Source organism: Selaginella moellendorffii, unplaced genomic scaffold (assembly GCF_000143415.4).
Source record: "Selaginella moellendorffii unplaced genomic scaffold, v1.0 SELMOscaffold_47, whole genome shotgun sequence".
In the NCBI taxonomy this organism is placed as follows: domain Eukaryota; kingdom Viridiplantae; phylum Streptophyta; class Lycopodiopsida; order Selaginellales; family Selaginellaceae; genus Selaginella; species Selaginella moellendorffii.
In genome coordinates this window covers 757,827-894,967 of record NW_003314308.1, presented here as the reverse complement: position 1 = coordinate 894,967, position 137,141 = coordinate 757,827, and the positions used below count along the sequence as shown (strand labels likewise).

At 45.8% G+C, this 137,141-nt stretch overlaps 15 protein-coding genes and 1 non-coding gene across 24 annotated transcripts; 5 read left to right on the top strand and 11 right to left on the bottom strand.

The window, feature by feature from the left end:
- Positions 1–51,014: 51,014 nt before the first annotated feature.
- On the top strand, positions 51,015–52,623 carry LOC9657973 (cyclin-D2-1). The gene is made up of 6 exons (XM_024686135.1): positions 51,015–51,363; positions 51,443–51,532; positions 51,603–51,701; positions 51,762–51,963; positions 52,021–52,151; positions 52,209–52,623. The coding sequence occupies exons 1-6, from the start codon at positions 51,064–51,066 to the stop codon at positions 52,434–52,436; spliced, it is 1,050 nt and encodes a 349-aa protein (XP_024541903.1). The 5' UTR covers positions 51,015–51,063; the 3' UTR covers positions 52,437–52,623.
- A 1,677-nt stretch (positions 52,624–54,300) lies between these two features.
- On the bottom strand, positions 54,301–56,758 carry LOC9646992 (cyclin-D1-1). Its single transcript, XM_002981010.2, has 6 exons — positions 56,225–56,758; positions 56,075–56,161; positions 55,913–56,011; positions 55,631–55,832; positions 55,428–55,558; positions 54,301–55,362 (listed from the first exon to the last, which is right to left on the bottom strand). The coding sequence occupies exons 1-6, from the start codon at positions 56,480–56,482 to the stop codon at positions 55,123–55,125; spliced, it is 1,017 nt and encodes a 338-aa protein (XP_002981056.1). The 5' UTR covers positions 56,483–56,758; the 3' UTR covers positions 54,301–55,122.
- A 2,423-nt stretch (positions 56,759–59,181) lies between these two features.
- On the top strand, positions 59,182–61,261 carry LOC9657972 (NADPH-dependent pterin aldehyde reductase). Of its 3 annotated transcripts, none has more exons than XM_024686198.1 (7): positions 59,182–59,240; positions 59,326–59,495; positions 59,569–59,638; positions 59,733–59,926; positions 59,989–60,161; positions 60,227–60,602; positions 60,710–61,261. In XM_024686198.1, the coding sequence occupies exons 1-6, from the start codon at positions 59,195–59,197 to the stop codon at positions 60,297–60,299; spliced, it is 726 nt and encodes a 241-aa protein (XP_024541966.1). In that variant the 5' UTR covers positions 59,182–59,194; the 3' UTR covers positions 60,300–60,602; positions 60,710–61,261. The 3 variants fall into 3 exon arrangements, with proteins under 3 accessions (XP_024541966.1, XP_024541964.1, XP_002981195.2); XM_024686196.1 differs by having other exon boundaries at positions 59,182–59,264; XM_002981149.2 differs by having other exon boundaries at positions 59,203–59,218; positions 59,295–59,495.
- LOC9657971 (bifunctional protein FolD 2) lies at positions 60,373–61,575 on the bottom strand. Of its 2 annotated transcripts, XM_002981009.2 has the most exons (3): positions 61,083–61,575; positions 60,624–61,028; positions 60,373–60,570 (listed from the first exon to the last, which is right to left on the bottom strand). In XM_002981009.2, the coding sequence occupies exons 1-3, from the start codon at positions 61,473–61,475 to the stop codon at positions 60,388–60,390; spliced, it is 981 nt and encodes a 326-aa protein (XP_002981055.2). In that variant the 5' UTR covers positions 61,476–61,575; the 3' UTR covers positions 60,373–60,387. The 2 variants fall into 2 exon arrangements, with proteins under 2 accessions (XP_002981055.2, XP_024541963.1); XM_024686195.1 differs by having other exon boundaries at positions 60,624–61,571.
- A 906-nt stretch (positions 61,576–62,481) lies between these two features.
- On the top strand, positions 62,482–62,553 carry TRNAP-UGG. The gene has a single exon. It is a non-coding gene; the product is annotated as a tRNA-Pro (tRNA).
- A 450-nt stretch (positions 62,554–63,003) lies between these two features.
- Positions 63,004–64,801, bottom strand: LOC9646991 (pectinesterase). The gene is made up of 2 exons (XM_002981008.2): positions 63,848–64,801; positions 63,004–63,779 (listed from the first exon to the last, which is right to left on the bottom strand). Exons 1-2 carry the CDS (start codon positions 64,785–64,787, stop codon positions 63,100–63,102), a joined length of 1,620 nt encoding a protein of 539 aa, XP_002981054.2. The 5' UTR covers positions 64,788–64,801; the 3' UTR covers positions 63,004–63,099.
- Positions 64,802–65,366: 565 nt separating this feature from the next.
- On the top strand, positions 65,367–67,741 carry LOC9646990 (lecithin-cholesterol acyltransferase-like 4). The gene is made up of 10 exons (XM_024686189.1): positions 65,367–65,681; positions 65,767–65,858; positions 65,912–66,021; positions 66,075–66,210; positions 66,264–66,315; positions 66,358–66,458; positions 66,521–66,864; positions 66,944–66,998; positions 67,054–67,107; positions 67,166–67,741. The coding sequence occupies exons 1-10, from the start codon at positions 65,447–65,449 to the stop codon at positions 67,643–67,645; spliced, it is 1,659 nt and encodes a 552-aa protein (XP_024541957.1). The 5' UTR covers positions 65,367–65,446; the 3' UTR covers positions 67,646–67,741.
- A 1,217-nt stretch (positions 67,742–68,958) lies between these two features.
- LOC112350259 (putative germin-like protein 2-1) lies at positions 68,959–69,718 on the bottom strand. The gene has a single exon (XM_024686136.1). It carries the CDS (start codon positions 69,702–69,704, stop codon positions 69,039–69,041), a length of 666 nt encoding a protein of 221 aa, XP_024541904.1. The 5' UTR covers positions 69,705–69,718; the 3' UTR covers positions 68,959–69,038.
- A 3,345-nt stretch (positions 69,719–73,063) lies between these two features.
- Positions 73,064–74,959, bottom strand: LOC112350232 (pentatricopeptide repeat-containing protein At4g02750-like). Its single transcript, XM_024686066.1, has one exon. It carries the CDS (start codon positions 74,957–74,959, stop codon positions 73,064–73,066), a length of 1,896 nt encoding a protein of 631 aa, XP_024541834.1.
- A 91-nt stretch (positions 74,960–75,050) lies between these two features.
- LOC9646989 lies at positions 75,051–76,779 on the bottom strand. 4 transcript variants are annotated; one of them, XM_024686128.1, is made up of 10 exons: positions 76,641–76,779; positions 76,387–76,585; positions 76,164–76,249; positions 76,022–76,106; positions 75,890–75,968; positions 75,713–75,834; positions 75,562–75,651; positions 75,388–75,500; positions 75,204–75,337; positions 75,051–75,141 (listed from the first exon to the last, which is right to left on the bottom strand). In XM_024686128.1, the coding sequence occupies exons 1-10, from the start codon at positions 76,724–76,726 to the stop codon at positions 75,074–75,076; spliced, it is 1,062 nt and encodes a 353-aa protein (XP_024541896.1). In that variant the 5' UTR covers positions 76,727–76,779; the 3' UTR covers positions 75,051–75,073. The 4 variants fall into 4 exon arrangements, with proteins under 4 accessions (XP_024541896.1, XP_024541894.1, XP_024541895.1 ...); XM_024686126.1 differs by having other exon boundaries at positions 76,164–76,305; positions 76,387–76,581; XM_024686127.1 differs by having other exon boundaries at positions 75,388–75,497; positions 76,164–76,305; positions 76,387–76,581.
- On the top strand, positions 76,766–91,792 carry LOC9657969. The gene is made up of 5 exons (XM_024686065.1): positions 76,766–77,054; positions 77,282–78,212; positions 78,272–79,070; positions 90,493–91,476; positions 91,667–91,792. The coding sequence occupies exons 1-5, from the start codon at positions 76,826–76,828 to the stop codon at positions 91,790–91,792; spliced, it is 3,069 nt and encodes a 1,022-aa protein (XP_024541833.1). The 5' UTR covers positions 76,766–76,825.
- Positions 91,793–91,886: 94 nt separating this feature from the next.
- LOC9646987 (cleavage and polyadenylation specificity factor subunit 6) lies at positions 91,887–94,689 on the bottom strand. The gene is made up of 4 exons (XM_024686063.1): positions 94,548–94,689; positions 92,603–93,698; positions 92,430–92,550; positions 91,887–92,379 (listed from the first exon to the last, which is right to left on the bottom strand). Exons 1-4 carry the CDS (start codon positions 94,687–94,689, stop codon positions 92,338–92,340), a joined length of 1,401 nt encoding a protein of 466 aa, XP_024541831.1. The 3' UTR covers positions 91,887–92,337.
- Positions 94,690–110,780: 16,091 nt separating this feature from the next.
- LOC9657966 (phytoene synthase 2, chloroplastic) lies at positions 110,781–112,750 on the bottom strand. Its single transcript, XM_002981004.2, has 6 exons — positions 112,124–112,750; positions 112,016–112,066; positions 111,747–111,919; positions 111,446–111,681; positions 111,196–111,388; positions 110,781–111,116 (listed from the first exon to the last, which is right to left on the bottom strand). The coding sequence occupies exons 1-6, from the start codon at positions 112,524–112,526 to the stop codon at positions 110,943–110,945; spliced, it is 1,230 nt and encodes a 409-aa protein (XP_002981050.2). The 5' UTR covers positions 112,527–112,750; the 3' UTR covers positions 110,781–110,942.
- A 130-nt stretch (positions 112,751–112,880) lies between these two features.
- LOC9657965 (choline monooxygenase, chloroplastic) lies at positions 112,881–114,864 on the bottom strand. 2 transcript variants are annotated; one of them, XM_002981003.2, is made up of 11 exons: positions 114,587–114,864; positions 114,488–114,533; positions 114,301–114,436; positions 114,170–114,244; positions 113,919–114,113; positions 113,757–113,852; positions 113,580–113,689; positions 113,436–113,529; positions 113,335–113,385; positions 113,115–113,277; positions 112,881–113,043 (listed from the first exon to the last, which is right to left on the bottom strand). In XM_002981003.2, exons 1-11 carry the CDS (start codon positions 114,843–114,845, stop codon positions 113,015–113,017), a joined length of 1,254 nt encoding a protein of 417 aa, XP_002981049.2. In that variant the 5' UTR covers positions 114,846–114,864; the 3' UTR covers positions 112,881–113,014. The 2 variants fall into 2 exon arrangements, with proteins under 2 accessions (XP_002981049.2, XP_024541860.1); XM_024686092.1 differs by having other exon boundaries at positions 113,335–113,382.
- A 17-nt stretch (positions 114,865–114,881) lies between these two features.
- LOC9657964 (CCR4-NOT transcription complex subunit 11) lies at positions 114,882–116,826 on the bottom strand. Its single transcript, XM_024686091.1, has 11 exons — positions 116,636–116,826; positions 116,472–116,579; positions 116,328–116,402; positions 116,226–116,279; positions 115,890–116,165; positions 115,686–115,823; positions 115,564–115,635; positions 115,438–115,511; positions 115,243–115,384; positions 115,113–115,191; positions 114,882–115,055 (listed from the first exon to the last, which is right to left on the bottom strand). Exons 1-11 carry the CDS (start codon positions 116,792–116,794, stop codon positions 114,958–114,960), a joined length of 1,275 nt encoding a protein of 424 aa, XP_024541859.1. The 5' UTR covers positions 116,795–116,826; the 3' UTR covers positions 114,882–114,957.
- A 4-nt stretch (positions 116,827–116,830) lies between these two features.
- On the bottom strand, positions 116,831–118,927 carry LOC9646986 (general transcription factor IIE subunit 1). Of its 2 annotated transcripts, XM_024686089.1 has the most exons (9): positions 118,895–118,927; positions 118,719–118,844; positions 118,523–118,643; positions 118,328–118,453; positions 118,156–118,271; positions 117,870–118,059; positions 117,633–117,818; positions 117,132–117,573; positions 116,831–117,065 (listed from the first exon to the last, which is right to left on the bottom strand). In XM_024686089.1, the coding sequence occupies exons 1-9, from the start codon at positions 118,915–118,917 to the stop codon at positions 117,010–117,012; spliced, it is 1,386 nt and encodes a 461-aa protein (XP_024541857.1). In that variant the 5' UTR covers positions 118,918–118,927; the 3' UTR covers positions 116,831–117,009. The 2 variants fall into 2 exon arrangements, with proteins under 2 accessions (XP_024541857.1, XP_024541858.1); XM_024686090.1 differs by lacking the exon at positions 118,895–118,927 and having other exon boundaries at positions 118,523–118,668; positions 118,719–118,808.
- Positions 118,928–137,141: the final 18,214 nt, after the last annotated feature.

The window sequence follows — 137,141 nt, the reverse complement described above, 5'->3', positions numbered from 1 at the left end:
TTCTGGATCGCCGCGCGCATGCATGCACGTGAAATCCAAAAGAAATCCGCAACGTCATCATTCCTCGGACTGCATGCACGCGAAATCCAAAAGAAAGATCATGATTGGGATATCATTTAATACCCTTGCTATATTTATACCATGCATGATTGGATATTCGAAAGCATCTTGTATTTCCAAAAATGGCAGATGTTCAGCTAAATAAAGAAATTCTATCTGTTTCTATTTTTCTCTCAAATCAATATTATAGCGTGTGGGCTCATGCAATTTTGAACCAAAGTAACCCAAAAAACGTTGGACCCAAAATATTTTGAAAAAACCCAAAAAACCCTAAACATTTTAAACCCAAAAATCCAGGCGTCCTGTGGCGTTATTCCTTGAATGGCGTGTGGGCACATGCCATTTTCAGGGCCAAATGCTGAATGGAGAAAAATTCCCTTTCAGTGTAAATGCTGCAAGAGGCAGATGCCGAGCACAAAGGACTGTAACTACCTCACATGACACAGATAAACTTTTCTCTATTTGGCAAAGATAAACTTTATAGCGTGTGGGCTCATGCAATTTTGAACCCAAAAAATGCACCAAAAAATTCTCGGCGTCATCTGGCGTTATCTCTTGAATGGCGTGGGGCCGCATGCCATTTTCAGGGGCACATAAGAGTATATTCCTAGGATATTCTGACACGCGCGAGATTTTTTTGAGTTTTCTGGAGATCTAACCGTTAGATCGCAACTAGATTTTACAGAATGGTATACAATGCCCTTCTTGATGACCCTGCAGAGAAGCATCTCGATCGGACACCACATGAGACCACACGAGCCTTACAATGTTTCAGGGGCATTTGCCATAGATCCAACCGTTATTTTGCTCAAAGATTCTACAGTTTGGTGTGCATTGACCTTTCCATTGACACTGCAAAGGGACACCACAATCAGATGCGGGATCACAAAAAACCAACTTCACTAACTCTGGTTTCACCAAGATCTACGTAAGGAGTTATGAAATGAAAGGACCCTCTCTATTGAAATGTGTTTATGGTCCTAGGGGCATTGTGACATATCAAAGGATTTTGCATCAAGTTCTGTATTTGCATGTTTATCAAGCTACTGAATTGCTAAACCCTAAACCCTAAACATGTGGCAAATGCTGCGTGAAGAAAGATGCCCTTTCTGGGCAAATGCTGTAAGAGGCAGATGCCGAGCAGATGTATCTCAGGCTAGCGAAGGGGACAAACGAAAGCTAGCTATAAACATGACGGGATGCAAATAGATTACTAGGCTGGTCCTGCGAAAATCAAAAACCATAATTGAAAACATTGAAAATGCAAAAAGAAAGGTTTATAATATTTTTGAATTTTAAGCAACCAAAGGAATGTAAGTAGGGCATGTGTTTGTAAGTTTAAAAATGCCTCAACCACTTAAATTCCCAAGTAAATAAAGCTGTTTCTATTTTTGGTACAGGTAAACTTTATAGCGTGTGGGCTCATGCAATTTTGAACCCAAAAATGCACCAAAAAATGCTCGACTAGCATTATTCTTTGAATGGCGTGTGGCCTTATATTGCCATAAATGGATGTACACACACAGCATAATTATTCCTTTACACGGCGAATAATCTTGGCGCGGATCGCTGACATGGCATGGCAAAGTTCGAATCACTGACATGGCACAGCTGGATCGAGGCAAGGACATGATGTGACAAAGTTCAACCTCCGACAGCAAAGTCTAGAAGCTACTCAGTTTGAAATTTGTCAGAGGAATCATAAGATCTGGTTTGTCAGAGGATTTGATGTGACGTTCAAGCGTGTGTTATTTTTGAATTCTCGAACTCATTCCTAGGTCTATCATTTTTGTGCGCCGTGTTCTTGGTTCCGCTGAGCGCAGTGAGCGCTGCTTGTGTAAGCGGCGTTGTGAGTTGTGGTTTATGCGTCTACGAGCGGTTGCGGCATTGCGAGCGCCATTGCGAGCGGCAGTTTATGCGAGTGGCAGTTTGTGCGAGCGGCGCTACGAGCAGTTGCGGTGTTGCGAGCGGCGCTACGAGTAGTTGCGGTGTTGCGAGCGGCACTGTCTTTGGTGTGGCTACCGCTTCCTCTTGATATTCGGCACTTGTGCTTCCTGGTATGTTCACCATGGAATGGCTTAGGACCACATTTAGAAATGGCATGAGGCCACATGCCATCTTGGGCCCTTGCAATTTCATGGCTAGCGTATTGTCATGTATGTTTTTACTTGCCTGCAGCTGTGTGTATATCAAGATGGCATGAGCATGCCATCTTTGGCCCCTGCTAGCCTATTGCCATATTCCTTTTGCCTTGCTGCAATTGTATATATTTTTGTATGGGTGACTAGTCACGCACACAAAAATATATACAGTTGCAGCAAGGCAAAAGGAATATAGCAACAGGCTAGCAGGGGCCAAAGATAGCGTGAGGCCTCATGCCATTAGTGGTACCACTAATGGCATGAGGGCTCATGCCAATTTTGTGAATGCGAAATTTCACGTGGGTGTCAATAGCATGTTTGAATAATGGCATGTGGCCTCATGCTATTGAGGTTGTTTGGTATGTTATGATTTAGGCCATTCTCCAATCATTTTTTGTATGGTCTTAACTTCTTTTCTGCACTTTCAGAATGGCCTCCGCAAGTGCAACGCATGTTCCCTCTGTGGATCTTAAGAACCGTGCTACATGGATTCAGGCAAAAGTGTTTCTAAACAACCTCGAGGGGGAGGTGGTAGCTAAGGGCTTAGCCATAGTTGTCGATCCAAGAGATGCGGTTGCTAATCAATAATTGGGCTGGGATAATATTGGAGTTGCGATTTTAAAGGTTGTTGACACAGAAGAAAACAGTCTGACTATTGGAAGCATTGTGCGGTGGAAATTGAGGCACTTAGTGTTTGAGAATGTGAAGGATTCACAATCAAACACCATTACAACTGATGACAGAACATCTCTTCATGGGAAAAGAAAGTACACCTTCCTAAAGCGCAGCCAAAGGGATCTGAGCAACGAACCGAAAAGGCAGAAAATGGCGATGGAGGTTCGAATGGTCTCGACAGTTGCTTGTTGCAAGAGAAGGTGCTGTCAACATGGTGATTGGGATGCTATTGAAAAGGAGAGAGCAAGATACAAGACATTGTCCTGGAAGGCAGCTCGCAATTTTGTGTATGAGGCATTACGGTCATCTGTTGATGCTTCAGAACATCAGGTGGGGGGCATGGTCTTCCAAAGGGGTTTGGTCTGCATGAAGGCATGAAGAATCATTTATGGAGTCCCTCGAACCACATTCTACAGAATCAAAACTGAGTTCGAGGAACAAAGGGTTCAACAGGCAGTCCATGGGAACGACGGTACTCACAAAACCAGGGGTCATGTTGTATATGGAGAGGCAATCTTCAAGAGATTTGTCGAGACATGTAGCGAGCAGCAACCACATAAAACCCGCCTCTTGGAAGATGGAACTCGAGACACCCAACGAGTTCTCCCTTCCATGTATACCAAGGGGGCCATATTGGAAGATGTGAATCGGGAACTCCAGAGTAATGGTTATAGGAAGCTGAGCCAATCTAGATTTAGTAGATTATGGAGCAACAGGTTCAGGGATGTGAGTATAGGAAAGTACTCCAGCTTTTCAAAGTGTGACGAGTGCACTGCTATCAAAATGGCTTTGTCGAAGAATTCTTGCATCGCTCAAGAGCAAGAGACGTTGGTTAGAAGGCGGCTCGACCACAACATCGAGCAGAGAAGCTGCAGGACTTACCTCTGCATCATCCACGACAAAATGGACCAGAAAAAGACGTGCTTACCTCGACTCAATCCTGCCCCCAAGGCAATCTCTTCATCCATGCAGCTGCCTGTGTCTCTGTTTGGCATAATCGCTCATGGGCATGGTGCCCAGAACTATGGGAACTTCTTTGTCCCTCTATGGGGTGGCGGGGGTGCAAACATGATGATTGCGTCCCTAGCAAAACACTTAAGGTCTCTGCAAAGTGTGCAGACTGAGCTGAACGGCCAACCCTTGCATAAGGCCCTTGTCGATCGAACCCTATACAAGGTTCAGCTGGAGGAGGAGTAAAGGCTTGCAGTATCGCGTGGGGCCCCATGCCATCCCAGTGAATATGTTGGCCGTCAGATTGTAGGGTTATCACGTGAGGCCTCATGCCATTCCGACGAGGCTGGTCGCCCAGTGAATGCACAGCCTCATCCAAACGAAGCAGAATCTCAAGGAAGTTCTTGCGGCCGATGTGGCCTTCCACCCCATCTTCTGCTCCAAACAGACAATGCTGGCAGTGAAAACAAAAACATGTACGTCTTCGCGTACTTGGCGATGCTTGTTGCCAAAGGCATATTTGAAACGGTTACACTTGGCTTTCTCATGGTTGGGCACACTCATGAAGACGTCGATGCCATGTTCAATCACCTGGCAGAGTCCCTCCGGCGATCCAATGTCCTCACCCTCCCACGACTCTATGATGAATTCCAAAATTGCATCAAAGGCACTGTTGAAGCTGCACTTCTGACAGAGGTTCTAGACTTTAAGGGGTTTGTAAGAGGCTACATCAGGGACGGATCCGAAATGCTGATTGGCCACTCCAAGCCTCTTCAGTTTCATTTCAGCATGCATGACGGTGCTCCAGTGATGAGGTACAAGATGAGAGAATGGGACACAATGTGGCTGCCAGTGGACGGCATTGAACTCTTCAAGAGAGATCCCATAACTGGGGAACCTATAATTCCTCAGGGTTCCCCACGGCCGATGCACCCGGATGGACTCAAAGACCAAGAAAGTATAGTGGCCGGGATTAGATAGCATATTGCCTTTTGGAATAGGGGGTTGGTGTTTGGTGGAGAATCCTATTTTCAAAGGTGCAAGCCTTTGCTCAAATACTGGGAGAAGATTATATCTGCTATCCAAAATGGGCCGGTTGTATATGAAGAATTGGAAGAGTCCTTTTGGCCAGAACCCAGAGCACCAGATAGTAGCGGAACAATGTCCTCTGGAAATGCAGTGACAGATAACGATGTTGAGGATCACTATTGTGGGCCGAGGAACAAGAAGCCGGATTCAGCATTCAATCCAGTACAGGTCTGCAAAGGAATGGTCATGCTTGTCAGACCCAGTAATAAAAAACAAATGATATGGGTGGGGCGCTGCATCACTGATGCAGAGGAGGACGTGGAAATTAACTCCTTCAATGTAACTGTGGAGTGGTTCAAGCCAAGTTCCGGATATACGAAGGATTGCCTAGAAAAGAGATGGGTGCTGAATCCAAGGGATCCCAGCATGAGCATATTGGTGGATAATGTTGTGTATGGTTGGATGCGGAAGCAGAGTGCCACCATCACCTTGTCAGACCATGCAAGAGATGCAGCAAGAGCATTCATAACCCGGGTTCAAGGTGAGATTCATTAATATTCCTTTACTAAGTTTCTAATGTATTTTATTTCAAGGTGAACAATCCGAATCTGAATCAGAGGAGGCGTGATGGCATGTGGCCTTACGCCATTCCTAGGTGAGATGATACAAATAACAAGTATAAATTCTTAGTTGTTCTAGCAAATCTTACTTAAAGTTCAAGGTGAACAAGCTGAATATGAATTCATCGGATTGTTATAACAAATTGCGAGGTGATGGTATGAGGCGATACGCCATTTGAGAGTGGTAGCCATTCCTATATGAGGTGAGTGAAATATTTATTAGAAATACCTCATTCAATTGTGCACTTCTAAGTCTTGGTCCACTCAGTACTGTTTGCATGTTTCTATTTTAATTCTTTCTCTAAAATGTTATTTAGCATGTGGCTTCATGCCATTGCTCTCCACAATCATGCATTGAATTTTTCTATCCTTGCATAATACTTCTCCATATATATAGCATGTGCGCACATGTGATATGGTTCATTAGGCCTGATATAGTGTGTGAGGTAAAACAAAGATGATGTGACATATGCATTTACCAATCACACGTGCATAAATCTAATAATATGGCATGTGGCCCATATTAATGGCACATAAACCCATATTGTGGGCTTATATGCTTTATGTACCATCATTCCCTTGCAGCGTGTGTGTTGGTTTCCTTTTATAACACAACGAACTCCATATTTTAGGGTGAAGAGCGTTCTCATGGCAAGCACAAAATCTGTAAGTGAGGCAGAAAAGGAGACGGAGAAGGAGATAGGTGAAGATGTAGAATATATAAGTCTTCCAAACTCCCCGTACTATACTCCAGGTGATCATTTTTCTGAACAAACGGCAACATTAACAACTATCGAGAACGCCCCAGTAACGTCAGAGACAACAATCCAAAGCAAAACAACTGACCCGGAGAAGGATGATAGTACCACTGAGAGTACCAAAAAGGAGGTGTCCACTAGCGCTTAGGCTTATAATGGCGTGTGCCCTCATGCCATTTACTTGATCACCAAATACTTTTTTCCCTTTGCACTAGTATATCTTAATACCGGTCTGAGAAATAAAATGGCATGTGCCCTCAGGCCTTTTACTAAATCACCTTTGAAAGAAATGCAAGCCTCTATGTCGTAAAAAAAAGGTACTAGAGAAATTCCTTAATAATATGAATGTTATTTAGTTTCATGAAAATACACTAAGGGTCAAATGAGTTAAATGACTTCTCCAGACTAGCAATGCCTCTTGCTACACCTTCACAATTAGATTCGTTAGAAAAAGATAACATTGAATAATATCTAAATGTTCTCATCATTAAGTTATATGTCTGGCTAATAGGAATGACGTTCATCTTGGAAAGCTCACCACACGCTCAATGAACAAACAAATAGTGTGTGCGTGCATGCCATCGCTCTTCTTTAGCTTTAGATTCGGCTTGTTCACCTTGACAATGAGATTTATTATACAACCAGATGGACTCAGTCTGGACACAAAGTCACCGCGCTAGTCACCATGCCCCAGATATGTCTAGCCCCTGGACAAAAAACATATAATTTCACGTCATTTTCAAATACTTGAAAATTTGTACCTAGTCCCATTTTACTGAATAAATCCCACTTTAATGAAATAGAGCTTCATGCCCATTCACCTTTATCAAATCAATAGTCTAAGACCACTTGTATCACAATCTTGTCTCTCAAAGATTGGGCTATCCATCCATGAGTGGTCATCTCTCAACCACACCTTAACACCCTTAGGATGTTTGGAGACATGGGGAACACCCTTCTCCAATATCCTTTATTCTGTCCCCACCAAGTCTCTCTTCATTCATAACCATGCTCACCAACACTACCACTAGATCAAGGCCCAAAGGCCTGACTACTAAGTTCTACTGTCCTTTAGGATTTCCTCACCATACAACCGTAACCTTGGTTATTACACCAGAGGATTGCTCCTCTTCCTTTCTATAGTCTGGGATTTTAAGATGACATTTTGAAACATTGTGGCCCTATATAAGCCTTGTGGGTATACTCCCCATCTTCTGCCCTTAGATGCCCTAGCCATGTGGCTAGAGTGAAGTTCCGATGAGCCATGCCAGGTATCCAAGTAAATAGTGCTATCCACACTTGAATTGGGAGCATCAATCATTCAATCTCCCGGGAAAGCTAAAGCCAGCTCTTGAATACTTCACCAAGCTACCCCACTTGTCTGTCCATATTCATTTTAACCTTGGACTCTTTAATGGTTATATCATCACCCAATATGTGGGTATAGCCTTTCTTGGTTACACTAGCCTTTTCTGGCCAAACTGGCTCCATTGGAGTCCTCCCCTTACTATACTTTTGGAGCTCACCAAACCTCCTAGGGTTTGGGAGATGATCACTTTGGGCTTTCACTCTTAGACTTGGACTCAGTCTCGGTCTCGGTCTTGGCCTCGGTCTTGGTCTCGATCTCGGTCTCAGACTCCATCTCAAACCTATTTGGGACTCGACCTGGAACTCCATCTTGGGTCCATCTTGGACTTGACCTTGGACTCCATCTTGGGTCCATTTTAAACTCCATCTTGAGTCCATCTTAAGTCTATCTCAAACTCCATCTCATGTCCATTTCGGACTCTATCTCAAGTCCATCTCAAACTCCATCTTAGAGTCCATCTCGAACTCCATCTTAGACTTATTCCTGACATTTCCATATGTCACAACACTTGCCATGTATTAGTCCTTCTTATATCCCTTTTTAGAGACTCATTCATCGATTGTTTTGTGCTCATTTATCGCAAATGTGACTTTAAAGGCTGGGTAGTTTTTGAGTTGAGCTCAAGTCAATGAAAGTCAACAAAAGTCAAAGGAAGTCAATACAATCCCCTAACTAACGAAAGTTTAATGGCACTACCTTAGTTTGTCCCAAACCAAGAATTTTTAACATAAAATCTAGGTGTTTAAGGTATTCCATAAGCTCATGTAAATTATTGGTTCGACACGAACTAATCTTTTAGTCTACAAAGAAAGAAAATAATATATTAAACAACATAATTTATATTAAAATCAGTATATATTCAATCTTCTTCTGCTTCCATATCTAGAAAAGCAGAAATGGGTATAGTGGAATACTCCTTCACTATAGGCTCGTGTTGTATGTAATGTTGTGCCATACGTTCAGCATAAATAGGTAAGTGGAATTGACTTCGGTCCATATAATCATTCATATCATCAAGATCAAGCGTGTGGACTGAAACACTGTGTGTGATAAGTGTAGACATAATGACATAGAAACATTTGAGAATAAATATTATAGATTATTTCAAGCACTAACATCACCTGTCGCAAAATCTCCTAAGAATGTCCTCAAAGGCACCCTCCTCAAGTGCAAAAACAGCTCAACTTGTCTTTTTCACTGCCTGCACCATTGACCCAAATTCTATTGTAGCATCAAGCACAATCCCCTTTGGCGGACAGAATAACTCCAACAAGATCTGCATGGCCGTGGCCGAACGATGTCAATAACTAGGGAACGCTGGGTGAAGAATGTCCAAGTCAATCACATTTGGGATGATGTTTGTAGAGTTGTCATATCCTGGTAAAGCAAGAGTAGCACGCTCGTCAGCTCGTGTGGCATTACGCCTGTTCCCAATGTGGCATAGAGCATGGTAGTTCCAGGAATAAACCTGGAAAAAAAATAGAATAGAGTTAATTTGTAAATAAAGAAGTCACAGACCTTTCACTTCTACCCACTAGTGCCTTTTGTGTCCACCACCATACTCAAAAGATGGCAGCCAGATGAAAACTTGACAAATCCATCATTGTTGTCAGCCAAGTGTGTGAGAAGACTGTCCCACATTAGAGAGTGGGGAAGGATCATGACAACCACATCCTCGTATGTCATAAAGCTACTTGCAACCTTTAAGGCTTGAGAAATGTGTTGGGCCTGCAACACATTCCATGAAGGAGTATCCCCTTGCGGTGGTGGCATCCCATCAGGAGGATTGAAAAAGATGAAATCGATCTTCCCATAAGGTGTGAGTTGACCCAGACCATGGATCCACCAATCAAGCATGTAGAGATCCCGACTAGTAGCATCTAAAAGCTATGTGTAATCCCCAATGAGAATAACAACTTCCCCAACACTGACCGTTGGGGATAGAAGTGTAAGGAGCCAACTCCCCGAGGTGTGGTAGGCTAAAGGATCCCCGAAAGCATGACCGAAATGACAAAGAGTTCATCAGATGGGACCAAGTCGAAGATCGAGTCCAAGACCAACTCTAAGACCGAGTTCGAGATAGACTCCGGGATCGAGTCCGAGGTCGAATCGGAGACCGAGTTCAAGATAGAGTCCGAGATCCAAATCGGGTTCGAGGCCAAGTCCGAGGTCGAGTCCGAAGTCGAGTCCGAGATCGGGTCTGAGATTGAGTCCGAGATCGAGTCCGAAGTCGGGTCCGAGATTGAGTCCGAGATCGAGTACTAATACAGGTCAAGGGGTGAAAGCCCAAAGCATGCGTCTCCCGGGGGGGGGGGGGCTGCAGGGGGTTCCAAAAGTATAGTAGGGATAGTGAGGTCCAGGAACCAGTCTTGAAGGAACTCTTCAGTGGTGCTTCCAAACTGACTTGAGGTTGAGACTGGGGTTGAGGGGCCTTGGGTGGGAGTGAGTATGGGCTTGGGTGGTGCCGGAGGGGCCACCCAGGGAAGTGCTCAAGAGCAGCTCCCACTCCCGAAAGGGAAACAGACTGTGGTGCTCCCGGCTCATGTGGAGTGGTGCCCCACTTGAGTACCTTGTGGCTCATCGGTCCTCGCCCTTCCTAGGGGCTTGGGCCTTCCCTTCGGGATGGAAGCGGGGGGGGGGGGGTAGAGGTACCCATACTGGGCCTTTATGCCTCGGTGTTTTGCCCCAATGTCCCGAAGCAAGTGTTGCACCCAAGGCTTGGGATTTAGAGGGTCCCATGATCAAGTCTTGTTGTACCAAGGGGTGTTAGGAACTTGGAGGCTTGGTGTGCTTGGCTGCTTGTGCCTATGGGGAGTGTAGCCGAACCTTAAGTCTAGTCTAACCTGGGGAGGGGGATTGGGAGAGATTTGGGAATCCATGGATGGATGGCTAATGCTCCATTGCTCGTGCAATGAGTAGCTGAAACCAAATAGGACCAAGTAAGAGTTGGTACAATAGGCGGGAACTTTGGAGAGGGAACTTAGCATAAGCCAAGGCAATGTTGGTCGGATAGACGAGGTAAGCTGACAAATTGGAAAGGAAAAATTTGTGGCTTACAATTTGGTATCGTGGCCTTTTCCTCAGTTCTAGCGAAGGATAGAGGCGAATTGCTAGGAGATGGCAAAGGCAGGGTGGAAACGAACCAAGGCAGAGATGGAACCCCCTCCAGAGTTGGAGCCTCCGGTCGAACAAGAGGCTATGGATGAGGAATCCTTGCATGAGGAGGACTTTAGTGAGGAATCTTCCAAACAGGAGTCCGGTGGTGAGGTTCGGTTGTCCAAGGCGTGATTGGACATTCTAGAAGGACAATTGGCACAGACCAATGCCCTACTAGAGACTCTCATACGCAAGCTAAAGCATGACGAGAAGCGAAAGAAAAGGCAAAAGGCGGCAGAGGCTGATAGCGCAAAAGGTGCGGACCCTTCGGTAGGGACTGAGGCAAAACTAGACAAGGTCAAACAGACCGAAGTGGAATTAGTCCCTCAGGCAGTTCCCAAGTACAAACCAAAGCCCCCACCGGTCTTCAAGGGAGTGAACGACTATAAGGTGGTGGAGGATTGGTTTTACGATATGGAGGATTACTTCCGAGCATTGTGGTTACCGAGCTCAGAGAAGGTCCCATGTGCAAAACCATACTTGGCAGATAATGCCAAGTCTTGGTGGAGAATGATAGAGGCCAACGAAGGACTGGTGGCCACTTAGGAAATGATGAAGGCGAGGTTCTGTGCGACTTACGTTCCTCCGAATGGTACTCTACATCTAAGGGACAAGCTGAGTAGGCTGAAGCAGACTGGAACCATTCAGAAGTATGTGAATGGGTTTATGGCAAAAAGGATACTTGTTACAGACATGGGGGATATGGATGCGTTCCATGCCTTCATATCAGGTTTGCAAACCTGGGCTTGCGGTGAGGTGATGCGTTAGAACCTAACCAACTACAAGGAAGTGTTGGATGCGGCCATCAAAGTGCATTTCAACAATAACCTGCTAAAGGGGAACACGATAGGGATGGGGTTGGGGTCCACGTTTAGCAAAGGGGCCAAACCAAGGGGAACGTATAGCAAAGGGAAATTCAAGAAGAGTTTCTCTAAGAATGAGTCCTCGGGGTTTCGGAAAGGCAAATCCGGTGGCCAGCGAGTGAGTACGTGGGGGAGTCAAGCAAAAAGAGACAAACCCACGGATAAGAAGGTCAAGTCATATAGCAGCGTGGAAAACAACGTATGCTACAACTGCGGCAAAGCGGGACACTTTTTGAGGGAATGTCCCTACCCGAAGAAGGCCAGAGCCAATATGGCTATCAAGTCGGATGAAGTCCAAACTGAGGTATGTGATTCAGTCCCTAACTCAAAGTTACTCATTACACGGGCAACTTTGGTAGAGAGTCGTTCGCGACATCTACTAGCCCTCCGAGGGAAGCTCGGAGGTAGCATTGTTAAGATCCTTATTGACACGGGTGCTTCGGATAATTTTGTGGTTGCAGATATAGTCCGGCAAGCCGGACTAACGGTGCAGTGGCTAGGCAAACCAAGGACTATAGAGTGTGTTCAAGGTAGCCAAAGCACCGATGAGGTACTTCGACAAGCGAGAGTCCAAGTAGGGACATGGAAAGTAGACATGGATTTCACCGTGTTGGACATGGTGGGATTTGACATGATCTTCGGAATGGATTGGTTCAATCGGTTCGTGGTAGCCCTACATGGACAAGGTAGGAACCTTGTGGTACTGGCGAATGCCCAAGGAAGAAGATTTAGGGTGGAGGCCCAGGATCTAAAGGTAGGGCAAAGCAAGGCCAAAGATTCCTGCTTAAACCTGGTGTCCACAAGAGGACCACTCATTAAAGGAACTAAGGCAGCATTTTTGTGCTTACTCTCGGTGAAGAGTAACAAAAAGACAGTACCGGAAGAAGTACCTTTAGTGATCCAACGGGTGTTGGACCAATTCCAGGATACCATGCCGGAGGAGTTACCGGCAGGGTTGCCCCCCGCACGACCGATAGAACATAAGATTGAGCTGGTCGAAGGTGCTGAGGCGGTGGTTCGTCCTCCCTATTGTTTGAACGAAAAAGAACTCGAAGAGCTCAAGCGCCAACTAGACGAGTTGGTGGACAAAAGGTATGTTAGGTTGAGCAAGTCACCGTATGGGGCACCAGTGTTATTTGTGAAAAAGAAAGATGGATCTATGTGCATGTGCATAGACTACCGGTTGCTCAACAAGTATACAAAGAAGAATAAGTACCCTTTGCCAAGGATTGAGGACCTATTCGATAGGTTGGGAAAGGCAAAATACTTCTCGAGGATTGACCTGAGGTCAGGATACTACCAGATCAGGGTAGCAGAGGAAGATGTCAAGAAGACAATCTGTCGAACTAGATATAAGCTTTATTTCTTTAAAGTGGGATTTATTCAGTAAAATGGGACTAGGTACAAATTTTCAAGTATTTGAAAATGACGTGAAATTATATGTTTTTTGTCCAGGGGCTAGACATATCTGGGGCATGGTGACTAGCGCGGTGACTTTGTGTCCAGACTGAGTCCATCTGGTTGTATAATAAATCTCATTGTCAAGGTGAACAAGCCGAATCTGAAGCTAAAGAAGAGTGATGGCATGCGCGCACACATTATTTGTTTGTTCATTGAGCGTGTGGTGAGCTTTCCAAGATGAATGTCATTCCTATTAGCCAGACATATAACTTAATGGTGAGAACATTTAGATATTATTCAATGTTATCTTTTTCTAACGAATCTAATTGTGAAGGTGTAGCAAGAGGCATTGCTAGTCTGGAGAAGTCATTTAACTCATTTGACCCTTAGTGTATTTTCATGAAACTAAATAACATTCATATTATTAAGGAATTTCTCTAGTACCTTTTCTTTACGACATAGAGGTTTGCATTTCTTTCAAAGGTGATTTAGTAAAAGGCCTGAGGGCACATGCCATTCTATTTCTCAGACCGGTATTAAGATATACTAGTGCAAAGGGAAAAAGGTATTTGGTGATCAAGTAAATGGCATGAGGGCACACGCCATTATAAGCCTAAGCGCTAGTGGACACCTCCTTTTTGGTACTCTCAGCGGTACTATCATCCTTCTCCGGGTCAGTTGTTTTACTTTGGATTGTTGTCACTGACGTTATTGGGGCGTTCTCGATAGTTGTTAATGTTGCCGTTTGTTCAGAAAAATGATCACCTGGAGTATAGTACGGGGAGTTTGGAAGACTTATATATTCTACATCTTCACCTATCTCCTTCTCCGTCTCCTTTTCTGCCTCACTTACAGATTTTGTGCTTGCCATGAGAACGCTCTTCACCCTAAAATATGGAGTTCGTTGTGTTATAAAAGGAAACCAACACACACGCTACAAGGGAATGATGGTACATAAAGCACATAAGCCCACAATATGGGTTTATGTGCCATTAATATGGGCCACACGCCATATTATTAGATTTATGCACGTGTGATTGGTAAATGCATATGTCACATCATCTTTGTTGGATTCAACACCCATCTCTTTTCTAGGCAATCCTTCATATATCCGGAACTTGGCTTGAACCACTCCACAGTTACATTGAAGGAGTTAGTTTCCGCGTCCTCCTCTGCATCAGTGATGCAGCGTCCCACCCATATCATTTGTTTTTTATTACTGGGTCTGACAAGCACGACCATTCCTTTGCAGACCTGTACTGGATTGAATGCTGAATCCGGCTTCTTGTTCCTCAGCCCACAATAGTGATCCTCAACATCGTTATCTGTCACTGCATTTCCAGAGGACATTGTTCCGCTACTATCTGGTGCTCTGGGTTCTGGCCAAAAGGACTCTTTCAATTCTTCATATACAACCGGCCCATTTTGGATAGCAGATATAATCTTCTTCGAGTATTCGAGCAAAGGCTTGCACCTCTGAAAATAGGATTCTCCACCAAACACCAACCCCCTCTTCCAGAAGGCAATATGCTGTCTAATCCCGGCCACTATACTTTGCTGGTCTTTGAGTCCATCCGGGTGCATCGGCCGTGGGGAACCCTGAGGAATCATAGGTTCCCCAGTTATGGGATCTCTCTTGAAGAGTTCAATGCCGTCCACTGGCAGCCACATTGTGTCCCATTCTCTCATCTTGTACCTCATCACTGGAGCACCGTCATGCATGCTGAAATGAAATTGAAGAGGCTTGGAGTGGCCAATCAGCGTTTCGGATCCGTCCCTGATGTAGCCTCTTACAAACCCCTTAAAGTCTAGAACCTCTGTCAGAAGTGCAGCTTCAACAGTGCCTTTGATGCAATTTTGGAATTCATCGTAGAGTTGTGGGAGGGTGAGGACATTGGATCGCCGGAGGGACTCTGCCAGGTGATTGAACATGGCATCGACGTCTTCATGAGTGTGCCCAACCATGAGAAAGCCAAGTGTAACCGTTTCAAATATGCCTTTGGCAACAAGCATCGCCAAGTATTTACTTGGGAATTTAAGTGGTTGAGGCATTTTTAAACTTACAAACACATGCCCTACTTACATTCCTTTGGTTGCTTAAAATTCAAAAATATTATAAACCTTTCTTTTTGCATTTTCAATGTTTTCAATTATGGTTTTTGATTTTCGCAGGACCAGCCTAGTAATCTATTTGCATCCCGTCATGTTTATAGCTAGCTTTCGTTTGTCCCCTTCGCTAGCCTGAGATACATCTGCTCGGCATCTGCCTCTTACAGCATTTGCCCAGAAAGGGCATCTTTCTTCATGCAGCATTTGCCACATGTTTAGGGTTTAGGGTTTAGCAATTCAGTAGCTTGATAAACATGCAAATACAGAACTTGATGCAAAATCCTTTGATATGTCACAATGCCCCTAGGACCATAAACACATTTCAATAGAGAGGGTCCTTTCATTTCATAACTCCTTACGTAGATCTTGGTGAAACCAGAGTTAGTGAAGTTGGTTTTTTGTGATCCCGCATCTGATTGTGGTGTCCCTTTGCAGTGTCAATGGAAAGGTCAATGCACACCAAACTGTAGAATCTTTGAGCAAAATAACGGTTGGATCTATGGCAAATGCCCCTGAAACATTGTAAGGCTCGTGTGGTCTCATGTGGTGTCCGATCGAGATGCTTCTCTGCAGGGTCATCAAGAAGGGCATTGTATACCATTCTGTAAAATCTAGTTGCGATCTAACGGTTGGATCTCCAGAAAACTCAAAAAAATCTCGCGCATGTCAGAATATCCTAGGAATATACTCTTATGTGCCCCTGAAAATGGCATGCAGCCCCATGCCATTCAAGAGATAACGCTAGATGACGCCGAGAATTTTTTGGTGCATTTTTTGGGTTCAAAATTGCATGAGCCCACACGCTATAAAGTTTATCTTTGCCAAATAGAGAAAAGTTTATCTGTGTCATGTGAGGTAGTTACAGTCCTTTGTGCTCGGCATCTGCCTCTTGCAGCATTTGCACTGAAAGGGAATTTTTCTCCATTCAGCATTTGGCCCTGAAAATGGCATGCGCCCACACGCCATTCAAGGAATAACGCCACAGGATGCCTGGATTTTTGGGTTTAAAATGTTTAAGGTTTTTTGGGTTTTTTCAAAATATTTTGGGTCCAACGTTTTTTGGGTTTCTTTGGTTCAAAATTGCATGAGCCCACACGCTATAATATTGATTTGAGAGAAAAATAGAAACAGATAGAATTTCTTTATTTAGCTGAACATCTACCATTTTTGGAAATACAAGATGCTTTGGAATATCCAATCATGCATGGTATAAATATAACGAGAGTATTAAATGATATCCTAATCATGATCTTTCTTTTGGATTTCGCGTGCATGCAGTCCGAGGAATGATGACGTTGCGGATTTCTTTTGGATTTCACGTGCATGCATGCGCACGGCGATCCAGAAATTAATGGTGGCGCCCAAGTCCGAGGAATGATGACGTGGCGGGATTACCAACCGTCGTGACATTTTGCGCGTGTGAGGCTAGGTTTTGCATTTTGCTTCGTACTCGCGCTCGCACACTCGCATCACACTCGCACTCGCGCTCGCATCGCGCTCCCACTCGCGATCACGCTCACATTCGCGCTCATCTACCTTCTCTACAGGTTTCTCGTGTGCATCGGCGTCCACTCGCACTTGCATCACACTCGCGCTCGCATCGCGCTCGTGTGCATCGGCGTCCACTTCAAGACACACCCAGTTTGTAACTTCGCCGCCAACTCCGCCGCCCACTCCGCCACCCACACGCAGCCCACTTGGCGTCCCGGGAGATTTCAGCGCCACTCTCCAACTGTAAGTGGCAGAGTAGCCTTGCTGCTACGATCCGCTGCACACACAATGCACATTCGCCAGCGAGTCCGGCCTCGATTGTCACGCCTCCATTCGACTTCAAATGGTAAGTCTTTTAGGCCAAGTAGAAAATGGCATGAGGCCACATGCCATTCAGTAGCAACATTGGCATGCACCGATTGGGCTCTCGAGTGCAGTCCGGTTACAGATGGCGTGTAGCCTCACGCCATCTTAGGATGCAGCCTCAAGACATCTGATGCAGTGGTGAATGGCGTGTGGCATCACGTTATTTCTAGCTGCTAGCTTTTCATCAGTCAGCTCTAATTGTTGTGCATTTCTGAACAAACGAGGAATTGCGTTCTTCTTCCAGCCACTGTCAATGTGGATGCAGAGAAGGGGGAGGAGCTCACCAGTTGGACTTTCGGGATGGAAGGCGAGGATCTGAGGCTGTACAACACAGATGGTGGGAGAAAAGAATGCATGGGGATCCTAATCCAACTGATAGACACTCCATGCAGTTCCATGCAAGAATATGGACTGGCACTTGTGGTAGAGACAGCATCCGCCTTCAAGATCCACCTTGCACATCCTAGCGGCTTCCCGGAGGGGGGCAGCGGCTATGAGGAATTCCTAGAGGGAGCTAGGGAGAGGTTGTCTAAGAGGCCTACAATTTCAAAGACGCTGCGGGTCTATGAAGATCACATGGAATCCACGGACCTCACCTACAGCGATGTTCAAAAACTATATTCCAACATTGAGCCGTTGAGAGTGCCTCCAGTTCGCGAAGCGAAGGGGAAGGGGGTCGATCTGGAAACTACCCCGAAGCAGAAAAGGGTGGTCAAGCTCAAGCCGACGTCCGACTCTCCTGGTCCAAAAAAGAAGCTACTCGGTGATGCCATTGCCTCGGGTTCGAACACTACACCCACCAAAAAGAAGAGCCGCAAAAAGCAGAAAGAGCAAGAAGAGGCAGCAAAAATCGTCGCAGATAATAGTACTTGTTACTATTCCAACAAAGTATATACAATCGACGTGAGTCATATCGACATCCAAAGCAAATACAACCACAGGCTAGTATCTGATGAGTGGGTGGAGAAACTGAAGCAGAAGATGCTGGCAAGTCCAGTAACACCCGACATCGCAGACGTGATCCCCTACTACCGAACAATGAAGGGCGAGACGAGGTTTCCAGACTTGATCAATAGGAAGGTGTTGGACGATCAGAACATCCGGTTCTATGCCGTCTCCGGGCAGCATTCTAGCTTGGCGATGCAAGAGATAGTTGTGGATATTATGGTGGGTGAGGAGGTGAAGAAAGTTTTCAAGACAAGAGTTGTCCGCCTGATAAAAGGCAACTCGCCCCTCCGATCTATCATATCCATCTCCCACACGCAGAATGTCAAGCAAGAAACGTGCTACAAATCGGGTCTGCACGAGACATTGGCATGAACACGGAAGCCCTGGGTTCAACTGAAGAAGCCACAAAAACCAGGACAAGGACGTGCACTAGCAACTAACGCCTGGTAGGTAAGCCTCGTTGCATGTGGCATAGCATGTGGCCTCACGCCATTTCCATTGCAAGAATTCTCGAGTCTTCTCTCGAAAACACTGGGGGTCAATGACACACTCAGCATCCATAACATTCTACTCGCGACAAAAGTTGTTTTTGACAAATGGGTAGATGTGCTGAGGAGGTACCATGACGGGGAGTTGCTAAACTCAATGGGTGTGGAGGACGGCTGGAAGCCCAATGATTTGAAGCTCAACGCCTTGCGTTTCTCACGGTCTCTAGACAACAACGACCTTCTGACAGTGGCTAATGCTCTTCTACGTGGTGAGGTAGTCTTCAACAAGACCAAAATGACTCCCGACCATATTATGACATACGAGGACTTGTGCACGACTCTGAGAGCTCGTGTGCTATTGAAGGATTGGATCTTCGAGCAAGTGGCCGTGGAGAGGGTGAGCATCGACACCACGCAAGAGATGATGGAAGAGCTGGAGTTGTCAAATGAAGACATCGACGAGTACGTGAAGGGGGCCCCCAAGTTCATCGATCTGCTGCGGGATGCCACGAAAAGTAAAGTTGAGAAGTTGGATCAGTATCCAAATTTCATTAAGAGGGATGTCGACCGCCGGCTTCAGAAACAGCTCGACCCCGCAGCAGAGGCCTATCGAGAACCTTACCGGGTATACGTGAATTCGGATGAGGATCAAAGGTGGAGGAGCATCGTTTCCCGCGGAGATGAGCAAGTCAAGAACATCTTTTGTGTGATGGACTTCACAAACAAGGAGATCACTCATGCAGATGAAGTCAGCTCCATCATTGACTTAATGGTGGGACTTGCGGAGGTGGAATCTTCAGTCCACTATATGATCTACGACTCCGAATCCTATCACAAGTTCTAGAAGGCCTTGAACGAGGTGAAGGCTCGGTTGAAAGGCAAGGAGATGCAGGAGATCCATGGGATAATGGCTAAGAAGAAGATACCGACGAATGTCCGCATCTTCACACTCGCCCTTGTTATTGGTCCTGCAGCAGAGTGGGACTGGAGTGACTTCCCAGCTTCGTTCGACAAGGCTGATCGAATTGATCTGAGGGAGGTCAATTTACCCGTGCCTGAGGAACTGAAGACGGCTATAGAGCTTTCGAATCTAGAGAAAGCTCCAGGTGCAGCATGGGAAATGCTCAGCTGGGTCTTCAACGAAATAGCGGGTGGGTCACCTGCTTCCGACTCCAAGGGCAAATGCATTGTCGAGTACAACTGCGGCAGACTATTCTTTCGAGCCGCACTACTCAAGGGTGTCCTATGTGTTGCGGTGACAAACTCCATTGAAGAGGTGACTTCAATGGAGCATATAATTACAGTTGCTAAAGAAAAACAGTATCTTCTCTGTGAACCTGGTGAGTACGCACTTTAAGTTTAAATATTATCTCACAAGCTCTGTATGCAGGAGCGTGGCCACCCCCAGATGCTGAAACGGCGTTAACAGCTACTGTTGAAGATACCCATGTTGGGCCGAGCTCACAATCTGCACAAGGTAAGGTCACGTGAGGCCTCACACCATTTTGATTATAGATCGTTGTGAATATTCAGACACGAGGACTGAAAAGCGCACTGGTGGCGCGTCGAAGAAGGACAAACAGACAAGCAATAGGAAAAAAGGAGGTACAAATTATATTTGCAATGGCGTGTGGTCTCATGTCATTCCTTGCAGGAGACACTTCTTCAAAGGCAAAACAGGCAAGCACCAGCCAAGCTTAAACTGACAGTGGTCATAAAAAGCGAAAGCACGTTGGACAGTCGTCGGGATCAGAGGCGTTTGATTTGAAAAGGAAGAAGGGCAACGAAAAGATGATAGGTAATGCCTCGCGGTTATAGCGTGTGTGCGAAAGCAGCCAGTCACCACCTCCTGACTCAGATTCCTATGGCGGACTCCCCTTCCCCAATCTCAATGGAGAGGTACAATGGATGAGGGATGCTTTTCAAGTCAGGGCCACGTTTTTCTCATCTCGTCGTCTTCGAAGGGTGCAAGAACGTGCAGAAACCATGTTAAGACAGTCGGGTGAGGATACGGTCCTAGGTCACGCACTAAAACAGGCTATGGATGTCTTGTATTTTGAGATGGAGACTCGGCCAGATGATTTTCCCAAGATGGTCCTGGAAGAACAAGCCATCCAGCCTGAGCAGCCTATGGAAGAAATGCAGGAGGGGGATGAGGAGCCAGAGAAAGATAATGAGCAGGAAGAGCAGAAGGACGAAGAGGAGGACAAAGAAGAGGAGGATGAAGAAGACTTGGATGGTCCTCACAATGGTGACGATCACAATAACGACGACGACGATGGTCAGCCTGAGGTGGCCAAAGAGCAGCGGAGGAAGGTCATACAAGACAAACCATCAGGTAAATAATAGTACATCCATTCCTAACCTTTTACCATTTCTAACATTGTTCATGTAGGTCGCAGAGCAAATGGTAAGTAGAGATTATTCAGTTGAATTAAGATACAAACTCTAGCCTTTAGTGTCGAGGAAGGATAGTGCCAAGCAAGGGTCAAAACGTATGTCCAATCCTTCAGAATCAGCAGTGCGCCCAAGTGATATTGGTCCTAGTTCCTCAATAGCAGTTGATGGTAAATACAGTATAGTCGATTCAATGTGCTAATGAGTTTGTTTTTAGTAGCCAGTAGGGAGGATACCATCTCAATCGAAGGGAGATATTTGGACATGCATATGGATCCACCAGTGGACTCTACTTGCCTGCAAGGGTCATCAGAGCTGGTGGAGGCTACTATCCATATCAACGCCAAGTAAGCTGACCACGCTCCACTTGATGCTGCCCATACCACTGAGTCAATCTTGTCCACGTATCCAACTGACGGTGACCAGGCGCTATTGGACCCACATGAGGCCACCCCAGCCACCAAGCCGGTCGTATCCTCATTTCCAACGGACTCAACGTGTGCCCAATCATCTGACTACGCGCCGTTGGAACCTCCCTACACCACCCCTGCTGCCTGTTCGGTCATGTCCACTTTGCCAACGGAGGCACCAGCTGAAATGGCGTGTGATCACACGCCATCGGAACCACCCCATGCCACTGTTGAGCCAGTTGTACCAGAGTCTACAGCTGAAATGGCATGTGCCCACACGCCATCGGATGCGATTGACCCCACATTGCAGAGGAGAGTATTTCCGCCCTTCACATTTCCTCGACCAAAACCCTCTCAACGACCATCAGGTGCACCATTCGCTAATATTGTAGATGGTAAAATTGACTTGTACCATTTTTTATGCTGATGCATTTCATTTCAGAGTCACGGCGAAGGTACTGTATCGTTTTTGATCTGAACGGTGTCCTTTTCTCCCATGAGCGTGGCTCGTCCTCGAATGTCACTGCACCCTTCAAAGCCTACGGTCGCAAGTTGGTCAAAAGAGACAGATTCACATTAATCACACGGGAGAAACTACGGGATCTAATAATGACCATGCGACACTTAAAACAGAGGGCCGGGTTCAATTTGCAATTGGGAGTTTGGACATCCATGATGCGCCACAATGCATTAACGTTGCTACAGATGATGCACGATCAGACGCGAGTAATATTACCATTTGACTTTCTCCTAACGCAGGAGGATTGCTTGACTATGGTCCATGTGAGGGGTAGCAAGCCCATCTTCGTCAAGCCAGAGGCTGTAGTGATGAACCGGACTGCTAGGTCAAGTGAAATCCTCATCATCGATGACTCGCCGATTAAAACTGCAGCGAACACGCACACATATGCAGTGCACCCCATCTCTTGTAGTATGGAAACTAGGGAGAAGAAACCGTATGTTCTGGGGGACCTTGCAAAATGGCTTGGAGCGATGGTGATAGAGAACTGGCCAGTCCAGGAGGTGGCTGCAGAAATCAACCAAATGGTAGATGGAACGGTATATCAAAAGCCATTTGATCGGACAGACACCAGTCATCATTTATGGCATGTATATTGCCTAGCCAAACACTATCCGCATCTCCATAATCTACTCAACCGGATGGGTTCTTCGACCACTGAACATGAGCGTGGACGTATTAGAGAAGAGATGACATTACTATTGGGTTTAAATCCTGATAGTGTGGAGAGTGATGAAATTCCAAGATTATTGTATAGGCGTTGGAGGCAAAAAATAACAGTCTGAGATGGCATGTATTTATTTAAAAATGTAACTTATTATGGCATGGGGTTCCATGCCATTGTATTAATATTAAAAGACAATTCTTTGAGAGGATTTGCATTATACTAGAAGTGTTACAGCATGTTATTGGAAGTCTACGCAGTTGTTTTATTAATAAGGGGAAAGTAAAGATTGAATGGGGGCTTGGGCTCCACCTAAACTCGGAGCAACTGAGCCAATATTAAAAGGATGGAAAGAAATTGGACGACGATAACAAGGAGAAGAGAGAGGTGAAGCAGTGGCAGGGGGAGGAGAAGTGATTGAGTAGACATTTCCTTGTTTAAAATAAAATGGCATGTGCCTCAATGCAGTTGAATTTTGTTATATTTATATACTATATAAAGGTTTGGAAACCTTATTTTACAAGTGGGATAATGACAATTCCCACTTTAACGAAATAGAGCTTATATGGGAGATTTGAGTTTCTGGTGATGCCCTTTGGGCTGTGCAATGTGCCAGCAACGTTTTCAGCGTTGATGAACCATATCTTTGTACCCTATCTGGATCACTTTGTGGTCGTCTATATCGACAACATCCTAATCTATAGCAAGACACTAGAGGAGCATGCCGAACACTTGCCGAAGGTGTTTGAGAAACTAAGGGAACACAAACTGTATGCTAAAGAGAGCAAATGTGACTTTGCTCAACAAGAGGTAAAGTTTCTAGGGCATGTGGTGGGCCAGGACGGGCTCAAGGTGGACCCAGAGAAGGTCCAAGCGATTCAGGAATGGGAGCGACCATCGAATGTATATGAGTTGAGGGCGTTTTTGGGGCTATGCAACTACTACCGAAAGTTTATTAAACACTATTCGAGAGTAGCCTTGTGCTTAACAGACCAAACAGGAAAAAGGAAGATGGTATAGACAGCGGAATGCGAGGTGGCATTCGTCCACCTCAAAGGGAAGTTGAGGAAGGCTCCCGTGTTGGCATTACCAGACTTTGGTAAGGACTTTGAGATAAAAATGGATGCTTTGGACTTTGCGTTGGGCGAAGTTTTGAAACAAGACAACCATCCAGTAGCGTTCTTCTTGAAGAAGTTGGACAAGGCTCAAAGGAAGTGGTTTGCCCACGAGAAGGAATTGTTTGCGGTGGTCAAGGCACTCAAGGAGTGGTGACATTACCTTGGGAGACACTTCAAGGTTTATACGGACAATGTGGCAATGAAACACTTCTTGTCACAGCCCAACCTGAGAGGAAAATAGGGTCGGTGGGCCAATGCCTTGGCCGAGTTTGATTACAAGATTCTGTACAAGCCTGGGAAGAGCAACATCGTGGCAAATGCGCTAAGTCGAAAAGCGAGCTTGAGGTTGGCGATATCCAACGCGACAGCAACCTATTGGGACGATGTGCGGACAGCATATGAGAACGATGGTTTAGCACAAGAAGTGTTGCTGAGGAATCTAGAGGCACGGGAAGCTCACCAGGGAGGTGAGCTGCCAACGGAAGAGAAAACGGGCTATGCGGAACGCAACGGACTCATCTATTACAAGCAAATGAGGGTGTATGTTCCAAAAGGGGAACTAAGGAAGGTAGCTTTAAAAGAGTGTCATGACGGACCTCTTGCAAGACACGACGGAGTGCCCAAGACGATGGGCTTACTCAAGAGGAAGTATCACTGGCCAGATATTGTAGCATATGTGATCATGGGATGAGATTTGGATATATTGTCACCGTGGATCCTTGGAACCTTGGGGGATAAATGGGGATAAAATAGCCACTAAGGGCTCTCTCATCAAGCAATTGCCCCTTTTCCAATTGGCTTAAGGGGAGAGAGATAAGGTGCGCTACAATTAGTATCGGAGCAAATGGCACGGGTTCGATTCTCATTGATTAGTGGCTACTTAAAAATATAATATACCCTTAAGCAAGGTATATTCCACCCCTAAATTTGAAATCGTACATATTGGGGATCCATGCATACGTCCTTCCTCTTGTGTGGAATATCCACGGACGAAGGTTTCCATTGTGGGACTGCGGTATGGGTGAATGACTAGTTGCTGCACATGGAATAGCTAGTCTACACAATGGAAGGATTGGTAGATTCAGTGTGGAAATGGAGGTGTTGGTTCCCCTTGGCTTAGTAGGGGTTGTTAATCAATAGTCAATGAGGACATTGACATCTCTGAAGGGGGGGTGAGTGTAGCATATGTGATCATGGGATGAGATTTGGATATACTGTCACCGTGGATCCTTGGAACCTTGGGGAATAAATGGGGATAAAATAGCCACTAAGGGCTCTCTTATCAAGCAATTGCCCCTTTTTCAGTTGGCTTAAGGGGAGAGAGATAAGGTGCACTACAATTGGTATCAGAGCATTGATGACTTATTTGACCAACTCTTAAAGGCTAAGTATTTTACGCGACTTGATTTGCGGTCCGGGTATCATCAGATACGGGTGGCAGATCAAGATGTGGAGAAGACGGCCTTTAAGACTCAGTACGGATCTTATGAGTTCTTTATCATGCCGTTTGGGTTATGCAATGCTCCAGCAACGTTCAGCACTATGATGGATAGAATATTTGGAGATTATTTGGATGCATTTGTTGTCCTATATATCGACGATGTTCTAGTCTTTAGTGAAACGTTGGAGGATCATTTGAAACACTTAGAGTTGGTGTTTCAGAAGTTGTGCGAACATAAACTATATGCTAAGGAAAGTAAATGCGTTTTTGGACAATTGCACGTAAACTTTCTCTGACATATAGTTGGTGGTGGCGTGATTGAAGTCGATCCAAAGAAGGTGGAAGCGGTGAAGTCTTGGGAAGTCCCGACCACTGTGTCAGATGTTCGTTCTTTTCTCGGTTTGGCGGGATACTATCGCAAGTTTGTCCGCAATTTTGCAAGAATTGCTCTTCCGTTGACTGAGTTGACAAAGAGTAATATTCCGTTTCATTGGACACCAGCTTGTCAGCGTGCTTTTGTACGATTGAAGGAGATCTTGACTACGGTTCCTGTTCTCAGGATCCTAGATCTTGATAAACCCTTTGAAGTGCATTGTGCTGCATCTGGCTATGCTATTGGTTCCGTGTTGCAGCAAAATTGTGACAAAGCGGTTGGTGTTACGCTAAGGCAACATGGTTGTCCCGTTGCATTCTATTCCAAGAAATTGGATGAAACCCAACGAAGATGGCCAACGCATGAGAAAGAGATGTTTGCTATAGTGTCGGCCCTGGAACACTAGAGACACTACTTGGGTGGACACACCAAGGTTTATACAGATAGTAACACACTGAGCTACTTTGCTACGCAGCCTAAGCTTATGCCGAAGCAGGCTCGTTGGCAAGAGAAGCTTGCTAGATATGATATCGAAATCATATATAAACCTGGTAAAGACAATATTGTTCTAGATGCAATGAGTCGATAGGCTTAGTTCCGGGCAGTATCGGCAATCAGTTCGGACTGGTTGGAGGACGTCCAGGCTTCATATGGAAGTGATTCAATGGCAAAGGCAATCTTATGCCGTGCGGAGTTGTCGAAGCAGAAACCTAGTAGCGAAGCAGCAAAAGTTGCTAGTCGAACCAACGCGAAGCTTCACTTCTCAATTCGAGATGGGCTTATATTCTACAAGCAAGAAAGATTGTATCTTCCCTCTAAGGATCTGCAACAATTGTTTCTACAAGAACATCATGACGTTCCAGTAGTGGGACATGGTGGATAGCGAAAGACTCTGGCTTCATTGAAAAAGGGATTTTTCTGGTCTGGTATGGAAGGTGATGTAGCAGATTATGTCCGTTCCTGCCCTATATGCCAGCAATGTAAGCGCAGAACTAAGAAGCAAGCTGGAAAGTTGCAGTGCATTCCAGCACTGGCATGGCCATTTCAAAGTGTGACACTTGATTTCGTCACTTGCTTGCCGAAGTCTAAGGGTTATGATACTTTGATGGTGGTTGTGGATCGGTTGTCTAAGATTGCACACTTCATTCCAACTGTGGGAACAATAAATGTGAAACAAGCAACAAAGCTCTTTTTCCATGAAGTAGTGCGGGTTCGTGGTCTTCCTGAAGAGATGATCTCAGATAGGGATTCGAGGTTTATGGGGAAGTTTTGGGGCATGCTATTCTAGTTGTTTGGTACCAAGTTAAAGTTTAGTACGGCTTATCATCCTCAAACTGATGGGCAGACCAAACGCGTGAATGCTCACATTGAGGATTATCTGCGGTACTATGTCGCGGTGGACCAACGTGACTGGGTTGAACATTTGGACACAGTAGAAATCTGTTATAACAACACATTTCACAGCACTATAGGTTATTCTCCATGGGAGATGCTGCAAGGGAATGCTCGTGGGGTTCCTCAACAGATTGTTGTACCGAAACCAATGACCAAAGTGTTGGTTCCAGCCATTGAAACTTATGCGGAGCAGCTACACCAAGGTTGGCATAAAGCTACCGAGGCGATGGGCAAAGTTCAGGATAGGTATCGACGTGATAAGGATCAGCATCGTCGGGATATATCCTATCAAGTGGGAGATCATGCGTGGCTATCTTCACGGAACTTGAACATTAAGGGATGTTTATCTTGGAAGTTATTGCCGAGATATATTGGACCCTATCGGGTGGTGAAGCGAGTTGGTGATGTATCCTATAAGTTGGATCTTCTGGATGAGTTGTCCAATGTACATGATGTGTTTCATGTCAGTTTACTGGCACCATATCATGTTGCTGCGGATCGCTCTATGGACATTCGTCCCCCTCCGGAAGTTGTGAATGGTGACATGGAGTATGAGGTCAAAGCGATTCTCTTGTCTCGCAAAGCTCGTGGTGGTCGTTCCAAGGAATATCTTGTTAAGTGGAAAGGTTACCCAACTTGTGAATCAACTTGGGAACCTCTTAGGAATCTTACCCATGCTCGTGAGCTTGTCACAGAGTATGAGAATAGTAATAAAGACTAGTTTTTGTAAAAACCTTGTAATAAATCTTGCAAATCAATAAAGTAATATATTTCTATCAATCAAAGTGTCATTTCTCTCATTCATTCGTACTTGGGTCAGTTTTGGTAGGTTGACTTCGGCACTTCGGTGCATGGGTCCAATCCATAACCATGGGGATAACTATTATAGACTGATCATAAGTCCCCGCCTCTCTCTCGATGACTCATTTTTGAAAAGGGGCGTGGTCGTGTAAACAACTTACTCTGCCAGTTTATAATAATTGTCTAAATCTTCCCAACGGAGTTGATTTCTTGCTCAGGGGCAGTTGGGCCTTTGGCCTTCTCCCTATGTTCCTGTGAGCAGGGATGTATCATTCCTTTGTAAGCCGAGTGGTATTTGGAGCAGCAAGGGTGACTAACTCCGTTCGTCATTTCCTTGTCGGCAACGGCCGGAGGGTGTCTGAGTATTAACGTCTTTAGACATAAAGGAGAGGTCGTTCCATAACTCATTCAAGTCAGTGTGTTTCCCATATAGTATGCTTTCTGTTAACTTTTGAAGTTGTTTCCTTGACAGTTTGCTAGACTCGGGTATGCATCGACGAGGACGTCGATCTTCCCGAAGGGGGGGAGAGTGTCGCGAATGTGACGTCAGGTATCGAAAGATACTTGTCGGCTAGTCCTTACGGACACTCTTTCCTTACTGCCATGACAGCAGAAGGTCGGTACAGTTGGTTCCCTTTATTGTTTCCACTTGAGCTAGTTGAGAAACTGGTCAATGACTATGTACTTAAATCGGATAAACATAAGGTAGGAACCCTATGTGTTTCTTGCTGAGCATACTCGGCCTGGTTTGAGAAACTCCTATCTTTGGCTTGCACTTGCTAGTATTAAGAACCCCCGCAACCCCCGCGTATTGAGACTAGTCCCTCAATATCGCTAGATGATAGCTTACCATGTCTGCCAAACACCCTCGCTATCATGCCCTTTGTGTTAGTCTCATTTCGGCCCAAATGCTGTTTATGGAAAGTGTCTAGATTCGCTTATTCGGCATATCTACGGAATGTAGACATTGGCTTGAACACAATGGTGTTCGTCCTATGCCCAAATTCGCAATCTAGCACCATTCTATATTTAGTAAGTTTTAAACTTGTCCCAAAGATTAACTCCTGGTACTAAGGGAGGCTTGGGGTGAAAGCCCAAAGCGTGTGTCCCTCAAGGGGGGGGGGGGGGCTATGGGGGGTTCCAAATGTATAGTAGGGATAGTGGTTGGAATGTATGTCCGACCACTTGAGACATTAGTTTGGCTTCCACTGGGCTGTGATGCTCCTTGTTCTGCGTCCGGCTTGGGTCTAAGCCCAAGCTCCACGCTGCTCTAGTCGGTGGGGTACCCTCCTCCTCGCGTTAAGCCACCGGTATGCCAAAATTGTGCCAAACTCCATCTAACACCATTTTGCATGTAGGTGCTGGATACGGGGAGCTGGTGCTTGTGGGATTGTACCGGACCCTCCTTTCGTAGCGCAACGACTTCATCACGGGACTCCCCCCAAGCGAGGGGTTCGATACGATATTCGTGGTGGTAGACCGATTTTCGAAGATGGCACACTTCATACCCACCACAACAGAAGTGGATGCGGAAAGTGTGGCGAAGCTGTTCTTTGAACAAGTGGTTCGAGTGCGGGGAAGGCCAGAAGAGATCATCTCAGATCGAGATAAGATCTTCACTAGTAGGTTCTGGAGAACTCTCCTAGAACAGTATCGCACCAAGTTGAAATTCAGCACAGCCTATCACCCACAGACAGGTATGGGGTATTAAGTCAAGTTTGATGGCACTAACACTTCTTGACAAACGGACAAACGAAAAGGGTGAATAGGCAGCTGGAGGATTATTTGCGATGCTATGTCTCATGAGACTAGACCGATTGGGTAAGTCATTTGGGACTTGCGGAAATGTGTTATAACAACTCACTACATTCGAGTATCGGGGTGAGTCCATGGGAAGTCATCAATGGGCGAGCTATTGAAGGTCCTATGGAACTCGGCATGGCCGAGTATCATGGAGAGTTACCTGCAGTGGAGGCATTCACAGCGGAAAGACTCAACATTTGGAATCTAGTGAGGGATTCCTTGGAACGGACTCAACAAAGACAAACCAAGTACACAAACCAGAAGTGCCGGGATATAGAGTTCCAAGCTGGGGAGAAGGTGTGGTTGAACACCAAGAACCTCAGGCTACCAAGTGGGATCAGCCGAAAGTTGACCCAAAGGTAAAAATGCATATATTCCTGTAAATGAATTAATCTTGAGTTCTTTAAGCAGGTTCGCGGGGCCTTACAAGATTGAGGCACGGATCGGTAAAGTGGCTTACCGTCTCCGACTTCCTCGAGAGATGGGGAAGATGCACCCAATGTTCCACGTGAACTTACTCAAGCTGTACTTTGAGGATCCGCTTCGCAAGGACCAAGTAAGACCTTTACCTAAAGTTATCCAAGGGGAAGAGGAATACGAAGTCGAGGCCATCCTCAATGCGCTCAAGAGCAAGTGACAAGGACGCGAGGTGAGAGAGTTCCATGTGAAGTGGAAAAGATTTCCACACTACGAAGCAACATGGGAACCGGAGGAGAACCTAGCGAACGCGCGAGATCTAGTGGAGGACTTTCTGCAAAGCAAAACTCTATGTACTTATGCAAAGTTCAATTAAAGTATCAATTTGTGAAGTTGAGTAGTGGCATATGTTGGGACCTGAAGGCGCGCCGAAGGTAAGCTAATTAGCATGGGTTAGCTAGGTCGACTAGGCATAGGGCATTACGCCCAACTCCCCGCGGGGATGTCGAATTCGTAGACGTATTCTATGGAGGTTGGGTTTGAGTCCCAACCCCCTAATAAAGCAAGGCTGGGTTCAAGTCCCGACCCCATACTAGGGCATGGTGAGGTGAGGGGTATAAGGACACCTATATTCTATTGTCATGGGCTCTTGGCCAGGGAGGCTAATTTAGGCACATCGCTAAGTGGGGGGATGCCCCCGGAGACATCGTCAACAAGTCGTAGGATTCTAAGACCAAGTTCGAGATAGAGTCCGGGATCGAGTCCGAGGTCGAATCGGAGACTGAGTTCGAGACCAAGTTCGAGACTGAGTTCAAGACAGAGTCCAAGATCCAAATCAGGTCCGAGACCAAGTCCGAGGTCGAGTCCGAAGTCAAGTCCGAGATCGGGTCTGAGATCGAGTCCGAGGTTGAATCGGAGACCGAGTTCGAGACCAAGTTCGAGACTGAGTTCAAGACAGAGTCCAAGATCCAAATCGGGTCCGAGACCAAGTCCGAGGTCGAGTCCGAAGTCAAGTCTGAGATCGGGTCCGAGATCGAGTCTGAGATTGAGTCCGAAACCTAGTCTGAAATCGGGTCTGAAGTCAGGTCCAAGATCGAGTCCGAGATCGAGTCTGAGACCGAGTCCGAATACTAATACGGGTCAAGGGGTGAAAGCCCAAAGCATGCATCTCCCAGGGGAGGGGGGAGGGGGCTGCAGGGGGTTCCAAAAGTATAGTAGGGATAGTGAGGTCTAGGAACCAGTCTTGAAGGAACTCTCCAGTGGTGCTTCCAAACTGACTTGAGGTTGAGACTGGGGTCGAGGGGCCTTGGGTGGGAGTGAGCATGGGCTTGGGTGGTGCTAGAGGGGCCACCCAGGGAAGTGCTCAAGAGCAGCTCCCACTCCCGAAAGGGAAACCGATTGTGGTGCTCCCGGCTCATGTGGAGTGGTGCCCCGCTTGAGTACCTTGTGGCTCATCGGTCCTCGCCCTTCCTAGGGGCTTGGGCCTTCCCTTCGGGATGGAAGTGGGGGGGTAGAGGTACCCATACCGGGCTATTAGGCCCCGGTGTTTCGCCCCAATGTCCCGAAGCAAGTGTTGCACCCAAAGCTTGGGATTTAGAGGGTCCCATGATCAAGTCTTGTTGTACCAAGGGGTGTTAGGAACCTGGAGGCTTGGTATGCTTGGCTGCTTGTGCCTGTGGGGAGTGTAGCCGAACCTTAAATCCAGTCTAACCCGGGGAGGGGGATTGGGAGAGATTTGGGAATTCGTGGATGGATGGCTAACGCTCCGTTGCTCGTGTAGTGAGTAGCTAAAACCAAGTAGGACCAAGTAGGAGCTGGTACAATAGGTGGGAACCTTGGCGAGGGAACTTAGCATAAGCCAAGGCAGTGTTGGTCGGATAGATGAGGTAAACTAGCAAATTGGAAAGGAAAAATTTGTGGCTTACAAGAAGGTGAACCTGAAAATCAATTATTAGAACTAAAAGTTGGAGATAAAATTCATGCTTACGAACCTATTTATGCATAGCTGCAGAGGAGAGCTCTTCCAGGTTGTCATCTATAGCCATAGGGAGGGATGGGAAGAATGTCTTAGTCCGCCGAGAAGACTGATGGCTGCTCTCTGCAACATCTATAAAAAAAAAAGTGAAGTCAAAAATGAATAAAAGAATGTTCCAAATCAAAGTCCTTACTCTCATGAAAGGCTTCACGATGGCCCCCTCGGGGGTTGCGAGGAGCAGGTACTAGAATCTCTTGTGCTGGAACTTTCTATACAGTTTCCTCTAGTTCAACGGTATTTGGATTTGGCATCTCCTAAATGGTTTCCTGAGTGTGGACTCTTGGGTTTAGTTGTTGAACTTCAACAACGTCGTTATCACAATCAAAAAGAGCCTTTAGAAAATAAGAATATAACTCAAGGTTAATATTCCCTAACTAAATGCTAATTTTCAAGTGAACTTAGATGACATTCAAGGTAGAGATCTAGCTCGAAGTCCGATGTTGGCATCTGCTCCACGAGTTCAAGGTACCATGGGTATAGCTCCCTTTCATGTGTACAAGGATAGTAAAACTCTAGCTCATACATCCCAAGCTTCTTACCTCTAGTTAAGAGCTTCTGCAAAACACTAGTTGTGTATACTGGTGCGCCGGGGCAATATTTTAAATATCTACAAAGTAAAACAAAAATATAAATACCAATATATAAATGAGAATTGAGAAAATATCTGTAAACCATACACCTCGCAAGAAATGGGTGTCCTGGTTGGTTCCTTAACTCAGCTGAACTTGTCCCACCACGTGAAAGCCCGTCGTATATCTGCAATCAAGAGCAACTTTTTCACCTTTGTTCTCTTCGTATTCAAAATTCACTGCTCAATCGCATGCCACTCCATCTCCTTTGCTGCTTGTTCTTGTAAGCTCCTGAATTTGGACTTCCCGGGAAGTCCAAACTCAGGAGCTTACATTTGGTATCATAGAGGTCTTGAGTCCGACTCTGTTGGTTGGCTAAGGAATCACACCACAGGTTGATTGACATCTGGCTGGTCCAATTTGCTCCCACTGGGCTCGACCCGAGGGGTAGGGTGTCAAAAGAGCAGGGCTCTCAGGAGAGTTGCGGCTCTCAGCTTCCATTCACGAGGGTGTGAACTTGCAGGGAAGCATGGTGGATTGTAAGCAACCAAAGGGAACAACTCGAGAGACGATCCATAGGGGTTCAAATATAGAGGGAAAGGGCCCATGAACAAAAGTGCACCCCCTTTTCTAATCGGTTAAGGGTCTTGGGATATTTGGGGTTAAACGTCCTTGGGTTTGAATAGTACTGGGCTGAGTGACCTTCCGGGAAGTCCAAACTCAGGAGCTTACAGTTCCCTCAAGCATTTTTAAAGAATGAGGATCTTTCTCCTTTGATTATGGGCTGCAAGAAACATTATGTAAGTTGATACATACTTCAATACTAATTTACCTTCACCCAGATAGCAACTAAAAAATCAAGTGGTAGCTAGTACTAAATTTGCAATTCTTGGCCTTTCCTAGTTATTAGCTTCACTTGAATTGCTTCAAATACCTCACGATTGTACAACATTTGGACCTCCTTTAGCGAGAGTATGCCGATAAACCAAAGGTGCTCAATGTCATGTACTAATATATGAGCTTGAAACGCAAATTGGTTTAGCCTGCACAAACACGATATTGGCTAAGTTTACAAAAAATAAATTCTTACATGTTGATCTTATGGCATGCCATGTTGAGCTTCACAGTGTGCTCTCGAATCATTGGTTCAACAAGTGTGACAAGAACACTAATGTGTCATTCTTCGTCATCTCGGAACTTCTCTTGAATGCACTTCCAAAATGCCAGCCACCTATGGTTTCTATTGATCACCCAAAAGACTTTTCTGATGAACCCTGCTGTCTCCACATGTTGTCCTAAAAATCCATCAAACTCACAAGACTTTTGCAGCCATATAGGATCCCATTTTCCTCAAGTTCAATAGTCACTAACTCTATCTGGCAGGTTCTAGGGAAAGTTGGTGAAACGATGAAGGTACCAAACCTGACCTCGGCAAAGGAGTTGTAGATAGCCATGTTGAGGTCGTAAACTAAGTGCACCCAATGGCTTTGAACCAACTGGCACAAAGGAACTAAAAATCAATGAAGGCCATTCCATGCCATTTCCGATAATACTTTATTAACTGTCCATTCTTGAGCTTGGATAATCATGCCTAGAACAAGATCATTCAAGATGGTGTCAGAATCATGCATGCATAATCCCTCACCACCACTAGCTCCCCCTATACCACCAGCTTGAGGAGCAATAGGAGCAGCTACCATGCCCCTAGTAGCCTCTACAGTAGATCCACCTACAACGCTACCAATAACCTCCTCAACTGGTTCATCTACCTCGTCACGAGCAGCCTCAACAACCAAAGGTACAACACCCCCACCACCACCAACATCAGACACAAGTACGCCACCACCACCAACATCAGACACAAGTACCCTACCACCAGTAGCTGCAGCCTCAAGAGCACTAGTACCAATAATCTCAATAACACCAACATCGATTTGAGTGTCCATCTCAACATCCACGTTGTTGTTATGCTCATCATTGCCTCCAATATGACTAACAAAAACTTCATTGGATACTTGAGATGAATCTCCACTCAATTAGCCAAGCCCACAGTGATCAAGGCAGCTGCCTTTTCCTGGAGACCAAGACCATTGAGGCTGGCCTCGGCGCTTCCTCTAAAATAAAAAACAAAAATATTATAACATCTAACTTGTAATGTAAAAAAAACTTGTGGCATTTTAAGTTCAAGTCCTTTGTTGGAAGTTCCAAGCAATCAAGCTTGATTTATATCTGCTCTCACAAGAAAAGTTTGTAAGTAAAAGATGTGAAAAATAGATTGTAAACTATAAGAAATAAAAAGGAAAAAAACACAAGTCATTGGGAGAGGTTGGTTTGCATGCGAACTAACCTCACCCTACCTCTCAAGAAAAAGGAAAAACACAACAAGAATACAAAAGAGGTCAGTTCAAGAACCGACATCTTCTTATTTTCACATGAAATGCCACATCAAGTCAATGAATTAAAAAATAAACCCTTGAAGATGTTGGTTCACATAAGAACCGATATTTCTATCTCTCTATGTTTTCTAAAATATAGAGATCTCACCACTAGAAATATGAAAAAAACCAAGAAAACTCACTTCTAGAAAAACTGAAGGTGGGGAGATGTCGGTTCACGCATGAACCGATCTTTCCCACCCTTTCAACAAGGAAAAAAAATAAAAAAAACGAAGTAGAGATGAGCAAAAAACTAAACAGAAAATGAAATAGAATGCTAGGAGATGTCGGTTTGCACAAGAATCGACATCTCTATCCCTCAAGAAGAAACAAAAGTTGAGAAAACAGAAAATTTCTCATGGAAGAAAGAAAGTGAGAAGATGTTGGTTTGCATGGGAACCGACCTTCTCAATGAAGCATACCTTGTTTGAGGAGCATCTTGAAGCACATTGCTAAGTTGAAACGCTTTCTTTCGCCCTTTGCTACTCAAACCCTAGATGTAAAACCCTAAAAATCAATAGACGCAACAATCAATGGTCATGATTTTCATTCTCTTTGATGGCAATCAATGGACACAATCATTTAACACTTCAATGTGCTTCAATGCTTCAATGCTTCAATCAAGAAAAAACCATGCACAAACCAACCTTTCCGAGCTTGACTTTCTCTCACTTGTCACAAAAGAATAAAACTCTTTTGAAGGGAAGAGAGTATGGAGATGAGAGGGAGAACAAGCAATCAATGTTACAACTTTTGTGATTGACTGGCGCTTCTCACTCATAACCACATTCATTTCAACAATATTATTCCTCTCACAATCAATTATACAATAAATATGGGTGGATCTTTAAGATTCTCATATCTCTCTAGATTCTAAACGGTTGTATATTTTGTTAAAATAATTAACTTGTCCTTGCAAGGACACAGCTAGTTAATGCTCACAATACAGAAGAATATCTTTGTTCTTTCTTGTCAATTTCTCCCCAGATTTTTTCTAAGTGCTTGAGCAAGGAAAAGATATGAGAGAATTCTACTTGAAGTTCGATTAAGAGCTTCCAATTGTTTTCTCTAAGAGTGTTATAGGAGAGAACTTCCTCTGCAAAAAATTCAAGTTGAAGCCAAGATCAGTTAGTTTGGAGAATATATGTCGGGATAAGGGTAATCAAATAGAAAAATCCATTCTTCTCGACAATGGTGTAGGAGAGAATGGGATTCAATGGGATCTTGATAGATGTACAGGTCAGGAAATTTTAGTTACAAGATCTCTGAAGGGAGGAGAGGAGAGCGCATCAGCTTCACAACCAACTGTGCAAGGAGTAAAGGATGAAGTTGTTATTCTCTCCAGTGACGAAAATGAAGAAGATGAGCTTCCTGACATAGCTTCCCAGACAAGTAGGAGCATTCCTTTTGGACCAATTTTTGAAACAGTGGATAATGCATTTCGGCAATCTCGATCATTATGGCTAGAATTGAGGAGTTCAAGTACATAAGAAGTGAGGAGCTTCCTTCTTCCTATAATGGGAATATATTCTTTGAGTTTCCACTGGCCAATTCAGCAAGTAGGAAAAGGGGTATGGAGACACATCTTGATCCACATAATTGGTGCAGAGTAAAGACAACCCACTTCTCTTATTTCGATGGATCTGTATCCATAGTCCATTGTGGTGGACAACTTCAGTGTATCGCTGAGAAATGCATTTCTAATCATAGTAAAAATATGTGTTTTTTTGAAGGCTAAGCAATCAATCCCCCTAGGCGTGATAAGGTTGCTACAAGGTTTAGATGTCATAAATGTGGGGCAACACCTGTGTGTCAAGCATATTGCGATGCGAAAATGTATTATTTTCTTCCACGGGATGGATATTTAGGCAGAGCAGCAATGCATGTGTAAGCGACTAATTTTTCCATTCTACTTTAGTCACTTAACCACACCTCTGACCACTTGGAGGAGTCTCACTCACAACCTCCATAAGTCCTATTTCGGACTTGGGCTTGCTAGCCCCATGAATGGCATCCCCGCCACTCAACCTTTGCACTTGGTCCAAGTGCTCCACGTGTCCGATCCCATGACCAACACCCCAAGGTACCACTGACATACTGGCCCGTTACACTAAGGCCATGCCCATTCACCTTGGTCACATCGGTGGTCCAACACCACCTGCAACGCAGTCCCGTCTCTCAAAGACTGGGCCATCTGTCCATGAGTGACCATCCTAGGTCCACTCCTTAGCATCCTTAAGATGCCCGCAGACATGGGGAATAACCTTCCCCAATATCCCTTTAACAGTCCCCACCAAGATCCTTTTCTGTCCATGGCCGTGTTCACCAACATTGCCACTGAATCAAGGCCCATAGGCCCGACCACCAAGTCCCACTGTCCTCTGGGACTTCCTCACCACATGACTGTGTCATTGGTCACCACACCAAAGGATCACTGCTCTTCCTTTCCATAGCCTAGGACTTTAGGACAACATTTCGGAACACCGTGGCCCTACGCGGGCCTCCTGGGTACTCTCCCCGCCTTCCGCCTTTGGGTGCTTTAGCCATGGGCTTAGAGCGAAGTTCCGTTGAGCCATGCCTGGTATCCAAGTAGATAGTGCCACCCACACTTGGACTGGAAGCATCAGCCAGTCGATCTCTTGGGGGAACTAGAGCTGGCTCTTGAACACTTCACCAAGCTACCCTGCTTGTCAGTCCGTATTCACTCTAGTTTTGGACTTCCTAGTGGTCCGTTCATCACCCAACATTAGGTATGGCCTTCCTGGGCCAAACTTGCCTTTCCTGGGCCAAACTGGCCTTTCCTGGCCAAACTGGTTCCACTGGGCTCTAACCCCCACACTCTCCCTACTATACTTTTGGAACCCCCTGCAGCCCCCCCCCCCTGGGGGACGATCGCTTTTGGCTTTCACCCAACTACCTGTATTAGTAATCGGACTCGGACTTGGACTTGAACTCGGACTCGAACTCGGTCTTAGTCCCGGTTTCGGACTCGGACTCCGTCTCGGTCTCGGTTCCATCTCGGACTCCATCTCGGGTCCATCTCAGACTCCATCCCGGACTCCATCTCAGGTCCATCTTGGACTCCATCTCGGGTCCATCTAGGACTCCATCTCGGGTCCATCTAGGACTCCATCTCGGGTCCATCTCGGACTCCATCTCGGGTCCATCTCAGACTCCATCTCGGACTCCACTTCAGGTCCATCTCGGACTCCATCTCGGGTCCATCTCGGACTCCATCTCGGGTCCATCTCGGACTCCACTTCGGGTCCATCTCGGACTCCAACTCAGGTCCATCTTGAACTCCATCTCGGGTCCATCTTGGACTCCATCTCGGACTCCACTTCGGGTCCATCTCAGACTCCACTTCGGGTCCATCTCGGACTCCATCTCGGGTCCATCTTGGATCCATCTCAGACACTTCCACATGTCATGTGTTGGTCCTTTTTGGGTCTCTTTTTGGAGCCTTGCTTATTGGTCACCTCGTGCTCACTCCTCGAGCACTTTGTTGGGAGTTCCACTCCTGCTCTCGACCTTCCAAGTCAGAGCTTTTAGTCCAAACGTGTTACGCTCGTTTGGCTTTCGCTTCGGCCAGTACCACGTAGCACCCTTTCCGGCTCCACTTTGGGGTCTAGGGATCTTGTGTCTCACAACTCCACCACCCATCGACGAAATTCGATGTCCTCATTGAACGATAAACTATTTTATAAAGTAATACCAATTTGTATTACCATTTCCATCTTTGGCCCCTCGCCAATATTCGTCAATGGTTTGATACTGAAAGCTTGCCATGCCTTGCCCATCCTCTAAAGAGGATACTCTCTCCAACTTAGAGACTGATTAGACCATTTGTAGTGGTTCTCTCCTTTTATTGGTTTAGTTTTCGCTAAACCTATTAGAGACACCGTCTATATCTCAATCCCGCTACTTCTTGGGTAGTCTCAGTTTCCATCGACATAACCTTTGCACTTTGGAACATTTACTTTTGACTGTTTGAAGTCAATTTCCTAGGTGTCTCCAACACCTTGCATTGCACATATTGTGCAAGTCCACTTCCCTATCCTAGGAAGTTCTCTACTTGAGGGCACCATCATCCTTTTTTCTATTTTGTGCCACCCTTGGCACTACATTCCAATTATCCTCATTTGTGCCAGGGCTGTCTATGGCCCTATCCTTTGGTTACTTTGCCGCTCCTCACTTGGAGTTTTTACTTCGCCAAATTGGAGCACTTGGGAATCTATTTTTGGAAGTCCACTTCCTTTCCCGCAATCTGTTAACATCAAACACATTAGTGTTCCTTAGCTAACTTTGCCATTTGGATTCCTCCCATTCAATTCCATGGCCCAAACTTGGCCACTAGTCTTTTGCTCCTATCCATTGATTGTTACATCAAGCAACACAGGATCACTACCTCCCTCCTTGAGGTATTCTTTTGGTTCCATGGCAAAGCTCCACTTTGCCAAGTCCAGAGGGTGTTCACCCTTAGTAGGTCTCTTTAGCATTTTTTGCTATGGGCCCCTTCCTTGGCCCAACTTTGTGACCTTCCCATAGGTCTTTCCTAGAGACCACTTTGAACTCATAATACCATTGTATTGTCGTAGTTCATTTCCCTTAGGTGTCCTTCCCACTTAGTCACCTTGACCAAGCCACACCATTATCAATAGTTTAAATCAACACTTTGAACCAAGAACTTCATTCCTTAGCCAACCAAGGACCTTGTCCTTATTTAGCCACAAGATCACTTAGTGATCTCACCTTGGCACCTTAATAGAGTTGCCAAGAGGTACTTGGTCTTCTAGACCTTCAAGTTGTTGACCATGACCCCGGGGGCATCCCCCACACTTAGCGGTGCGCCCAAGCTAGCCCTTCCGGCCAAGGATCCATAGCAACTAAGATTGGGTGTCCCCATCTCATTCACCACGTCCTTGGTGCCCTTTGCACCAAAGTGTTCAAGTTAGATATGCCGAGCTTTCACTCTAAGCAATCTAACCGTGCATCACGACTCCGAGGCATCCCTCGCTTGGTGGTGTGCCCAACCCAATCTCCTCATTGAGAGCCCATGACCACCGAAAAATGAGTGTCCTCATATTCCAAACCATCACCACGCCCTAGTGATTTGGGACTCGAACCCAAGCACTAGAGGGTCGGGACTCGAACCCAACCTCCGTATATGCATCTACGGATGGCATCACCCAGGATGCCTGGCGTGACTTTCCACGCCGGTGCACCAACTTTTACTCAAAGCGCGCTATAGATCATAGCTTAGGAACCTAGTTCCTCCACACTGCCAAGTCCTCTCACTTGACACGTCTGTGATCATGCATGGACTCCTCCATACTTGGCCCCATGGCCCACCCTTTTTTAAGTTATCACCTTCAACTAGGGTATTTGTTCCCCCGACTTGCCAATCTCGCTTGGCAAGTCTTCCGACCACCGTAACATGGTTCCTGCATAAGCGTGAAAGTCCTTGACCATCGACTTTGGTTCAAAGCCCTCTCTTTGAACACTTGGGAACTACTTCCCCAACCTTAATAGCCTTGCCTCATGGCAAGCTTCAAGACCACGCTTCTGCTGTGCCACTCTGGTTTCGCGCGTTCTATGAACCATTTACACTTAGCCTTTCTAAGTACTAAGTTACCTAGAATTGTCTTTGGGAACCTCAAAGGAACTTTATTCCTTAGCTTGCTAAAGCCTCCTTTTTCGCAAGCTTTCTAGTTGCCATATAGTCTAATATGGACAATTCCATATTTTAGACTCTCCATAGCCTCATAGTTGCTAGCAACAACACCTTCGAGCCCCTACTTGATTCTCCACTCCCAATTGGCACAACCACCCTTGGTTCTGCCCTTCAATTCCTATGGTTTAGTTCTATCCCCTTACTACTTGCTTTTGGCCTCCCACCTTTCCTTCAGTCATTCTCCTCCAGACTAAGAGGATAGCTTTGCACTTTCTATCATGCCTTAGCAAGTATTCTTAGAGATGAACCAACCCGATAGCCTAGGGAGTGGTTCCTCAATCCAGGTATGCTCACCTTATAATCCCACACACCGGGATTAACGTTGTTGCTTATGGGCCCTTACATACCCATCACTAGCCTTGCCAAAATTCCATTTTTGGCTTTGTCCAATTCGGGTAGACTGTTTTCTCCCGTCTTCGCAACCTTGGACATTTGGATAGCACCTTCTATCCATCATTCGCTAAGGACTTAGTCCCTTGAGCCTTATTTATTGCCCTCGCAACATTAAAAACCACCTCCTGGTGTTCTAGAGTGTTTGGATGTCCCAAATGATGGCCTTTTTGACAATAAGCATTCCCTTTTACAACATTGACTTACTATATCGCAACATAAGCAATTTATCCCCCATAAGGGTATATCTAACTTCCTTATGCCATTAAGAAGTCTTGGGTAGCTACCTTCTACCAGTTTAACTAATTATCTTGCACCTTTTGCTTAGTTGCCTTATAGTTATCAAGTCCTACAACTCATTGCTAGTGCTTCCACACCTCCATCATTGTTTTGGTCACGACACTCTATCACATGCCTTCCAGCTTAGGCTATGCCATTCCCATTTCCATTGGGATTCCCTTGGCAAGGGGTTCTTATGAACCCACCAACATCACTTCAAGGTATCACACCTTGGCACATTTAATGTCTCCACACCATTGGCCCCACGAGCCTATCCTTATGACATTACTTATTAGTGTCTAGGTCTTTGCCAGGACTAATATAGTTATTCCTCATGCTAACTATCCGTTAGCATCGCACCATAGTATTTGCACCCAACTCTGGACCAAAGTTGTTTTCTTCTGGGAACATCTTTCCCACAACTTTAGTATGGCACATTTTGCCATCAATGAGATACCTATTGTTCTCATACTTGGATCTTATGATCCTCTCCATACCTCATGAGGCACCATACACCTCAGTCCAAATGCTTCAACCAATCCCCTTAAGACTATTCTTTGACTCCACTTGAGTCATCCAGCATTTTGGACTTTGCTAATCCAACAATCTGCGAGGTTTTAGTCTTCGAGGTGTCAACTCGCTGGAATACAACTTCTTGTATTCATGTCCTACTCACAAGGACCATCTTTGCAAGTGTTACTCCGACACTTGATGATTTTCTTGGGGCTAACCTTTGCCCCTTAAGAATACTTGTCCATGTGATAAGAATAGCAACTCATCTTTAAATACACCTCCAACTCCTTGAGTTGTTCCAGCATTTATTAAAGGTAGCCCTAGCCACCTTCAAGGACTTGTGTCCTCTTCTGTATTTGACCTCCCATGGTCATCAATTCCAGTCTCAAAGTTATGAGCACCAGCCTCAACTATATGAGGGTAATCTTGTGACTCCTTTATTGTTTTGGAGTCTACATCTTTCCTATGATCCCAATTATAGTTGTTTACCACAACTACGTTAGCCCGTTTGCTGCATCAAACGCTCATCTAAATCACATCCTCAGCTCTCTGAGGAAACCTTATACTGTTCCCAAGATCCCAAAGTCATTCCCTTACTGGCCCTCTTCCATCCACCACATCGTGCACAAGTTCACGCATGAACTTGAGTGGAGAGCCATGTCCTCTCGACATGCTACTCCTCAAGGATAGGTCCATATCTAGGACCTTCCAATTCCAATACAAGTGGTGATATGTTTGGCCACCAATAAAAGTCGGACTAAGGAACCGCTCTGATACCAAGTTGTAAGCAACTAATTTTTCCATTCTACTTTAGTCATTTAACCACACCTCCGACCACTTGGAGGAGTCTCACTCACAACCTCCATAAGTCCTATTTCGGACTTGGGCTTGCTAGCCCCATGAATGGCATCCTCGCCACTCAACCTTTGCACTTGGTCCAAGTGCTCCACGTGTCCGATCCCATGACCGACACCCCAAGGTACCACCGACATACTAGCCTGTTACGCTAAGGCCATGCCCATTCACCTTGGTCACATCGGTGGTCCAACACCACCTGCAACGCAGTCCCATCTCTCAAAAATTGGGCCATCTGTTCATGAGTGACCATCGTAGGTCCACTCCTTAGCATCCTTAAGATGCCCACAGACATGGGGAACAGCCTTCCCCAATATCCCTTTAACAGTCCCCACCAAGATCCTTTTCTGTCCATGGCCGTGTTCACCAACACTGCCACTAAATCAAGGCCCACAGGCCCGACCACCAAGTCCCACTGTCCTCTGGGACTTCCTCACCACATGATTGTGTCATTGGTCACCACACCAGAGGATCACTGCTCTTCCTTTCCATAGCCTAGGACTTTGGGACAGCATTTCGGAACACCGTGGCCCTATGCGGGCCTCCTGGGTACTCTCCCCACCTTCCGCCTTTGGGTGCTTTAGGCATGGGCTTAGAGCGAAGTTCCGTTGAGCCACGCCTGGTATCCAAGTAGGTAGTGCCACCCACACTTGGACTAGGAGCATCGGCCAGTCGATCTCCCGGGGGAACTAAAGCCGGCTCTTGAACACTTCACTAAGCTACCCCGCTTGTCGGTCCGTATTCACTCTAGTCTTGGACTTCCCAATGGTCAGTTCATCACCTAACACTGGGTATGGCCTTCCTGGGCCAAACTGGACTCGGTCTCGATCTTGGTCTCGGTTTCATCTCAGACTCCATTTCAGGTCCATCTCGGACTCCATCTTGGACTCCATCTCGGACTCCATCTCGGACTCCATCTTGGGTCCATCTGGGACTCCATCTCGGGTCCATCTCGGACTCCACTTCGGGTCCATCTCGGACTCCATCTCGGACTCCATCTCGGGTCCATCTCGGACTCCACTTCGGGTCCATCTCGGACTCCAACTCGGGTCCATCTCGGACTCCATCTCGGGTCCATCTTGGATCCATCTCGGACACTTCCATGTGTCATGTGTTAGTCCTTTTTAGGTCCCTTTTTGGAGCCTTGCTTATTGGTCGCCTCATGCTCACTCCTCAAGCACTTTGTTGGGAGTTCCACTCCCGCTCTCGACCTTCCAAGTCGAAGCTTTTAGTCCAAACGTGTTACGCTCATTTGGCTTTCGCTTCGGCCACTACCACATGGCACCCTTTCCGGCTCCACTTTGGGGTCTAGGGATCTTGTGTCTCACAACATGTTGGATACCACCAACATGCAATAGAGGAAGGAATCTGCCGTGATTCTTTTTGCAATTTGAAGGCTACTGTTACTATAGAGGCTGGGAAGAAAAGTGTTACAACTCCAAAGTATGTTTAACAGTCTATACTAAAGGACTATGTGGTGGACACATTGCTACAATCTGATACCAAAAATGAGTTCACGGAGATAGCTTGAAGGACCTACTTTGAAATATAAAACCCGTGACAAATTTAAATAGGTATAAAATTAATACTTAAATCTACTTTATCACTAATAACACTCTTTTTTTTGGTAGAATAAAGAACTAGATGTGAGAAAGGTGAGATGGAAAGCTTCAATCTGGATTTTGGAGCTAAAGAGGCAATGTCCCTATGAGTTTATTCATGAGAGTTTGTTTGTTGGCCAAGTGACTTTGAACAATCAACACCCTTTCATCTTTAAGATGTTTACCCTTGGTCTTGCTTCTGGTGTGGACTTTGTACAACAAATGGATATGGATGGAGATGGGGACTTGGCTAATTCCTGGATCCATTTTGACCACATGGAACGAGTTTCAGGCTGGTCAACTATGTGAGCCCATGTCTATGATCACAAGTAAGTGGCTTTTCATTTTTTAAGGATTCCATGCCAGTTTACATTATACCCATTTCTTCTATAGGTTGCAATGCAACTTGACTATAGCTATAGTTGAATTCAAGGTCCAACTGTGGTTAAAGAGTTTGTTGTTGTGACTAAGTTGTCAAAGGGTACAAGCTACACTGCCAAAATCTGTGAAAATCCATCCTATACCTATCCAGATTTTACACAGAGGGAGAACAGGGGAAAGGTATATTTAGCCTGCAAGCACATCTATTACATTTTTATGCAGGAAGTAAACCAAGATCCTAAGATCAACCATCACATCCACCAGGCAAGCCTTACAGTTGCGGAGCTTGAGAAGTATTTTTAGATTGATTTTAGTTTTCAGATCTATATTTATATTTGTATTTTATTGGTCGAATTTACTTGGAAATATAGATTAAATCAAAATTTGAAAAATGAAAAGATGTTGGTTCAGGACAAACCAATGTTTTTCTTGTGTTTGAGAAGCCGTGAGCTCAGCTCATGAGCTCAACTAGTGAACTCATAAGCTCAAAACCTACCCAAGCTCTAACTTCAGGTATTAAAAGATACTTGTCGGCCAATCTTTATGGATACTCTTTCCTTACTGCCACGATAGCAGGAGGTCATACTACTGGTTTCTTTTATGGTCTCCACCCAAGCTAGTTGAGAAACTAGTCATTGCATGTGCACTTGACCAGATGAGCATAAGGACGGAATTCTTAAATACTATTTGTCAAGCATATTTGACCTAGTTAAAAAAACTCATTCATTGACTTGCACTTGCTAGTGTTGGGAACCCCTTTGATATTGAGTTTAGTTTCTCAATATTGTTACATGATAGCTTACCGTGTCTACCAAACACCTTCGCTATTATGCCCTTTGTATTGGTCTTATTTCGTTCCATTGGCTAATTATGGAAAGTGTCTAGATTTGCTAATTTGGCATATTTATGGAATGTAGAGATTGGCCTAAACATAATGGTGTTTATCCCATATCCAAATTCGCAATCTAATGCCATTCCATATTTAATAAGTTTTGAATTAATTCCAAGGACTAACTCTTAATACTAAGAGAAGCTTGGGGTGAAAGCCCAAAGCGTGTGTTCCTAAAAGGGGGAGGGTGTTCCAAATGTATAGTAGGGATAATGGTTGGAATGCATATCCAACCACCTAAAATATTAGTTTAGCTCCTGCTAGGCTGTGTCGCTCCTTGTTCTAAGTCCGATTTGGGTTTAAACCCAAGCTCCACGCTGCTCTAGTCAGTGGGGTACCCTCCTTCTTGCGTAAGGCCATTGGTATACCAAAATTGTGCCAAACACCATCTAATACCATTTTGCGTGCAAGTGCTAGATACGGGGAACTGGTGCTCATAGGATTGTACCCTCGCTTTGTAGCACAACAACCTTGGAGTTCGGCTCCAAATTCAGGTGTGCTACATTTGGTATCAGAGCAAATGGCACAGGTTCGATTCCTATTGATTAGTGGCTACTTAAAAATATAATATTTCTACCTCTAAATTTGAAATCGTATGTATTGGGCATAGGTGGATGACTAGTTGCCTCACATATAATAGCTAGTTTACATAATGGAAGAATTGGTAGATTTAGTCTGGAAATGGAGGTGTTAGTTCCCTTTGGCTTAATAAAAGTTGTTAGTTAATAGTTAATGAGGACATTGACATTTTTTAAGGGGGGGTGAGTGTAGCATATGTGATCATGGGATGAGTTATGGAGGGTTCCAAATGTATAATAAGGATAGTGAGTAAGTCGGGCATAGCCGACCAACCTAAGGCATAGTCTAGCTCTCGCTTATATGCTTATCCTTGTTTTGCGTCCAGCTTGGGTCTAAGCCCAAATTCCATATCATGCTAATTGGTGAAATACTTATATTTTCGCATTATGCCACCAGTATGTTAAAATATCGCTAAACTCTGTTTGGCTCCGTTTTGTGTGCTAGTCTTGGCATTGGGATGTTAGATCCTCTAGAATTGTTCTAAGTCGCTCTGTAGTCCTATCTTTTTGTTTCTTGGGTTGTACGCTCAGGAGTTACTCTATGCTCTAGTATCTTTGTTCCTTGGCTCCATGCTTAAGAGTTTGGCTCCGTTGTTTCATTTAGTGGCCCAAGGTCTTGAAACTCGAGTTCTACACCACTATCTTTGAATACATGGCATGTGACATATAACACATAGAAGGTCTATATTCTACTTTGTGATTATTCTATGGTACATGTAATGCACCCTATTTCTCTCCCCTTAAGCCAACTAAAAAAAGACAATTGCTTTATGAGAGAGCTCTTAACAGCTATTTTATCCCCATTTATCCCCTAAGGTTTCAAAAATCCACGGTGACAATATATCCAATCATCCCATGATCATATGCACTACATAGATGAATGGTTTATCTATGTTTGTTGATACATGCTCGAGTTTAACTTCTATTGCTCGGCCTGTTGCCACAAGTTTGCGGAATGTAAAGTATATAAATTTTTAATATTTAGATTGGGATGGTTATTTGCCATCTTTTTTATATGCATATGTCACTAAGGTATAAAGTTCCATTGTTGCTTCACTATATAAACTTTTATATAATCATAATCCAATATTGTGAAAAAAAAGTTGGGTTTACCTTCATGATTACCACAAGTTACTAATGTTAATTTCTAGGATCAATATTTGACGAGCATTCTTTCACTCATTTAAGTAAAGTCTATTAAATATTTGGGCTGCATACAAATGAGATAATATTAGTGCTACAACTCTCATCATCATATAGCAATGGAATACAAAATAAATGATTTGGTGTTAGTTCATTTTCCCAATCTTACTATATATAGTTCATTTAGGAAAGGATTGTATCAAGTGTTGAGGCAAGTTAGATCACAAGTTTATAAAGTTCACCATAACGTTTAACAAGCTCATCCTCTAGAAATTACATATGTACAATATTTTAATCACTTCATACAAAGGGATTAAGAACAAATTGCACCACTTACAAATCACCAGTGCCTCTTCTTGATAGTGTAACTACTATAAATAATGCAATTACCACTCTAATTAGAGCCTTCTCTTGCTAATGTAAACTAGTACTATATAACCATAGAATATTTCTACATCAAATGCCCATAAAACTAAAATCAAGTTAGTATTAACATATATTATTGAATGGTTTGTGAAGTTTAGAAAATTAGTCAATTAAAAAAGGTTTGTTCCACAAATACCTATAATGGTAGAATATTAGTTACTAGGAAAATGTATTTAAAACCATTACTATATTTTACAAAATATATTGTTAACAAATTTGTATTCAAATATAAAAATAAATTGTGCTAAAAATTAGGTGCATATAGAGCCCAAAAAATTCTTCCAAATCCTACTCTCTCCATTAGTCACACATATAATTTTAAAACTATATTTATGTTGGTGAATGATATAAAAAATCTAAATTGCTCCAAGAAACCACACTAGAAACCACTCTTAGAGTGATCACCAAATAAGACATATATCATACTAGAAACTAGTAAACAAACTATGTGCAAAACCACTTCTGTCATGGTCCAAAACCATTCCTAAAACACAAAAGTGACATATAGATTATTTTTTGCAGACACAACCACATAGTTTTGTAACTAATTATAAACAAAAAACCATATTTACAGGCATACTGTAGACAATATTGGAAAACTGCTCTAACTTACTCATACTAGAGAAGCCTTGCTCATTAGCCTCTAGCTTCAACTTACACTCGGCTTTGAATTCCTTGTAAATGGATGCTAGATCACAGACACCCCTCCTGCTGATGAACGACAACGGCCAGCCTCTCAACCGATGCATGATATCACTTGTCCCTGGCCTTGTCTTTGTCTTTCTCCTTCTCCTTAGTCTTGACTTGCAGTCGTCCCAGAAGGATATATCCTGCAGAGACCAGGCCTGGGATATGATATCTGGACCACATCCAGACCTTCTTCATGAGATCCAACAACTTCGCAAAGCCGAGAGCCTGGTGGTCGAGAGTCAAACCCCTTGCGGTCTTGAATTCCTATGATATGTCATAGCCATCAACCGTAAGCACCAGCAATAGCCATGACTTTAGCTCCTTCATGACCGAAACCAGCTGCTCCTTGGCGATCTTGGCCGGGCTCTCGCAGTGCTGCTTTGCGACACTCGCACCAGGAGCTACAAACTTGTCTTCTGCCTTCGTCACGGGTATAGCTGGTTCTTCCACGCATTTCTCTCGTTCTATCTGCATCGGTCGAATTGGAGGCTCTGGAGGATGACGCTGGGCCCGGGCCCTTCCAAAGTCACAGGAACAGGCTTCGCGGGCACGTCAAGTGTCGTTTCTTCTAGAACTTTGTTGACAACGTCAATGGCTATCACCAGCTCTTCCGAGACCGCAGACTGATGCACCAAATCCACTGTCATTTCTTCGAGCTGTTTGAGGTTGGAATGCCCCTGGACGCCATGCAGCAGGCCTCAACGAGAAATACGAGCAGGCAGAGAAAGCAAAATCTGGCAGCGCAGGTGACGATGAGGGCGAGGGGCGGAGCGTCCTGGATGACGCCAAGGCAATGCTCAAGGACGAAATCGAGGGCGCCAAGAAGGGGCTTTTAGGCAAGAACCATGCCTCGCAAACGAGGTAGCCAGGGAGCACGACGAGGCGGTTGGGAGAAGCTCAGGGCCAAATGCACCAAAACGCCCAACGAATATTCTTGGTAGCTTGCGAATATTCCTGGTATGGAAATTAGGGTTAGGGCTATGGCTTGCGCCAGAGCTCGGTTTGGTAGTCGGTCTCCCAGATGACGATGTAGCCCCCGTCCGTGACGGAGAGCGCGGCGGTGAGGGCGCAACTGTCGCAGAATGCGCCCGACACGAACAAGATCGTCCCCTTAGCGTCGAGGAGCACCAGATTTGCGTCGATTTGCAGGATGAGGGAGCATTCAGTGCCCTTGCCGAAGGTGTCGCTCGCCCACACCACCTTGTTCGTGTCGCGGTAAGTGTCGTAGAGCACAAAGTTGCAGTCGCGCTGCATCCTCGCCTTGTAGCGGCCGCTGGGCGAGACGAGCGTGGCGCTGCGGCCGATGATGGAGCCAACTGCCTCATCAGCTCCCCCGATGATGCTGGATCGAAAGGGCCAGCAGTTCCCCCAGTCGGGATCAGGATCACCGAGCAGGCGTACTGGATTGCTGGCAGTGTCCAGCGCTGGCCGCTGAGGCCAGGCGAGCTTGATGCTACCGGGAACTCGTACTCGATTGGAAGTGTCCAGCCCTGGCCGCCGAGCCCATGACACATAATCGATGCCGAAGTTCTTCCACACGTACGCGATCCTGCCATAGCCGCCTTGCTCGATGTCTGTGGAGAAGAGCACAGCCCATCATCGGCTGAGAGGAAGGTAAAGAACCATAGCCGGACCATGAACGAGGATGTGAAGCTCCTTCCCGAGGTGTAGGATGATTCCTTCTGGGGCAGTGTTCGGATGAGATTGTAAGCCTAATTTTGAGATTTCACGTGTGCATGGCGTGGATCCGGTGCGCCTCGCGAGACAGCATGGCTACAGATTCAAGGCCGGACAAACTCGATCCATCTCAAGGGAACAGCAAGAACAAGAACTAGAAAAAAATGCATTTCATAAATCTTTATTTACCTTTTTCTCTTCATATTTTGCTCAATCTTTACCTTTAACCTCGAAACTTTCGATTTACTTTTGGAGAAAGTTGGCAGCCAGATTTTGAGGAGCCCAGATCCACGGCTGGTGTTGGCTGTTTCCCTTGTTTGTCAAGATGGCGTTTCGATCTGGCATATTTAGAGGGATAAACAATCCCTTGTGTCAATCTTTGTTGGGGCAGCTGACGTGGGAGGCTAGGGCTGCGCTGGCGCGGACGTGGCGAGCTGACGTGGGCGAGTTTGGAAGCTTGCCATTGTTTGGCATCTCCCCGGCCTGGCCTGCCAAAAACCCAGCCCAGCCAATTTGGACAAAAGGCCCCAGTCAGTGTTTTTGCTCTGTGTGTGTGTGTGTGTGTGTATTGTCACCCTTCTCCAAATCCAGCCAACTTGTTGGATTCGCCAAGAACCAAAGGCCAAAGTGAAAAAACAGTGGCAAACAATTTCACCTTGACCTTTGATCGAAGTTTCTGGTCAAGGAAAAACTTTCATTTTCTAATCGATTGAGTTGATCGATCGATGGAAGGTCCGATCACGCAAAGGTTTAGTGTGTGATTGGAAAAGATTGGAGGCATATTGAAGTTATGATTGTTTGATCCCATGGATTCAAATAAAGGTGGACACCTTGGCGGATGAAAATCAAACCAATCATCATGGAGGGGAAGAAAAATACCAAGTACAGGGAGCGATACAGTAGCTGGCCTCGTATTTCCGGGAATTATGAGCGAGTTTTATTTCGATTTGGACGTGAAATTTGGGGCTCAATCGCGCTCATTGATTTTACTCGCTCGCTTCTCTCTCTCTCTCTCTCTCTCTTCTCTCTCTTGCTTGGGCTTGACGAAGAAGAAGAAGGAGAGCCAGGGCAAATCCAGGATGTGAGCAGCGCCGATCAAGAAGAATGGCCATCGCTGCCGACGGCGATGACGATCTCCTCCTCCTCGAGTGCAATGAGGACATCGGCAGCTGCGCCAGCGGCAGCTCCAGCCCTTGCAGCAGCAGCGGCCGCGCCTGGCCCCCGGCGGCTCCCCATCTCCTGTGCCGCGCGATCGACATGGATCGCCACGGCGAGGAGCAAGCTCTCAGGAATCTTGCGAGCCGGGAGGTCGCGCATTCTCCCGGCCCCCAATATCGCTCCAGTCTCGAGTCCCAGCCGCTCGTCTCCGCGGCCAGATCCAATGCCGTGGATTGGATGATCAAGGTATGGATTCTTTCTTGCGATCGATCGAGATTTCTTAGCCGATGCCCCGTTTTCTTGATCTTTTTCTTCTTTCGTCTAGGTTCGTGGCGTGTATGGGTTTAGCCCCGCGACGGTGGCGCTCTCGGTGAGCTACTTGGACAGATATCTTGCCAAGGAGCTCCGACACAAGGTTCTCTCGATCGATCGAGCGAGTTTTTTTGTTTTGTTTTTGGGGGTCCGTTTGTAAGCTTTTCTTACAGGTTTGGAAAGCTTGGATGATCGAGTTGCTATCCATTGCATGCTTATCTCTAGCGGCGAAAATGGAGGAGACTTTCGTGCCGCTGCTCCAGGATTTACAGGTAAGTTGGCAGCGATTGGTTGCTTCGATCCGGGACGATCCGTTGATTGCTCTTGGTCAGATTGAGGGCCTGGAGCACCTTTTCGAGAGCGTGACGATCCAGAGAATGGAGGTGTCGGTGATGAAGTTGCTGGAGTGGAGACTGAACTCGATCACGGCCTTCTCCTTCGTGGGGGGATTGTTGCGCAGCATAGAGCTCCAGCAACACTTGAAGCTACTGGCGTGGAATAGAATCAACGAGCTTCTCCTGGGGACTCTAGCAGGCAAGCTTCCACTTGTTTTGTTCGTTTGTGAAATACCGCTTGGTTTGTGGGTGGCAGAGATTGTTTTCCTCGATTTCTCTGCGTCGGTCGTGGCGGTGGCGGCCACGGTCTGTGCTCTTCAAGAGACTGTCCCATTGCAGGCTCAAGCTTTGAAGCAACTTCTTCTGGGGATGCTACTCGTGGAAGAGGTAAACGTTGGTGGTGGCGCTTTGGTATTTGATCTTGGTTGCTATCGATGATCACAGGCTAGCTTTGACAAGTGCTGCGGGGTTGTGGAGGACGTGCTTGTGGATCCAATCTGTCCAGTGTCGTCCTCAAGCCAGGTACTACTTCTCGACACCTTGAGAGCCTGTTCGTCCGAGGGCGAGAGCAACGCTTCGAGAAAGAGGAGTAAGCCGGACGATGGCGGTGGCGGTGGCGGTGGCGGTGGCGACGGCGATGCTGCTTCAAAGAAGAAGCGATCGTCCCAGTAGCAGAGGGCAAGAAAACCACAAAAAAAACGAAAAAAATTCTTGGAGGCACGCATTCATCGAGACAAAGATTCATAGACGAGCATATCTGTGTACATTAGAGAAGAGTTTGTGTGGATCGATCGTGTTCTTGGCACTTGGTTTTGATTGGTTGTAACATACATAGCAACAAAGACTAGTCTTTAGCTTGTGAGCTTGCCACGCTTGTCCGCCCTCCACGTGGCAAAACCCTACTATTTGAATGCTAGGCATATTTCCTTGGAATCTTTTCAAATTTAAAGCGAATGATGGACTCTCGCCGCGAAAGACGATTCATCTTCCCATCCAATTTATCAAGTTTAGTTTCGACGCGGCAATCGAAGCTGTGTTCCTCCTCGGGTTCTCGACTTGCAAGCAGAGACCCAGCAGCATTAAAATCACGAGAAAGGAAAACAAGGAACTGGTCCAAGTCTCCTCCTCGCCTCACTTGTCAATGATACCCCAGCCGCAAGCAAGCAACGCTCAGGCCAAACAAAAAAACATATATCTTTTCTAAACCCTTTCCCAGAGACCCTCTTGTCCAGCAATAAAAGATTGTCACTCACCTCTATCCAAAGATCCAAAGTTCCAAACATAGGTACTTGCGTGCTGCTGCCCCTTGTTGTTGTTTCCTTCTTGTTGCTGTGATCTCCCGTCACTGGAAGAAAGCGATAAGCAAAAAAAAATAAAAAGAGAGGGGGAAGTAAACAGCGAGAAACAAACAACGAGAAAGGACCAAACCCGGGGTACGCGAGTGTGGAGCCGAGCCGGGCCGGACCGGCGCAGTCCACAGCCAGCTCTAAATTTCCCATCGTGTAGAACGTCAGTTCCTAGCTATCCATTCACAGTTGTTAAAAAGAGAGTGGAGAAAAAAAAGGAGAGAGAGAGAGAGAGGCCCGCCTGCTTGTTTGTGCTGCTGTTGCTGTAGCTACAGTTGCTGGCTGGCTGCTCTCCCCCCTGCTGCTGCCTCTCTCTATACTTCACGCTTATAAACGCCTCTGGATTGTGGCAGTCCTGCCATTTCCACACCCTCCTTATGTCAGTCGCTCACACCATCTGTGCCTTCTGAACGGAGGAGCGGCCTGTGCTGTGTGGAGTGGAGGGGTGAGAGTGAGCGGGGTGGGAGTTTGGAGTGGAGTGCGGCACAAAGATGGATCGAAGCGATCGAGCGAGCGAGCGACTGGGTGGACTGCGAGATACTCTGGAGTTTTTGCAAATCTTACGCCTCCTGTTCACGCTTGGAGGAAACACAGATTTGACGATGAGTTAAGCACTGCGAGAGAGAAGTAAGCAGCTTAATAGAAAAAAGAAGACGATGGCATGCGATGCAATAATGTGCTCCTAGCTAGCAAGCGGTACAAAGCAGAAACAAATATATGAGTGTGAATGTACACTTACCCCCGTCCGTCGTCCTTTCGTCTTAGCACACACTCAAAAGATTGCTGTGGTGGCGAGCTTATAAAAAGTAAGATCTGGATCTGAGTGAGAGAGGGCCACCGGCAGCCAGCAAGCAGTCGGCAGTCGCAGCAGCACGCCTCGATTCCATTCCAGATTGGATGCACAACGCTGTAAGCAGCAGCAGCAGCAGCAGCAACAGCGGCAGCAACAGCACGGGAATTAATAACTGCCAGATTGAAAACAAAAAGAATGAAACCTCTGTTGCTTTTCCTTGGTCGAGCGAGCAAGCGCCATCCAGCCAGGCTCCAAAGAGTTTAAACTCTCGTCTTCACAATCCACCTGAAAACTAACCTGAAACAAAACGAAAGCAACAAACACGCGCAAACAAAAGTTAAGAGCAACGAAGAAAAGGAAGGGTGGTAGCCTACGACCAAACGAGGATACGGTAGGATACGATGGATGGACCGCGGCCGGACACCAAACAAGAGCCCGCTCTGGTGGATGGATTATACCCCTTCGGGTGAATTCTTTCTTCACAATCAAAGAACCATCAAAGCCCACCTCCAAGTGCAGCTCCTTTTTCGACGGTTCACGGTACAAGCCACTCTACCATAACAATAAAGGCCAAGGAACGGGGACAATCTTCACGGCCACTGGACCCCTCAACTGGCTCGTTGACATCTCTTTGCGTAGCAAATCCCACCTCACTTAGTAGCAGCAGCAGTAGTAGTAGTAGTAGTTGTAGCTCTAGCTGATAGATAGTTTACATACCATAACTCCCTCCTCGCCGTTGTCAACTTTAAACTTCTGAGGAGCGAGCATTCCGATACTGACCAAATCCTCCGCCCCCGAGGAGAAAAAAGCCCGCCCTTGAAAAGACGAAAACCGTAGTGGTGGAATGTGTGTTGTCTTTTGTCTCTGTATCTGTGTTTGTGTGTTGTGTGTCTCTCCCTGTGTGAAAACCAAAGCCCTGCTCCAAAAACCATCGCCTAACTCCAGACTATATCATACTGAATGTACATTGCCGCAAATTTGCCTCGTTGCCTGTCTGCTATATCACCACCCCCTCGTCTCTCCTTGAGAAGTTGCAGAGGGGCAGTGTTGGACCACAGAACACCCCGAGCATGATGGAAAAAAACAGGAAGATGTTCTACCGTCCAGCAATCCCAGGAGACTCGGGTGATCTAAATTCCTCATCGCCGGACGTCCTGCTTCCTTCTACAATCCTCCGCTGCAAAATGGGAGCCAAATCCTTTCGCCCTGCTGTGCCCCGTCACCCCTCTGCCTTTAAAAACTCGTCCAGCTTCCGCTTCACGGACTTTGAGCACGCATGCTGCGCTTTCCCGGATTCGTCCCAATCCGGGTAGCTCTCACCCGTCTGCGAGACCTCGCCGTTGCTGTATGGGCTCGGCGACGCCTTGCGGTTTTCCAGAACCTGACTCACGGAGAGAAGCGGGCACAGCGGATCCACCACCAACTCCTCCATCAACCTATAACATCGACGAAGTTGATCCTGACCAAAACCAATAAATGTCACACCTCAAAAAAAACCTTTCACTTAAAAAAATGCGACTTTACCTGCGGTGTTGGGAGAATTTTGGCTAGGCTCCCCTTCAATGCTTCGGCCCGCAAAGGGAGCAGCTCTTCCAGTGCACAGCTCATGGCTGCGAGTGAGACCACCGAGGGTGGAAACGCGAGAAAATCCATCTCTGCAAAACATCGAAGTTTAGATATATATGCTCACCCGAAACTATAGTGGCAAAAGAGACTGTTTTGCTCACCTGGCAGCGTCTTCACCAGCACTTCACTGGTGCGATTCAACAGCGACAGCTTCATGTTGCGGCTCACATCCAGGTTTTGGAGCAATCCCTCGATGTAGGAGAACGGTGTTACAGAGCCCATCCTCCAGCCCAGCAATTTCATGACGGCAATTTCCATTCTCTGGATTGTTTTCGACTCAAAGATATGGTCTAGGCCTTCAATCTGCGAGTTCAACCCAGATCAATCTACCAAAATCAAGACATCGCCAAGATTGCAAGGGAGGGGCATGGCAGGCATTGCACCTGTAAATCTTGCAGCATTGGAACATCGGGCTCTTCCATCTTAGCAGCAAGAGATAAACAGGCCACCGTCAAGAGCTCAATCATCCATGCCTTCCAAGTCTGTAAAGTTACCACCATGAGCAAAAAAGGAATGTAGAAGAGCATGGATCCGGCAGTGCTTACCCTCAATAGCTGCTTGGAGAGATATCTATCGAAATAGTTGACAGCAAGCGCTATCGTGAGAGGGCTAAAGCTATAGACATTGCGAACCTGCATCAAATCCAAGGAAACAAACATAAGAGATGGATGAATCGGCAAGAAAGAAAGCTCCACCTTCATCATCCAATACACGGCATTGGATCTAGCGGAAGAGATCACATCCTCGGACCTCAGGACCGCGAAATATCCCGCGTCGGGGAGATGGCCGGACTCGCGCTGGACGATGCTCGACAAGGGGACGGCATCATCGAAATGCAGGAGCCCTGGCTCATCCGATGTGTTGTCGCCGGAGAAATCCACAGCGGCATTGTTGCCCTCGCAAGGGCTGCCGAGAATCTCCTCGTTGCAAAACAGCACATCGCCAAAATCCATCGATAGCGCACCGCCTTGCCGCGACCTCGCGCCCTGATTATTGGATCGCCATGGCGCAGCGCCGAGGAAAGATCGGGCAAGCGGCAATCGCGATATTTCGCTGCTGGCGCGATGAAAGATCGGCGGATCGATTCATAGGCGCCGCGATGGAGGCGATTCGCCGCCTCGGTCCGCCATAGCCAGCGCTTCACTCTCTCTCTCTCTCTCGCCCTCGATCTCTCTCTCACTCTCGCCCTCAAAGAATACACTCTAGGCCTAAAGAGCTCTCACACCTAAAGAGCTCTCACACAAAGCAAAAAAAAGGCCTCTCTACAAAACAAATGGAAGACTTTGAGACGAGTGAACTGAATTTGAGCGGCAATTTCACGTCCGCCACATTTTCGGAAAATGTAGATTGCGATAATGAGATTTTGCGTAGTTTTTACTCCCCTGTTACTATACCTGCCACTACTACTACGTATATTGCCACTGGCCAATGCCACACCACTCGGCTCTACGGTGTAAAAGTTGAAAATAGTAAGGGGAATTATGGGTTTTCACCATGCGAGGACCGTAATAGGCACGCGGCCGTACCGTATAGACGGTGACATGGCTCGCGCCGCGCGAGAGGGCGAACGTTCCAGAACCAAAAACAAACACCCGCATCAATTAGTCACCTAATTAATTGCCACATTAGGGGACGAAGCTAAATACAAGAATGTATTATGTATAGCGGGAATGTGAATCTCCATGATAGATTTTAGCGGGTGGCCATCATAACACGGCCACTCTTTCCGTTTTCCGTTTAGCTGTTAGCCACCATTTTTTTACTGTTTACTGTTTTAGCGGAAAGAATGCCCTATTTAAACCCCCTGCGCCTCTGACTGCTAGCGGCTCGGCCATTTGGGCTGGCGACACCTGTCACCATATGTGTGGGTGGTCAAGTTTGACCAGGCTACTTACCTGGCTCCTGTGATCTTTTGTTTTTTTACCTGTTTGCCTGCGCTGGAAAGGTCTCACTCCCTCTGTTAGCTAGTTTGTTATTTACCCTTGGTGTATAGAATACTGGCGAGATATTTGTATCGCTACTAGCCTTGAGGGGATATTCACCCAGCTGGTGAAAAGAGTTTGTGAGCGCCAGTCCAAAAGGGTTCTTCCAATTGTAAGTCACGGATGTTATTTTCCCTTGGCGATTTTACTATTACCACGTGTTTCTTGGTGTTTCTTCACAGATTTTACACCAAACACTTCCAACCAGTGTGGTGGTGAGCTGTGTGTAAGTGTGGGAGGCGTTGCTCGTCGTCGTGATCGAAACCTCCACGTACCACAATACACACACAAGCTTTTGATGCGAGAGAATATCTGGGCTTCTCGGGTTTGATTCCCGGAATCTCTTGACACTCCGCGGGGTCGATTCCCGCCAAACCCGGGCGGGGATTTGCTGTTGCTACTCACATGGGGAGACAAATCACGACTCAAAGGTTTTGGGTTTACGGGCTTTTTTTTGCTGCTTTTGGAGACCCCGCTAATATTATACGCTCCAAGATTCCCCCATCTCCAGCTTTATTGTGCCCAGGGAGGAGCAAAGGTAAAAAGGAGGAGGGGGTTTAAACACTGTAAGTTGGGTGACAGCGACAAACTACATGACCCGGTCACGGGATCGAGTTCAGGGCGAGCAAATGCTGGCCGGGCTGGCAAGCAAGCAAGCGCGCAGGGCGGGTGGAAGAAATTCTTGCTCGCCACCATTTAATTTTAGGTCTGATAGAGAAGGAGGGGTATACTGTAATGCGAAAGAGACAGCGCTTCTTTTGTGGGTGCCTGCCATGCCAAGCCAAGCCAAAAAGATTATAATGTGGAGACTTTTGCAAGGGGCGGGGATTTGATTTAACAAGGAAAAAAGGGGAGATGAGGTTTGTTCTCGGTTAGATTTCTTGTCGGGCATTCTTCCACCTTGGACTGCTAACTGGGCGATTGACCGGGATAGTTAAATCCCCCTCCCAGCAAGGATTAAAACAATTAAGCCAGTGGGGGTGAATCTCCATTCTTTACTCAGAGGGTTCCCATCACAGGGTGATTGTTGCGATTCTTTTATATCTGATCGCTGTAAGTTCTCTGTTACTCCTCGCTCGCTGCGCGGAGGGGGGCCTTAAAGGCGTCCTTGGAGTGGGAAATTTGTTAGCGGCAGGGCGGATACGTCTCGATCTGATAAGGTTAAAAACCTTTCCACTAATTAGGGCTCCTCTCTGGCCCCCTCGCCATCAAAAAGAGACATGCACGATCTTGGGCATCAATGCATATTGGCCTTTGCACGAATAGAGAAACACTCCCTGGTAAAAAGTTAAAACCCCAGGATCCCTCTTTTGGGCCTCAACTTGGCACATGTGAAAACCCCTTTCCAATTTTTTTCATACAAAGTTGGCGGTCCTAAGTTGTTTACTCGGCCTTACAGCGCCCCGTCCGGTCTCGAGATCTTTGAAAAAAACATCTGGTCTTTCTCTGGGGCGGCATTGCAAAGGAGCAAGGGGGGTGGCGCAGTCAATGATTGTAAGAACATGCCAGTGTAAAAAAAATGGCGGGCCGTAAATTCTGACTATTTTTTACCCGGGTGGCTTGGCTGGCTGCTCGGCTGGCTGCCAAAGACCCTGGCATTGTGCGCTTCTTCTCTTTCTTAGGGTTTTAAGGGTCTAAGGTTTAAGAGTTTTTAGGGCAAAGTGTTTTTTAGGGTTAGGGCTCATGTCGAAGAACACGGCGATGCTGGTGAGCCCCGGGACGCCTGCAGGTGCGGCGGGAGCTCCTCAAGCCGGTGCTCTTTTGATCGTTCTTTCCTCTCCAGGCATTGATGGTTTGCTCGATCGATTGCACAGCGCGGACAGTGTTGATCACTGGCGTGACGAGAGGACTCGGGCGAGCTCTGGCGCTGGAGATTGCTTCCAGGGGTCACACGATTATAGGGTGTGGGCGTGACGAGGAGAAGCTCACCTCTTTGCAGAATCAACTGGGCGATAGCAAGCACATTCTTAGAGCTGTGGACGTTGTAAGTCTTTCTCTTTTCTTTTCTGTCTATGTTCTTGACGAGTTTTTTCTTTCTTGTTTTCTGGACGTTATAGGCTTCAGATAGCAACGTCCAGGAGTTTGCTAGAGCTGTGATCGAGCTGAAAGGAGCTCCCGATATTCTTGGTAAGAACACAAATTTCCCTTCTTTTTTCTTCTTTCTTCTTTCGTCTCTTCCTGAAAGGAAGCATGATTTTCTCATTGCAGCGTTGCATACCAGTTAATAATGCAGGTGTGATCAACAGCAATGGGAAACTGTGGGAGGTTGCCAGGGAAGAATTTGACAACGTCATCGATGTCAATATCAAAGGTCCTGCGAATTGCCTCCGCCATTTCGTGCCTCACATGATGTCCAAGAAGCAAGGAGTGATTGTAAACTTCTCATCTGGATGGGGTCGATCAGCAGCTGCCGAGGTATAAGCTCTCCCGAGCGATTTTTCTTCTTTTCTCTTGCTAAGATCGAGCTTTTGTCACAGGTATCTCCATACTGTGCATCCAAGTGGGCGATGGAAGGACTTACTCGCTCGCTGGCTAAAGAGCTACCTCCTGGAATAGCAGCTGTGGCTCTTAATCCAGGAGTGATCTGCACAGACATGCTAACGACATGTTTTGGAACTTCGGCAGCGATGTACCAGACCCCGGAAACATGGTGAGTGTTGCTCAAATTTTCTTTTTCAAGCTTCTTACTTACAACTTACGCTTGTAATGTAACAGGGCTCCCGCTGCTGCGACGCTTATACTCGCATTGACAGCAGCGGACAACGGATCATCTCTCAACGTGACATGAAACCGAGCGTTCTTGAGTATATGATTTTTTTTGTTCTTCCTTTTTACGTCCGATACATGGAGCTTTAGTTCCTGATACTTTTGATGTTTTATAGAGGTTTTCTCTTTGCATGGTCTCTACGCTGCGCTGCAAGGAGTGTGTTTGAGAGCACCATTGCAATGGTGATCGGGCCGACTCCGCCAGGAACCGGCGTGATCGCGGTCGCTACTTTCTCAGCCTCCTCGTAACAAACGTCTCCTACGAATCGGAATCCTTCTTCCGAGCTAGGATCCTGGAGATAAAAAGTCAAGCTCTACAAGCCAAGTAAGAAGAGGACACCTTCACCTTTACTTGGTTCATTCCTATGTCTATAACGACAGCTCCGGGTTTGATCCAGTTTCTTCTCACAAGATTTGCGTTTCCTGTGGCAGCAACCAGGATATCAGCAGTCCGAGCAATCTCTGCTGGTTTTGGCGTGTGCTTATCCACGATTGTGACAGTGGCATTGTGTCTCTGGAGGAGTAGCGCCGTGGGAAGGCCGACGACGTTGCTACAACCAATGACCACCACTTTCCTCCTCTCGACTTGGAACTTGTATCGAGTAAGAAGCTCCAGGCAAGCTCGCGAGGTGCATGGCACGAAACTTGGCTGGAAATCATCGAGAGCCAGCTTAGCCAAGTTGAGGGGATGGAGGCCATCCACATCTTTCTCGAGACTTATCTCTTGGAGCACGGTTTCCGGCCGGATCTTCTGAAACAGTGAGGCAAGTAACGATGAAGAGGCAAGTCGTGGGTGATTTCTTACCTTTGGCAGTGGGAGCTGGACGACGATGCCATGAACGCTCTCGTCTCCATTGAACGTTCGAAGCGCCTGTATGATCGCCTGGAGCGTCGCTGTTTCGGGCAGCTGCGAAGCGAAGGATTTGATTCCAACTTCTGTGCACGCTGTTCGTAAGTTATGAATGTAAGCTTGCGATTGAGGGCTATCTCCCACCTGAAGCACCGCCAATCCAGGCCTCGCGAAACCCACCTCGGCGCCGCCAGTTCTTATCGTCTCTGCGATATCATCCTTGATTTCCTGAGCTATGAGCCTTCCATCCATTCTCCGTGCTGCTGCTGCTGGCATGGTGGAATTGTGTTTATGACAGCTCCTCGAGGGGTTTGAGAACCCAGAGCGTACTCCAAGGGTTCTCCACATTGAACACTCCTAGGTAAAGGAGAAACTTGAATATATTTTTAATTAAAGTTTGTAATTTATTTGAACATAAAAAGAAAGGTGCTAGTAATTGATGAAGTAAATATCAATTACATTTATTAGATAAGACAAAAATAACACACAAACATATTAAAAAAACACATTTTCCAGCCCTTAGCAAGATTTCTTCAAAATCGCAGCAAAGGAATCTGAGGAATGCTGCGAGCTTATGCAATGTATGAAAAAACCTCGCAGCCAAAGTGATCAACTTCAGGTCAGTGTTCTTTTATTCATTGGTCATACACTTATGTTTTCATGTTCTCTAGCTTTGCCCAACAATGGCCCCAGATGTTTCTTCTTCGCTACTTCTTATTGGACACAACCGGATGTTTCCACTTACGCCACCCTGATCGAACGTCTCGCCTTTTCTCTTCGTGTCTCGGGTGTGCTCTAGGGGTTCCTCCGGGTGATGAGGTAGATGTTTATACCTTCTTTGATTGTCAAATCCAAATTCACGAAACCAATCAGTCTCTGTTTCTGTCAAGTGTTCCACTTGGCGCACGTCACAAGCTAGAAAAAAAAAAAGGTCGATAATCACTGGTGCTGATATCATGTTACGAGCTGCGTCTGGTGCTGAGCTGGTTGACAGTCTCTATAGTACCTCCGTTCTCGAGCATGCACTTCGGATTCTGCAACTTATGAAGCGACTGGCCGGTTCATTCCTTTGAACAGCTTCCCATTTCTTTAACGCAAGTAGATCCAAATGTACGGAAAAGTGGAATCTCAAGATTTTGAGATCCTCTCCAAGCCATGTCACCTTGCTGATGTACAACGATGGAGTGTAGCTCCGGATCTCTTGTTTGCTTTTGGTACAGATGCCTTTCAGGAGAATTGTCTCCGCTTCCGCCCACCGGTCGAGGAAAATAAATCCAGTTTTAGTCTACCAAATTGTGAAATTGGCTCGTGCAAGCTCCGAGGTGGTACATACCCAACTTATCACGAATGTAATGGGCATTTGGTCTAGTGGTATGATTCTCGCTTTGGGTGCGAGAGGCCGCGAGTTCGATTCTCGCAATGCCCCCATCCATTAACTTATTCTGCCCTTTTCCATTGAGCTATCGCGGAGTTCCTCCGGTAGACTTTTAGCAAATAAAGACGAGGTTCTTTGATTGAAAGTTGTTAATGTCCGGCATTTGGAGCAACTGCTAGAACTCCAAATGCTTTCGTTTCACAAACGTTTCCGTTATGGTACCCACTTCGATTTCATGAAGTGACAGATTGCTTCATTCCATCGGCTTGGGCCGTAACGTAAGTAGATCCAATTGTACAACGATCGAGATCTCTCCATCTGTATTTTGTTTTGATTCGGCTACTTTTGTTACTTTCAAAGGTAGGAGCTCTTGTCTCAGTTACAGTCACGCTGTATAAGTCCAGTGGGGAGGATGTAACTTCATCCCTGGAAGAATTCAAGCTCCGATCCCAGTGCTTTTTCTGCAAAGTCAACACTTTCATTGACTTTATTTGACTTTCATTGACTTCTTGAAGCAGTCGTAATTTATTTGTTTAAAAGTCAACCGTCAATTCACACTGGAACACTATCACGTAGAACTATGACGTACCTGATTTTCTATATCCCAAGCGAGTAGGGAAAACTAGTCTGTCCAAGCCAATCCGACCCAGAGATGAAGCTTCCAGCAGTGAATTTATTAGCCACCACAGACGAGCTCATCTGTGACGACCAGCCAACTCTATTCCCGGTCCCAGATCCCGGCCCTTTGCTCTGATACTCGGCATAGTAGAGCGTCTTGAGCGCAAAACTTCCATCCCACTCGAGCCACCCGGCCGGATTCACCACGCTCCCCATGTAGCACCGCAAGAACACTGTCCTGGAATACTTCTTCCATGGCCGGCCTAGATAAGTTGGAGTTCCACTGCCCTTGAGATCCTGAGTGCCGTCAACGCTACAGTCCTGGAAGCTGAGGCCGGTGTTTTGGTTTGGATCCGTGCGTCCCTGGGCGGTGATCGTGTTCTTCTGCTTCGCCATCGGCTTGCGAGCCAGAAGCGTGCAGCTCTGGAACACGGCCGCGGCGTCGCCAAAGATGAAGTCGACGGTTCCGTAGACGATACACTCGCGATAGAACTGGCGCGCGACGTGAGTGTAGAGTGTGTCCTGGTAGCCCTCGAAGGAGCACTTGTAAAACGCGACCTTGTCAGCGCTGACGCGAAGAGCCACTGCTTGGTGCTTGGCGGCCCCGGCAGTGTTTCGGATTGTCAAGTCTCTGGCAAGGAATCCTCTCGCGTTTATCTCTGAAAAGAACCAACTTGTGTAGTGTCCTACCAAACAAAAGCGAGAAAGGAAAAACATCGATACTGACCGACAGTAGATGTCCTGAATGTCGTGACTCCATCGCTAACGCTTTTGGAGCCCGTGATGATGGTCTTCCCAATCCCATCGCCAACAAACATGAGATTGGTCTTGGATTTTGGCACCGAAACTGTCTCCCTGTAAGTCCCGGCCTTGATGTAAATCACGTAGGTACTGCCACTCTTGCTGGGAGCAGCCTCCACGGCCTGCTTGATAGTCGAGTATCGTCCACTTCCGTCCTGAGCAACGATCACATTCGCAGTGACGGCCTTCTTGTGTTTCTTTTTTAGAAGCTCTGGCACCCAGCTAACGTCGTTAATTGTGCCGCTGGTCGGCGAGATCGATTGCAAAGTTGCTATAAACGCGAGTGCAGTGCTTATCCTCCTCCCAACTTTACTTCCTTCTTGGCTCAGCTGAAATACCACCTCCTGCCCGGGAGAGATCTGGCTCAAGCCGTCCAAGCATGTCGTCTGGTACGCGAGGGCCGAGCTGACCCACGTATGAACGTCGTTGAGCCTCGAGGTGCTGGCGTTCCTGAGAGAGCTCCCCAGGGAGTCTCCGATCATCTCCGACGCACCAGTGAGCAGCTCCACGCAGTCGTCTATGGCCACCTTGCGGAACTTACTGCTGGCCAATTCACCGTCGTTGGAGGAAGTAAGAGCACTGGAAGTAGTCGTCCCTCCTCCGTAGCTCTGGCACATCTGAATCTCCTCGTGTACACCATCGAGAGAAGCCCTGAGAGCGGAGGAGACGAGCTCGAACCGGCCTGGAGCGCCCCTCGCAACATCCATCCCCTCCAAACCATACTTGGCCAGAGTGCTTATGCAAAACTCTGGATCGCCGGCATTCGACTCGCGGCAAGCTTGCTGATACGACTGCCGAGCAGCAGCTTGGATGGCGAGCGAGAGGAGCAACGCAAAAGCCGCGTACTGACGCGATCCAAAGGCCATGGCAAACTTCCAAAGCTTTGATGCTCTGCTCGAGAGTTCTCGGACAGAGTTCTTGAGAAGCCTCGAGTTTAAATGCCACCGAATTCCGTTGCCACATTCTTCTACGAATCCTATCCTCGCAAAAATCCATCCCAGCGACCAGGGACCACAGCCACCATATTTCCCTGACATCCCTTCGAGCATACCTGACACCACCTCCATTGCACAGATTGGGATGCTACACCAAAACCTTGTAAGTTTCTCGCAAACCAGTCCCACTTCCCATGTTCCACCCTTGCGTCTCTTTTGCCGCTTCCTTGCTTTTTTCTTCCGTGCTACACTGTCGCAAGATAGAGTGTTACATCGGCCAGCCTTGATTTCGACGCGCCTTTTCTCCTCCAAAGGCAACTCTGACAATCGTAACGTGTGTAGAAATAGCGCTTGTTCAATCACTCCTTTTCACTGCTTTTTCCGCGCACAAAATCCTATGCCACTGCCGCTACCCGAAAGCATTTACCTGATCTCCCTCAAGAACCCTAAAAACCTGTTTTTAGGGCAAAATCACCGAAATCAGCATAACGGATATTCCTGGGATCTTTTTGTCAAAAGCCCTAACGTAAACTTAAGGGAAGGGGAGGGGATTGATTGGCGATGATCGGCGCTTCCCTCTAGCTGCGAGGATGTTCGTCAATATCGCGGATTTGATCCACAAGGTCGAGGGATGGATCCTCAGGGAGCGGCAGCGCCGGTATGTGGATAAGGATTTGAATCCGGTGCTGCTGGTGCCTGGAATTGGGGGCTCCATTCTCAATGCCGTGTACGAGGATGGCACCACCGAGCGTGTTTGGGTCCGGCTCTTCGCTGCCGATGCCGAATTCCGGGAGAAGCTCTACTCCAAATTCGACCCTAAGACTGGTGAGTGTGCACTGTGGTGTGTTTGTTTTTTCTCTTTGCCCCTTTCTAGCTCTTTCTAGCTGTTTGATTTTTTCACTACTTACAGGAAGGACCGTGTCCCTGAATGAGAAAATTCGTATCGAAGTGCCTCAAGATGAGCACGGGATTTATAGTTGCGACATCTTGGATCCTGATGTGGTAGGATGCTATCTCTTGACATTTTCTTGTCTTGACATTTTTTGTTCCTCCAGATTATCAGAATGAATGTCGTCTACTATTTCCACGATTTGATTGAGAAGATGTTGAGCTGGGGCTACGAGCAAGTGTTTGGATTTGGTTATGACTTTCGGCAAAGCAACAGGTCTCAAAATCAGCTTTTGAATCGCTTTCCCTTTGTGACTTTTGCTCTGGCAGGCTTCCGGAAATTATGGATGCTTTCAGAAAGAAGATTGAAAAGATGTACAAGCACGCTGGAGGTAAAAAGGTGAAGATTGTGTCGCATTCCATGGGTGGCCTGCTCGTTAAGTGCTTCCTTGCTCTCAATCACGAGGTTTGTGTTTATTGCTTTGTTTTAAATTCGTCCTCTCAAGTTTGTATTGCTAGTTCTTCGAAAAACATGTCGATACGTGGATTGCGATCACTGCTCCCTGGCAAGGTAAAAACTATTGTCTTGGCATTCTTAGCTTCGTCTCCGTAGGTGCACCTGGTTTTGTCACAGACTGTCTGTTAACCGGAGTCGAGTTTCTAAAGGGGTGGCAGAAGGAACTATTTGTTGCTAAATGGAGCACTCATCAGCTGGTATATGTCATTCTACTGCTCTTTTCTTTCAAGGACTGATTTTTTCATTACAATGACTGCAGTTGATTGAGTGTCCCTCGCTTTACGAGCTGATGTCGCCTCCCGATTTCAAGTGGAAGCGACCGCCTGAACTTCATGTCTGGCGTAAATGCGAGACTTCGAATGGCTCTTGTTCCGTCGAGAAAGCGGTATTTAACAGGCCGTATAGCTGTGTGGAAGTGATGGCAGACGCCTTGAAAGACAATACGCTCCATTTCAACGGTGAAGTCCTACCTTGCCCCTTCAACTACGACATCCTCGAATGGTCCAACAAAACCAGGGAGCTCCTGAAGAATGCAAGTCTTCCAAAGGGAGTTCTTTTCTACAACATATATGGCACTTCACAAGACACACCATTCGATGTCTGGTAAGCTACTTCCGGACTGCGTACTAAGCCTGACACTTTCTTCACCCTTTTTTCACGTTTTTCTCATTTTTCGTTGCAGCTATGGCAGCTCCGACTGTCCTATCGAAAATTTAAGCCACATCTTGAAAACTGAGGTGTGTGTGCTAGTAAATTGTGGACTTGGTCTCACTTCGTGCTTGCTTGACGTAGGCAACTTTCACGTGTGTGGATGGCGATGGAACGGTGCCTGTGGAGTCCGCAAAGGTTCGTGATAGGAACAAATCATCTTAGCTTGCCAGCTCACAATCCTTGACGAACGTAGGCGGACTTACTTGACGCGGTCGCAAGAGTGGGAATCCCAGGCGATCACCGAGGGATTCTTCTCGAGGAGAGGCTCTTCCGTGTTGTCAAGCATTGGCTGAAGGCCGGAGAACCGGACCCGTTCTACAACCCCATCAATGACTACGTGGTGATCCCAACCCCGGCCGAGTACGACGAGTACCAACGCAGTCACGTAGAGATTTCTTTCGCGAAGCACCGCCAGGACGAGCAGCGCGGCCAGAGTCATGGACACCGCCAGGGAGAATTCATCGCTGCCGTGATCTCGGGATCAAATGGAAAGATTGGTGCTCGAGCTGAAGCTCACGCTACGGTGGAAGACGATGGTGGTGACTTCGTGGAGGTGTCTACGTTTGGTGTTGTGGAGGGCGGAGACGCTGGAGAAAGGAAGCTTGCCCTGGACAAGGCGATGGCGGCGGCATCCGACAAGGCGACAAACGTAGCTATTGGCTGTCGGGGATAGCCACATCTGTGTATGATGTATCGCTGTTGTATATATCAATGCTCGATTGGACAGTCAAAAGACTGACTTGCTAGGCAATAAGAGACTCATTCGCTACAAAGCTTTCTAGCCTTGTCCACCTTCTTGGACATGATCGCTAGGCTCTTCCTCATTGTTTTCTTGTCTCCCAACATGGACATGATTGCTAGGCTTATCCTCATTGTTTTCTTGTTTGCCAACATTGATTTCTACAATCCTATTGAAGCAGATCCAGTGTTTCAAGCGAGACAGCACCCATGGAGGTTAAACTCTGGAGATGCTCGCGTGATCTCGAGGGCGATTCTAAAGACCATCCGATCAATCTCAAGGGAGAGGTATTACACCTATGGAAGAAGTTTCACGTCCACATTCATGGCTACAGAAAATCTCAAGGTGAGTGTAAGGCTGTGGCTGTTTAGCATACGCGGGAACGATGGAATGTGCTATGTCACACCAGATTCTTCACAGGTCATAGATTCCCAGGCCCTAGTGAATGCGTTCTTGGGTTTCTATAGCACGGCTTCACGAGAGATTGAGAGCAGAGGCTATGGCCGAATTCTCTGCGTGTGGAAGATTTTTGCCATTGACTATGTATCTTGGTATGGAAGGCCAGAGAGTTTGGCTTCTTCGTCTCTCAGATTCACAGAGCAAGACCATGAAAAAGATCAGGTAGTGTTTGACCATTCCCATGATTTTAACCGCACTCTCTTTGAAATTACCACGGATCCCGACTGGGAGAACTGCTGGCCTTTTCGATCCAACATGATTGGAGGAGCCGATGCTGCAATAGGATCATACATTGGCAACTATGCCACGCTTGTATCTCCCAGTGGAAGATACAAGGCGATCATGCAACAAGACTGTAACTTTGTTCTCTATGATTCGTATCGGGACGTGAATAAGGTAGTGTGGGCAAGCGACACGTTTGAGAAGGCCAAAGGTTGTTACGTCAATCTCCAAATGGATGGAAATCTAGTACTAGTTGATTCTACTGGTACGAGAGTTCTGTTTGCTTCTGATAGGTATTGCCCAAATCAGCCAGATTGTGTGATTACTGCCAGCCTCTCTGTCACAGATGGTGGCTACATTGTCATTTGGGAGTCTGACTATCAGACTGAGCTATGGCGGGAACCCAAGTAAATTCCTAGCAGAAATAAAAGGAGGCGGATATAAATTCATAGATAGAACTTCAAAGAAGTGGTTTAGTGAGGAAAATTGTGGCAAAACTTGTATGTTAATGAAAGTCAAAGAGGACGGAGGATCTTTGGTCAAACAAATAAAATTTACAAGTGCCGTGCTGAAATTCACAATCCAAAGATTGCGTTTTTTATATTATGCTTACGAAAGATTCCACTATCGCTTTGCAAAGAAACTTTCAAGTCATGCCGATGAGCTCTCTCAGCTTCTGGATGAGAGCACGGTCATCAATCTGGAACGCCTTGGCGATCACGTCGTCGTTGATGGGAGGATTAGAATCAAACACCGCCCTGGCCACCTGAGACGCCCCAGGGTTCTGGCTGTTGAAGCCAGCGAGCGCAACCGCAGGCTCCTGTCCCACATTGAGCTGGAAGTGGATGAGTCCCCGGGGGAAGACGAAAAGATCCCCTGGATTGAGCTTTTGGGCGAAGAGCTTGTTTTCTGGCAAGGTGGTGACGAATCCGACGTAGAGGGTCCCGCGCAGGAGGAAGAGCAGCTCGGTTCCTCGGGGATGGACGTGGGGGGGATTGGTGCCGCCGGGAGCGTAGTCGATGCGGGCAAAAGCAACACCAAAGGTGTTGAGACCGGGGAAATTGTTGACACTCGCCAGGGTGACGTTGGAGCCGAGCTTGTTGTAGGTGTTCCCGGGAGTTGCCAGGAGGCTCGACTTGAAGTCCTCGGGTTTCACATCGTCGGCCGCCTTGCAGACAACGCCGTTCACCTTGACCTTGGAGCCATTATCTGCAACGCAAAAGTCCTGCAGCATATCCTCATCGGCTGCATGCACAAACAGGATGGAGCTGATTGCTAGAAGGAAAGGTAGAACAAAACGAAGATGAGCCATATTGCGAGCTTGGAAAGAAACTGATGGAGCTCTGAAGAGAGGGGCAGGTATTTTATAGCCGGAGAAGGGGAGGCGGGGTCCTTTGGATGACCTCATCGTGAATCGTGCACAATTTTTCCCAGTCAGGTTATACACGGTGTTCTTTTCCTTTCTATTTCATATTTTACTCTTGCTGTCCGCGTGATTTGCTTCCTGTGAAGTCGTCTCCGACGTTTTCTTTTAGTATGATGAAGCCGTCAAAGTCATCTTGTCTGTGTGTAATGAGGACTTTTGTTTTGATGCTAGGAACTAGTCCTTCTAGAGACTCAGTGAAGCGTGGATTTTAAGGTGATGGTTTGACACTAATTTGCTTTCTTCTTGCAGGACATTTCTCAGTCCATGCATAGTGTAATCCATTTTCATTCTAGAAGAGATGAGAGATGTGAGCAAGACTATTACGATGCGCATCACAATATTCTAACAGATAGAGATGTTCCTTCTTTAGTTTTCTTAATTCTTTTTGATGATTTTCTATAGGGAACTCATAGTAAGAAAACTAGAGCCAATAAAAACGATAACCAAACACCTCTAGTCATTTTCATTCCAGCTTCTGAGAAACACACTCAGCTTTCTGTTTTCCTCTTTGTAGAAAAAACCAAAGGTTTCTGTCAATCATGCCAATGTTCAATGGATGTTATTCTTTTTATATTCATTAATAAGTTGTAAGGTGATGCTAAGCCTCGCTTAAGAATTTAGGGTTATGTTTACAAGCTTAAGGATGTTAATATTCCATGTTTCTAATTATTTTAGAACTTTAAGTTTTTTATTATCAATTTAAAGCAAACCAAAATAGTCTTACTTTTAACAACTGTATTAAACATATTGAAAAATATATTTAATTGTTTTAAATTTATCTTTTATTTTATCAAATTAATATCTTGATTTGATACGAAAACTACAAAACCCAGCTTTATAATTGCTAAAAGCTAAAGAGAATGTCTAGACAACATTTGCTAAAACAACTATATGGATATACAAGTGTAACAAATTATACAATGCCAAGATAATGCTTTAAAGCAGCTTCCATATGATCCACTTACTCACAACAAAACCAATATGAAGCCAACTTCAAAAAAGGCTTTGCACCATTGCCTAATGCCTTTGCCACAATTGTCACATATTCCAATTTTTCACTCTCACCCCACTATATGCAATGCTTGAAGCATTGTTCAGCCTATATTAGGGCGTGACTATAGTGCCATGCTCCAAACCTCCAAGCTGCTAAGGGGGAGTGCACTTGTGTGGGAAGTGCAAACACTATTGCACGAGAAATGTGAGTACTCTTGCAGAAGACTAAGAGTGCTTTTGCATGAGAAATGAGGCATGGCTTAACAAGCACAAAGAGAAAATTCACAGTCAAGAGATCACAAATCAAAGTGGAAAAAGACAAGAATGACAAAAAAAACTTTACTATATTGCAGTGACATCATATTGTCTAAGATGATATGGCATTAGACTTACATGTTGGCATGGCATTCTAGATGTCATGGCATTTAGATTGTTTTTTAAGCAATTTAAATATAATTGTATGCAGATGTGTAAAAAAAAGATGCACCTACATGTAATCACCAACAAGTGCCAGTTAAGGCAGATGTGGGTAGATTGTGGCATAATTGTTGGCATGAAGTAAAGAGTTACAAATTACCACCAATAACACAAGAGTATGGCATTGGTTTTATAAAAATGCTTAAGTTAAAAAAATAAAAAATTACGGATATGGTGATTCTCCGAAGGCCATTCTAAAGCTCATCCGGTCAATTTCAAGGGAGAGCTATTACACTTATGGAAGAAGCTTACTCATCAACATTCATGGCTACATCAAATTTCAACTTCAAGGTGAGTGTTAGGCTGTGGCTGTTTAGCGTGCACGGGAACGATGGAATGTGCTATGTCACACCAGATTCTTCCCAGTTCATAAGTTCCCAGGCACTAGTGAATGCATTCTTGGGTCTCTATAGTGTGGCCTCCCGGGAGATTGAGAGCAAAGGCTATGGCCGAATTCTCTGCGTCTGGAAGATGTTTGCCATTGACTATTTATCTGGGTATGGAAGGTCAGGGACCATGGCTTCTTCGTCTCTTGAATTGACAGAAGACCTTCCAGACGAGCCAGTGTTTGATCATTCTCTTGACTTTAACCGCACTCTCTTCGACATTACCACTGCTGGAAAAACTCCCAGCTGGAAAAACTGCTGGCCTTCTCAATCCAACATGATCGGAGGAGCCGACTCTGCCTTGGGCTCATACATTGGCAGGCATGGCACGCTCGTATCTCCTAATGGAAGGTACGGGGCAATTATGCAACAAGATTGCAACTTCGTTCCCTATGATTTGCGTTGAGACGTGAACAAGGTGGTGTGGGCAAGGGATGGAAATCTACTGATGGTTGATTCCACTGGAAAGTGGGTTCTGTTTGCTTGGAACAAGTACTGCCCAAATCAGCCAAATTGTGTGGTTACTGCTGGCCATTGTCAGATGGTGGCTACATTGTCATCTGGGAGACTGACTATCAAACTGAAGTATGGCGGGAACCCAAGTAGAATCCTTCAATCAAATAAAATCAAATAAAAGTCAACAATGTTGAATTCACTATTGTGTATCTCTTCCTCCGGAAAATTGCCTGTGCTATACTTTTTGAACTCACGGCAGCCGCCTCCCCCCCGGGAGACAAGTGCTTTGCACGATCTTGTCCAAACTTTGATTCGAGGAAGAGATGTATGCAAACAATGGAACACGCCCACGATGTTTTCCGCAGTCTGTGGAGAGAAGCGGTACAACAGGGAGCGTTGGCTGTGTTTTCTGACCCAAGACTCCGTCCAACACGTTTATGCATGTAGTTCAACTCCCACTCCAAAGAAGTTGGCGGGCTATGGATACAAGTTCAGCTGGTCACTCCGCTCGGACGCTCAAGGCATTCCTATCAGCCTGACTGAAGAGAACCGAGTTGGGATCCTCGCATTGTGGACTTGTTCTTGGGTACATTATAGATGCCCATGCTGCTGCAATTATATAAAGGATCTGGATTTTCCTTCCAAGTCTTCCCAGGTTCCCAAATGGAAAAATTGCCGTGGATCCAAACACTGAGAGGTACAAAGTGTTTTCTTGTAGATACATATGAGATGCACGACTGGGCAATGGGAGTCAAGCCTCACGTCGGCGGACTACCAGGAGCATCAAGTTCAAGCACTAGCTCTCCAACAAGCCTGTTTGCGAGCCCATTTGGATTGCCATACAGCTGGTGGTGGCAAACGCCAATTTCAAAAGCGTGCGGCCTTTGACATGGATGCAAACTAGTAGACAGTGATTTCTTGTGATTCTGCCAATCACACCATGTTTATCATACAATCTTTGATATTTTCATTGCTTTTGAATCCCATAGTCATGTTTGTCACGAAGATGCTAGCTAGAAGCACATAGGTAGCACCGTACTTAGTGTCGAGCTCGAGAATTCTCCTTGCAGCAACACTTCCCAGCTCCAAATCGTTGTATCTCTTGCAGCATCCCAGCAAGGAAACCCAGTCGACAACATCCTCCACGAACGGCATGCTGCCAATGAGCTCTCGGGCGCTTCTCAGATGCCCGGAACGTCCCAGCAAGTCCACCATGCAAGCATAGTGCTGCTTCCCGGCCACCACTCCATAATCCACGCTCATTGACGTGAAAACACACCTTCCCGTGTAAACCTCTCCCTGGCAGCTACACGCGACGAGGAGCAAAGTAAAGCACACCTCGTCTGGGGATTCCACCACCATTTTCATCGCCTGGAATGCTTCAAAGCCCTGCTCGAAATGGCCGTGGTGACAGTAAGCAGCGAGCATGGCACTCCAGGAGATCAATCCTTGATCTTGAGCAGGGATTCCCTGGAAGATTTTGGTGGCGTTGGCGAGATGGCCCTTCTGAGCGTAAACTCCGAGCATACAGTTCCAAGCAGTGGCATTTCTCTCTGGCATGCTGTCAAAGAGCGCTTTTCCTTCGGAGATCAATCCACCCTGGATGTATCCCAGCAGCATCGTCGTCCACGCGATGAGATCCTTCTGCGGCATGGAATCAAAGAGCAGCCGCGCGTCATCGAATCGGGAATTGTGAACGAGCGCTGCAAGCATCGACGTCCAGGCGACGAGATCGCGCTCGGGCATGGAGTCAAAGACTGATTTGGCGTAGTCCAGGTGGCCATTCTGACCGTAGACGAGCATCATGCTCGTCCACGATACCAAGCTCCGGCTCGGCATCTCATCAAAGAGACACTTTGCCTCCTCAAGGCGCCCATTGTGCGTATATGCCGTAAGCATCGAGGACCAAGACGCCATGTCTCGCTCCGGAACGCTGTTAAACACTTCTTTCGCCTCCGTCACCCTTCCGCTGGACGAAAACGCTGCAAGAAGTGTGTTGCATGACACAAGGTTGGGCTGAGGCATCTTTTCCATGACTTGTTTTGCTTGATCCAAATGCCCGTTTCGGGCATATGCTGCAACCATTGCGTTCCAAGACACAACATTAAACTGCGGCATTTTCTCAAAGATCCACACCGCTTTCTGGAGCTGATTTTTGCGTGAAAACGAGACCAGCATCGTGTTCCAAGCGACGATATCCCGGCCTGGCATGGAATCAAAAGTCCGTTTTGCCGAGTCCATATGCCCGCTTTGGGCATATGCAACAAGGAGAGAAGTCCACGAGAGCAGATCTCTCTCGGGCATTTGATCAAACAGCTGCTTGGCTTGGGTGGCGAGGCCGCTGTGCGTGTATCCATCCAGCATCGAGTTCCAGGACACGAGATTCCTCTGCGGCATGCGATCGAAAAGCTCCTTGCTGGGAGCCAGATGCCCCTTCTTGGCAAGCGCATCGATCATGGCAGTCCAGGCGACGAGCGTGCGGAGATCGCTGGGCGTGGCGTCGAACACGATCTGGGCGTCGTGGAGCTTGCCGTTGTGGGAGTACGCGCAGAGCATGAGCGTCCAGGAGAAGGAATCGTGCATGGGCATGGCGTCGAAGATCTGGCGCGCGCTCTCCAGGCTGCCGCATTTGCCATACATCTCGATGAGCTTGTTTTGCATGAAAACGTCGCGGCTGCCGTAGAGGCGCTGGATTCGGCCGTGGATCTCTGATGCCTGTGATGCCGATTGGCAGCTCCCCATGAGCTCCACGCATTGCTCGCGAAGATCCCATTCTCGATCGCTGTGTTTGCGTTGAGAGATCCCACTTCTCCACTCCAATTCCACCATCGCCATTCCATTCTCTCAAAAAGAACAAGGGGGATGCCACTTGGCGTCCACGTGGCTGCCACCAAGATGCCACGTGGCTAACAAGAAACTATGGAAAAGAATCGTTGGCTATGATCACATTGGAGGTGTGCTTGATACAATCTCGGATGGTAGCTTTTCCGAGGAAGTGGATTCATATATACCTGAGAAAGATCAAGGAGAGGAATTTAGAGAATGTTATGTTTTCCTCGAGACAAAAGCATACCGAATCCCAGAAGCGAGGAGCAAATCAAGAATCCAACGAGCGAGAAATCCATCTGGTAAATAACGAGCTCGAGAACTATTAGCAACACGGATGTGACGAGAAGATGCTCCGACGACGTTGCAAGTATATGCAACCTGGATTAAAGAGATTAGAAGCAAGCAGCGAGAATCTCAAAATTTCTTACCTTTCTTCAGCGTAATTGTCCACGTAAAAGCCAGCTACCATCCCAAACACTATGGTGCTCATGTAGGCCCATGCTGGTGATCCGTGAGCTTCGGTAGTCGGGGAGGTTTCCTGCTAAGAAGAATTGATCTGGATGATATAGAAAAAGAAAAGATCAAACGAGACTTATACAGACCCCCAAAGACAGCTGAAGCATCGCGAATGGAAAAAGGAAGCAAGTCGCGGCAGCGACTGTTATGGAATGTAGCCGCTTCTTCATTGTAGCCTGGGCAAAAGAACGAGTAGCATTAGTTTCACATCTCAAAACTCCATGCAAAGAAGCTTGCCTTGATCGAAACACGCCGAGCTACTATTCTTCGTAGAGCGAAAAGAGTACCAGCGGCGATGGACATGCTTATCGGGCCCAGTCCAACACGGCCTTGTTCGTCACTGTCGCTGCTCCCAGCCGGTGCGAAGGAGTTAAGTTATGATCCCATCCATGGCTTCGATTGTGTAAAGGATATAGAACGGGGACAAGGACGCAATCGTCCATCCTCTGAAAAGAACGTAAAACGCAACCAGCATTGCCGCTAGTCCACCACCCTGGAGAGATTTCTAAGGTGAGATCGCTGTAAGAAGTGGTGTTACCTTGTCACCTTCTTCCACTTATGGCCGCCTCGGCCAAGAACAAGCGTCGATGCCGCTCCAAGCATCGCGCCTGTGTACTCGGCCAGCACTGTCCTGGAAGAAAACATCATGGAAGATCATGGAAGAACAAGAAGAAGCAAAGTGGAAAACCTCACTGGACCGCAAGCTTGTAAGCTCTTCCCCCAGAGAAGAAGCGCAAGAGCGAGAACTCCCCCATTCAATGCTGTTAGATAAATCTGCGACGCAAGGATCACAAACAAGTCACTCGAGAGATGAAGAGAAAGAAAGAATCCTGGAAGAAAAAAGCAAACATCACGAAGAAGTCACTCGAGAGAAGAAGAAAGAATGGAAGAAAGAAAGTGGAGACCCAAACCTGTGAAGTTGTGAGCGGTCGTCCATGCCAAGGCCTCTGGAAGATAAAAAAGAGTGCTCCAGAGACGAGCGAGCACACAAACGTGAAGACGACGATCGATTCGGTCCCATTTCTCGCCGAGAGGAACTTGAACAGCGCGTACACTGACAGCAGCCTCAAGAACTTTCCCAGGACGAAGAATGCAAGCTGTGGCGCCTGTCTGGAACGAGAAATCCATCCACCGTAGAAAGCGCAAGAAAAAAGCTAGATCTCACCTCGCCGATCCAAGACTGTGCCTGCTGCTGCTGAGACGCGAGCTCGCCTCGATCCAGCGACTGGCGCCATCGCTCGATCCAGCCATTCCAAGGCGCCGAAATTTTAGGGTTCCTGGGGCATTTCTAGGGTTCTTGGAGGCCGCTAGTGTGTTGCTGGTGCGCGCGGTAAGCTCGATCTGGGAGGAATGGAGGCGTCAGTGGCCAAGACATCGGTGTGGTGGGACATCGAGAACTGCCGGCCGCCCGCGGATGTGAATCCCTTCCACATCGCGCGCAACATCAGCAATGTGCTCCACGCCTTCAATTTCTTCGGCCCTCTCACCATCTCGGCTTACGGCGATACGTACCAGCTCACCCGGCACGTCCAGAACGCGCTCACCAGCACAGGAATCTCCCTCAATCACATCCCATCGGGTGAGTTCCTAGTGAGAATTCTTCCAACATTTCTCTCGGACCTAAGAACTTCCAGGATGCTTGAGCCAGAGAATCTCTCTATGAGCTCCATTCGAGCAAAGGGCTCTTGGGACGCGCTTGATCTCTTCTTTCTTCCTTGAGCTGCGATTGTTTGCTTTTCTTTCTCACGAGAGAGTATGCATCCTTTGAGCTGGACTTTGGATGATCGAATTTTTCTCTCCTTCCAGGGAGGAAGGAAGCGAGCGACAAGGCGATCCTGATGAACATGGCATTCTGGACGAGCGACAATCCTCCTCCAGCGAATGTGGTGCTCATCTCCGGCGACCAGGATTTCTCCCCGCTGCTCCACAGGCTCCAGATGAAACGATTCAACGTTCTTCTCGTCCGGCCCGAGGGAGTCCACGTCTCGGAGTCGCTACTTAACTCGGCCCGGACGGTGTGGTACTGGACTCGCCTCGCTCGAGCCGAGGTGAGCTACTTATCAGTTCCAAGGGACGTCAAGGCTTTCGGGCTTCCTCCCGGTGCCAGGCCACTCGCTCCCAATGGTGGTGGTAGAATGGAGAACGCCGTCGGGCCGATAGCTCGGCCACCTTTCATGGTTCCAGGCTACCGGTCTCCGGGGCACCAGATGATGGCCGAGATGCGGCAGCCGCCACCGTTGCAGCAGCAGTATGCTCCCAGGGACGATATCAATCGGCCGCTGTTTCTCCAGTGGCCTTCGTCGCCGCAGTGCTTCTCCGGGAGATCGTCCGAGAGTTTTGGAGCTGCGAGGTCGCAGTGGTTTGGCGGTCCGGACTTTGGTGGCGAGCAGGATTTCTACTACGGTCGAGAGCTGATAAGGCGAGTGCTGGACACGCTCAAGGTCGAGATGATGCTCCCGACCGAGGCCAACATCTACAACTGTGTTGTCTACGGGGAGAAGCAGGCGCTGGGCTTTAACTTGCGGAGGGCGCTGGAAGAAGGCGTGAAGCTGGGAGAGCTGGCGATTAAAAACGCTGGTGTTGGTGGCGCCGAGGAGATATTTCTGCCGGCTGGCTACGATTTGTGGCCTTACGTCGACCCGAATCTGTGCCAGGAGTACGATGCTGATATCTGGAGCGACTTCCGGAGCTATCTTTGCAGCGAAAGGGTGCATGTTTTCATCAATGCCGCGAACCAGTAAGTCTTCGCTCCTTGCTGAACAAGTGGTTTTCTTACTCGTCTCAATCGACTTTCAGGTATGATGCAGCATTGATCCTCAGAGCACATCGCGTTGGTAGGCTCACGGACTTGAGTCTAGCACAAATCTACAACGTCATCCAATTAGCCATTCTCGTTCGACTATGGATAAAGCCACATCCTCGAACGTGGTCGCCTCTCGGGATCACCATCTCCAGGAACCCCATGGCAGGACCTGCGTGCACTGCTGTACTCGAAGAGAAGGCAGTGGATGTGGTGCATCAGTCTGCGGTCTCGGAAGAGCTGGTGAACTACGAGAGGACAGCCATTGACGTAGTCAACAAAGTTCTGGAAGAAACGACGCTTGACGTGCTCGCCAAGCCTGTTCCTGTGACTTTGGAAGGGCCACCACCACCAGCCCGGGCCCAGCGTCATCCTCCAGAGCCTCCAAGTCGACCGACGCAGATAGAACGGGAGAAATACGTGGAAGAACCAGCTATACACGTGACGAAGCAGGCAGAAGTCAAGCTCCAGGTTGTAGCTCCTGTCGCGAGCGTCGCAAAGCAGCACTGCGAGAGCCCGGCCAAGATCGCCAAGGAGCCGCCGGTTTCGGTCGTAAAGGAGCTCAAGTCGTGGCTGCCGTCGGTGCTTACGGTTGATGGCTACGACATATCGCTGGTTCGTCAGGAGTTCAAGACCGCGAGGGGTTTGACACTCGACCACCAGGCTCTCGGCCATGCGAAGTTGCTAGATCTCATGAAGAAGTTCCCCGACGTGGTCCAGATATCGTATCCCAGGCCTGGTCTCTGCAAGCTTTATCCCCCCGGGACGACTGTGGTCACGCAAGTCAAGACGAAGGAGAAGGAGAAAGACAAGGACAAGGCGCCAGGGACGAGCGATATCATGCACAGGCTAAGAGGCTGGCTGCCGTTGTTCATCGGCAGGAGGGGTGTCTGTGACCTGGCATCTGTTTGCAAGGAATTCGAAGCCGAGTGTAAGCTGAAGCTCGAGGCCAGCGAGCTGGGCTTCTCTAGTACGAGTACGTTGTTAGAGCAGTTCTCCGATATCGTCAGGCTCGAGCATCTCCAGTCGGGAGATATAGTGCTCACTTCCGCGACAAAGAAAGCCTCCTCGACGGCCTCGAGAGAGAGGGAAAGCCTGGCACAGGCTCCTGTGGAGGCAGCAGCAGCAGCGAGGCAGCAGCCATCACCAAAGGGTGCTGCTGTCGACTTCCCAGCCAAGATGAGAGCCGACTGCAAAGCTTTGCTGCTCGAGAGCATCCCGAGCTGCAAGTCCGGCTATCCTCTGGCGAGGCTCAAGGGGGACTTCCAGCAGCACTACGGCTACGCACTGGATCACGCGGGGTGTGGCTTCAAGAAGCTGGAAACTTTCCTGGAGCAGCTCAAAGACTCTATAGGCATCTGGACGGGATCGGGCGGCCACAAGCTTCTCCACTTGAAGGAGCCGGAAGATAGCAACGTCGAGGAGAAGATCAAGGGCGAGGACAACGTCAAGAACAGGGTGAAGGAGAGGGTGGAGGAGCTTGACGAGGTTGCGACGACTCTGGAACCGGAGGAAGAAGAGAAGGAGAAAGAAAAGGCGATGGTGGATCCGAAGAAGCGGAAAAAAGCTAGCGAGGCTAGCGTCTTGGAAACGGGGAAAGCCCAGGCTCCCGCGAGCAATGCCAAGCCGCAAGGAGTGAGCAAGAGTAGCAGCAGTGGCAAGCTCAAGATGGGGGGCGGCAAGCTAAGCGCGCAGCTCCCGGCTTGTTTGAGGCACTCTTTCGCAGAGAAGGTGGCGGAGAGTAGCCTCGCTTTCAAGCCCTCCAATCCATTATCCATGGTGGATTGATTGATCCATTCATTACCACGCTATGACTCTTGCGTGGTAAAGCTCGTTGTCAACGTGTGGACTAACGCTATCAGTCAACGCTATCTCATTACTGTTCTAATGAGCTCGTTCAACTGAAGTGATTGATCTGATGCTACGATTTCTGTTTACTTTTTACTGTTTGGACTAACGTTGACTACAGGTCAACGCATCTACTGAGCTAATCTACTCGATCGTGTCATTTGATCTGCTATTTATTACCTTCGTTGTGAACGTGTGGTCTAATGATCTCTGTTTACTTTTCGTTGTGACTGTTTGGACTAAGTGAGATAATCTACTCAACCCTGTTCTAATAAGCATTTGATCTGCTATTATGTGAACGTGTGGACTAACGCTGACTACTCAGTCTACGATAACAAATGTTGTAAAATCGTTTCGAAAGTTTAAATTTTTTAAAAACAGGAACAAGAAAATTCTAACCAATTCAATGTCTCTCTGTTGTCTTCGTGAAGAGCTGTTGTCTCGTTGCCTTGTTTGAGATTTGCAAATCATAATTTCCTAATTCAATGTCTCTCTGCTGTCTTAATGAAGAGCAGTTATCTCGTTGCCTTGTTTGAGACTTGCAATATTATCTCCCAATTCAATGTCTCTCTGTTGTCTTAATGAAGAGCAGTTGTCTCATTGCCTTCTCCTAATTCAAATGTCTCCAGACTTCTCCATCTGTTATAATTTTGATTGAATACCACGGACCTGCCTTTGCCTGTTGCGGTTTAAAAAAACCGAAGTAATTTGTTTCATGAATCTTCATTCTATGCCTGCAACCTCAAGCGTATCATCAGTCCAAAACGACCGAAAAGCGTACCTCCTTTCGCTCTAAGCTCCGTCGAGCTCAAGCTTAACCTCCGAGGTGGAAGGCTAGTTCAAGCAGAAGTTATACTTTAACTCGAGGCATGGAGACTGTTTACCTTGGCATCTGAGTCGTGTACACGAGCAGCCAAATGCGAACCTCCAGAATTGGCCGAGTGATTTGCCTCAACCACGGGCTTCTCAACCACGGGCTTCTCCAGATTCTCCACCTCACGGATCCTAAAAGTGCTCCATTAGTCACTTGTTCTATCTCTCAAGCATGAAGACTTACCAGTGGGAGTGCTTGTTGCCGGGCCTCCTCATCCCAAACTCGATGATCCTTTGCATGTGCTTCTCCATCTCAGCTCGCTTCTCCGCTGCTGCTGCGAGCCGAACAACGAAAGCATCTCCAGGATCGAACACAGTGCCACGACGAGACACTGGATCCACAGCCTGTTCCTGGGCTCTTCGATCATTGCCGCTCCGACGAGCAGCACTCGACAAGAATGGATCCTCTGGGAGAGAAGCTCTTGGCACCTTCTTGCGCTCGTCGACTCCGTGGATCGCTGCTGGTGGATCTCGTCCCAATGGCGGCGTCAGGCGGTCGTCAACCGAATCAGTAGCAGCACCATAGATTGGATTCATCTTGAGAAAAGCCGAAGGTGGCAGTCGCCTTGGAGGCCTCGCGAGTGGAGGACTGGCCACCTTTGTGCTGGCATTCAGCTGCGACGGTCGAAGCTGCTGCTTGCTCCTCTCTTGAACGAAAGAATCGAGCTTGTCCCGGAGCTCTGCATCCTCAATCTTGCTCAAGGGAACGAGATGCTCTCGCTGACTGCTGCTGCTGCTGCCACTGCCAGGAAGATGGCTGCTCCCGACGTAGCGCACCAGGATGTCATTCGCCTTCTTTCTTCTTCCCTTCACGAGTATCCAGATGCCAGTGACGATGGCCACCATAGCAAGCAGGAAAAGGACGATGCCTGCCGCAAGCAGCCCCGGTGTCGCAAACGCTGCCGCTGCTGCTGCTGCTGTTGATGATGACGACCCCAGAGGCGGAGCAATAGACAAGGGGCCAGGCGGAGGCGGCGATGAAAACGTGTGAAAGACAGGCGACCCTGGTTGCCATGTTATCGTGTCATGAGCGGGCCTTGGCCACCAAGTGGTTGTCCCAGGCCCTGTATGCTCCTTTGCTGGTGGAGGTGGCGGCGGCCCAAACCTCCTTGGTCGCCAAGTGATTGTCCCGGAAGAAGGTGGTGGCCCTGTATGCTGCTTTGCTGGTGGAGGTGGGTGCTGCTTTGCTCCTCCTCCTCCGTGGCTGTGCTGCTTTGATCCATGGCTTGTTGGTGGAGGTGGCGGACTGTGCTGGTGCTGCTTTGCTGCTTCGTGGCCTACTGGTGGAGGTGGCGGACTGTGCTGGTGCTGCTTTGCTGCTCCGTGGCCTGCTGGTGGAGGTGGGGGACTGTGCTGGTGCTGCTTTGCTGCTCCGTGGCCTGCTGGTGGAGGTGGGGGACTGTGCTGGTGCTGCTTTGCTGCTCCGTGGCTTGCTGGTGGAGGTGGCGGACTGTGCTGGTGCTTCTTTGCTGCTCCGTGGCTTGTTGGTGGCGGACTGTGCTGGTGCTGCTTTGCTGCTCCGTGGCCTACTGGTGGAGGTGGCGGACTGTGCTGGTGCTGCTTTGCTGCTCCGTGGCCTGTTGGTGGAGGTGGGGGACTGTGCTGGTGCTGCTTTGCTGCTCCGTGGCCTGGTGGTGGAGGTGGCGGACTGTGCTGGTGCTGCTTTGCTGCTCCGTGGCTTGCTGGTGGAGGTGGCGGACTGTGCTGGTGCTGCTTGGCTGCTCCGTGGCCTGGTGGTGGAGGTGGCGGACTGTGCTGGTGCTGCTTGGCTGCTCCGTGGCTTGCTGGTGGAGGTGGCGGACTGTGCTGGTGCTGCTTTGCTGCTCCATGGCTTGTTGGTGGAGATGGTGGTGCTCCATGGCTGTCCTGCTTTGGAGGTGGTGCTCCTCCGTGGCTGTGTTGCTTTGCTGCTCCATGGTGTTGCTCTGCCGGTGCTGGTGAAGGTGCCTGACTGTGGGCGCTGCTGTGAGGTGGCGGAGCTCCTCTCGCCCTCCTTGGAGATGGTTTTGGCGGCGGCATGCTCCTACCTGGTGGTGGCGCTCTCGTTTTGGGCGGCGTCACGCTCCTGTGCCCCGGACGAGGCGGATGCACGCTCCTGTGCGCAGCTGGAGGCGGCGCCCGATGAGGCGGAGATGACGGCGGCACACTCCGACGGATGATGCTAGCCATATTTCTTGCTTACCGGAGAGAAGAAAATCTCGCTAGAAACCTTTTTTTTTAGGTCATGAAGCTTTAGTGCCTATAAATACCTGGTCTAGATTCTCGTACGGACGCAGGATTCTATGAGATCTTAAAAGATACATGATCAGCTAAAAAAAATATATTTCTCATGAGGGAGATCTCCGCTGAAAAGTTTATGATGGCAACCCATTTGCCAGAGGCTCAGTTTTTGCGATCCTTGTAATGACACGGAACACTGTTCAGGAATTCCCAATTTCCATTAGCACATAAATTCTAACCGGGAAATGGGAAAGGTGAGTGAGCGTTGCGACGACGATATTGGTAAGCAAGCTCTCAGGCTCAATTCTAGGAAGAGCAAAGATGAGAATGTGGCAGCTCCTTCACCATGATGCAATTGCTTCGTGCATAAGAATTTGATAAAAATCTTCAATCTGGAAGCTCACGTTCTTTGAGAATTCTTTTCTTTGCGTTTTAGGCATCAAAGACACTGAGCTGATCGTGTATGGCAAGTTTGTGATTGTCTCTTCTCCTTTTTTATTTGCTATGGTGATTGGATGTTATGCCAGACTTTAGATATTGTATTGATAGAGATCACCATAAAAGCTGAGTCCGTTTCTACTTATAGGAGAGGCCTCTTGTAGAATTTATGGAAACTGGATCTCAACACAACTGTGTGGGAGCAGCTTCAACTAAAAGCTCCCCACATAGATTGGTAAGCATTGCTCTTCTAAAAGACACTGTAATCTCTAATCATTTTCTCTTTCTTGGCACAGGGTCTTTATAAGCTTATCTTGTTTGGTGGATTTTATGATGTTGAGGGTTGTTTTAGACATAGAAATGTTTAGTATAACATAAGTACTTCAATTATCTATGCATGTTGATTCTGTTTTTTCTTGAGATGCTCAATTGAGACCAACATTACAATTGTCTATGGGGTTAAAGTATGATAACATGTACCAAAGAAATGGAAAACCCCCTCAATAATCACTCATTTTTTGAACTTGATAACAATTAGGAATAAAATGAAATTTTTTATTGCAAAAACAATTTTTACTTAAATAAATTTATCCAAAAGTGGTTGTTTTAAGTCGTACAAGGATTATATTTTAACCCTATATGGAGAAGTGAGCTACAATAAAACACACTGATGTAAGTGCCACTTGGTTGCAAACTTTGTTCTTTACTTGTGGTTTTTTTCCTTATCACAATTGATGCAACATTGATCCTTAGAGCACACTATATACAATTTTATCTAGCTAGCATAGCTATCATTCAGCAGTTTGGGTGGGTTGTTGGTGGAGGTGGTGGTGTTCTATGGCTGTGTGGTTCCATGGCTTGTTGGTGGAGGTGGTGGTGTTCTATGGCTGTGTGGTTCCATGGCTTGTTGGTGGAAGTGGTGATTGCTCCATGGTTGTGCTTCTTTGCTCCTCCACTCCATAGTGTTACTTTGCTAGTGGTGCATGATTGTGGGCACTACTGTGAGGTGGCAAAGCTCCTCTCACCCTCTTTGGCAATGGTTTAGGTAGGTGGCACTCTTATTTGGGGCAATTGCACTCCTGTGCCCTGGATGAGGTGAATGTAGACTCTTATATGCATCTGAGGGTGATGCCCAAAGAGGCAGAGACAACAATGGCACACTCTAATGACCAACCATTAGGGCATGTGGGTTTATTGCCTATAAATACCCTTAGCTAGATGTGTTTATTTATTTTGTGATGGGCTTGGATACCAATTGACTACAAAAACCTAATAGATCTTCAAAGATCATTCCTAAAACCATCTTGGATCCCTTGAAAGCTTCCTTTGCTTTGTTGTTGAGTGCTACTAAGGGGAGAGAGAGAGAGAGATTATGGTCATTGTGGTGCCTATTGGGATGTTGGACATTTTTGATTATGTACTGCAGTGTTGATAATAACTAGATTTGGTGTTGATGATGATTGGCCTTGGTGGCAAAGAGATCAGCCTTGAAGTCCAACTTTAGCTACTACTTGTCATAGACTGAGAATGTGCCCCTCTATTCTTTCAGGCATTGAAGGAAGTACATAGGGCTGCTTTGAGCTGTTTTCATTGAGAGAAAGTCCCAAGCAAGGAGGTTATGAAGCTGAGTCAAGGAAGAAGAGTTGCAAACTAGTATATGTCAAGCATCAAAAGATCACCCTCTAATGTTTTCAACTTGATTTATTGACAGATTGGACAGTGCCAATTCTTCCTAAAGGGTGGGTGGATGTTGTCATGCACCAATGGCATTGAAGATTGTGCACCTTTATGTGATACCTCTTAGTGTGTGTTGAGCTCAACCACTAGAAAACATTTACACTTTTGTGAAGTTTTTATGGTGAACAATGCCTTTGCTGCCACCTCAATGCTGTAGCGCACGTGGTTTTGACCCTTTATCCTATGGTGATTTACCATAGGATAACACCACGAAGCGAAACTTAAACCCTCTTTATGCCACGTGACACATGCCACGTGTCTAAAGGACAGTGGTGCAAAACCCAAAGTTTAGGGCCTTGGGCCACTGAATGAAGGAATGGTGCCAAACTCTCAAGCATGGAGCCAAGGAGTGACGAAACCGGACCACGGAGCAACTCCCGAGTATATATCCCAAGGAGCGAAGGGACAGAAGCCCGGAGTGACTTGGAACAGTCCTAGAGCAACCAACATCCCTTTGCCAGGACCAGCATGCAAAATGGAGCCAAACAGAGTTTAGTGTTATCTCAGCATACTAGTGGCCTAACACAAGGACATGGGTACTTCACCAGCTAGCATGGAATGGAACTTGGGCTTAAACTCAAGCCAAACGCAAAACAAGGACAGACACACAAGCAGAAGCTAAATTATGCCTTAGGTTGGTCGGCCATGCCTGACCTACCCACTATCCCTACTATATATTTAGAACCCCCCACAACGTGCCCCCCCCCCCCCCCCCCTCCCCTTCCTTCTTTGAGGAACACATGCTTTGGGCTTTCACCCCAAGCCTCCCTTAGTATCAAGAGTTAGTCTCTAGGACAAACTTGAAACTTACTAAATATGGAATGGCGTTAAATTGCAAATTTGGACACGGGGTGAATACCATTGTGTTCAGGACAATCTCTACATTCCATAGATATGCCAAATGAGCAAATCTAGACACTTTCCATAAATAGCATTTGGGACCAAAATGAGACTAACATAAAAGGCATGATAGTGAGGGTGTTTGGTAGACACGGTAAACTATCATCTAGCAATATTGAAGGACCAAGCTCAATATTGTAGGGGTTCCCAACACTAGCAAGTGCAAGTCAACGAATGAGTTTCTCTAACCAGGTCAAGTATGCTTGACTAAATAGACACTTAGGAATTCCTTCCTTAAGCTCATCTGGTCAAGTGCACACGTGAAGACCAATTTCTCAACTAACTTAGGTGGAGACTGATAACGGGTCCAGCAATATCGACTTCCTGCCATCGTGGCAGTAAGGAAAAAGTGTCCGTAAAGACTGGCCGACAGGTAGCTTTTGATACCCAAAGTCACATTCGCGACAAATGCAAACCCATGACAATAGCATAGATCCTTCTCCATAAAAAAGTGTTGACACATTTGAGCTTCATTCTTGTAGTGTAACTGCTATGCATGAGGGTTTAGGTCTAGGTCATTAGTGAATTTTTATCCTTTAAATGCAAATTTCCAAGCATGAAGCTGAAATATAGAGTAATTGATTCTTTGCACCACACAAGGGTTTAAGTGAATGAGCTCTTATTCTTTGGAAGAAGAGGGAGGAAGAGCTTTAAAAATCTTGTGCCTCTATGTTCTAAGAATTAGAAAGAAAGAAAAGAAACAAGAAAATGTATATAAAGGAATTATATTCTAGCCAACAAGAATCAGATTTTGAAATAATTGCCATATAAACTCATAAAATTTCTACTGCTATAGAATTTTGGTGGGTGGTTGAGGAATTTTTATATTATGAGTGCATGCATATTCAATTAGTAGAAAAACCCTTGCTTATATACAAAAGTAAATGGTTTAAATTGAAACTAATCTAAAAACTATTAGACTAATATGGCATTATACCTAAACCTCACATCATCCCTTCCTCATGGAAAGATAGATGGTAATTAAGGGTCTTTTATTGATGGGTTGGGATCTAGAGGAATATCAAAATGAAGGACCTGTGGATTCATATATGATGCAACTTGTTTATGATTATTTCATATAAAGTTTTTCACTTACTATATATGCACATTTTATAGAAGATTTGCATGTTGAATATTATGCCAAACTTTATAAACTTGCAGTCCAACTTGCAATAACACCCCTTCCACTGAACAAGGAACCCTTTAAATAAACTATATACTCTAAATTGGGAAAATGAACCAAACAATAATAAGAGTTGTAGCATTGTTGTTATTCCATTTATACACGACTCAAGTATTTAGTAAGCTTTGCTATTTAGTAAACCAATGGAAGAATTCTTGTTAAATATTACTCTTAAAACCTAGCATTAGTAACTTGTTGCAATTACAAAGGTAAACTCAATTCTATTGACAATATAAGAATATGACAAGTAATAGTTAATATTGTAAAGTGCCAATATAACTCTACACTCTATAATATACATATATCGAAGAGATAACAAATAACAATCCCAATCTAAATATTGAAAGTTCATGTACTTTATAATCATTCCTTACCAAACCAAACAAAAACTCATCAAAATATTATATATCCCTAGCCAATATGTTAAAGCATGAAATGCCTTAGTCATAAATGTAAAAACCATTGGCTAAGAGAATTCACTTTGGATAAAAATCTTAGAACACCATTTGATGGAGGAAATATTGTGGTGTACTTGGTTTTCACTTTGTATCTTATGGTGATTTACCATAAGATAACTATGAAGAAAATCCTAAACCCTCCATGTGCTATATATCACATGCCACGTGTTTAATAACAATGAAGTGGAACTTGAGTTTCAAAGCCTTGGGCCACTGAATGAAAGGATAAAGAAAAATTCCTAAGCATGGAGCCAAGGATCAAAGGAAGCAAAGCACAGAATAACTTTCAAATATATAACTTAGAAAGTAAAAGGATAGGAATATAGAGTGATATGGGAATAGTCCTAGAGCATTTAGCATCCCAATGCCAAAACTAACATGCAAAATGGAGCTAAATAGAATTTAACACAATTTTAGCATATTGGTGGTTTAATGTGAGGATATAAATACTCCATTAGTTAGGATGGTATAGAAGTTAAGTTTAGGCCAAATGCAGATGCAAAATAAAGATAAGGACGCAAATAGAAGCTAAATTATGCCTTATTTGACTTACCCATTATCCCTATTATATATTTGGAAAGCCCCTTCCCCCCACCATTGCCCGAGGAACACACACTTTGGGCTTTCACAAAATTTACTAAATATGAAATGGTCTTAGATTACAAATCTAGAAGTAGAAACAACATTGTTATGTTTAGGACAATCTTTACATTTGATAGATATGCCTAACTAGCAAATCTAGACACTTTCTATAAATAGCCAATAGGACTAAAATGAAACCAATATAAAGTGCATGATAGTGATAGTATCTTGGCAGATATAATAAACTATCACCTATTGAGTATTGAGGGACTAAACTCAATATTATGGGGGTTCTTGTCAAGTCAGTGCAAGATAAAGCAAAAAAATACTAACAAACTGGGCCAAGTATACTTAGCTAAATAGACACTTAGGAATTCCTATCCAACCAAGTATATATGCTAAGTCAAATTTATTAACATTTAAATAAAAGGAACTGATAAAGGGTCTAGCAATACTGACCTCCTGCTGTCATGGCAGTAAAGAAAAAATATCTGAAAGGACTTGTTGACAAATAACTTTCGATACCTACAATTATAACACCTAAATGTGTACCCACTTAAATCATTATTTTCATCTTTGCATATGCAATAAGACTAGTTGCCTAATCTCATTGGATAATACTTGCTGAGACGTATCTTCTGATACAAAATGTAACACACCCTATTTCTCTCATTTTAAGCTAACTAAAAAAGAGGCAATTGTTTGATAAAAGAGCCTTTAGTGATTATTTTATTCCCAATTATCCTTCAATGTTCCAAGGATCCATGGTAATAATATATTCAAATCTCATCCCATAATCATATGTGTTACAAGTATCCACTAGAAGGTATAAACACACTAGCAAGAGCACTAACCCAATGAGTCAAATAGTTAAAATCAATAATGACGTACTCATTGCCAACAGTAAACCATGGAAAAACCCCATCAAATCAAATACCACCAGCTCAAATGAGTAACAATTAACTTTAATTATCTGTAAGCGACTAAATTTTTCATTCTATTTTAGTCATTTAACCACACTTTCAACCATTTAAAGGAACAACCCTTTATAAATCTTATTCCTAACTTAGGGATATGTTAGCCCCATAAATGGTATATATGCCACTTAACCTTTGCACTTAGTAGTGTTTCACTTGTCTAATCCTATAACTGACACTCCAAAGGTACCACTTACATATTAGCATATTATGCTAAAGCCATGTTCATTCATCTTCATCTCATTGATAGTCCAAGACCACTTATACCACCGACCCATCTATCAAAGACTGAGCCATTCATTCATGAGTGGTTATCCCTTGACCACACTTTAATACCCTTAGGATGCCTGAAAACATGGGGAACACCTTTCCCCAATATCCTTCAATTGGTCCTCACCAAGTCCCACTCCATCCACAGTAGTACTTGCTAACACCACCACTGAGTCAGAGCCTAAAAGCCCAATTATTAAATCCAATTGACCAATGGGATGTGAGACACAAAGCCCTAAGCCCCAAAGTGGAGCCGAAAGGGCACCACATGGTGGTGGCCGAAGCGAAAGCCAAACGAGTGTAACACGTTTGAACTAAAAGCTCCGACTTGAAATGTCAAAAGCGGGATTAGAACTCCCAACGAAGTGCTTGAGGAACAAGCACGAAGCGAGCAATAAGTGAGTCTCTAGAAAAGGGACATAGGAGAACTAACACATGACACATGGAAGTGTCTAAAATGGAGTCTGAGATGGACCCAAGATGGATTCCAAGATGGACCCGAGATGGATCCAAGATGGACCCAAGATGGAGTCTAAGATGGACCCGAGATGAAGTTCAAGATGGATTTGAAATGGACCCAAGATGGAGTCCAAGATGGACCCGAGATGGAATCCGAGATGGAGTCTGAGATGGACCTAAGATGAAGTCCGAGATGGAGTCCAAGATGGAGTCCAAGATGGACTCAAGATGGAGTCCAAGGTGGACCCGAGATGGAGTCCAAAAAGGAGAAGGAGAAGGAGAAAGACAAGGACAAGGCGCCAGGGACGAGCGATATCATGCACAGGCTAAGAGGCTGGCTGCCGTTGTTCATCGGCAGGAGGGGTGTCTGCGACCTGGCATCTGTTTGCAAGGAATTCGAAGCCGAGTGTAAGCTGAAGCTCGAGGCCAGCGAGCTGGGCTTCTCTAGTACGAGTATGTTGTTAGAGCAGTTCTCAGATATCGTCAGGCTCGAGCATCTCCAGTCGGGAGATATAGTGCTCACTTCCGCGACAAAGAAAGCCTCCTCGACGGCCTCGAGAGAGAGGGAAAGCCTGGCACAGGCTCCTGTGGAGGCAGCAGCAGCAGCGAGGCAGCAGCCATCACCAAAGGGTGCTGCTGTCGACTTCCCAGCCAAGATGAGAGCCGACTGCAAAGCTTTGCTGCTCGAGAGCATCCCGAGCTGCAAGTCCGGCTATCCTCTGGCGAGGCTCAAGGGGGACTTCCAGCAGCACTACGGCTACGCACTGGATCACGCGGGGTGTGGCTTCAAGAAGCTGGAAACTTTCCTGGAGCAGCTCAAAGACTCTATAGGCATCTGGACGGGATCGGGCGGCCACAAGCTTCTCCACTTGAAGGAGCCGGAAGATAGCAACGTCGAGGAGAAGATCAAGGGCGAGGACAACGTCAAGAACAGGGTGAAGGAGAGGGTGGAGGAGCTTGACGAGGTTGCGACGACTCTGGAACCGGAGGAAGAAGAGAAGGAGAAAGAAAAGGCGATGGTGGATCCGAAGAAGCGGAAAAAAGCTAGCGAGGCTAGCGTCTTGGAAACGGGGAAAGCCCAGGCTCCCGCGAGCAATGCCAAGCCGCAAGGAGTGAGCAAGAGTAGCAGCAGTGGCAAGCTCAAGATGGGGGGCGGCAAGCTAAGCGCGCAGCTCCCGGCTTGTTTGAGGCACTCTTTCGCAGAGAAGGTGGCGGAGAGTAGCCTCGCTTTCAAGCCCTCCAATCCATTATCCATGGTGGATTGATTGATCCATTCATTACCACGCTATGACTCTTGCGTGGTAAAGCTCGTTGTCAACGTGTGGACTAACGCTATCAGTCAACGCTATCTCATTACTGTTCTAATGAGCTCGTTCAACTGAAGTGATTGATCTGATGCTACGATTTCTGTTTACTTTTTACTGTTTGGACTAACGTTGACTACAGGTCAACGCATCTACTGAGCTAATCTACTCGATCGTGTCATTTGATCTGCTATTTATTACCTTCGTTGTGAACGTGTGGTCTAATGATCTCTGTTTACTTTTCGTTGTGACTGTTTGGACTAAGTGAGATAATCTACTCAACCCTGTTCTAATAAGCATTTGATCTGCTATTATGTGAACGTGTGGACTAACGCTGACTACTCAGTCTACGATAACAAATGTTGTAAAATCGTTTCGAAAGTTTAAATTTTTTAAAAACAGGAACAAGAAAATTCTAACCAATTCAATGTCTCTCTGTTGTCTTCGTGAAGAGCTGTTGTCTCGTTGCCTTGTTTGAGATTTGCAAATCATAATTTCCTAATTCAATGTCTCTCTGCTGTCTTAATGAAGAGCAGTTATCTCGTTGCCTTGTTTGAGACTTGCAATATTATCTCCCAATTCAATGTCTCTCTGTTGTCTTAATGAAGAGCAGTTGTCTCATTGCCTTCTCCTAATTCAAATGTCTCCAGACTTCTCCATCTGTTATAATTTTGATTGAATACCACGGACCTGCCTTTGCCTGTTGCGGTTTAAAAAAACCGAAGTAATTTGTTTCATGAATCTTCATTCTATGCCTGCAACCTCAAGCGTATCATCAGTCCAAAACGACCGAAAAGCGTACCTCCTTTCGCTCTAAGCTCCGTCGAGCTCAAGCTTAACCTCCGAGGTGGAAGGCTAGTTCAAGCAGAAGTTATACTTTAACTCGAGGCATGGAGACTGTTTACCTTGGCATCTGAGTCGTGTACACGAGCAGCCAAATGCGAACCTCCAGAATTGGCCGAGTGATTTGCCTCAACCACGGGCTTCTCAACCACGGGCTTCTCCAGATTCTCCACCTCACGGATCCTAAAAGTGCTCCATTAGTCACTTGTTCTATCTCTCAAGCATGAAGACTTACCAGTGGGAGTGCTTGTTGCCGGGCCTCCTCATCCCAAACTCGATGATCCTTTGCATGTGCTTCTCCATCTCAGCTCGCTTCTCCGCTGCTGCTGCGAGCCGAACAACGAAAGCATCTCCAGGATCGAACACAGTGCCACGACGAGACACTGGATCCACAGCCTGTTCCTGGGCTCTTCGATCATTGCCGCTCCGACGAGCAGCACTCGACAAGAATGGATCCTCTGGGAGAGAAGCTCTTGGCACCTTCTTGCGCTCGTCGACTCCGTGGATCGCTGCTGGTGGATCTCGTCCCAATGGCGGCGTCAGGCGGTCGTCAACCGAATCAGTAGCAGCACCATAGATTGGATTCATCTTGAGAAAAGCCGAAGGTGGCAGTCGCCTTGGAGGCCTCGCGAGTGGAGGACTGGCCACCTTTGTGCTGGCATTCAGCTGCGACGGTCGAAGCTGCTGCTTGCTCCTCTCTTGAACGAAAGAATCGAGCTTGTCCCGGAGCTCTGCATCCTCAATCTTGCTCAAGGGAACGAGATGCTCTCGCTGACTGCTGCTGCTGCTGCCACTGCCAGGAAGATGGCTGCTCCCGACGTAGCGCACCAGGATGTCATTCGCCTTCTTTCTTCTTCCCTTCACGAGTATCCAGATGCCAGTGACGATGGCCACCATAGCAAGCAGGAAAAGGACGATGCCTGCCGCAAGCAGCCCCGGTGTCGCAAACGCTGCCGCTGCTGCTGCTGCTGTTGATGATGACGACCCCAGAGGCGGAGCAATAGACAAGGGGCCAGGCGGAGGCGGCGATGAAAACGTGTGAAAGACAGGCGACCCTGGTTGCCATGTTATCGTGTCATGAGCGGGCCTTGGCCACCAAGTGGTTGTCCCAGGCCCTGTATGCTCCTTTGCTGGTGGAGGTGGCGGCGGCCCAAACCTCCTTGGTCGCCAAGTGATTGTCCCGGAAGAAGGTGGTGGCCCTGTATGCTGCTTTGCTGGTGGAGGTGGGTGCTGCTTTGCTCCTCCTCCTCCGTGGCTGTGCTGCTTTGATCCATGGCTTGTTGGTGGAGGTGGCGGACTGTGCTGGTGCTGCTTTGCTGCTTCGTGGCCTACTGGTGGAGGTGGCGGACTGTGCTGGTGCTGCTTTGCTGCTCCGTGGCTTGCTGGTGGAGGTGGCGGACTGTGCTGGTGCTGCTTTGCTGCTCCGTGGCCTGCTGGTGGAGGTGGGGGACTGTGCTGGTGCTGCTTTGCTGCTCCGTGGCCTGCTGGTGGAGGTGGGGGACTGTGCTGGTGCTGCTTTGCTGCTCCGTGGCCTGCTGGTGGAGGTGGGGGACTGTGCTGGTGCTGCTTTGCTGCTCCGTGGCTTGCTGGTGGAGGTGGCGGACTGTGCTGGTGCTTCTTTGCTGCTCCGTGGCTTGTTGGTGGCGGACTGTGCTGGTGCTGCTTTGCTGCTCCGTGGCCTGGTGGTGGAGGTGGCGGACTGTGCTGGTGCTGCTTTGCTGCTCCGTGGCTTGCTGGTGGAGGTGGCGGACTGTGCTGGTGCTGCTTGGCTGCTCCGTGGCCTGGTGGTGGAGGTGGCGGACTGTGCTGGTGCTGCTTGGCTGCTCCGTGGCTTGCTGGTGGAGGTGGCGGACTGTGCTGGTGCTGCTTTGCTGCTCCGTGGCCTGGTGGTGGAGGTGGCGGACTGTGCTGGTGCTGCTTGGCTGCTCCGTGGCTTGCTGGTGGAGGTGGCGGACTGTGCTGGTGCTGCTTTGCTGCTCCATGGCTTGTTGGTGGAGATGGTGGTGCTCCATGGCTGTCCTGCTTTGGAGGTGGTGCTCCTCCGTGGCTGTGTTGCTTTGCTGCTCCATGGTGTTGCTCTGCCGGTGCTGGTGAAGGTGCCTGACTGTGGGCGCTGCTGTGAGGTGGCGGAGCTCCTCTCGCCCTCCTTGGAGATGGTTTTGGCGGCGGCATGCTCCTACCTGGTGGTGGCGCTCTCGTTTTGGGCGGCGTCACGCTCCTGTGCCCCGGACGAGGCGGATGCACGCTCCTGTGCGCAGCTGGAGGCGGCGCCCGATGAGGCGGAGATGACGGCGGCACACTCCGACGGATGATGCTAGCCATATTTCTTGCTTACCGGAGAGAAGAAAATCTCGCTAGAAACCTTTTTTTTTAGGTCATGAAGCTTTAGTGCCTATAAATACCTGGTCTAGATTCTCGTACGGACGCAGGATTCTATGAGATCTTAGATTTACTCCCGTTTGCAGCAATATCATGATTTTAAGCGGAAGACATGATCAGCTAAAAAAAATATATTTCTCATGAGGGAGATCTCCGCTGAAAAGTTTATGATGGCAACCCATTTGCCAGAGGCTCAGTTTTTGCGATCCTTGTAATGACACGGAACACTGTTCAGGAATTCCCAATTTCCATTAGCACATAAATTCTAACCGGGAAATGGGAAAGGTGAGTGAGCGTTGCGACGACGATATTGGTAAGCAAGCTCTCAGGCTCAATTCTAGGAAGAGCAAAGATGAGAATGTGGCAGCTCCTTCACCATGATGCAATTGCTTCGTGCATAAGAATTTGATAAAAATCTTCAATCTGGAAGCTCACGTTCTTTGAGAATTCTTTTCTTTGCGTTTTAGGCATCAAAGACACTGAGCTGATCGTGTATGGCAAGTTTGTGATTGTCTCTTCTCCTTTTTTATTTGCTATGGTGATTGGATGTTATGCCAGACTTTAGATATTGTATTGATAGAGATCACCATAAAAGCTGAGTCCGTTTCTACTTATAGGAGAGGCCTCTTGTAGAATTTATGGAAACTGGATCTCAACACAACTGTGTGGGAGCAGCTTCAACTAAAAGCTCCCCACATAGATTGGTAAGCATTGCTCTTCCAAAAGACTGTAATCTCTAATCATTTTCTCTTTCTTGACACAGGGTCTTTATAAGTTTATCCTGTTTGGTGAATTTTATGATGCTGAGGGTTGTTTCAGAGATGGAAATGTTTAGTATAACATAAGTACTTCAATTATCTATGCATGTTGATTCTGCCTTTTCTTGAGATGCTCAATTGAGACCAACATTACAATTGTCTATGGGGTTAAAGTATGATAACATGTACCAAAGAAATGGAAAACCCCCTCAATAATCACTCATTTTTTGAACTTGATAACAATTAGGAATTAAATGAAATTTTTTATTGCAAAAACTATTTTTACTTTAATAAATATATCCAAAAGTGGTTGTTTTAAGTTCTACAAGGATTATATTTTAACCCTATATGGAGAAGCTAGCTACAATAAAACACACTGATGTAAGTGCCACTTGGTTGCAAACTTTGTTCTTTGATTGTGGTTTTTTTCCTTATCACAATTGATGCAACATTGATCCTTAGAGCACACTGAATACAATTTTATCTAGCTAGCATAGCTATGCTTCAGCACTTGTGGTTTTCTTCCTGATCCTTAGAGCACACTACATACAACTTTATCTAGTTAGTATAGCTATTGTTCAGTAGTCTAGGTGGCTTGTTAGTGAAGGTGGTGATTGTGGGAAAAATGCATAATACAACACCCCCTTCTCTTATGTGGTTGCCCTTTTGCCACACTCACTCCTTGCTTCTTCTGTGGCGTGCTTAGTCAGCCCAGCTCTGCACCCTACATGTTTAATGACTAACTCTAAATTAGTAACGTTAAACTTTTAATTAGTAGATGTTGTTAATGGATATGTTAACGACTATAATTTTATATTTTAATCTTTCTCTTTAGTATTATGGCTAGATTGGAATATATAGATCATGCTCAAGATAGTATTCTTTCTCTTTCTGATCTTATTGAGAGAACTAATAGTAAAGAAAATTCTTTTACTTTTTGTATTGCGGTTGATTTTCTTCCACAAGAGAGAGAATGTGAAAGATGCCATTGACCAATGAGATATCGATTTGATAATCGAGGTTGTAAAGATGGTTTAAAGTAGAATTGTAAAAATTGCAATACCATAAGATCTCTTAAAACTAATACATGGTTTGCAAATAGTAATCTTACATTTGCTTAAATGCTTAAAGTGATGTATTGTTGGTGCATTAAAATGCCACAAGATCAAGCTTGTATTGAGTGTAGTATTAAAAGTGAGCACACGACAATAAATTGGTACAACTTTTGTCATGATATTTGTGTTATCACATTACAACGAGGTAGTCAAAAGATTGGTGGTCCAAGAAGAATTGTGGAAATTGATGAAAGTAAGTTTGGTAAACAAAAATATAATCATGATAGAAAAGTAGAAGGTTAATGGGTCTTTGGAGGAATTGAACGTGATTTAGATCAAATATTAGGTGGCCAATTATATTGCGATAAACTGATATATTATATACATATGTTGCTCATTATACAATCAACCACTCCCAGAATTTTGTTGATTCCATGACTAGAGTTCTACAAATCATATTGAATCAACATGGAATGCAGTGAAAAGATCCCTTCCTCACTATGGTATAACAAAAGGATTATACATCTCTTACTTTCAAGAATATATTTGGTGAAAAATATATATTGAAAGAAAGGAAGCTGCATTTAATATTCTATGCAGTTATAATAAGCTATACAATCAAGATAATGAGAATAAATAATATATTTGATTTGTACTTTTAAATACTTAAAAATAATTGAAAATAATATACTAGAACAATCTTTAGTTTATAGTAATGAGGTGGCATGCCCATGTAAGCAATGAGGTGGCATGCAAATCCAAATAAGCAAATGAGGCCCACCCTATATAAAGGGTGTATTATACATTCTACTTGTGATTGCTCCATGGCTGTGCTTCTTTGCTCCTCCACTCCATAGTGTTACTTTGCTAGTGGTGCATGACTGTGGGTGTTGCTGTGAGGTGGTAGAGCTCCTCTCACCCTCCTTGGCAATGGTTTGGGTGGGTGGCACTTTTGTTTTGGGCAATTGCACTCTTGTGCCCTGGATATGGACTCTTATATGCAGCTGGGGGCGGCACCCAACAAGGTAGAGACAACAATGGCACACTCTAATGCAGCCATTAGGGCATGTGGGTTTATTGCCTATAAATACCCCTAGCTAGACGTGTTTATTTATTTTGTAATGGGCTTAGACACTAGTTTGACTACAAAAACCTAATAGATCTTCAAAGATCATTCCTAAAACCATCTTGGATCCCTTGAGAGCTTCCTTTGCCTTACTGTTGAGTGTTGCTAAGGGGAGAGGGGGACAGAGAAAGAGAGAGAGAGAAAGATTATGGTCATTGTAGTGCCTACTGAGATATTGGACCTTTTTTATTATGTACTGCAGTATTGACAATGACTGGATTTGGTGTTAATGATGAGTCATTGGCCTTGGTGACAAGGAGATCAGCCTTGAAGTCCAGCTTTAGCTACTACTTGTCATAGACTAAGAATGTGCCCCTCTATTCTTTCAGGCATTGAAGGAAGTACGTAGGGCTGCTTTGAGCTGTTTTCATTGAGAGAAAGTCCCAAGCAAGGAGGTTATGAAGCTGAATCAGGGAAGAGTAGTATATATTAGATATCAAAAGATCACTCTCTAACGTCTTCAACTTGATTTATTGACAGATTGGGCAGTGCCATTCTTCCTGAAGGGTGGGTGGATGTTGCCATGCACCAATGATATTGAAGATTGTGCATCTTTATGTGATACCTCTTAGTGTGTGTTGAGCTTAACCATTAGTGGCAGCATAGAAAACATTTACGCTTTTGTGAAGTTTTTATGGTGAACAATGCCTTTATTACCACCTCATTGCAAACCCATGACAATAGCATAGATCCTTCTCCACAAAGAAGTGTTTATGCATTTGAGCTTCATTTTTGTAGTGTGACTGTTATGCATGAGGGTTTAGGTCTAGGTCATAAGTGAATTTTTATCTTTCAAATACAAATTTCTAAGCATGAAGTTGGAATATGGAGTGATTGATTCTTTGCACCACACAAGGGCCTAAGTGAGTGAACTCTTATTCTTTGGAAGAGGAGGGAGGAAGAGCTCTAAAATCTTGTGCCTCTATGTTCTAGGAATTAGAAAGAGAGAAAAGAAACAAAAAAATGGATGTAAAGGAATTATATTCTAGCCAACAAGAATCAGATATTGAAATAATTGCCGTATGAATTTATAAAATTTCTACTCCTATAGAATTTTGGTGGGTGCTTGAGGAATTTTTATATTGTGAGTACATACATATTCAACTAGTAGAAAAACCCTTGGTTATATACAAAAGTAAATGGTTTGAATTGAAACTAATCTAACAACTATTAGACTAATATGGCATTATACCTAAACTTTACATCATCCCTTCCTCATGGAAAAATAGATGGCAATTAAGGGTTTTTTATTAATGGGTTGGGATCTAGAGGAATATCAAAATGAGGCACCTATGGATTCATATGTGATGCAACTTGTTTATGATCCTTTCGTATAAAGTTTTTCACTTACTATACATGCACATTTTATGGAGGATTTGCATGTTGAATATTATGCAGACTTTATAAACTTGCAATCCAACTTGTAACAACACCCCTTCCACTGAACAAGGAACCTCTTAGATAAACCATGTACTATAAACTGGGAAAATGAACTAGATAATAATAAATGTTGTAGCACTTTTATTATCCCATTTATACACAGCTCAAGTATTTAGTAAACTCTACTTGAACCAATGGAAGAATTTTTGTTAAATATTACTCCTAAAACCTAGCATTAGCATTTTGTTGCAATAGCAAAGGTAAACTCAATTCTGTTGACAATATAGGAATATGAACATGTAATAGTTAATATAGTAAAGTACTAATAGAACTTTACACTCCTATAATATACACATACTGAGGAGATGTAGCACACATGGTTTTTACCCTTTATCCTATGGTGATTTATCATAGGATAACCACGAAGGAGAATGTAGACCCTCTATGTGCCATGTGTCACATACCATATGCCACATGCCATGTGTCTAAGGATAGTGGTGTGAAACCCGAGTTTCAAAGCCTTGGGCTATTGAATGAAGGTACGGAGCTAAACTCCTAAGCATAGAGCCAAGGAGTGATGAAACTAGATCACAAAGTAACTCTCGGAGCATATAGCCCAAGGGACAGGAGCATGAAACAACTTGGAACAGTTCTAGAGCATCCAACATCCTAATGCTAGGACCAGCATACAAAGTGGAGCCAAATGGAGTCTGGTGCTATTTTAACATATCGGTGGCTTAACACAAAGATATAGGCACTCCACTAGCTAGCATGGTGTGGAGCTTGGGCTTAAACCCAAGCCAAATACAGAACAAGGACAAACACACAAGTAGGAGTTAGATTATGCCTCAAGTTGGTTAACCATACCCAACTTACCCATTATCCCTACTATACATTTGGACATTTGGAACCCCTTATACCTCACGCCCCCCCCCCCCCAAACTTCACTTAGTACTAGGAGTTAGTCCCTAGGATAAACTCGAAACTTACTAAATATGGAATATCTTTAGATTGCGAATTTGGACACGGGACGAACACCATTGTGTTCAGAACAATCTCTACATTTTGTAAATATGCCAAATAAGCAAATCTAAACACTTTCCATAATTAGTATTTGGGACTGAAATGAGACTAATACAAAGGGCATGATAGTGAGGGTGTTTAGCAGACACAGTAAGCTATCATCTAGTGACATTGAGGGACCAAGCTCAATATTGTAGGGGTTTCTAACATTAGCAAGTGCAAGTCAGTGAATGAATTTCTCTAACCAAGTTAAGTATGCTTGATTAATAACACTTAGAAATTCTGTCCTTATGCTCATCTAGTCAAGTGCATACATGAAGACCAGTTTCTCAACTAGCTCAGGTGGAGATTAATAAAAGACCTAGCAATACCGACCTCCTACCGTCATAGCAATAAGGAAAGAATATCCGAACAGACTAGCCGACAGATAAATTTCGATACCCGAAGTCACATTTGCAACAGGAGATAACAAATAACCATCCCAATCCAAATCTTGAAAGTTCAGGTACTTCATGATCATCCCTCACCAAACCAGACAAACACTCATAAAAATATTGCATATCCTTAGCCAATATATCAAAATATAAAATGCCTCAGTCATAAATGTAAAACCATTATTTAAGAAAATTCATTTTGGATAAGAGTCTTAGAACACCACTCGATTGAGGAACTATTATAATGAATGTGGTTTTCACTCTGTATCTTATGGTGATTTACCATAGAATAACCATGAAGTAGAACATAAACCCTCCATGTGCCATGTATCACATGCCACATGTCCAATGATAGTGGAGCGGAACTTGAATTTCAAGGCATTGGGCCACTGAATGAAGAGACAGAGCAAAACTCCTAAAAATGGAGTTAAGGAGCAAAAGAAATAAAGCATGGAATAACTCCCAAGCATACAATCCAAAAAGAGAGTTAGATGCTCAATCAAATTTACTAACACTTGCACAAGAGGGACTGATAAAGGGTTTAACAATACCGACTTTTTGTTATCGTGGCAATAAGGAAAAAATATTTGAAAAGATTCGTTGACAAATAACTTTTGATACCTTCAATTACAACACCTAAATATATACCCACTCAGATCATTATTTTCATCTCTGCATTTAGAACAAGACTAGTTACTTAATTTCATTGGATAGTACTTACTGAGGCATATCTTCTGATACCAAATGTAGCGTACTCTATCTCTCTCTTTTTAAGATAATTGAAAAAAGGGCAATTGCTTGATAAGAGAGTCTTTAGTGGCTATTTTATTCCCATTTATCCTCTAAGGTTCCAAGGATCCTCAGTAACAATATATTTAAATCTTATCCCATAATCATATGTGCAACAAGTATTTATTAGGAAGTATAAACACACTAGCAAGAGCATTGACCCAATGAGTCAAATAGTTAAAATTAATAATGACGTACTCATTGCTAACAGTAAACCATGGAAAACTCAAATTGAATACCACCAACTCAAATGAATAGCAAATAACTTTAATCATCTGTAAGTGACTAAATTTTTCATTATACTTTAATCACTTAACTACACTTTCAACCACTTAAAGGAGTCTCACTCACAACCTCTATAAATCTTATTCCTAACTTGGGGACATGTTAGCCTCATGAATGGCATTTATGCCATTCAACCTTTGTGTAAGCGACTAAATTTTCCATTCTACTTTAGTCACTTAACCACACCTCCGACCACTTGGAGGAGTCTCATTCACAACCTCCATAAGTCCAATTCAGGACTTGGGACTTGCTAGCCCCGAGAATGGCATCCATGCCACTCAACCTTTGCACTTGGTCCAAGTGCTCCACGTGTCCGATCATGACCGACACTCAGAGGTACCACCGACATGGCAACTTGTTACACTAAGGCCATGCCCAATCACTTTTGCCACACTAATAGTCCAATACCACTTGCATCACAGTCTTGGCTCTCCAAGACTAGGCAAACCATCCGTGAGTGGTCATCTCAGATCCACTCCTTAGCATCCTTAGGATGCTCACCGACAAGGGGAATAGCCTTCCCCAATATCCTTCTGTCAGTCCCCACTAAGTCCCTTTCTGCCCTTGGCCGTGTTTGCCAACACTGCCACTGGATCGAGGCCCACAGGCCCGACCACTAAGCCCCACGGTCCTTTGGGACTTCTTCACCACACGACTGTGTCCTTGGTCACTACCCCAGAGGACTGCTCCTCTTCCTTTCCACAGTCTGGGCCTTTGGGACAACATTTCGGAACACCGTGGCCTTACGCGAGCCACCTGGGTACTCTCCCCGCCTTCCGCCCTTGGGTGCTCTAGCCATGGGCTTAGAGCGAGGTTCCGTTGAGTCACGCTTGGTATCCAAGAAGGTAGGGCCCCCCCCCCTTGGACTGGGAGCATCGGCCAGTGGTTCTCCCGGGGGAAAAAAAGCCGGTTTTTAAACATTTCACCAAGATACCCCGCTTGTGGGGCCGGGTTCACCTTAGTTTTGGACTTCCCAAGGGTCAGCCCATCCCCCAACCCGGGGTTTGGCCTTCCTGGGCCAAAATGGCCTTTCCGGGCCAAACGGGCTCCCTGGGGGTCCAACCCCCACACTTTCCCTAATAAATTTTGGAACCCCCGGGAGCCCCCCCCCCCCCCCCCCCTGGGGGACGATCGCTTTGGGCTTTCACCCAACTGTCTGTATTAGTATTCGGACTCGGACTCGGGCTCGAACTCGGACTCGGACTCGGTCTCGGTCCCAATTTCGGACTCGGACTCGGTCTCGGCCCTGGTCTTGGCCTCGGTCTCGGTCTCGGTCTCGGTTCCATCTCGGACTCCATCTCGGACTCCATCTCGGGTCCATCTCGAACTCCATATTGGGTCCATCTCGGACTCCACTTCGGGTCCATCTCGGACTCCATATCGGACTCCATCTCGGACTCCACTTCGGACTCCACTTCGGACTCCATATCGGACTCCATATCGGACTCCACTTCGGGTCCATCTCGGACTCCATTTTGGGTCCATCTCGGACTCCAACTTGGGTCTGCCTCAGACTCCATCTCGGACACTTCCACGTGTCATGTGTTGGTCCTTTTTGGGTCTCTTTTTGGAGCCTTGCTTATTGGTTGCCTCGTACTTGCTCCTCCAGCACTTTGTTGGGAGTTCCACTCTCGCTCTCGACCTTCCAAGTTGGAGCTTTTAGTCCAAACGTGTTATGCTCGTTTGGCTTTCGCTTCGGCCACTACCATGTGGCACCCTTTCCGGCTCCACTTTGGGGCCTAGGGATTTTGTGTCTCACACTTTGCACTTGGTTCAAATGCTCCATTTGTTTGATTCTATAACTAACACTCCAAATGTACCATTAACATATTCGCCTATTACTTAGACTGCTTAAAGACATGGGGAACACCTTTCCCCAATATCCCTCCATCGGTCCTACCAAGTCCCACTCTATCCACGGTAGTGCTCGCTAACACCACCACTAAATCAAGGCTTGAAGGCCCAACTACTTAGTCCTATTGACTAATAGAACTTCCTCACCATGTGACAATGTCTTTTGTCACTATGCAAGAGGATTACTCTTTTTTTCCACTGGGACTTTAAGACAATATTTCGAAACACCGTCACCTTATGCAAGCCTTGTGGTGCTCTCCTCACCTTCTACCTTTGGGTGCTTTAACCATGTGGCTATAGTGAAGTTCCAATGAGCCATGCTAAGTATCTAAATAAATAGTGCCACTTGCACTTGGATTGGGAACATCGATCATTCGATCTCCCAAGGGAGTTAAAGTAAACTCTTGAACACTCCACCAAGTTACGTCACTTATTCATTCGTGTTCATTGTAGCCTTGAACTCCACAATGGTTATATTATCACCCACCATATGGATATAACCTTCCTTGGTCATATTAACATTTCTACCAAATTAATTCCACTAGAATCCTCCCCTTACTATCCTTTTGGAGCTCATTAAACCCCTCAGGGTGGGAGACAATTACTTTAGGCTTTCACCCTCAAACTTAGATTTAGACTTAGACTTGGTCTCGATCTCGATCTCAGTTTTGGTTTTGGTCTCAGTCTCAGTCTTGGTCTCGGTCTTAGTCTCAATCTCAATCTTGGACTTGATCTTGGTTTCTATATCAAAATTGACCTCAGGCTCCATCTCAAGCTCCACTCAGACTCTTCTCAGATGTCTTCTCTAACTCCATCTCAGACTCCATCTTGAACTCCATCATGGACTCCTTCTAGAACTCTATTTCAGACTTCATCTCGGGTCCATCTCAAACTCCATCTTAGACTCCATCTCAGACTTTTTCTTAGACTCCATCTTGAACTCCATCTTAGACTTCATTTTGAGTCCATCTCAGACTCAATCCTAACACTTCCATATGTTATTACTTATGTCCCTTTTTTAGAGACTCATTTATTAATCGCTTCATGCTCGGTCCTCAAACACTTCATTGGGAGTTCCACTCCTGCTCTTGACTTTTCAAGTTAGAGCTTTTAATCCAAACATATTACGCTCGTTTAGTTTCTGCTTCAGCCACTACCACATGGCACCGAAAACAATTATGTATATACTAGATGACATCATGTTGCATTTTTACTTAATAGAAAGACTAACATATCTTTTGAGCTTTACAAATTTTGTCCAAAGAAGGTAAATCTAGCTTCACACCTTATGAACACTAAACATCAAGCATAACAACTATAAATATTTGTTAAAAAAAATCTATTAGTGCTAGAACAATAAGTACTTTATGAACATGATAAGAGAGCAAAGAAGGGAAAAAAACTCAAAAAAGAGCTTCAATATCAACCATAAAACTCCATAAAAAAGGAATGATTTTAAAGTTATATATTAAAAGTTTTAAGTCCTACTAATTAGTATGACCAACTAAGTTCTTCTACTTCAATAATAAAGTGGTTACAACATGATTTCCCTTTAGTCATATTTAAAAACCATATAAGTATGTATGAAACTTCTTGAAATCTTAAATTGCAACTAAACACTTATTATTTATTATAAAGTATTTCACTTTTGCTATTTGCAATGTATGATTGATGTACATATAGGATTATGCTAACTAAACATATTTATACTCTATTACATCAACACCTCTAAAACCAGATTTGGAAGCATCTATATGCAGGATGAAGGATTGAGTGTAGTCAAGATATGCCAAAATTAAAAGAATTATTAACATTATTTTGAGATACACAAATGTGTGTTTGTAGTCTTCAAACTAAACAAAAGATGATGTTAACGACTTTAGCAATATTTATAATGGTGAAGTACAATTAGAAAAATAATCAATAATATGACTAAAATATTGCAAAGGAAGTGTTGCATATTATTCACACACTTCAAAGTAAAGAAATTCAAAACATCTAAAAGTTTTTTAGGATCAACTTATAAACCTTTGGTATAAATGCAATACCCAAAATAACTTATATGCACTTTGACCCACAATAGCTTTAAACCAAATTTTTATAGGTAATTTAACATTTTGGAGATATTATTTGATCAATTTGACAACATCACCAAAATCTTGTATAAATCAAATGGTATCTGAAAAATAAATTAAAGGACATCCTTTTTGGACATTGACATTTGCCAATACCCATCTTATATACATGTGTTATAGGGGGTAAAGTTTTGTTGATGCTTCATTATATAAATTCTTATATAATCATGATTCTAATATTTCTAATTTACCTTTACAATTGTTACAAGCTATTAATGCTAGGTCTTAGAACATTCAATGAGATTAATTCAATTAGAGTTTATTGAACACTTAGGTCAATATGATTACAAAATGCGTGTTGACAACAGTATATCATTAATGCTTCTTTTACCCATCAACTAAAAAACCCTAACTACCTCTTTTTTTTTTTATAAGGAAGGTCCAAATAACAAATGTAATGGAATTTTGAGGGTTTTGGGTTAATCAATTTTTGGTTTCTAAACTGGTGGCAAATCTCTTTAACACACTTGGATGAGACAGATGGATAGTTCACATGTTGAAAAAATCAAAGCTTTTTTTACCATGTTAAAATTAATCTACCATGGACAATGGATTTGAGGGCTTGAAAGTGAGGCTAGTCTTGGCCACCTCAAGCAAGGGGCTGTGCGCCTCCCCTCATTTTGAGCTTGCCATTGCTGCTACTCTTGCTCTCTTGGCATTGCTCTGGACTTCCTCCTGAAAAATAGCCCTGCTAGCAGGATATCGTTGTAAATCTGTTCTAGAGTCGTAGTATGCTCTAATGATATATCTGAAAGTTGATCGCAATGGAACAAAGACTTACTGCATTGACGAAAACATGCACCCTCGTACCTGGTGCCACAAACCGTAGTCAAGTGGCACCGACCTTGTAGCCGTCTAAATCCAGCATGCAAATATCATTGAAGTACTTGTGTTAGGCATTCAATACTAAACAACCTTTGGTGTTATAGAATCCACCAAACATGATGAGCTTATGACCCTGTGCCAAAAACGAGAAAATTGTTTTTAGAGATTTTTAAAGAGCAATGGTCACCAATCTATGTCCAGGGGGGCCTTTTAGTTGAAGCTGCTCCTACACAGTTGTGTTGAGATCCAGTCTCCATAAATCCTACAAGAGATCTCTCCTATAAGTCGAGAAGCGAAGGACAACGAAATTGGAAACTCGCCTTTGTGTCAATAGAGATCACCATAAACATAGCAACCATGAACATCAAATCACCATAGCAAAACTAAAGAGGACTCAATCACAAACCTTGTCCTTCATATCACAATTAGCTCAGTGTCTTTGACGCCTTAAACGCAAAGAAAAGAAGTCTTAAAAGAATGTGGGCTTCCAGAGTGGAGATTTTGATACGCACAGATGGTGAAGGAGCTGCCACTATCTCATCTTCGATGTAATTTAGCCTGAGAATAAGGAAAACGACTGATAGTCCAAACGGGAATGTGCAATATTGCAGAAATTTCTTCGTCATTTTCTCTAAATCCTAAATGAGGGAGATTCCTAGTGAATATGTAGCTTCCCAAAAACTGGACCTCTGGCAAATGCGTTGTCATTGTAAGCTTTTCGGGGAAGCTTTAAGATATCATTGAACTCGCCATTAGACCTATTCTAATTCTAAATAAACACGCCCATATCTATTCTTGTAACCCAAAACAGATCTTAAACACGGATAGGGTCTAATCCTCGGCCATGGGAGCGTTGGTTACAAGTAAGCTTGTGCACCCATGCGCCATGATGGTTTGATCTGATGTGTTTGCAGATGAAGCGTTCCGCCTGAGATTCGTCTCGGAGTCAAATGTGGGAGTTCTATACGACGCTCTGGAAGTGGTGCTTAAAGAGTCCACTTTCACTCGCATCGCTTCTCTTCTCCAATCCAGTGGTTGGGGAAAATGGCGCATGATTGCGAGCTGCATCGGAAGAATGTTTGGGTCGTCTACTGTTCCCTGCAACTTGGGGCAGGTTATCCAAAGAAATCCTACATAGCAGACTGGTTCTATGCGGACGGGCTGAGCATAGATTTTCATGCTCAACTGGACTGCATGGCTTTCTGCCTGGCTTACATAATAGCTTGCATTGAACAGGTTGCTAAGGCCGCAGAGGAAGCGATAAACCAGGAGACCTTCGTACAGTCTCTCTACATGGGTAACGAGACGGGAATATGTTCAGTATACGCTCTTGATCATGTATATATAGCTATGATGTTATATATTGACTATTCTTAGAATCACCCTTGTCCATCATATCTCTTCAGAGTAAACTTCTGGAAAGATGTCAAGGTGAGGATATTGGGTATGTATCCGACACTGCTGGATCAACTGAACGTCTTCTATGAACCGGAGGAAAGCAGGGAGGAGAACTTTTACTCTTGGGAAACAGAGGCGCAGACGATTATGCAGGAGGCCGTCTGTCACCTGCCTCAAAAGGCAGGACTTCGACTGTTGCTCGTCTTTGACGAAGCAAGGGAATTGCTCGGTAGCGGGATAGACAACAACATTTCCCTACCTTTGCGCCGTGCAACAGCAGCGCTTCAGCCGGATGACGGTGTGCTGGCGGTCTTCTCAGATACTCATTTCCTGTTACCAAATTTCGCCATCAGACAGGCTGGCTTTAGAAGCTTTTAGCCTGGCGTCTCCGAGTTGGGGCTGCTTCTGTGCAGATATAGGAGTCAAGCAGTGGGCTGAAGTTTGTCAAGCTCACGGACTGGATGCGGGTATACTATCAGAGCACTATCCTCTGCAGTATGGACGGCCTCTGTGGTGGGCTGTCTTCCGCGGCGCTCTAGCCAAAAGGCTCACACCCATGCGAAAGGTGATAAATATGGCACGCAACAAGCTACTTGGAGGCGTAAGCGCGTGGAATACTTACGAGCATCTGACAACGGCTGCCGCTTTAGCTGTGTTAGGGGCGAGGTGTGCCATCGACTTCGATCCTACCTGTAGCCTTACAAGCAAGCTGGTCGCGGCTCATCTCATGACCGTCGTCAAGGTGGAGCCAAATCGCGAGCAAATCTGGGTCGGCACGGCTATGGAGCCCGTTCTCGCACAGGCTGCTGCCCAGGTGATGAGGAAGCTGGATGAAGACAAGAGGAACGTTGAACTATACTCTCACCTGCAAGAGGTGCGGGGAGGTTTATAGAGGCTTCAAAGGGGATCTGGTGGCTAGGCTCTCCTTCTACGGGCTTTTGATAAAGCAAGCGGCGAAGAGAGTTCCTGTACCGTGGACAAGTTCATCGAGCACTTGGTTGGGAAGTCTCTGACAGAATTTGCTAAGTACAGGAGCGGGAAGCAGCAGGCGATGCAAGTACAGGAGTTAAGGAGCTTGGACACCGACCAGCTGAAGGAGTTTGCGCGTGGCAAGTTGACGTGCACATCCTTCCACAAGATACATAAGCCGAGCTTCAAGGTGGATGCCCAGGACATAAGAGAATGTCTTGAGCGAAGGTGTGCGATCATCTGCTACGACGGGACATGGGGAGTCGACTTCTTTCTGCCATGGTTGCTAGAAGACGCACAGGTGACTTTGGTGCACGTACAGGTGAAGCTCCGTATCACCAATCCGGGAGATGGTGGCTTAGCCAAGGTGTCGCCGCAGTACGGTGGGGTCCAAATCTCAGACGCGCTTCCTTTCTTGAGCCTCTACATGAACGTGGGCGATATTATGGGGGCAGAGGCGGTTCTTGTGGATCCGTACGACGTCGAAGCTGCACTGAGGAAGAACATGAAGACGAAAGCTGTGAGCTTGGCCATAGCAGCCAAGGACAAGGAACAGGTGGAAGAGGAGTTTTCGGAAACGGAAGAGTCTGCTGAACCGGACGAGGTGCAACTTGAAGCCCGTATGCGGAGGCTTCATCTAGACTCATTGGAGCAAAGGCAGGAGGTGGCGTGGCTAAACATGGAGAGAGACAATCAAGTCATCCTCAAGGTAGCTGGCCTTGGTGCATTTGCTGGTGTCTTGGGCGAAGACCTGCTGCGACTATTTCACGCTATCCATAAGATCGATAAGGTCCCCATGTTGGACAAGCACAACAAGCTTGAGAAGATTCAGGGCCCTTCACTGCAGAGCATGTTCCCAGTTGCTAACATTCTGAAAGATTAAGCAATCTAAATAAAACCACAGCATAAGCATGGTGCTCTTGGTCGACGCTACGTGTGCGATAGAGCTCTGAGCAAGGTTTTTCATCCTGTCTTTGAGAAATAAAGACCAAACTCTTCAAAATGCAAGCAAGGCCCATTATCAGAAGAGTGTGCTCTTGTACAGTTCAGTAACCAATGCTGAAACTTTCTGCAGAAGACTCAATATAAGAAATAGAAATGTGGCAACTTTAGTGTTCAGACAAACCTGCATTTTTTAAGCGAATGTCTCTTCTAGAGTTATCCATTTGGTTTAGTGGTGGGTGCGATTTCATGCTACATCTTTTTAAATATTGCATTAAAGTGAGATTAGTAAAGTCTAGGACTATTTGCATATTCCTTGATCGCATATCCATGGTGGGACGAATTGTTAAAATAACGAGGGGAATTTTCCATGGTGAGCGACCCCTTCTTCGCATATCCATGGTGGGAGGACGCATTGTTAAAAAACGAAGGGAACTTTCCATGGTGAGCACACACGTTAGCGTCATGGATCTAGCGAGTGCGCGCAGGTGGATTTGGATTGTCAAGTATGGAGCTGGAATATGTGCGTGCCCTCCACCACTTTGGAGCCACTGATTCTTCGCACCACGACCGAGCGAGCGAGCGAGCTCTTCTTCTTCTTCAAGCCGCTGTCTCCAGTTCCTCGCTGGAAGAGGAGGAAGAAGAGGAGCTTGCAGATCTTTCCAAGTGCCTCCTCGATCCTGCTGGGAAAGAGAGGATGATCAATCCCGGCCTCCTTTTGCTTGCAATCCTGGTAGCTCTGATGGTGGCTGTGATACTCTCTGGGTGTGTGCTGGGCATCCTCCGGCATATGGATCTCACCAAAGTGGAGAGCAAGCAGCTCCATTTCGTCTACAGCATTGGGCGACACCATCACGCCAGCGATCAAAAGCCGCCGGCGGAGCACGAGCAGAGCCATCAATCGCCGCGCGAGCAAGAGGAGGAGGAAGAAGAAAACCAGGCATTTGCATCGTCCGTGTGATCAAACAGCGTGTAGCACCACTGCGCGATCGATCGATCGCGATCACTTAGTAGCCCGATCAAGATGTTTTGATCGAAGGCTTGTTCTTAAACAAAGAAGGAAACGCTCCCAGTGGAAAGAATCTCTTTGATTTAGTGAGAGAGGCCTGGACAAGTTTCTTCCTCTCTCGGGAAGAAAATCTCTAATCCTGTTCTTCCTGGCTGTTTTAGGAGGTATTTGGGCGATCTCTGGCGCGAGGATGGAATCGCCCGCTCCACCAATCTCAGCTCATTGGAACGAGGCGAGAGACATCCGGCGAGATAGCACGAACGTAGGCGCTGGGAAGTGACACGAGCTTCTTCCACTTGCCAACGTAGGCTCTTCGCTTGAAATTGTCGTAATCGTTGGCCTCGATTGAGTCTAGAATCTGCTGGTACAGCAGCAGCGAAGCCCACACCTGGAAAAAAGCCACGCTAGAAAACGTAAGCGATCGAAAGCGCTAGAAAGCGAAGCTAGAAAACGTGCTGTTGACTTACAGGCCACCGGCTGTCTTTGTCTAGCTCCATGACACCCAGCTCGGCCTCCTTGAAGAACATCCGAGCTCTCGTTATCTGGTCCTTCATGAACGCTCTCCACTTGTTAGTAACTTTGCCCGCGAAGATGTCCTCGTCCGATAGGCCGAACTTGGCGAGCTCGTCTTGAGGGAGATAGACTCGTCCTCTCCCGGCACTGGACAGCAAATCAAGCTTGAGTTTTCTCAAAAGCAAAGGATGATCTCAGGCTCACTCTTCCCCGACGTCCCGGAGAATGTTGGTTAGCTGATTCGCGATGCCCAAGGCCAAGCCGGCATTGTAGACGCTCTCCACGCTAGCGTTGGATTCCGGCGCAATGCCCATCACTGGCACGCTCATGAGTCCCACAGTGCCGGCGACGTAGTAGCAATACAGGTAAAGCTCGTCAAAATTTTTGTACCTCGACTTTACCAGATCCAGTCGCATGCCTTCTATCATGTCCCGGAACGGCTGCATGAACGATTCGAAGGAATGATCAGCATATAATATCCGCAAGAGAAGTGTCTTTAGAATACCTGGATGTCAACCGGATACTTCGAAACAGTGTCTGCCAGTGCTCCATCGAGCATGTCAAAAGGCCTTCCAACGAAGAGATCTTCTAGCCTTTGCTCCCAGCGATCCAGCGCCGTGGGAGTTATGTGTGCTGCGTTTGGCCCGTCCACGAGCTCGTCAGTTCTCCTGCACCACACTAGCTCAATAGAAAACAAAAAACAAATCACGGATGCCGCAAAGGAAGTAGAAACAAAACAAAGAAAAAACAAAGAGTTCTTCTAGATCAACTCACCATATATCGCCCAGATCGCTTTCCTTCTCTCTGGAGTCATCAGCAAAGTCCCTACAAACACCACACCATTCGTGAGAAGAATCATTCGCGCGTTTAGAATCGTCCCACCTAGATAGAAGGTCTTGGCATATTCGGCACAAATCTCTCCACACCTGGTATACGCCTCTTCCAAGAGATCTCTGTTCGTCACAGGGATCGCTGGGAACTTCTCGAGCTTCCCCAGCTTCTCGACCAAGGCAGCTTGCTTGAGCACCACATCGTAAACCTTTTGCTGCGATGGCAGCGCCGCGGGGCTATCAGCGATCATGGTGGAGAAGACCCTGTAATCCGGCACGTTGTTCGCTCCCACGGGGCTTCCATCCACGCCCACAGACGCTCGCAGCCGCAATCCCTTGGCTCTTCTCCTCGCCGCGGCCCCCGCCGGCGCTGTCCAGCTCTTGGCCGCCTCGCGCAGCTCCCCGGCATCGACCGAGCAGCAGCAGTGGCACGACGAGCTCGACACGGCGCGCATTCTCGATCGGTGCCTCGCCTCCTATGATTCCTATCCCCGGAAGAGAATGCCCGATCTTTCCCCTCGAAATATCACCGATGCCGATCGAATGCGCCGAAACCGGCCAGAGAATCCGCCACAGCTACCTCAAATCCAGAGAAACCGAGCGCGTTCCATCCTCGATCGACGAGCATTTTGGCGCATCCATCGCCCGTGCCACAAAAGCTCGCACACCAGATCGACGGTCTTATACCTGCCACGTCGAAGATCAGGGCACCCGATCTTGGGGCCTCCAAGCGCGACACGTGGAGAGATAACGCTGGAGGGTTCGGCCAAGCATCTGGGCGGAGAATATTCAATCACTTTATTCCACTCCGCTACCAACAAAGTTTTTTCTCATTACGCCAAATGGAAAGGTCTTACAAGATATTTATCGCACACGTGGTAGTGGAATTTGACACGGAGCTCGATTCCTGTTAGCGTCACTTAAAAGAATCTTGGATCCGTGCTCAAACTTCTCTTTGACACGAGCGCTCAACTATAAAACCAGCGATGGAATGGAATCGTTAGACCAACTGTGGTGTGGATGAAAAGAAGATTGTCACATACCACTAGGAATTTTTGCGCGTTTGATTCCCAGGAGAAGATCGTTGTGGAGGCGGCAGTGAAAGTGGTGCATCGCCTCTTCCACTTTGGGTGCGTAACGTCCCGCGTCATACGACAAGGACTCGAGCCCTTGCTGGACACTCTGACATAGAGTTACGTCTTCTCTCTAAGAAAAACACGCAGCTTTTTCAGCACAAACCAAAAAAACTAAGATGAATCGTACCTGGACTTGATCGCTTTCCTCGAGACTGCTAGCGATGAATTCTTTGTCCTGCTGTGGTGAAAAGAGTGAGCGAGCTGCGAGACGAGATTGCGGAAGCTTACGCAGAACTGTGGCTCCAGGTAGTAGTCAAACACAACCTGACACTTGTTTGGAGCGATTGGAAGAACCAGGTTGGTGTCCATCCATGGCCCATACCTGTTGTTTGGAGTCAGAGCAAAAAAAAAATAGAAAACCGAAGTGTATACCTGTTGATCATGAAATTTGGATACACGAAAGCATACGTAGCGCGCTCTCCAAGTCTTTCCTCTCCAGTGTTCTTGGACCTGCAGCTTTGGATGCTCACAGTTTCATAAAGCTAATCACATAAAAAAAAAAAAGTAAAGAGAGAAACAAATAAATAAAAACCGAAAACCAGAGCTTACCACAGTTTTATACGATGCGAGATCCAATCCCTTTGCCAGCCCCGGATGTGCAAAAGGTACGTGATATCCACCATCGAGATAGTTATCACAGTACACCTGTTGACATTGGAAAGCGTTAGCTTTTGATGCATTTTATACAAGAAAAGAAAAGAAAACACATACTTTCCAGTTGCAGTCGATAACGTAGTCTCTCCGTGCAACATGTCGTAAGGATCTATCAATACCGGCCGCAACTAGCAAATCAGAAGAGGATCCAAGCCACTCGACTGCTACAAGTTCCTGATTTGCTTGAGCATCGAGATTAATGAGCACAAAAGGCCCCCATGCAGCCACTTGGATGGGAACCAAGCCACTTTCCTGTGAACGCATGACACGATCAGACAACACACAAAAGAAGAGAAGACTCAGCTTACCCGTGGATTGAAGTTCTTAATGCCTGTAATACGAGTGGCCTTTAGAAGATTACCATCGAGGCCGTAGGTCCATCCCTGCAAGAAAAAAAAAGGCAAGTTAGTTTTACAGGCCAGAGAGATTGTTCACAGACATGATAAGGACATGAAAACGAAGGCGTACATCCAGAGCCAGAAGCAACAGGCGCAGCATGATGCCTACAGACATTGTGAAATGCATGAAGCTGACCTTGCTCGTCTCTGCAAACAACGTATCTCACTCGCCCGAGGCTGGATAAAACTCAAGAGAATGAAAAGTTTCTCAACATGACTCAAAAATACCTTCCAGTGAAGAACTGCCTCGGGTTTTCCAGCTGCTCGACATAACCTGGTTAGAAAACGGGCATTGTTGACAAGCAAAACCGAAAGAAAGTGAAGTACCTGCGGCATGCCAACCTCTTCCAAAGATGCACTCCATCTCGAGTGACGCGAGCGAAGAACTCCAGTACCAGGAACTGGGTGCTGTCAAAGACTCTTCCACCGGCTTGCCACCATCAAATTGAGCTACTTTGAGCGCGCAGTCTTCGAGTTCTACAGCACCCAATCGGCAAACACTTCGCTTGGAACTTAAGGAGCATCTTTTCGAAGAGCTTTGAAGCAGGTTCCCTGAGAACTGGAACTGGAGTCGTAGAGCAGCCATTTTCTGTAGCCTTCCCTAACCCCCAAACAACACTTGTAAGGAAAATACTATTTCCATTGCAGCGGATCCAGTTTCACAAATTAGCTTGCAATAAATTGGCCTAGCTATGTACCTATTCCAGTGACTTGAGCAGCCTGAAAAGGCCCGCGGCCTCTCTGATGCGGGAAAACTCGATGCAGAACGCTTGAACTTCGATAAACAGATCGTGAACTGTTACACCACAAACTAACGTTAAGTCCTCAGTAAGAGAAAAATGTTTTTCGTTACCGTTTATGATTCTATTGCGAATGAGGCTCGTCAAAAAGACGCACACCAGTCTCACCAATCGATTTTGCATGTACTTGTCCTGCTAAGAAACCGAATGAGCAAGCCATGCTCACTTCTAGGCCACTCCTACCTTCATATTCTCGCATGAAGATATGCAATTGTTAATGTAGGCATGGATATATTCGACAGGGATCTGCACGGCCGTTGTCAGGCGATTGACGACTTCCATGGAGTGTAGGCTCATGTCCATGCTTACAAGCGCGTTGAAATACCTGTAGAAACCGAAGCGAGATAAACAACTTGTAATCTCCACGGACGTACTTACTCGGAGCTTTGTACCGAGTTCATCAGCTTGAGAAGAACCTCAACTGCAATAATAGGATTGTTTTCAACGAGTTCCTAATGATGAGAGATTGATAAGCCAAACAGCCTAAAAGAGTGCCATACGTACTGGTAGTCTACGCGGCGTGAGACCACAGTGATAGACAAGCTTCGGATCGGACTCCAGCTCTTGAAGAACTTGCTGTAAATTCGTAAAACTATGAGCACAAGGCATCTACAAGTAGAAGCAACCTGCTGTTGTGCCGGAGCTAGTGCGCCTTTCAAAGCCCTTGCGATAAGTTCACGGACTGCAGCACCCCGACTTGAATCCGCACACATCCCAGAATGCCATAAGAGGTCGTGTTCGCTGTCTGGAGTAAGCCAAAGAAGCTTGTCACAAAACGAAATGATTGATTAGCTAGCTTGAGTTATGAGTATGGGCAATCAACAGCCTACCTCTTCTTTGCGAAGTGGAAACTTTGGAGGGATCGGTCTGTCCCATGCCGGCTCCAATCCTTTCAGAGTGCTGGCTTGCATCAGCTCGATGGCTGCCAACTCGCCACTCTCAGATTCAGAGACTCCCGTTTCCAGACCGTCCGAACTGTACCCGGACGGTAAATCCGGGTCTGGGAGTACGTTTCTGATGGCAGCCTTGCTAAAGCAATTCGGTCCAGGCAAGAAACTTACAGCCTTTTGTGGCGCTTGCTTTTGCACTTGGTCTTTGGTAGGCGCCTAGGAAGAAACTCTACGTTTACACATAGATATAAGGAGGAAAAAAGAAGCAAAACTCACTTGGAGGGATCCATCAAAGGTAGTCACGAAGTCACTGGGCGTTCGTTTCTCAAACTGCAATGAGAAGAACATGAACTCTCAACTTAGATCCAAGCAGCTCACCTCTTTGTTACCGCTACGAATCAATGTGACAAGAAAACCTCTCTCGAGCTTCGCAACAGACTCGTCGGCAGTGAACTGTGGAGAAGAGCTTAGAAAAACAATGGAGGAAATATCTCCAAACAAAGAGGCTAGCCATGGACTTACCCGGAGAAGAAACGAGACGAATGGATTCGTCTCGGTCTGTGTGATATACAAGCTGTGGAGAATGTAGAGTGCCACGAGCCGCTGTTCTTTCTGGAGAATGATCCCTTCCTAGCCGATCATCGCAACTATGAGGGAAATGGGGCAAAATCTTGCTTCCACGGTACCTGGAGCAGCAGCACGAGATTGCACGAGAGCTGGAAGTGCATCGTCGCATCGAACTGGCGAGTGAAAACCTCCACAGCGCCGGCGAAGGTGAGCTCCCTGTCGCTCAGGATCGCCATGAGAGCCGCCGAGTCCTTGGGCAAGAGTCCCTCCTCACCCATCGAGCCTCAAAACCCTAATCCACTGAGAACGTGTTAAAGTTAAAAATGTGGGGAATGTCTATTAGCTTAACTCTAAACAGATCCACCGTACGGCCAGACCACCAATGTTCTTCCGTACATTAAAAATTGGAAAGAACATTTGCTATGCTATATCTAGCTCTCTTCCGCGAGAGAAAAGCAAAAAATAATCCCAGCAACGTGGTGGTGGGCTACGATCATTCCCAGTCGATATCATCGTCGCCAACGTCAGCAGCTCCAGCAGCTCCAGCCTCTGCCAAAAAACCAAAAGCTTAGCAAAGCTTAGCGATGGAAGCGAATGAAATCGGAGAACGCAAACCTGTGGATGGAGCTTCTTCCTCCCATTCTACATCGTCTTCGGCATCGTCTCGCTTCGACTTGACCCCCACAACACGATCTCCAGCAATCGCAGCAAAACCATTCTCTTGATCCGGTTCTTCCTTCTTGACTTCGTCCAGAGCATCGCCTGGCGGCTGTTGCTGCTGCTGCTGCTGCTGCTGGAGCATCAGCGCTGCGTAATAAGCCTTCACGTATTCCTCCTGTAGTTGCCTCTCGGCGGACATGGGCTTCTCGTCCATCGTTGGCGCTACGGTTGGCTTTGTATCGGAGGAAGCACCCTCCTCGGTCTTAACTTCGCCCCGTTGCTGTGCTGTTAGAGACATTCCCTGCCGTATCATCCAAGGCGGAAGAACTTTCATGGATTTTCCAGGATCCTCTTTGACAGCCTCCTTCGTATCCGAGCCAGCAAAAGCCACTTCCACCTGATAGAAACGATGCAACATGAGAGGTGGTCTTGACGAGAGAAAAAAAAAACTCTTGCCTTGGTTTCGCCCAGGAACGGCATCGGTACGCTCGGTCGTTCTCCATTAGCAGTTTTATGATCACCGTCTCCGTCGCCCCTGGCCTGCGCCAGCGTCCTTTCTTGCCATTGCGAAAATGATCCATAGTCCGGAGGGGTCAGATCTTTCAGCTTTGCGAGCTGGTCCGTCAAAGGCTTTAGCTGGACCTGTGTGGAAACGACGTTAGCAAAACCTTTGACAGGCTAGAACATACAAACCTCCATGCGCTCAAGCATCTCCTTGAGTTTCTCGCGCTGGCGCCGCCTCGCGTTTTCCTCATTATTCCCTTCGCCAAGGTCTTTAGGCGCTAGCTTATCATTGTTTGCAACAAGCTCGGCATCACATCTCTCGCAATGGAAGTTCATATCCACTGGGCTGATCAGCCTTGATGCATCCAGAGCGGAGTATCTTCACAGAGAAAATACAGGACTGTGAGAAAAGAAATGCACTATTAAGCAAAAACGACTCTCTTTAGCTGGCAGCAGAGCAATTCGACGCGCTTACCTCCTACCACAACCAGAGTCCGGACAAACATACTCTTGCACAGTGTTCTTGTCCTCGAGTTCGTCCTTGATCATCTTTTTCGCGCGGTGTATCCTATATCTAACAACATCGCAAATCTGTGACACGAAGGAATCAAGAGCCAAGTAAGATTCACGAACGTCTACTGCTATACCTGAGCATAATCTAAGCAGCAGTACGAATGTAGAAGAGCCTTCGTCTTCTCGTTGGCAGGACCACCTTGTTGCTCGCCATCAGCGACAGCCACAGCTGCATTATAAACCTTTGCATTCTTGGTCGTCTGAAAGAAAGAGCTAAGATAGATGCCGAAGCGCAAAAACAAGGAAAAGAAAAAGAAGAGAGCAAAAACCTCTTTGTGGTCCTCTCGAATCACCAGCATCTCGTCCTCGAGAACTCTGAGCGTCCGGCGGAGCTGCTTTGGATGGAGCTTGAGCCTCTTGGCCAGCTCTTCCTCTTTCACCCATTGTCTTCTGTCATTCTGATCCCATGAATCATCTGATCACAGCCCAAAGAAGCTAGATGCCTGCAGCGCTGATTTTCTTTACCTCGTCAGCGCATCCAGCACCACCACACTGATCCCCTTGTTGTCCGATTTGCCGGACTTGCCAGGGTTTGCGCCCTTGTGGGGGATCTCATCGTCGTAGAACGCTCGCGCCACCAGCCTCACGAGCCTGGCAAGCAAGGAAGAATTTAGAACGAGGCGCCGGGCGATCGCGCCTACCTCCTGAAGGGCTCCGACGTCATTGACGAGCAAATGGCCTTACCCTAGAGCATACGAGGGCATATCCCAATATCATAATCCTAAAATCCTTAAACGGGTTTATTAAACTACTTAATTTGTGTTTAAATTTGACAAACATGGGTGTTTTCACTCGAAGGAGTTTATCATGCAGAATTCCTCGAGCTTCAAACTGACAAAAAGAACTCTCGAGCACTTCGTTAAGTAGCCTCTCTAGATCTGTAACATCCAACTTCCATGATCAGAGTAGCAAAAAGCTTACATGAACTTGTCAAGCCGAGGAAGGAGCCTCCGAGTTGAAGCTTGCTTGTCTGCTGGAGGGACCTCTTCAATCCCTTTGCGGAAACTAAGAGCACGTCATACGGCGTTTCCTCACACACGTTGATCCAAATCGGGAATCCTTTACTGAGTACGCTCTGAGTTCCACCGCGTGCCATCGCGTCCGGTTTGTTTCCTGGCTGCGCTGCTTCTTCCTGCTGCAGTACAGTGTCGTTCGTAATCGCAGGCACCAGGCTAGAGAAAGAACCTGAATGGAGAGTGTAAAAGGAAACAGAACAATGCGAGTACCAGACTTCCATAGGGACGCCTGGTGCGTCCCGCAGTGGTGTGAAGCTGCCAGAGGATGGATTCGCTGGCCCCTAGAGAACCAAAAAGAAAGAAAACTTGTCAAGAAGTTGAGCAGGAATAACTTCACTGTTTGCTTTGACGCATGGCTTCTTCGAACGCAGTCTTTTCTTCGTTAAACAGTGTCTGCTGCAACGAAAGTAGAGGATCGGGAGGAGGATTCGCGAGGTTGAATCAGGATACAGGATACTACTTGCATTGGTATCTCCTTTCGTGAAAAATCTCCGGAACTGTTTTACGTAGGAAATTTTCAGAACGGCAAGCAGAACGGTATTTACCTCATGTCAAGACTTGAAAGATGCATTGCTTCTTCGATGCCTGGCGAAAGCCGCTGCTCGATTTTATTGTTTGAGGAATCCGATATCCTGCGAGTATAGTTGATGTCAACAACTGTCTGTAAGAAGAAAAAAGAAAAGAGTTGTGATCCTTTCAACAAATGCTCAAGTACCGAGAGAGACGAGGAGGCTTCATCCGCGAAAGACCGTTCCCCGTTGGAACCAAAACCAAAACTGGAGTGCTGAGCGGATGAACTCTGAAAAGATCCCGAAACTTTCCATTGAATTGAATTCGACCGACCTGTTCGAACTGATATGAGGAAAAGGAGCAAGGAAAAAGGAGATGATACCATGTTTGCGTCGTCATCGAAGCAGGAAAACATATGGAAAGACTGCTGTGTTCGAAGATCTACACCAACAACGAAGAACAAGAACTTTTTTTTTTCATACGCAGGAAGGAATAAAATCAGCAAGAATTCTGATGGAAAGAAGCCACAGAATTATTTCTTATCCCAATGCGCGCAAGGTACTGCTTGTAGATTCATACTCATTTTGAAACGATAGAAAAGAAAAGGTTGTCATGAAAAACCAAGATATAATAAAAAGTTCACTTTGAATTAAAAAACTGCTAAACAGAAGTTGCGTGATCCGTTAGCAGGCCCAAGTCTAGAACCGTCTCCCCTTCGACATGCACTTCATCAAAGAGCTCTTGCCACTTGAATCGCAGAACGTTTCCATCGATTGCTTGGATCACTTGAGTCTCGGTAGTCTGCCTGTCCCTGTAATACACAACAGAAGGATCACCAACAATGATCCCCAAGGCAACCTTGGCCCCGCCTCGCTCCCCAACAAGCACTTCCATATCATCAAAAACAGCCCGTGGATCTTCATTGCGATATACAACTTGGGCTGCCAAGATTACCCTTGCCTTCTTGATATTGCGGTCCTCCTTTGATTTCTCTAGCACAAACAAATCCACTTGCTGGTACCGATCATTTCCGATTTCCATCAAACCTCCAGGAGACAAAGAGACTTGCCGGCTGCTCCCCAGAAACACGACCCCCAGCCTTTGGAATTCCTGGAGGAGCTTTGCATGCAGCCAGTACCTTACCTGTTCATGATGGTCCGTGTAATCTGCTTGGATGAAAAGTGAGCCAGACTTCCACAGCATGTTCCGCTTGTAAGCCCGGCTCTCGTTATACATTTTGAGGAACCTATCTCTGGGAACTTCACCTGATACAAAGACTGGCCCGGTGTTGTCTCCTATCTTCTCTACTGCAGCATCCATCGCCCTAAGCCACGCTTCGATGTCTGGATCATTCTCTGGAACAGGGTGGTACTCCATAGAAACCCTAGACCTAAACGATCCACCAGTTAAGAATATCAAGGTCAAGGATATCCTCGCATATGTTTCCCTCTGATTAACTTCAGTGTCTTCAGATACAAAAACGAAGAGCCTTTATTTTTTCCAAAGGTCCACCAGATTCAATTCATTGCTTGGTCCAACTGCACTCGCATCCTGATTCGAGGATTAGAACTGCGTGTTCATTGGTACCATGAATCAAGTTTACATTGGAAAGAGCTCTTGATGAGAGGAATGCTGCAATAAACTTCCTGGATCATCAGAAATCTACACTTTAGCTAGAAATTTGGCTCTGACTCTTAAAAGTTCCTGAAAGAACTTTAAAATTACCCTTTTTGTAAAGTCTTTATGTTGTCATGCAAGCCCGCAATACTTGTATGTTCCCAGACCACTGCTAAGGAAAGGAGAAAACCAGCTTGTAGAGCTTGAGAACACTGTGCTCCCAACAAAAACGTTCCAAATTCTTGGGGAGCACAACTGGACTTGCAGCAAAAATTGGCAAATCAAACTTGGATGTCTGTCTTTCATCCAACAAAGTCAATGTTCATGATTGGTTTCTCCAAAATTGTTGTGATCGATGAAACTCTTTGAGTGCCTATGCAACACTCTTGAAATTGAAACCAGGAAGCTCAGCCAGTTTTGCTAGGAAACTTTTAAAGATTGAAATTTATATGTCCTCAATATGATCCCACATTTAAGAGAACCACTACAAGTGGTCTAATTAATCTCTAAGTTGGAGAGACTATCCTCCTTAGAGGATGGGTAAGGCATGGTGAGCCTTTGGTATCAAACCATTGACAAATATTGGTGAGGTGCTAAGAATGGAAAGAGTAATACATGTTGATATTACTTTATAAAAAAAATTATCGTTCAATGAGGACATCGAACTTCATTTATGGGTGGTGGAGTTGTGAGACACAAAATCCCTAGGCCCAAAGTGGAGCCAAAAGGGTGCCACGTGGTAGTGGCCGAAGCGAAAGCCAAATGAATGTAACACGTTTGGACTAAAAGCTCTAATTTAAAAGGTTAAGAATAGGAGTGGAACTCTCAACGAAGTGCTCAAAGAACAAGCACAAAGCAAGCAATAAGTGAGTCTCTAGAAAAGGGACATGAGATGGACCCGAGATGGAGTCCGAGATGGAGTCTAAGATGGAGTCCGAGATAGAGTCTGAGATGGAGTCCAAGATGGACCAAAATGGAGTCCGAGATGGAGTTTGAGATGGAGTCCAAGGTGGACCCAAGATGGAGTCCGAAATGGACCCGAGATGGAGTCTGAGATGGACCGAGATGGAGTCCGAGATGGACCCGAGATGGACCCGAGATGGACCCAAGATGGAGTCCGAGATAGACAAGAGATGGAGTCCGAGATGGACCTGAGATGGAGTCCAAGATGGACCGAGATGGAGTTCGAGATGGACCTGAGATGGAGTCCGAGATGGAGTCTGAGATGGACCCGAGATGGACCCAAGATGGAGTCCGAGATGGACCCGAGATGGAGTCCAAGATGGAGTCCGAGATGGAATCCGAGATGGAGTCCGAGATGGACCTGAGATGGACCCCAGATGGAGTCCGAGATGGACCCGAGATGGAGTCCGAGATGGAGTGCGAGATGGAATTCGAGATGGAGTCTGAGAAGGACCTGAGATGGAGTCCGAAGTCGAGATTGAGACCGAGACCGGGACCGAGACTGAGATTGAGACCGGGACCGAGACCCAGATTGGGATCGAGGCCGAGGCCAAGACCAAGCCCGAGTTTGAGTCCGAGTTCGAGTCCAAGATGGAGTCTGAGATGGAATCCGAGATGGAGTTCGAGATGGACCTGAGATGGAGTCTGAGATGGACCTAAGATGGACCCAAGATGGAGTCCGAGATGGAGTTCGAGATGGAGTCCGAGATGGAGTTCGAGATGGAATCTGAGATGGAGTCCAAGAAGGACCTGAGATGGAGTCTGAAGTCGAGATCGAGACCGAGACCGGGACCGAGACCGAGATTGAGACCGGGACCAAGACCGAGACTGGGATCGAGGCCGAGGCCAAGACCGAGCCCAAGCCCGAGTTTGAGTCCGAGTTCGAGTCCGAGTTTGAGTCCGAGTCTGAATCCGAATCCAAGTCCGAGTCCAAGTTCGAGTTTGAGGGGGTGAAAGCCCAAAGCGTTCGTCTCCCAGACCTTGGGGGGTTTGGTGAGCTCCAAAAGTATAGTAGGGGGAGGACTCTAGTGGAGCTAGTTTGGCCAGGAAAGGCTAATTTGGCCCAGGAAGGCTGCACCCAAGTGTTGGGTGATGGGATAACCACTGGGAAGTCCAAGATTAGAGTGAATACGGACCGACAAGTGGGGTAGTTTGGTGAAGTGTTCAAAAGCTGGCTTTAGTTCCCCCGGGAAATCGAATGGTCGATGTTCCCAGTCCAAGTGTGGGTGGCACTACCTATTTGGATACTTGGTGTGGCTCAACGAAACCTCACTCTAAGCCCATGGCTAGAGCACCCAAAGGCAGAAGGCGGGGAGAGTACCCATGAGGCATGCATAGGGCCACGGTGTTCCGAAATATTGTCCCAAAGTCCCAGACTGTGGAAAGAAAGAGGAGTAGCCCTTTTTTTTGGTGACCAAGGACACAATCACACGGTGAGGAAGTCCCAAAGGCCCATGGGACTTAGTGGTCGGGCCTGTGGGGCTTGATTTAGTGGCAATGTTGGTAAACACAGCCATAGACAAAAAGGGACTTGGTGAGGACTGGAAAAGAGATATTGGGGAAAGCTATTCCCCCTGTCTGCAAGCATCCTAAGGACGCTAAGGAGTGGATCTGGGATGACCACTCATGGATGGATGACCTAGTCTTGGAGAGATGGAATTGCAACGCAAATGGTGTTGGACCACCGATGTGACCAAGGTGAATGGGCATGGCCTAGCGTAACGGGTTGGTATGTCAATGGTACCTTGGGGATCGGACACGGGGAGCACTTGGACCAAGTGCAAAGGTTGAGTGGCTTGGATGCCATTATCGGGGCAAGCAAGCCCTAAGTTTGAAATTGGACTTATAGAGGTTGTGATTGAGACTTCTCCAAGTGATTGGAGGCATGGTTAAGTGACTAAAGTAGAATGGAAAATTAGTCACTTACACAGTCCTTACAAACACTCTTTCCTTACTGCCACGATGCCAGGAGGTTGGTATTGCTGGACTCTTTATTAGTCCCTTTTGTGCTAGTGGAGTTATCTAGGCATTTCGAGTGTACTTAGACCGGATGAGCATAAGGACGAAATTCCTATGTACTATTAGCTAAGCATATTTAGCCTGGTAAGGAGTTCCCGTCTCGTTGTGTCTTGCACTGGTTAGTGACAAAAACCCTTGTGTATTGAGATTAGTCCTTCAATATCACTAGATGATAACTTACCTTGTTTGCCAAACACCCTTGCTATCATGCCCTTTGTGTTAGTCTTATTCTGGTTCCAAATGCTATTTATGAAAAGTGTTTAGATTCGCTCATTTGGCATATCTATAGAATGTAGAGATTGTTCTGAACACAATGGTGTTTGTCCCGTGTTCAAATTTGCAATTTAGAGACATTCCATATTTAGTAAGTTTTGAGTTTGTCTTAAAGACTAACTCATGATACTAAGGGAGGCTTGGGGTGAAAGCTCAAAGCGTGTGTTCCTCAAAGGGGGGATATAAAGGGTTCCAAATAATAGTAAGGATAGTGGGTAGGTCAGGCATGGCTAACCAACCTGAGGCATAGTCTAGCTCCCGCTTGCATGCTTGTCCTTGTATTTTGTCCAGTTTCGATCTAAGCGCAAGTTCCATTCCATGTTAGCTAGTGGAGTACCCATATCCTTGTGTTAAACCACGGTATGCCGAAATAGCGTCAAACTCTGTTTGGCTCCGTTTTACGTGCTGGTCCTGGCAATTAGATGTTGGATACTCTAGGACTGTTCTAAGTTGCTCTGTGCTCTTGTCCTTTCGCTCCTTGGGCTAAATGCTCGAAAGTCATTCTATGGTTCGGTTCCGTTACTCCTTAGCTCCATGCTTAAAAGTTTGCCTCCGTTTTTTCGTTCAATGACCCAAGGCCCTAAAACTTGGGTTCCACTCCACTGTCCTTTGGACACGTGGCACATGGAGGGTTTAGGTTCTGCTTCGTGGTTATCCTATGGTAAATCACTATAGGATAAAGGGTAAAAACCACGTGTGTTATGTTTTGTATCAGAGAAAAAGTCTCAACAAGTATTATTCAATAAGATTGGGCAATTAATCTCATTGCATATGCAGAGATGAAAATGATGATTCGACTGGCTACACGTTTGGGTGCAAAGGCTTTGCATTCATTTTTTGGGTGTAGGTTTTGGTTACCTTTTCATACTAGATTATATGAGCTTTTGCTTGGGCTCATAATTTGGATGTAAGATGTTCTACTTACACGAGTTTGCACTTAGGCTCGTGAGTGAGGCACATTAGCAACTCGAGGTTACACTTTGAGTTCGTAGAATTAATGTTAGCCTATTGGTGGTTCCAAAAGTTGTTCCATGTACCATGGGAGAAAGTAAACCTCCCTTAGGTTTGTTATGAGTGGAAAATAGGCTAGTTTGTAGCTGTTTAGCATGGCATTAGTAGTTCCTTCTTAGGCATGATTATAAATGGATCAATTAAGATAGTAAGGATTAGTCTATTGGTTCAAGTAGTCATTGTCGTGCTCTCTTATAAACTTTTTTTGGGTTGGACTGAAAGTAGTGCAAACGCAAGTTTGAGGTTTAGTTAAAATTAAGACCGAAAAGAGAGTTATTAAGGATGAAGGATCAAACGTGTAAATCATTTTTTCTTTTTAGAGAGATAATTCGCAATGAGGTATGACTCATTGCTCGTGTTCATATTATGCAATCAAGAGACCCTATTTGATGCATGTTGAAAATGATAGTCTTACAAATAGTGAGTTATAGGATGGATAGCGATGAAACGCTATACCATTTTGTCTAAGTTTGTTATTGAAGACTTGGGTTACAATGCTCAATTCTTTTCTAGGGAACCTTGTTATTGCTCATGGAGTAATTTGGTGTTGGATTAGTTTTGAGTTTGGTCAAATAAAGAGTGGCATGAGCTTGTTTATGTTGTGAACAAAAGTTAGTGATGTTGGGTGTTGTAAATTTCTATCGGTGGAGTATGGCATTTATGTTGCATTTTATCAAATCGAGTTGGCACTTGATATTCACATAAACTTTGTAGTAGTGATATGGGTGTTGCTCAATTGATGATCAAATCATTGTGATTTTTATATCATATCTATGTGATAATGAGTAATGTGTTTACGAAGTTGCTTGGTTATTCGATAATCAACCCCAAAGTGGTTGATGGTGAGGCTAGTCTACTTACATGTAGTAGCATTATAATAGCTTTGACTGGATTCTCAATAATGATCCATTATATTAAGCTTAAGTTAATACCTTGTTTCCTTGAGGGGTTGCCCATAAGGTGTTGGAAAAGGTTATAACATTCACTTGCTATGGTTTATTGGTTGATTTGTTAGCACTTGGAGTAAATTTTTGGATGTAGAAGGTGTATAATTAAGGCATTGACATTGCTAGCACTTGTGTTAGTGGAAGTGGCATTGTTGTTTCAATTAATAAGGAATTTTCCTTAGAGCTTGATTTCTATGTTATTTTTTTTTTAATGCTTTGGCTTTATATTGGATCTTGAAAGTGGTTAAAGAAAAGTGTTAGTGCAATGTGGATATCTAAAGATGTGGTCTTTATGATCAAGCCTTAGATATTCATTTTGCATTTTACGGATATCAATGTTAGATGTTGGAAAAATGAGTATGATGTTCAATGCTTAAGAATGTTATTGAGTTATGAGAATTTATGTTAAGATGAACTTATGTGAAGTTGTTAGTAGGAGGAAGTTGGTTGAGTCTTGAAAGCTTACACTCCTAGACTGAGAATCATTCTTTCTCTAGGATGGAAAATTTTTCACAATTTTTTTTAAGCTTTTGCAATGGCTGATCTATTGATCATTTTGCTCGAAAACAATCTGTTTTCGTAAACTAATACAAACTAGTGAAGGGGTTGAAATTGACTTTGTAGCTTAGACCTTAGTAGGTAGTTTGTATGATGCGACCTGAAAGAGATGCTTATTTTTGAGGCTAAGGCAATTGAGTTGGATAAAGTTTGAAATTGGTGAAGAAAAGTGGTTGTTGCGTTTTTCTAGAAAGATGACTCTTGTGCTTTTTTTTAAGTAGAGTTGTGCTTGGTGGTAGGTTGCACCTTGCATTTTATTAAGACTTTATAAAAGTAATGAGCTCTCATTAATTTTGACTTAGTCTTGGTGGCCTTGTGCCTTGGCTGAGGATGGTGATGTCCAACTTAATTGTTTAAGGTTGAAATGTTAATACCCATACTATAGCTTCGTCTATGAGGAAATTGTTTACTAATATGAGTTCATATCATGGTCTTCATTTTAGTTATGACTAAGTGTTGATCATGCATAACTAGCCTCTTGAAGCATGCTCAGAGCTATTGGATAGATGAGTTGGTGAGTTTATTGCAATTGAGTTAGATTCGTGTAGTCATTTAGTTCATGCCTGTCCATAAACCTTTATCTTGTGTCTAAGGTATTATGTTCATGTTGGACAAGCATATGACTTGATAACATGAGTTTCGTGTTTGGGTTTTGTGAAGGCAAGTTGAAAGAGTGATTGTTAGTTGCTTGGCAACTAATGATTGCTTATAGATTTCGTGGAGGATTGTTTGATACTTGCTTCACTCGATGACTATTTAGCAGTGATAGACTTGCTTTATTAAATGGTGTTGCAGAGGATCATGTTTTGGCTTGCATGAATTTTCCATGTTGGCATATTGATTTCTTTGTCGATATCATTTTGTTACGTTTAGTCTGTGGTGTTGGATATCATTGAGTCTTGGATGTGGTGAATCATTCCTTGATTATGTGTTATCTGTAACTGAGTTTGTTGAAATTTTGGTCTTAGGCACTGATTAAGGTATCTTTAATTTTGGCTAGGTTGCTTGGTAAAGAGCTTTGGGTGATGATTCACTTTTGTTTTCTTTTAGCTTTTTTCTAGTGTTAATGGCATTGAAGTGATGGCTTATTATTGACATTATTAATATTGAGATTCGAATGAAATGAGATATCTTTCCTTAAGATTGATATTGAATTTCATTAATATTGATGAAGATAGTGTTGATGGTTTGGTTATAGCTTTATGTTGTTGGCATTTGTATAATTGCTAATTAGCAATTGTATTGACATTCAAAACGAACTATATAGCAAGTTGAATTAATCATGTTCTAAACAAGATTCTTTAGTAAGGGTTGAGTTTTAAGTTTTTCCTTGAAAAATGATTTTGTCATGAACTATGCTAACTTTACGAAAGAAGCATTAGTGATTGATATTGATGATGTTGATTCTTTGTTGGATTTGAGTTGGGGATATATCGATTATTGATGATTCTTCTTATGCTTGTTATGAAGTAAGTTACATCTTGCTATAAACAGATTCATGGAGGATCATTTAGTAATCACTTGTTAAGTATAATTTTGTTATGCTTAACTTTTGGATTGATGTAAACATACTTTTCATTAGCTTTGGCATTATAAAGTTTAGCGATGGATGTGTTGAGAAGGATATTGTGGGTTGTACCATGATTTTTTCTTTAACATTAAAGTTAATTCATGCAAGACTTATGATCATTGTTAAACAAGATATAGCTATAAACTTCTTCGAGCTTTTAGTTCCTTAAATTTTTATGTTTGTGGTCCATTTGTTTGAAGTTGTTAGGGAAGGCATTTTTGGCTTATTAACTTCGATATTGAAGTTGGCTTTTGCATTTAACAATCATTGATGATGATTAATTGTCATCTAGAATAGTTGATTATCCTTGTTAAAAGATTTTTCTTGATTGTTGTTGATATAGAATGATTTGTTATTCTTTGGAATGGTGGATTCCTTCTTTGATAATGATTAAATATCTCTTTATTAATGGGATGATTTATGGTCTTTTATGATAGTTAGTTGTTCTCTTTAATGGCTTATGGCTTTTTGCGATGCCACATATTCTTTGTAGTTGCTCTGGATTAGTCTCTTGTGTTTGAGATATCGATAGGATGTTGCTAACACTTGTTTGAGCAACTCTGGTTCCTTTGTATTATTCACTGGAATCTATTCAGATTGGCCAATGTGATGATTGGCATAAATGAGTGTTTTTTTGCCTTGCAACATTCATTCTTTTCTGTTGACTATCATTACAATTGCTTCTGATAGGTTGGATGTTATTTCCTTTAGGCAATACATTTGTGAGCATTTTGCTTGCCAAGTTGATGATACCTTATGATCTTTAGTTGTTTTTTATAAGCTGTTTAGCATGCTATCTACAATCTTTGATAGTTAAGTTTTATTATTGAGTTTTCTTAATAATGCACTTCCTATTTTATTTTGTTAGATAGTGAATCCTATGTTTTCCAACAATAGTGATGGGGGGTTCCAAATGTATAGTAGGGATAGTGAGTAAGTCGGGCATGGTTGACCAATTTAAGGCATAGTCTAGCTCCTGCTTGCGTGCTTGTCCTTATTTTGTGTCCAACTTCAGTCTAAGCCTAAGTTCCATTCCATGCTAGCTGGTGGAGTACCCATATCCTTGCATTAGGCCACCAGTTGTAAGGAACCAACTCCTTGAGGTGTCATAGGCTAAAGGATCCCTGAAAGCATGACCAAAATAATAAAGAGTTCATTGGATGGGACCGAGTCTGAGATCGAGTCCAAGACCAACTTTAAAACTGAGTTCGAGACAGAGTCTGGGATTGAGTCCGAGACCGACTTCGAGACCGAGTTCGAGACCGAGCTAGAGACCGAGTTCGAGACAGAGTTCGAGATAGAGTTCGAGATTCGAGTTTACATCTGAGACCGAGTTTGAGGTCAGGTCCGAGATTGGGTCTGAGGTCGAGTCTGAGATTGAGTCCAAGACCGAGTCCGAGGTTAGATCTGATCCAAGATCGAGTCTGAGAGATCAAGTCTGAGACTGAGTCCGAGTACTAATATAGGTCAAGGGGTGAAAGCCTAAAGTGTGCGTCTCCCAGTTGGGGGGGGTGCTGCAGAGGGTTCCAAAAGTATATAGTAAGGATAGTGAGATCTAGGAACTAGTCTTGAAGGAACTCTCCAGTGGTGCTTCCAAACTGATTTGAGGTTGAGACTGGGGCTAAAGGGCCTTAGGTGGGAGTGAGCATGGACTTGGGTGGTGCCGGAGGGGCCACCTCAGGAAGTGCTCAAAAGCAGCTCCCACTCGTAGAAGGGAAACCAATTGCGGTGTTGTTAGGGCGTGGCCATTGAGAGAGTGAGAGAGAGAGAGGGAATATTCTGGTCCTCAAAATATTCCCCATCTTCATTGTATAAAACCCTTGCCTCATAAGGGCAAGGGGGGCATTTTGTGAAGAGCATTGAAGCATTTTTCGTGTTTGAGCAAGTGTTAAGGGAGGCGCCCCTCCTTCCCCCAACAAATGGTGAACTCGGCATGACACGCAACACTTTCTGAGGTGCCATTTCTGTCTTTTTCTTTTGGCCGTAGAATTTGGGAACGAATTTCTCATTTGTGTTGTGGTCATTTTGTTGGATTTTAGGGTTGTTGGATAGGTCTAGAGCTCCTCTTTCCAGCAAGGTATGGCGCTCATCAAGCCGTGTAGTATTTGAAGAGATATAACGTTTCTTGGCTTGGTCAGATGAACATTTTGGGGTTTTCACTTTCTCGCTTGGATCCTCGGCCCAATTTCTCAAGGCAGTGCATTTGAGCTTGTAGATCTGGCCTAAATCTATGAGTAGTGGCGATTCTTGGTGCTAAATTTGGGTAAATTAACAACATGCAAAAGAATTTTCTTCTCCAGCTAGATTGGGTCATCTTTGTAGTAGGAATTCATGCTTCTCTGGGCTTTGTTTTGGATGCTATTTGTTTTTAGAGGTGCTCTTGGTCCTAGGCTTTCCAAAAATACTAACAGCATTTTAGTATTGATCTACATCAGTGATATGCACATGTTTTTTTCACAATATTGTTGTTTTGGGCTACCTCTTCTTGGATTTTGGGAAATATTGAGGCAGCTTCTTCACAAATTCTTGTGATAAAGGGTAGACGGGGCTGAGCCCTTTCCAACGAGCCCACCAACAATCAAAATAAGGAAGGATCAAGACCACAAGACTCATTTTTCTCTTTCGAGCTAAACTTTGTTGGGAGTTCCTTGGGAACGAAGCAATTTTCAAAGAGCAAAAGTAGGCATAGGAATAGGAATAGGAGCAGGAACAAGAGATGGCATAGGAACAAGGACAGTAGGAGTAGGCGCAGGAGTAGGAGTGAGAGCAAGGGGTTACTGGTTACATGTCCCTAGTTACTGGTTACTAGTTATTGGTTACCGTCTACTCTAGCAGCTACTCCAACGGCTACTCTAGCAATTACCCTATAGATCAATGGGCCTTTTGGGCAACTTTGAGCAACTTGGGCACTTGCCTACAATTTTCTTACTCCTATCAACCCAGTTGCCTTGACCGGACATTTGTAGTGTTCAAGGTATTTGATGCCGGTACAAACTAGATGTGCAACAAATTAACACCCTTTCACCATACCTCAAGGCCCTAGGTACGGAGTAAACTTTCTAACATCCAAAGATAGCTTACGTACGACACAACACCTTCTCGGGCCAAATCCTCTTCATCCTCGGCAGATTCCAGTGACTTAGATTTACGAGCTATGGTGCAGCCACCTTTAGCTCGACCTCAGCTCCATATTTTACAAAAGGGGAGTGATCTGCCAACCTTCTTAGGTGCTGGAACATGCTTTCCAACATTGTATATTAGTCGCTTTGATTACTATTGCACCACAAATATGATCATCAACAATGATCATATATGCTGTGACTTCTTGCAGTCTCTCGAAGGCAAAGTAACAACTTGGGCAAATTCTCTCCTCTCTGAGGACCGAACAGACTTCCTGACATTACTTGCTTCTTTTAGGGAACGTTTCATTGAAGAAAAACCCACAAATCAGCTACTTGTCGACCTCTTTTCGTTCCGGTAGGGTTCTCACAAGTCTGTTTTTGACTACATCACTCGGTTTCGAGCATACTGGAAGCAGTGTTAGGATTGCAATGTGGTCCAAGATGAGCAACAGGGGATCACGGCATTCACAGTGGGTTTGCATGGGAACTTGCAGCAGAAACTTCTCAAGAAGACATTCAGGTCTTGCTACGAGGCATTTTCGTTTGCCACGAAGCTAGAAAGAGAGCTTTTGGTTGACTTGGGGATTGCTAGAGTTGATTTCAACCAAGCTATCACCCTGTTAGAGTCACCTTGTGCAATTGTTCGTTCGTCCACACCAGAGCTTGTCACTATTGAGCATACACCTCTGGCTATTGAGAACTTTATGAACGAGATGCGGCAGCTAAAGGAGATCATTCTTCTGCAATAATCACACCATGACAAACTTCTCCAGGAGCTAGTGGAGTCTAAGAAAGAGGTTGCTACAGCTTGGGAACGCAGATTTAAGTCCTGTTGGTGTACTCACTACAAGACAAACATACACAACATATAGCACTGCTTCAAGCTTCACCCAAAACTTCAACCTCCATCTTCTCAACATGTCCAACAACATCCCTTCATTGATAATTCCACATCGTCTTGGGGTCCAGAGACATATCAGGAGCAGTTGAAGCGACAAGCAATTGAAGCAGCCCCTTCATCAAGCAAAGGCAAGGCACCAGCCCCATCGGTCAACACGAGTTTGGTAGTCAAGGAACTCTATAGGCAACAGCAGCAAACCATAGCCACTCGAGCCTAAACAAAGAAGAAAGTAGCTGCTTAGCCTGCCATAAATCCCTTGGTGTCGGTTGAGAGTGAATCTCTGTTGGCACCAGATCTAATGACATAGAGGGTGGCTTGTAAGCTCCCTTTCAAGTCACTACTCTTTTCTCCTCCTGAAATCTCACCAACAGCTATTCTTGTTCTAGAGCTGGTTCTTCAACAGCTGGTTGACACTCTCGTCACCTTTTTGCTCTGAGACATGTTGTGTCTTATCCCAGGATTTGGCCAACGTTTAGAGGAGTTTGCACAGTCAGGAACACCAGAGAGCACTCTCAAGAGGACTCCTCAAGAGGTGCACATTGTCAACATGACAAGATATGGTGGAGATCCTGGTCCATTCTTCGTCTCGGTGCATATTGGTACTTCCTTTTGTAAGATGGATGCTTTGGTTGACTCCGGTTCTAGAAGCAACATTATCTCTTTCGAAGCTGCCCTTTCAGCACAGCTACAGATCACTAAGAGCTCCTCCATCGTGCTCAAGACCTTCGCTAACCACACTGTTCCTCCAATGGGCATTTGCTGTGGTGTTAAGGTCTCAATGTAGGGTGTTATTTTTGAGGTGGATTTCCTCGTGGTTGACTACCAACATCTTGGAACGTCCTCTTTGAAGGACTCTATCATCCTTGGCTGCTCATGGCAAGTCACAGCCCATTGCACCATTGACAACGCACAAGGCAAGATGGAAATTAGCGATGGAACCCATAGCACCACCTTTCTCAACAACCACGGTAGAGCTCTTTCTCAGCAAGCCCAATAGGCTCAGACTAAGATGGCTTCCACACCACACTTCCCTCCTGAGCTCACAGAGGTTTTTCCTGAGTTGGTGATGGAATCGACCATCTATATGACGGATGCTTTCTCATGCAATGCAATTGACATGGTTGGAGGTGAGTCAGATAGCTTGAGACATCTTTCAACTTCACTCTCTTTATTTGAGAGTAAGGTTGAGCCTCTCGCCACGCTCTCTTTATTTGAGGGCGGGGCTTATAGGGTATGGGCTCCTATATCCAGCTTTTCAGAGTGTTTCTCGATTGAGGAATGTTTCTTGCATGGGACCAACTCCCCCTTATGGAACTTGATGACACAATAACTCCAGACCGGGTCCATCCTTCACAGGACACAGCCGAACTCAATCCTTAACAACTATCTGAGGTGTCATACAGCCAGCATCTTCCTACTAAAATCGTGGTAGTTGACGACTCCAAGCTTATTTTGTCATGCCGTTTTTTGGAGACGAAGGATGACATCCAGACACAGAACTGGCAGAAAGAATCAAGCCAATTGGACGTGCTGCATGCGAGTTATAACTCTTTGAGTTCAGAATTTCCAACTGTGGAGCCCCTGATACAAATCCAAGTGTATTACACTAAAACTTTAGCACTAGACTTAGACTTGACTTTGGTGGAGGATCTTTCTTCACTTGTAGAGTACTTGACTATAGTCCTTGCATTGGATTTTGAGCACTCAGAGCATCAGAAGCAAAGAGAACAATAGACAAAGACTTTGGATCCAATAGCAATGTTCTTGCTTGACTTGCCAGAGACGGTCTTGCCAGATGTGGTGTCCCTAGAATCTTTATTTGAAGAGGACACTCCTATGATTACAGCTTATTTTGACGGTGCTTTCTGCCCCAAAAACCAGATTGCCAGCATTGGAGTTTGGATGATTGATTCTGTGGAGAACAAAGTAGCCGACCTCTCTATCACTTTACCAGCAACATTAGCTAATGAAGCAGAGTATTTGGCGGCTATCATCTGCTATGAAGTTGGCCACAGATCTCAAATTTAGGCGGATCACTTTCATTGGAGACGCACAACTCATCATATGCCAACTTACTGGAGAATACCAAGTCCGCAAAGAGAATCTAAAAGAGCTATGGCAATGGGCAGTCAACCTGAAGGATGAGTTCTCTAGGATGACTTTTCAAAGTGTCCCTAGTGAAGAAAACTTTTGGGCAAAGCAATCACCATGATGCGAGAGGCAAAAGGCACTCCTTGCTCTTTAGTTTCCAAGGTCAGGGAAGAATCTAAGATAGATGAGCCCCCTGAGCCCAAGGTTTCTCCAGACTCCAGGGTTCATGCTATTTTCCTAGGTGATGACAAGGACCTGATCTTTATTGCCACATCACTTGCTTCAACAAACGCAGCAAAGCTCTTGGATCTCCTCCATTGTTTCAAGGATGTGTTTGCTTAGGATTACAGCCATCTTCTAGGAGTTCCCATAGACACAATCATACACAATATTGTGCTTTTTGAGTCAGCCAAATCAGTCCGTCAAAATATGCGGTGTTTCAGCCTAGCAGCTCACTTAGAGATGAAGTTGGAGATCGAGCGACTTCTGGCAGCTGACTTTATTTACCCTTTGAAGAGCTCAGAGTGGGTAGCCAATCTTGTCCCCGTATGCAAGGAAAATGGAAAACTCTGCCTTTGTGTTGACTTTCAAGACTTGAACAAAGCAATTGCGAAAGATCACATTCCAACTCCATTTATCGATGTGATTGTGGATGAGATGGCTGGGCACTGTTACTACTCTTTCATGGATGGCTTTTCAAGGTACAACCAGATCTTCATTAATCCTAATCATCGAGATCTTACGGCCTTCCAAACACCTTGGAGCGACTTCACTTTCAACGTCCTCCCGTTTGGCTTGTGTAACGCCGGAGCTACTTTTCAGCGCTTTAAGACCCACACCTTCCATGACTTGATTGGAGGTGCCTTGAGGGTATATATGGATGATCTTTGCATGACCTCTTACTCCTTTGAGGACCACCTTGTGCACTTAGAGCAAATCTTCACTCGTTGCTGACAACACAGGTTTTCATTGAACCGGCAAAGTGTAAATTCGGGGTGACTGAAGGCCAGTTGCTAGGCTTTGATGTCACACAGAATGGGATCAAGCCCCAGGTAGCCAAGGCTCAGGAGATTCTGGATTGGAACCCACCAACCAACGTGAAGTAGCTTTGTAGCTTCCTCGGGCAAACAGGTTTTTTTTGTTGTTTCCTCCACAACTATGCTGCACATTCACGGCCTCTGATAGCTCCATTCTATTTGCCTCTAATAGCACAATGTTCCATTTGTCTGGAGTGAGTCCTAGCAACAAGCCTTTGAATCACTGAAGTAGTCACTCCGCACGGCCTCGGTACTCCAACCACCAAAATGACAACTTCCTTTCGACATTTACATCACAACAGGTACAAAGGCTTTTGGAGTATGCATTTGCCAATGTTCACAGCCTGGAAAGCCTCCACATGCAATATACTATGCCTCACATTCATTCAAGGAGACTGAGAAGAAGTATGTGGATGTAGAAAAAGAAGCAGTGCCTGATGTTTACACCTTGGAGCGATTTTGTCACTTTCTCGCTGGAGCCTATATCCATATCCACATCTATTTTAATGTGCTGAACTTTCTTTTACAGCGACCGGTTCACAGTCCTCGTACTTTATCTTGGATTGTGACCATCCAAAAGTTCCAGCCAACTTTTCACATGCGGTGGAAGTGTGTGATGGATCTGAGCGAGTTCCTAGTTGTTGAAGCTACTTCCTTTGTGGTCACCACAGCACTACAGGACATTGCAGTGTACCTAGATTTAGGTTAGTTCCCAACAGATTCCTCACTGTAGCGCACCTGAATTTGGAGCTGAACTCCAAGCCCTTTGCGCTACGAAACGAGGGTCCGGTACAATCCCACGAGCACCAGCTCCCCGTATCCAGCACCTGCACGCAAAATGGTGTCAGACAGAGCCTAGCACAATTTTGGCATACCGGTGGCCTAACGCGAGAAGGAGGGTACTCCACCGACTAGAGCAGCGTGGAGCTTGAGCTTAGACCCAAGCCGGACGCAGAACAAGGAGCGACACAGCCCAGCGGGAGCCAAACTAATGTCTCAGATGGTCAGACATGCATTCCAACCACTATCCCTACTATACATTTGGAACCCCCCACAGCCCCCCCCCCCCCCCCCCCCCTTGAGGGCCCCCTGCATTGGATATTCCCCCCAAGTCCCCCTTATTCCCCGGAGATATTCTCAGGAAGAGGCCCGAAACTTTCAAAACCTGGAATGGCCCTCTAATGGGAATATTGACAATGGGTTAACCCCCTCGGGCTATCGCCGGGCGAGACTTTCCGGAGATGAGCCAAACG

Excerpts from the sequence above, each read along its gene's own strand:
- LOC9657973 (XM_024686135.1), top strand. The coding sequence starts at position 51,064 with ATGGCCATCGCTGCCGACGGCGATGACGATCTCCTCCTCCTCGAGTGC. Across the intron at positions 51,364-51,442 it reads CCGTGGATTGGATGATCAAG|GTTCGTGGCGTGTATGGGTT; the intron begins GTATGGATTCTT and ends TCTTTCGTCTAG. Across the intron at positions 51,964-52,020 it reads TCTCCTGGGGACTCTAGCAG|AGATTGTTTTCCTCGATTTC; the intron begins GCAAGCTTCCAC and ends TGTGGGTGGCAG.
- LOC9646992 (XM_002981010.2), bottom strand. The coding sequence starts at position 56,482 with ATGGATTTTGGCGATGTGCTGTTTTGCAACGAGGAGATTCTCGGCAGC. Across the intron at positions 55,559-55,630 it reads GCTGGTGAAGACGCTGCCAG|AGATGGATTTTCTCGCGTTT; the intron begins GTGAGCAAAACA and ends GATGTTTTGCAG. Across the intron at positions 55,363-55,427 it reads AAATTCTCCCAACACCGCAG|GATCAACTTCGTCGATGTTA; the intron begins GTAAAGTCGCAT and ends GGTTTTGGTCAG.
- LOC9657972 (XM_024686196.1), top strand. The coding sequence starts at position 59,195 with ATGTCGAAGAACACGGCGATGCTGGTGAGCCCCGGGACGCCTGCAGGT. Across the intron at positions 59,265-59,325 it reads GGCGGGAGCTCCTCAAGCCG|CGCGGACAGTGTTGATCACT; the intron begins GTGCTCTTTTGA and ends TCGATTGCACAG. Across the intron at positions 59,496-59,568 it reads TTCTTAGAGCTGTGGACGTT|GCTTCAGATAGCAACGTCCA; the intron begins GTAAGTCTTTCT and ends TGGACGTTATAG.
- LOC9657971 (XM_024686195.1), bottom strand. The coding sequence starts at position 61,475 with ATGTGGAGAACCCTTGGAGTACGCTCTGGGTTCTCAAACCCCTCGAGG. Across the intron at positions 60,571-60,623 it reads TAGGAATGAACCAAGTAAAG|GATCCTAGCTCGGAAGAAGG; the intron begins GTGAAGGTGTCC and ends TTTTATCTCCAG.
- LOC9646991 (XM_002981008.2), bottom strand. The coding sequence starts at position 64,787 with ATGGCCTTTGGATCGCGTCAGTACGCGGCTTTTGCGTTGCTCCTCTCG. Across the intron at positions 63,780-63,847 it reads ATTCAGGACATCTACTGTCG|AGATAAACGCGAGAGGATTC; the intron begins GTCAGTATCGAT and ends GGTTCTTTTCAG.
- LOC9646990 (XM_024686189.1), top strand. The coding sequence starts at position 65,447 with ATGTTCGTCAATATCGCGGATTTGATCCACAAGGTCGAGGGATGGATC. Across the intron at positions 66,211-66,263 it reads TCCTTGCTCTCAATCACGAG|TTCTTCGAAAAACATGTCGA; the intron begins GTTTGTGTTTAT and ends TTGTATTGCTAG. Across the intron at positions 66,316-66,357 it reads GATCACTGCTCCCTGGCAAG|GTGCACCTGGTTTTGTCACA; the intron begins GTAAAAACTATT and ends TCGTCTCCGTAG.
- LOC112350259 (XM_024686136.1), bottom strand. The coding sequence starts at position 69,704 with ATGGCTCATCTTCGTTTTGTTCTACCTTTCCTTCTAGCAATCAGCTCC.
- LOC112350232 (XM_024686066.1), bottom strand. The coding sequence starts at position 74,959 with ATGGTGGAATTGGAGTGGAGAAGTGGGATCTCTCAACGCAAACACAGC.
- LOC9646989 (XM_024686126.1), bottom strand. The coding sequence starts at position 76,710 with ATGGCGCCAGTCGCTGGATCGAGGCGAGCTCGCGTCTCAGCAGCAGCA. Across the intron at positions 76,582-76,640 it reads CACAGTCTTGGATCGGCGAG|GCGCCACAGCTTGCATTCTT; the intron begins GTGAGATCTAGC and ends CGTTCCAGACAG. Across the intron at positions 75,501-75,561 it reads TGCTTCAGCTGTCTTTGGGG|CAGGAAACCTCCCCGACTAC; the intron begins GTCTGTATAAGT and ends AATTCTTCTTAG.
- LOC9657969 (XM_024686065.1), top strand. The coding sequence starts at position 76,826 with ATGGAGGCGTCAGTGGCCAAGACATCGGTGTGGTGGGACATCGAGAAC. Across the intron at positions 79,071-90,492 it reads TCACGCAAGTCAAGACGAAG|GAGAAGGAGAAAGACAAGGA; the intron begins GAGAAGGAGAAA and ends AAAAAGGAGAAG. Across the intron at positions 91,477-91,666 it reads CCTCCAATCCATTATCCATG|GTCAACGCATCTACTGAGCT; the intron begins GTGGATTGATTG and ends CGTTGACTACAG.
- LOC9646987 (XM_024686063.1), bottom strand. The coding sequence starts at position 94,689 with ATGGCTAGCATCATCCGTCGGAGTGTGCCGCCGTCATCTCCGCCTCAT. Across the intron at positions 93,699-94,547 it reads AACGAGAGCGCCACCACCAG|TAGGCCACGAAGCAGCAAAG; the intron begins GTAGGAGCATGC and ends CACCTCCACCAG. Across the intron at positions 92,551-92,602 it reads GGCAACAAGCACTCCCACTG|GATCCGTGAGGTGGAGAATC; the intron begins GTAAGTCTTCAT and ends GAGCACTTTTAG.
- LOC9657966 (XM_002981004.2), bottom strand. The coding sequence starts at position 112,526 with ATGCGCGCCGTGTCGAGCTCGTCGTGCCACTGCTGCTGCTCGGTCGAT. Across the intron at positions 112,067-112,123 it reads TGCCAAGACCTTCTATCTAG|GGACTTTGCTGATGACTCCA; the intron begins GTGGGACGATTC and ends TGGTGTTTGTAG. Across the intron at positions 111,920-112,015 it reads AGCGATCTGGGCGATATATG|TGTGGTGCAGGAGAACTGAC; the intron begins GTGAGTTGATCT and ends CTATTGAGCTAG.
- LOC9657965 (XM_002981003.2), bottom strand. The coding sequence starts at position 114,845 with ATGGCTGCTCTACGACTCCAGTTCCAGTTCTCAGGGAACCTGCTTCAA. Across the intron at positions 114,114-114,169 it reads TTAAGAACTTCAATCCACGG|GAAAGTGGCTTGGTTCCCAT; the intron begins GTAAGCTGAGTC and ends ATGCGTTCACAG. Across the intron at positions 113,386-113,435 it reads ACCTGGAGCCACAGTTCTGC|CAGGACAAAGAATTCATCGC; the intron begins GTAAGCTTCCGC and ends TTTTCACCACAG.
- LOC9657964 (XM_024686091.1), bottom strand. The coding sequence starts at position 116,794 with ATGGGTGAGGAGGGACTCTTGCCCAAGGACTCGGCGGCTCTCATGGCG. Across the intron at positions 116,280-116,327 it reads TTCGTAGCGGTAACAAAGAG|TTTGAGAAACGAACGCCCAG; the intron begins GTGAGCTGCTTG and ends TTCTCATTGCAG. Across the intron at positions 115,512-115,563 it reads TCACGCCGCGTAGACTACCA|GAACTCGTTGAAAACAATCC; the intron begins GTACGTATGGCA and ends TCTCATCATTAG.
- LOC9646986 (XM_024686089.1), bottom strand. The coding sequence starts at position 118,917 with ATGACGTCGGAGCCCTTCAGGAG. Across the intron at positions 117,819-117,869 it reads AGATGCTTGAGCGCATGGAG|GTCCAGCTAAAGCCTTTGAC; the intron begins GTTTGTATGTTC and ends GTTTCCACACAG. Across the intron at positions 117,066-117,131 it reads GGAAGAAGCTCCATCCACAG|AGGCTGGAGCTGCTGGAGCT; the intron begins GTTTGCGTTCTC and ends GTTTTTTGGCAG.